A 130,052-nucleotide genomic window follows, 5' to 3' on the forward strand; every position below is an offset into this window, starting at 1 on the left:
AAATAATTGGCACATGTCAATGAGGGGCTGATGAGATCATTATATATGTAGTGAATACTCTCTGGACCTTTCTTGTGGAACCCTGGGTAGTTGGGGTGGTCTTTACCATCATTATCTCCAGCTTCAATTGGTCTGTGTTCCCTCCACAGTTAGGCAGTAGTAGATTGCAACCCAGTTTTATTTAACCCATTTATTATATTTTACAAAAGAAAATTTACAATAAATTGTGGTATGTGATTAGGATGGAATATTAACTGTTTTATGGGAAATTATGATGAAGATACTCTCAGAGAAACCTTGAAAGTCCTTCGTGAATTCAAACAAAGGGAAATGTACTGTGTACAAAGTAATAGAAAGTAGCATAAAAGAATAATGTAGAGTTTAAGGACTGAGGCCCTTTCATTGAACTATATGACCTCAAATGGGGACTTCTGTTACAAAGAATTTAAATTCTGGCAGATCCCAGAAGAATTTCTTTTTTTAATGATGACTTACTGATGATGAATTTAGGAGAGGAGAAGATAAGGGGCGAAAATGAAAAATCCAGGTCTGAAGTATGGAAAGGCATGAGATATTATAACAAAAGGACAAATGATTGAAAAATATAAGACAGTGGGGTCTCCAACTAATTAACCTGGTCAATCATTGGAACCATTTCTTTTTCTGCAAAATAAGGAACTTGAACTAGAAATCTCTACCTTCCTTCCTGCTCTGTAAAACATTTCATGATACTTTATTCTAACTGTGAGACCCTGAGCAAATCAGTTAACTTCTCCAAGGCTGAATTGTCTCCTTTATAAAATGAGGGTAATGATAGTACTTGTCATTGATGGAACAGGCTAATTAAGAAAGAATCAGAAATAACTGAACTCAATAACCCACTGTTTAATAAACTCCTAATAATTACCTAGAAAATAATTCCCTATTTGATATGAATTTCTGAGGAAACTGAAAAATAGTCTGACAGAAATTAGGTTTAAACCAATGTCCTTAATTCACAATAAACTCCAAATAGATGACCAAAATATTAAAGATTATACAATTTTAAAAATGGAAGAGAAGCAGATCTTATACTTTTCCAAAGACACAGGTGAAGGAGTATGAATTATTAACTAAAAAGAGAAGTGATTATAAAAGATAATAGGTTATTTTGATAGCACAAAATTAAAATGTTTGCAAAAACAAGATTTAATTATCTACTGGGACAAGAGGGGATGCAATAGACTAGGGAGAAAAATCTTCATATCAAATATCTTTTATAAGGGTTTGATATCCAAAATATATAAACAATTAATAGAAATACTTAAGTCCTCAAATCTTTAGATAGATAAATGACCAAAGGATATGAATAAACAATTTTCAAAAGAACAATTGTAAGCTACTACCCGCTATGTGAATAAAAACTCCAAATCATGAATAAGAGAAATCTTTATACCTAGCAAATTGTCAAAGATGACAAAATATCATAATAGTTAAAGTTGAGAGATTGTGGAAAGATGAGCACACCAATATATTATTGGTGGAACTATGAATTGGTAAATCATTACGGAAATTACTTTGAAATTAGGTGAATAAAGTCACTAAAATCTTAATACTATTTGACTCAGAGTTTTAGTGTATATATTCCAAGACCATCACTGACAAAAAAAAAATCCTATATATACTGAAATATTTATAACAGCATTTTTTTTTGGTATGATGTCAAAGAACTGGAAACAAGAAAGAGATCTATTGACTGGTTAATAGCTAAAGACATTGTGGGACGTGGTATATTGGAATATTAATGTTTTGTATGAAATGATGCACAAGATGGAAACAAGGAAGCATTTCAGGAAATATATCTGAAAGCAAAGTGAAATAAAAAGAACTGGGAAAGCATAATACAATAATGTAAATAAAAATAACAATAACAAATTGTCAAAACTTGATATTACAAAATTATAATAACAAAGAAGACAAATGAGAAGACTTCTCTCTGCTTTTATTTTTGGAAGTGAGCAACCATTCATATGGAACACTGCTTATAACATTAGCCTTTTTTGAGATGTTGGTCAGTTTAAGGGAGCTTTTAAAAAATCTTTCCTTTTGAAACAAATTCTTTATTATAAAAGATGGCTCTCTCTGCTGGGATGAGAATGATGTAGGAGGAAAAGTAAGTGAAAAACAAAAGATATGAGTAAAAGACCATTTTAAAAAGTGTCTACCTCACACAGATGCTATGAATACCAGATCAGATCATGTGTGAACATAGTATTTTGCAAATCTAAAAGGAGTTATATAAATATAAATTATTGCTATTATTATTTCATTCTTCTCATCCTATCTAAGGGAGATCAGATAGAAATAATTGGAATTATCATTTAAAGTTTCATGCTTTGCAGGCTATTAATCTGGTAGATAAAATAGATGCTTTTTATAACTGAATAAAAATATTGGAATATAAAGTAATAATCTACAGGCTCATTAAAAACATCTTTGGGACAGCTTCCAATATCACCCAAAAGGATGAGGATAATGAATAATAGTAGCAATAGTAGTGGGAGAAGTAGTAGAAAAAGAAGGAAGAGGAAGAGAAAGAAGAGAAAAAGAAGAAAAAGGAGAAGGAAGAAGAAAAGAGGAAGGAGAAGGAAGAAAAGAAGGACTTCTTTAGTTCCTGAAGCTATAGGGGAAGAGCAGAGAAAAGGAGAGGATGGAGTTTCCTGTAGTTTTTAAATCCTCAAAAATAAGAAAGCTCAATTACACACTGGAATGAGAGGTTGGTGGGAAGGAGGGGTGAAACTGAGCACATTAATATATCCATAAAGCACTGTGTGCTCTTTGGGAGAAAGGAGTCATATAAATACTAGGTGTTATTACATATCATTATGACTTTATGATGGCACAGTAAATTGTAATCATGTTTATAGATTCTGAGTTGATCATTATTTCCCCCGTGTTTGGTGTCCTAATATGAATAATGATTACTGCATACCATGTGCTAAGCAGGCCCTGATTCATAATCATGCAACTCAGGAGGAAATTCCACGAATCGATGAATTCAATTGTCTCTGGGCTGAGCTATTTTTTTATTGCAAGTTAGTCAGACAGCTCTGGAATCTGAAGGAACTCAAGCCACCAAAATGTTGTTTGGCACACATAAGCATTGATTGTCTAACCAATAAGTACCTCAAAGCTGAAAAGTTTATTCTGGCTTCCAAAGGTGTTCTGTTTGTGAAAGGTGCATATCTTGGCATCTAGGAGAAAGTGTCTCAGAGTGTTATTTCTAGTTCAATGAAGAATTTGAGGAGAGAGTGGAAGTTTGCTTCTCTTTTTCTTCCAGTTGCCATATCTAATTTTGTTAAATGTTTTCTGAGTGAGTCTTGTAAAAACTAATGAAAAATGACCTGAATTTAAATGTTTAGAGCTTTCTCTTAAATGTTGCTCCTTTTTAACTCCCAAAGAATAGCTTTGAATTTTTCTGTAATGATCTCTAGCTATTCTGTTTTCCCTCCCTTGTTTAGAGTTTATTTAAAATCTTCAGAAGATAGTTATATAGTTTACTTTAAAATAGGTATGCTATTTGCCATTTCATGTGCAATCATTTTTTTGTGATTGTTGTTGTATTGTTACAGAAATGCTTGTTTTTATTCCATAAATTAAAGTTAAAATAAATAAATAAGAATATAGAAAGAGGTACACTATTGCTAGAGATGATAGCATAGGTCTGTAATCTCAAATCAAGGGAGGCTGAGCCTGGAAGATCTCTTGAGCCTGGCTTTTCTGCAGAGTAGTGGGCTACACTGATCTGTTTTGGCACTAAGTTTGACATAATTACAGTGAGCCTTTGGAAAGGGGTATCAGGTTGCCAAAGGAGGCATTATTTGGCCTAGATGTGAAACAGAGGTCAAAGGTCCTATGAAGATAAATAGAAAGAAAAGAATCATAAGAATAACACATATACATGGCTCTCTTCAACAATGAGATGATTCAAACCAATTCCAATTGTTCAGTGATGAAGAAACCCAGAGAGAGAACCATGGGAGCTGAGTGTGGACCACAACATAGCATTCTCACTCTTTCTGTTGTTGTTTGCTTGAATTTTGTTTTCTTTCCCAATTATTTTTTCTTCTTGATGCAGTTTTTCTTATGCAGCAAGATAAATATAAATATGTTTACATATATTGGATTTAACATATATTTTAACATATTTAACATGTATTGGATTATCTGCCATCTAGGGGAAGGAGTGAGGGGAAGGAGGGGATAATTTGGAACAAAAGGCTTTGCAAGGGTCATTGTTGAAAAATTACCCATGCATATGTTTTGTAAATAAAAGGTTTAATAAAAACTAAAAATAAATTTAAAAATATCTAATTCAAAGAATAAAAAATAAACATTTCTTTAAAAAAAGAATAACACCTGTGAAATAGCAAGATCTAATCTTTAAAAACACAGAAACAAAAACAACTATACTGCTGAGAAGGTAAAGGTAGAGGAATGATAGTTGAAGAACCTCTAAAGAACATAAAGAAAATATAAGTACTTTATTTTCCTACCATGCAAATTTCTTCTATTATCTTCCATTTGTTTGTTCTTGTAATTGTTCAGAGAATATAATATCCTGGCCATAGGCAGTTCCTGGAAAATAAATAGATCTAGGACTTTTTTGCATACATATATATATATATATATATATATATATATATATATAGGAAGGCTAGAACTAGCTTTTGAGAGTATGAGCATTTCACCTTGGAAATAGGCAAATGGTACAAACCAGGGCTGTGAAACAAAGTGACATGGTGGATAGAGGAAATGATACTGGAGATATATTGGAGAATGGTTGAATACGTTATGGTCTATGAATGTTATGAAATATTATTGTTCTGTAAAAAATGACCAGCAGCGTGATTTCAGAAAGGCTTAGAAAGACTTACATGAGCTGATGCTAAGTGAAATGAGCAGAAGATACTGAGATGGTTTGCCATTTCCTTTTTTAGCTCATTTTCTAAATAAGGAAACTGAAGCAAGCAGGGTCATGTGAATTGCCTAGGGTTACAGAATTTGAACTCAGCTTTTTTGTGATGTCAGGCCTGGTGCTGTAATCACTGTAACACCTATCCACCACTCTTTTTTTCTACTTTTCTTTTTTCCCCCTTTATTAAAGTCTTTTATTTTTCAAAATGTATGCATAGACAATTTTTCAACATTAGCCCTTGCAAAACCTTGTGTTCCAATTTTTTCCCCTTCTTCCCCCATACCCTCTCCTAGATAGCAAGTAGTCCAATATATGTTAAACATGGTAGAAATATATGTTAATTCCAATATATACATACATATTTATACAATTATCTTGTTGCACAAGAAAAACCAAATCAAACCAGAAAAAAGAGAAGCAAAATAAAACCCAAGCAAATAACAACAAAAAGAATGAAAATGCTATGTTGTGAACCATATTTAGTTCTCACAATCCTCTCTCTGGGTGCAGCTAGCTCTTTTCAACACTGAACAATTGGAACTGGTTTGAATAATTTCATTGTTGAAGAGAGCCGTGTACCTCAGAATTGATCATCGTATAATCTTGTTATTGCCATATATAATGATGTGGTTCTGCTCATTTCACTTAGCATCAGTTCATGTAAGTCTTTCTAAGCCTTTCTGAAATCATTTCTTACAGAACAATAATATTTCACACCATTCATAGACCATAACTTATTCAGCCACTCTCCAATTGATGGGGATCTATTCAGTTTCTAGTTTCTTGCCTCTACAAAAAGGGTTGCCACAAACAGTTTTGCACATGTGGGTTCCTTTCCCTCCTTTAAGATCTCTTTGGGTTATAAGCCCAATAGAAATACTGCTGGATCAAAGGGTATGCACAGTTTGATAACTTTTTGAGTATAGTTCCAAATCGCTCTCCAGCATTCTGGATCTGTTCACAACTCCACCAACAATGTATCAGTGTCCCAGTTTTCCCACATCCCCTCCAACATTTGTCATTATCTTTTTCTGTCATCTTAGCCAATCTGATGGTGTGTAGTGGTATCTCAGAATTGTCTTAATTTGCATTTCTCTGATCAATAGTGATTTAGAGTACCTTTTCACACGAGTAGAAATAGTTTCAGTTTCTTCATTTGAAAATTCTCTGTTCATATCCTTTGACCACTTATCAATGGGAAAATGCTAAGTCACCACTCTTGAAGTAAATATTAGACTAATTCTTTGACTCTGCATGCAGTATTGTTTCTACTGTACTTTATTGCTTGATCCATCCAGGTTGGGATTTCCTTTTAAGATGGGAATAAGATACAAATTAAGGCTATGGAATAGCAGTTTCATACTCATGAAAGGCCTGGGGCAATCTAAATGTAGTGATTTTTATCATGGGGACCCATGTATTTTCATCAATGAAAAATCTGATAGATGTAAATGGGTTTTATTAATTTAATTAATTCAACCTTTTGGTGATTGAAACTATAAGAAAAGTATACAGAGCTATGGCATAAGCACCCTTCTCATAAACAAGATGGATATTTAATCTTAGGAGTCATAACAATTTACAAAAGTTTTCTGTTTATTGATTTGTTTATTTTGTCTGATCTTCTTCTGCTTTATTATTATGCAATAAGAAGCTTGAAGACTAGCTTGCTTAATCTGCTTGCCCTATCCTTTCCTCACTTATTACATTCTATCTGGATAGACCAGTTAGATTTAAAGGGTATACTGAGGCTTTGTCTTAGGTCTTTGCCCCCCAGTAACAGAATAAGGGGAATTACTTCTAGAATTGAAGAAACATAGAGGCAAGAGAAAAGGTAGAAGGAAAGAGGACCCAAAGCAAAACCCCTAGGGAGCTAACTTAAAGAGTATGATCTAAAAGAGGAAACAGTAAAGGAGATAATTAAGATTTGTTGCACTATTAATAGTGATGATATATATTTTTACCATATTTTTCTTTCATAAAACCAGTTCTTTCCTTTGAGGTCAGAATATTTTATCACCAGACTCTGGTGTCCTAACCAGAAATAAATATTAGGTATCCTTATATCATAATGTTGCTAAAAGATCAATTACTTTAAAAAAATCACCAATTTCAGAATACTAATTATTATATACACTATTTCTCCAGAGAAGCTTTCTGTTTTGATTATATTTTGTCCTCTCTGTCAAGAGATTCCAACTTTTAATTCTGGAAGCCAAAAATTTGTCATAATTTTGGGGTGGTAGGATCATGTAGATATTTTAGGTCTGCTTGAATTGTTAAGTGAGGATTTATACATGGAAAGGTCAATTTTTACAAATTTAGAATCACCAATTTGTTGGTTGTCTGGCTTTTAAAAATAAGAAACATTATTTTTGTTTCAATCTGAATTATTGTATTTATTTTTGTCATCGAAATTCCAAATTCCTAGTGTTTTCAATATAAGCTAATTCTAAATCACATACCATAAGACCTATATCTGGTAGCAAATTTGTAAATTTAAACTTTTTTTAAAATATTGAAGGGAAGAAGAATTAGCATTTATATAGCACCTACTATGTACCAGCCACTATTCTAACCACTATTTCAAAAATTATCTTATTTGTTCTTCACAACAACTCTGAGAGGTATGTATTGTTATTATTCCCATTTTAAGAACAAATAGAAACAGAGATTAAGTGATTTGCCCATTGTTATATAGCTAGTGTTTGATAGATCTTTATTTTAATTTGGAGTGGGTCTTTCTGTTTCAAAAGTGTTTCTTGTAAGCAGCATATTTTTGGATTCTGGTTTCTAAACCATTCTTCTGCTGCTTTTTATAGGTGAATTCATCCCATTCACATTTAGTTATGCTTACCAACTCTATATTTTCATCTATTCTCCCTTTTTCCCCTCTTTACTATTCCTCCTTCTCCCCACTTCACCCTCTTATTCCTTTTTTAAAAATCTATTTTTACTTCCACATTTTCCTCCCTTAATCTATCTTCCTTCTTTCTCCCTTTCTTGCTTTTCTTTTAGCTACTTTGTCTCCAATTTCTCTACTGGGTAAGGTGAATTTACTCAGCTGAATGCACATATATCTTCTTTTTCTTTGAATTAGTTCAGATAAGAATGATAATTCAAATGTTGCTCATTCCTCTTCCCTATTCACTATTGCATTGTAAAAATTCTTTCTTGTAGTTCTCTTTTATAAGAGATAATTTTCCTCATTTTTTCTCATTTTTCTTCCTTCTCTTTATAAATCCCTCTTTCTCAGGCTTTCACTTTTCTTTTGAGATCATCTCAAAATGATAGATTCATATCCTTTGATTCTGTTTAAGGATAATCTTTCTAACTGCCTTAAAGATGATAATGTTTTTTAGGGTTATATATATTATATTTCCATTTGGAAATATAAATGGTTAATCTATATTAAGTTTCTCATGATTTCTCAATCATGTTTATTTTTTATATCTCTCTTAAGATTTGTACTTGTAAGATTATCTATTTACTTCTGTAATTTTTTATCAGGAATACTCGGAATTTTTCTATTTCATTAAATGTAGATTTTTCTCTCTGAAGGATTATATTCAATTTTGCTGGGTAGCTATTCTTGGTTGTAATCATACCTGAATATCATATTTCAAGCTTTCTGATTCTTTATCTTAATAGATGCTAAGTATTGTGTGATCCTGCCTGTATCTCCATTTTAAAAAATAGTTTCCTTATTACTGCCTGTAGTATTTTCTTCTTGACCTGGGAGCTCTGTGTTTGATGATAATATTACTTAGAATTTTCATTTTGGGATCTTGTATAGGATGTAACTGGTGAATTCTTTCTAATTCTAATTTGCCCTTTGGTTATGTAATTTCAAAACCATTTTCTTTTATGATTTTTTGAAATATGATATTTAAGCTATTTTTTTTGGATCCTGGTTTCAGGTAATCCAATAATTCTTAAATTATCTCTCCCTGTTCTTATTTCCCAGATCTGCCATTTTTCTGATGAGATATTTCACATTTTTTTCTTTTTTTTCAGTCTTTTGACTTTGTTTCATTGTTTCTTGATATCTCATAGAGCAGTGGTTATCAAAGTCTGGTCCAGAGCATCCTCGGAATCTCTGAAATCCTTTCAGAGAGTCTACAATTTTTTTTTTTATCATTCTCTCTCTCTCTCTCTCTCTCTCTCTCTCTCTCTCTCTTTCTCTCTCCTTGGTCTTTTCCTTTAGTGCTTCTAGGAATTCATCTTAGCCTTGTGTCCAAATTGCATTTTTTCTTAAAGGCTCTATTTTCAATGTTATTGTTTTTTTTTTCCCCCTGAGTTTATGTCTTATGCTTCCTTGTCACTGTAATAGTTTTATATCATCAGGCTCCTTTGTTGTTGTTTGCTCATTTTTCTCATCTTTCTTCTTGACTTTGAGCTTTATATTAGGGTTGGACTCTGCTGCTCTGGAGGATATAGGGATTCACTGTACCCAGATTCAAGGTGGTTTTTTTTTTTAATGTTTATTTTGCACTGCTGTTTTGCAACTATTTCTGCGAGTCTGTAAGTGTTCTATGTTTCCAAGATGAGAGAGGAAGAAATATTGTCACTGCTTTCTTGATCTGCATTCTAGTCTTTACCCAGGAAAGTGAATGCTCCCTTATTATTGCAAACACTAGTATTCATTCCTCTATGTCATAGAATATGACCAGGAATTAGGGCCCCTGTACTGTCATTACCCTTGAACGGCAACCTGCAACCTGGAATGGGTAGTGAAGTTAACAGCGGTATTCAATCCTATGTTTAATACTTGCACAGAAATCCCCTACAATTTTTTTTCTTACCAATTATTCAATCTCCTTACCATCTTTGGGTGGAGAGCTCTTGGAACTGCTGTTATTGCTACTGCTGCTGCTTATTGCCATTGCAACTTCAAAGGCCCACAGTTGGGGTTGCCTCCATTCTCTGTTCCCTGCTAGCCTTGAACCCAGTGCCACAGACCTCTTCTTTGGACTTCCTAAGTTGCCCTGGACTGGAAAAAAATCTCACACCATTTACATGGGACTATATCATTCAGAGTTTAATTTGACTTGTTATTTTAGTTTTTTTGGAGGGGAATGTAGGGAGATCTCAGCTTGAATGCTCCCTCTACTCCACCATCATGTTCTCATGCTGTTGATTTTTAAGGATTTTATTTTGTAGCCTACAACCTCAATAAAACTATTAATTGTTTCAATTAGTATGTTTGCTAATTCTCTAGGATTTTCCACATACGCCATTATAGCATCAGCAAATAGGGATAGTTTTATCTCATCTTTACCTAACTTTATATTGCTATTGCTTTTGTCTTATTGTTGTTACTAACATTTCTAGAACTATACCAACTAATAGTGCAAAGGACACTTATGTATACTTTTAAAAATATATATATTTTCCTTTCCTATGTCATTGGGAAAGTTATATAGTAGAGTAAAAATAGCAATGGATTGAGAATATTTTTATTTTCACTGTTAACTATATATGTGACCCTGAGAAAATCAATTAAACCTCTACAAGTCTAATTTTCTTCATTTGAAAAATGAGTTAAAATTTATTCTTAGTTTAAGGTTGTTATGTAGACCAAATAAAATGATGTATATAAACATGTTTTCTTGCCTTAAAATACAGCATAATTGTAAGTTATTATTGTTTGGTTTCCATGGGAATGTATGTTTCTAGAAGGGATAGACAGTATATATTTGCTATGGGCAGATGTTTAAATGTTTAGTGTTATGAGCTGAGGACAGGTAGTGAACAGATGGAATGTAACCCTGGATATTGTGAATGGGACCACTCCAGATTTTGAAGGCTGAATCAGATTTGTATGAGGTGAAATTTTTTTTTTTGTAATGAATTCTAAAGTTTTAATTTGGACCTCGTAAGATCCTAATTTAAGTTGAGATTTAAAGGAAGCTAAGGAAATCAGTAGGCAGAACAGATGAGGAAGGGCATTTCATATGTGGGAGATAAGGAAAATTCCTGGAGTCAAGAGATGAAATATTTTATTTCCAATTTAACAATGATCCTAATTCCACCAGTATTCACTACTGTGAATGTGTTGTTGCCATGTGTTGATTCTGTAGATAATGACAGGTGTTGAGTTTAATTTGTATTGAATATGCTTTCTTTACCAACCCTTCAGAACTCTTAGGAAAAGATCAATTGCTTTTTTTATAACAAGGAGATGGGGAGGTTCACTATGTCCTGAGGTAGATTACTATGCCAAAAACTTGTTTTCATGTTTTATACCAAATTTGACTCCAGTACACTGTCTGGTTGAGTAATGTAGGCTTGTAAGAAGGAGCTTTGTAAACCTGGAATGCTGTCCATCTGTAAATTTCTGAACAACTTTTAGCATACCCTTTGCATTTTTGCACATCTGTACAGCTAAGGGCAGAAAGATGAATCTGTGCTAATTTTGGCTTGTTTTAAATAAGGCCTGTTCAGCTCTGGTATAATTTTACATTCTTTTTTCATGACTGAATTCTTATTCCTTTATCAGTTGGTCTATTGTCGTAGTTCTACTTAATTTTATCTTCCATCTTGATGTCAGTTGCATTTTTTCTTCTTCCCAAGGTATTATTTGAGAATATTAGCTCTAATGAAAGCTCCTTACTTTTCTTGGAGTCTTTTTATGAAATTATTAAGGCTGTATTTAACTCAACAACACGCTTCTTTTCATTTGTTCTAATATGTGAGAATATGTTTTCTTCCTCTCGGTAAGAAATAATTCATTTTCAACCTATTTGGTTTAATACTCAAATCTATCATTACTTCTAGAGGTGCTTTATGGTAAGTGGCTCATTAATAAATCTGACTGAAAGAAAACAATTTCTCTAAAATTACTGGCTGCAAACATGATCATGTCTCCCCTGCCTTGAATAGATTTTCACTTGATCTTTCTAGTCCCATTAACTATTGTCCAATATCTCTGCTGCCCTTTGTAGCTACAATGCCCCAAAAAATCATTTAAAACAGGTGCTTCCACTTTCTCTCCTCTCATTCTCTTCTTAACCTTTTATAATCTGACTTCTGACATTTTCATTCAACTGAAACTTCTCTCTTCACAGTTAGTTGGTTGGTTTTTGTCTTTCATGATTGAAGAGGTCCAAAATAACATCACTATGTCTGGGTCAAGGTACAGTATGTACAACTGTGACTGATCAGACTAATACATGCTTGAAAGGCTCTATTACATATAATCAACAGTTAATTAATGATATCTTAACTAGCAAATTCAATGTTCTTTTCTCAATCATTCTCCTTGACTTCTCTGCAGCTTTTGAAATGGTTGAACATTCTCCCCTCTATAATTTTATATTCTTTCTTTCTAGCTTTTTTAGGACATCACTCTCTCCTGGTTACCCTTCTACTTATCTTATTGTTCCTTCTTTACCTTCTTTAATAGATCCTCTTCTAGATCACACTCTAACTTAGGCATTCCTCAGGGTTCTGTCTTGGATTCTCTTTTTCTTCATTTATACAACTTCACTAGGTGATCTTATTAGTTCCCATGGCTTTAATTATCATCTCTAAGGTTATGATTCTCAAACCTACCCATTCCCTCCTAAACTCTGCTGACTTCTAATCTGGCATCTATAACTGTCTTTCAAACATCTTAAGCTGAATGACCAGTAGTCATATTAATATATCCAAAATGGAACTCATTTTTTCTCCTTAAAACCTTCCCTATCTCCTAATTTCCCTATTACGTTGAGGGCAACATCATCCTCTTATTCACTCAAATTTACAACCTAGGGGGGTCATCCTGGATTTTTCACTATCTCTCATCCAAGCTATTGGCAAGGCCGATTGAGTTTACCTTTTCTACATTTCTTGAATATGTCCCACCTTTACTCCTTCGACACTCTTATCATTCTGGTATATGCCCTCATTATCTTACATCTAGATTACTGTAATAGCCTAGTGGGAGATCTGTCTGTCTCAAGCCTTTCCCCACTCCAATCCATTCTTCATTTATCCACTAAAGTGATTTTCCCAAAGCATAGGTCTAACCATGTCATCCCTCTACTCAACAAACTCAAATAGTTTCCTATTTCTTCTAGGATCACTACAAAATACTCAGTTTTTCATTCAAAGCTCTTCATAATCTGGTCCTTGCCTACTTTTCCAGCTTTCTTACATTTTACTTCCTGAGATATATTCTTCAATTCAATGATACCAGCTTCCTTTCTGTTCCATGAATAAAATGTTCCATCTCTTGGCTCCAGGAATTTTTTTCTGGCTATTCCCCATATATGAAATGTCTTCCTTCATCTGCTCTGCCTATTGATTTCTTTAGCTTTCTTTAAATCTCAACTAAAATCCCATCTTTTATTGAAAGCCTTTCTCAACCCTCTTAATTGTAGTGCTTTCCCTTTGATAATTATGCCTAATTTATCCTGCACATAATTTGCTTTGTATATATTTGTTTCTTTATTTGGTTGTTACCCTCATTATACTGTAAGCTTTTTGAGGGTGAGAACTGTCTTTTGCCGCCTTTTTTTTTTTTTTTTTTTTTTGATATCCACAGTGCTTAGCACACTGTAGCACACATTATATTGATTCATTGAAAGACAAAAGTGAAAATGAAATTCCTTTCTTTATTGATCGATTCTTTCTAGTAGCAATGATAGTATTGATTTAAGTATTGTTTCAGATTTAGAAGAGGATAGAATACATACATTTCCCTGGGGCAAAGCAGTTGGCAAGAAAATGATCAAGTAAAAAGATGAACCATGTTGGTGACTGGCTTGATATGAGTCACATGAGGTGCTTACCAATCAATACTCTAGATGGCACTAGAAGGCATTACAATGATTCAAAAAACAAATGACAGCTGTGCTAAAAGAGAAAATAGATTTTAATTGTTTGGATTCTCAAAAATTATATTTAAGAAAGTTCATTGTGTATATAGGGATATCCTAACAGAGAAAAAAAAGAGGTGATTAAATGGTCTTATATGAATTGGCAATTTATCTGCAAGTTCAAGGCTTTTCAACGGCATTAAGGACTTGCATGATACTCCAAAAACTACTCCGTGCTCAATGCATGGGGCATATTCTTGTGCATGGGTTTCTCAGAAAATTAATTTAAAGGTCCTTTGTTGGTCTATATCTGCTCAAAATCTTAACTTACAAGTCTTCCCTGATGTGTGCACTTTTTCTAGTGACCAGAGAACATAATTAGTTTGCAAAAGCATTTAATGTAATTGTATAATAAAGAAAAATAACATAAAATATTCTGCTTATAAGCCTGGGCATAAATCATCAGTAGGAAGAATGGACATAGATGTTGGAAACATGAATGGGGAGGTCACATGAATAGAGAATCAACTCATATCTGTGACACTTTAAAGATACAGTTATCTTCTGGTTAATAATATCATATTGTTTTCTGTGATTTTACTCTCTGCTGGATTTTTCTCTGTGTTGGACCTCCTCTTAGAAATCACAACATGTCTCTGTTGTTCACTGTAGAGTATTTTTTGTTTTTCCCATTGCTTCTTCTTGTACCTTTCCTTTTCTTTTCCTTCCTTCCTTCCCTCCCTCCCTCCTTCCTTCCTTCCTTCCTTCCTTCCTTCCTTCCTTCCTTCCTTCCTTCCTTCCTTCCTTCCTTCCTTCCTTCCTTCCTTCCTTCCTTCTTCTTTCCTTCCTTCTTTCTTTCCTTCTTTCCTTCCTTCTTTCCTACCTTCTTTCCTTCCTTCTTCCTTCCTTCCTTCCTTCCTTCCTTCCTTCCTTCCTTCCTTCCTTCCTTCCTTCCTTCCTTCCTTCCTTCCTTCCCTCCTTTCTTTCTTCGATCCCTCCAACTTTTTCTCCCTCCTTTTCTCTTTTCCTCCCTTCCTCCTTCTCTTGCTCTTTTTTCTTCTTCATCTTACCTTCTTCCCTCTTTGTCTTTGTCTCCTCCTGTCTCTTTCTCTGTCTCTGTTTTTCTATCTCTGCCTCTATCTTTCTCTGTGTGTCTCTGTTTCTCTTTCTCTGACTCTCTCTGTGTATCTGTCTCTCTTTTGGCACAAAGGATTAGAAATTCTTAAAGCTCCTCTCTAACTTGCCATTCAAGACCAAAGTAATTTTCCTATACCCACCTTGTCCACATTACACCCTTTATTATTAGTTCCCTTCTTATGTTTTAGCCAGTTTAAAAACAACAGTCTTTCTATACATTTAGTTATGGTTAAATACTGATGTTTTGACACATGAGAACATAAAAAAATAACTATTAGGCACTTAATATGGATAGGTTCCATGCTTCTATGTTACTTTCAGTCATTTGAGTGCTTAAACTTATCTTCCTTTCTATTGCTATCATTGTTTCTACATATTAAAAAAGTTAGTGAATTTAGAAGCTAGAATTTAATGATTATATATGAAACAAATATTTGTATTTCCTTAGTAGAAATACATTGTACATATTTTTATAGAGATGGTTCTCAAGAAGGTTCAGACTTTTGCTTATTATTAATATTTTTCACTAATTATACTGTGAAAGAATTGTAATTTTGCTTGAGATTTTTTTGATGGTTTGTTTAAAGAAATAGCTAGTGTGCTTCCCAAATTTTCAGATGAAATAAAGTTAAGAGTTAATGTTGCCAATTCCTCAGATGAGAGAGACAGAATCTAAGAATACCTTGACATACTAGAACATTAAATAAAATCTAATAAGATAAAACTTAGTAGAGATAAATGTTAAAAAAAAAAAAAACTATGCTTGTCTTGAAACAGAGCCATCAATTAATTTTGCAAAATATAGATCCTCCAGAGGCATAGATTTATTGGGTTAGCAAAGAAGGTAGCTTATAAGAGCTGAAATTACAGACCTCTTACAATCTGTTCATGAATGTTGATAATGATGCTGTTTAATGCCAGTGTCCAGGACATTTACTACTTTGTAGACTTCTATATTGTTATCCATTCTCCTGGGACTCATGCTGTTGCCAGCATGTTGTGCTGGTAACTTCCATAAGTATTGAAAAATGACGCAATTCTTCTATGGGCTTTGTGCTTTCTATGAGTACAAATTTCAATAGCTTATTCTGGAGAATCTTGAGGATCAATCGTATTTTCTCTATCCCAAAACCTTGACAGAGGAGCTGGACCTTCTTGATTTTTCTTGAATTTGATTTCCTATCATATTGATCTCATATAGGTCACCATCTGCCTCTATGGCTTTGTCTGGTCTGGTCATCAATGTATCTCAGGAAATTTAGGGATTGGCTTTTTTAGGTCTCTGCCCACCAGACTATTGAGGGAAAATTCAGAATAGTGCTGGGAAAACATCTTTAAGATATCATTTCTAGGTGAAAAGAGTTGATTCTGAATAGTCTTGGTCACAGGAATAGACAAAAAGACATTTGACACTCCCTTTTCTCCCCTAGATGGGGGCCCTGGACTACCTAATTTATTATATTACAAGGTTAGGAATTATCTGAGAACAACTTTGTTCATGTTTCTGAAGTCCACTAAGCTGTTATATGCTATCTATCTTGCTTACCAGATATGGAGGGTTATTATAAGATGAGCTAGTTACCTAATTAGTCCAGGCTCCTTCCTTACCATCATCAGGAAAGAGATAGCTTTCATTGATCCAGGACTTAGTATAGTTTGGTGTTCACTGTGCAGATAGCTCAGACAATGCCAAGGACTATTTGGCCCTGTCCACAACAGCCAGCATAATGATTGCTACAACATTCATACAAGTAAGGACTTTAAAAGCTCATGGTACCTTTTTCCTTGTTGGTCTGCCTTCCAGATGCTACCATCTCTTCTCCAAAGCCCTCACCATGGAAACAGATTTCCTAACAGATTATTTCACAGTCCACTAGTCTGATAGTAACATGTGTTGGTATATAAATGGGGAAGGGGCTTTATCTCTTAGGCTTGGACAAAGCTAAAGAAATACTATTTACGCTGCTGTTGGATATTGTAATCAGCTTTACTAACACTGGCAATTAATTTTCTCCTTGTCAACACCATATTTCAGTTGTTTTAACCAAAGTTTCTCACATGAAAAGGTATCATCACCCTTTACTAACTTTGCAGTGAATCCAGTTTTTCTTTCCACCTGCTCCAGAGTATTTTTTTGGGTGGGCAGCTCTATTCAGACTCTGAATGAAGAGAAATTTAGTGTCTATGATTACAAAGGCAAAAATACTGCTGTTCTTTGCTCTGGTCAAATTATATCTGGAGTGCTGAGTTCAGGTTCAGATACTATTGATAAAGTCAAAGACAAACAAATAGGATCATCAAGATGATGAAGCATTTCAAGGTCATACCTTGATTAAAGGTATCTATTATCATAGATCTAAAAATGGAAGGAATTGCAGAAGTCTAGGGAAGTTAATGACTTTTCTAAGGTCATACCTACATAATAAATGACAAAGGCAAGATTGGATTCCCCTTTCTTTGACTCTAGTATTAGATTTCTATCCACCCTACCAAGCTGCCTCCCTGGGGATATTTGGCTTGGAGAGAAAAAGAGCTCTATGATTACTACCTTCAAGTACAAGTACAAGGTGTACTTAAGCTTTAGTAACTTAAAACTATACTACTAAGACTTCTGGGACATATTTATCTGAAGGCTTCATGAGAAAATGTATTAGACTTATTTTGATTGATTCTACAAAGCAGAACCAGGAGCAGTCAAATTTAGGTTAATATAAGGAAAAGCAATTAGAGTTATCCAAAGTTAATGAGCTGCCTCTAATGATAGAGCTTTCCATACTATGGCCCTTCAAGCAAACCCTGCATTGCAGTGGTAACAGAAATTTTAATTCTGTGAAAAGGTTGGCTTAGTTGCCTTCTGACGTCTCTTCTACCTCTTCTGTTCTCTGAGTTCTTGTTATGCAGGTATAACTAACCCTAACATAGTATAATAAAAAAGATGATTGCATATATATATAAAACTTGTTATTCCTTTTAAATACATAATAAAATTATATAAATTTCTTTCTTTCCTCCTGCTTTCCACCCTAGACATGGTTACCATTAGATTCAAATATACATGTATATGTAAAATCATTCTGTACATACTTCTATTTATCAGTTCTTTCTCTGGATGCAGATAGCCTCTTCCTTCAAATGTTAATGTGAGTATTTATAATAGTTGATTTATTCACTCAAAGTTGTTGTATACAACATTCATTTAGATCTGCTTATTTTGCTCTTCATTATTTTGTGCAAGTCAATCCATGTTTTTCTAAGATCGTTGAATTGATTATTTCTTCTAGCATAGTAATATTCCATTACAATCATATAACAAAAGATCATAAATTAAAAATAATAGATGGGGACAGCCTTTTCATCAGCATCAATGGGAACAATGTATTGAGCTTTGTGTAACTTCCCTTACCTTCCCTCCCTCTGTAAGCCCTGTGGCACTAAGCATTGATTCTGTATTGTTGTGTTTTTTGTCCTTAGGTGCAGATGGTGGAGACCCTGAACCTCATAATTCCAGCCATGACAACATTTAGAGGTGTTGGAACACAAGCCAAGGAAGAACTCTGAACTTGAAACCTGGTGGAACCATGTTGCACAGGAATTGAATTAATCTGTAAACTTAATCCTTCCTTTTCCCCTAGAGATTGAAGTGGTATAAAGGGAAATTATGCTCTCTAATTGTTGGGGGATGGAGGATATTTGTATGTTTGTTCTTGAAAATCTTTCAAGTAAATGCTCCTTTGTAGAAAGGAATCTGACTGTTAAGTTGTTTAAATGGATCTGGAGTATAAGAAATGTCTAAAATTCAAGGAACAGCATCAGTGGAGGCTAGAGTCAATGACAGAAAAATAAGTTACTCTAAATTATTCTTAATGATACTAGAGAACTCAGGGGGAAAGGGCAAATATGACACACTTGACTTTTTGATCACTGTTACTTATAAAACAAGATACTAGATTATTTTGGGGATGTGAAAACTAGTTTTCTTTCTAGCCCCTGAAACATGTGTTAGACATTACCTTCTTGATTTTTTTGCTAACAGTACCACCATATATTCTTTATTTGTTCAAACAGGATCTCTCCAGATCAGTTCAAAATCCTCTTGCCATTTCTTTTTCCCTCATTTTTCTTTAGTTTGTATTGACTAATGACAATCTTCTATTTGTATCGAGTTATTAATAATTTGTCTCCTTTAAATAATTAAAAATTATTTAATTTTTCCATTTAATTTCATAGGCATTACTAAATTGTAAGCTTCCTGAGATCATAAGCATTTCTTATATTTCTTCACAATCCATATAGTACACAGCACAACATTTTAAGTAGAAGAATAAAGTATATGTACACTACACATAGAATGAGAGTATGATGCGGTGATTGGAGGTCCAGCCTTAAAGCCAGGAATACTTGTGTTCCAGTCCTGCCTCTGATACGTACTACATGTAGGATTATGTGTTTTGGTGATCAGATCACTTTGTAAGGCTATAAATGACAGAAAGCTGTTCACCTGCATTGGCAGAGAAGGTTTCTGCATGGAGAGTTCCTTAATGTGGAATCACAAATTTGAAAAACAAAAACAAAACCTGGACAACAGCAGAAACAAATTATAAGGTCTATAGAGGTTCATTGCTGAGAGCTGGGGTAGTGGGGGAAAACTTCCCCCTCAGAACAGATGATGGGGCCTGATCTGAGCCTCAAAGGATAATTAAACAGAAGGCAGAATGTCAGATAGAGATGGAGGAACAATTAGATCAAAAACATAATGCCAGAAATATATTTGAACATTCTAAAATATATTCTGATTCTAAAAGGGCTCATGGGATTTTACAAAGATGGAGGTAGCGTTGTTCTTGAACTGAGTCTGATTTTGTGTCCTTATTTGATATCGGTTTTCTTGACAAAGATACTGGGTCGTTTGCCATTTCTTTCTCCAGCTCATTTTACAGATGAGAAACTCAGGTAAACAGAATTAAGTGACTTATGTAGTGTCACAGAGCTAATAAGTATCTGAGGCCAGATTTGAACTCAGGATGTTGAGTCTTGACTGCAGGCCTGCATCTCTATTCACTGTGCTAATTAGTTGACAAGCTGGCTTTAGGGGAAGAAGGAAAAATGGAATTTTCCTTCAGATCCTATAGTGGTTTCAGAGGTATAATGTAATAAAGTCTTTTATACTTCTGACTCATTCGCTAGAACAGGCAGTCTATGCTGTATTTATGTCTTCTCTAGGACTACATTAAGCACATTTTGTTTAAACAGAGAGGCGACTTTCCCCTTCCTCCCCCTTTTTCAACATGCCTTTCAAGGACTATTTATTTTGCCTATTATTCCAGAGCTTCAAAGAGGTCCCCTCTCAGCACAGGAAGTGCCATAAATGACCCTTTTCTATGAACTAAAACAGGACTATGATGGTATGAGAGATTCCAGCTCCTAGTTAAGGGCCCACACACCATAAGAATAGTCACTAACCAATAAATAACCTCCTCTTGCCCTCCTTCTTCCCCTTCGCATTCTGTCTGGAAAATGAGTCTTTCATTAACATGAAAGGAGTTTTAATACTTTCACCTTCACTTTCACCTACATCATGTCCCAGGCTCCGTGGGAAAATGACAGGAGGACTATTTAGACTATGGAGGGAGTCTAACAAGCCTAGCAGTACATGGGAAGAAGTTAGAGCTTCAGAGGGAGGTAATGGGAGCAATGAATCGTTACTGTTTGCCATTCACTTGGATAAGATCTATTAATCCTAATGGAAATATATGACCTCAGATCAACATGGATTTGCTAGTGTGTGGCAGTAAAAATTGAATAACACGTTATTTTAAAACTCAGGTGGTCAATTAGTTAATACATGGATGAAAGTGAAAGTAGAAAAGTATGTGACTTTTATAAGTAGGGTAAATTTTTGCTTATTGAAAATCCATTCATTTGAATTTGGAGCAGAGCTAGTCCAAAAAACAGTTTTGCTCTGTGCAAAAAGGTTCCTGCAAATAAATTGAAAGTGCAAACAAGACTAAGGGGGCGGAAACAAAAGAACAATTTTTTTTTTTTTTACTTAAGAGCACTGCTCAAATACAATTTACAAACTATTCTTATCTATTTAAGTGTGAATTCAGAATTTTTATTAGACAGGAACACTTATTTTGGGTATCTAAAGATGGTAATAAAGTTGAATTTATTTTTTTTAAATTCCCTAATTAATATGAACATTACTGTGGAATACTACTGTAGAGTTTTCATTTGGAAACTTGTAGTTTAGACAGGGCCATAAACACACAGGTAACATTTGGGGAAGAAATATATTACCATATTCTGGACAACATATTCCCCCAGCTCTCTAGCTCACCCTCTGCCTACTATCTTCCTCTTCTCTTTTCCAGCTCTATTTCTTACCATTTGGTATTGAGGAAGGCACTTAAGAGCAGCCATAAGATGGTAGATTAAGAAAGATCCTTTAAACCAGTGGTATCAAACTCAAACAGAAATGGATGATTATTAATCCATATACATGAATCCCTACAGGTTGCATATTGATTGAGTTTTAAAACATACTATGTATGTTTTATTGTATATTGATTTTGTTAAATGGTTCCCAATTATATATTTTAAAAGTTAAAGTTGGGGACTATTTGACATCTCTGCTTTAGGCCAATTCCCTCATTTTTACAGATGAATTTCCATCCAATGTTATTTTTTTCCATTAACATTGTTGTAGTTATTTTATTTATTTCCCAGTTATACTAACTTCATTTAACATAAATTTGTAAGTCATATTCAGAATATTCTTTAATTTCTGACAGTGCAGCAATATTTATCATATAATTTTCATAGATCACATTTTGTTTAGTCATTGATGGTCATCTACTTTGCTTCCAGCCTTTTATTATTATCAAATGCTATTATTAATATTTTGTGTCTATGAGACCTTTCTCTGTCTTGGTATATAAGCCTAGCAATGGAATTTCTGAACTTTTTTCACTTTCATCACATAATTTCAAAATGTTTTTCAAAATGGTTGTACCAAACCCCAAAACCACCAATAATGCTTTAGTGTGCTTATCTTTTTCAACCCCTCCAATGTTGACTGAGTGTGAAGTAGAACCTCAGAATTGTTTGGTCTCTCTTTCACTAATAAATTGAAACATTCTTTTTGTATAGTTGTTATAGTTTGAAGGCTTTGTTTAAAACTGTTTATATCATTGAAATGGTCATATAGAGTTGTTAGCTGTCTATATATCTTAGATATTAAATCTTATGAAAAGATAGTTGATATAATTTCAAAATAGTTGACTGCTTTCTTTTTTATTTAATTTTATTCTTCATGCAAAGGCTTTTTAATTTCATGTAATTGAAATTAAACATTTTATCTTTAATAATAACTATTATTCCTTATTTGGTAAGATTTCTCTCTCTGTTTATTACTAAGAAAGGTATCTGATCAGTTTCTCTTTTAAATTTTTATGAGAAAAAATCTTTAAGATTCAGTTCCCATATCTATTTCAATTTCTTGTAAATTTATTTTTTATTATAAGATTTTAGTCTATTTATTTATTATTTATTATAAGATGTTAGTCTAAACTTAATTTCTGTCTATTTTCCAGCTTTTTTGGGTGTTAATAGTAGGAGGTGTATCCCATAAGGCATAAATCAGAATGGACCTACAAGGGTTATCCTATGTAGTGACTGAAGAAGATCCTAAGGTAGTTTATGTCTAATATTGGAATGGAAGGAGACTCTCATATTTAATTAGTAAAAAGAAACTTATCCAGTTACATATAGCAAAACCATAGGATATTCAGTAAGATATAGTACTCAGCTTTGTATATATGACCCCCTCATATATGGGAATGTTGTCAATAAGGCAAAGTACAATAACTAACAAACTCTTGGGACATCACTCAAATCTAGACATCCTTGACCCCAAGTAGTAGACCTTTGTCTACCTTCTTTAGGTGAACTGGAAGCCAGTATGGCCTGGGGCCATCATAAAGCTGGCTTAATAACTCAAAAGTTTGAGTCCCTGGAACAATCAAGTATTAAAGATCACTTTCTTGACTTGGGAAAATAATTAATCCAAGATATATGACTTTATGATGACCCCGATTTATATTACACACAATGTGTGTCCAGGATTTCCCTGGAATCCTCTAGGGACATGTTTGTCTACATTCTAGAGGACCTGTACTTTGAGATGATGAAACAATATCCTTATTGATCATTGAGCAAGATTATTTGTTGATGCAGTTTATCTTTATTTTTTTTTAAGGAGTAACATAACATTGGGCTTTCTCTGAGAGTGGTAGAGGGACCACTTCTCTGCTCCTTCCCAGTGGCAGCAGGAATGCCAAATGCAATATAGTAATTGATCTTGTTTTTTGCATATTTTATAGTTGACTTCAATTCAAAGAGCAGCTCTTGGTGCAGTAGATAGAGAGCTGGAATTAGAGTGAGGAAACCTAAGTTCAAATTGAATCTTAGATACTCATTAGCTATATGATCCTGAGCAAATCATTACTTCTGCCTCAGTTCTATAAACTATAAAATAGAGATATTAATAACACCTATCTCACAGAATTGCTGTATTAAATAAGAAAATATTTGTAAAAACACTCAGCACAGTGTCTGGCACACAATAGGTGCTCCATAAATTCTTATTCCTTCACCTTCAAATGTTACAAAATATCTCAGGAACAAAAATATCAAAAGCTTAAGTGGACAAAAAATCATTAATGTGCGAATAGTTCAATTATCCAATTAAGAAGAATCATGGTAGAAGGACAAAGTAACTTGGAATTCCAAACTTTTGGAATAGGAAGACCTAATTCAAATATTTCCTCTCTCATACCATTATGACTTTTGGAAAATTATTTAATCTCTCAATTTCTTCATCTGCAAAAATGAGGGGATTAGACTGGGGGCATGTCTCAGTTTTAAATCTTTCATGTTTTGATAAAAAGTCTTTGAAGATTTCACCACTTTTTCACAACATTCATCCCCAAGTGATATGCCTTAGAGGTCAATCTAGAGCCTCTCTTTTTTGTCTTTTTTGTTTCTTGTCCTTTTTGACCACTTGCCATGAGTGAAATCTTTTTAAGTGTCAGCCCTGAGATCCCTAAAAACAGAAATGAACTTTTTAGATGAATCCTGAAGAGGTTATAATCTTTTAATTGATGAACTTTAAAAGCATATTTGTGTTGTATCATACTAGAGAAAGAAATGTTTCAGGAATTAAAAGTCTTTCTTTCTTCCTAGCATATAGATATCTGCTAGTGTCATCATCTGTGGGGCTTTTCCCAGGGAGCTTGACTTAATCTTAGGGGACTAAGGCTATACTGCACAGAATTGCCTTTTCTTCCCTCTGTTGGATGCAGGACTTCAAACACCATGGCTCTTATGCATGCTTTTCTCAAAGAGACAAACCAGTAATGACATAGAATTATATGACACATTATGGGGCTCTCTACCACTGTTAAGCAGCTGAATGAGATAATGTATAGAAAGTGTTTTTGCAAACCTTATAATTCTATGGAAATGTGATTCATTATTATTAGTCTTCAGAATGATTATCCCTTCTCTATTATGAGCCGTTCAGCAGAAATGTTTTCCACAAATTGCATGAACTCAAATAGTTTCTTCATTTTCTTTGTAGAATAACATGGCAAGAATTAAGTTGATTTTCATTTTTGCCTTGCCTTTTCTCTGATTCCTTTCTTTCTTCTTTCCTCTCTGTTACTTCAAGAGATCCAGTTAAATGTGCTGTCTTTTATCTGGGCAAATCCTGTGTCCATTTGTCTCCATTACTTGAGAAACTTTAACCCTCTAAAATTGTTTCCCTCTTTAATGAGAAAGAGAAAGAGGGATCTGGATAGTGGTATTCACTCCAACAAAAAGGATTTTGTTCAGTAAAATTAGGGCTATCGGAGAGGAGAAAGTTAAACTATATTTCTATAAGTGTCCTCTTACCCTTGCTGCTTCTAACCATACCATCCATTTTTCGCTTTTTTCATCCTGCTGTGCCTCACATCTAAAGAAACAAACAAACAATCCAGATACTCACTTTTTCCTTTCAAATGCTGGAGACCAAAATGCTAATCAAAGATCTCTCCAAGCATGGTGGTAAAATGATGATTACTTTGAACTTAATCACCTAACATTGAACTGAATCCTTATTATTAAGAATATGAACTTTTGAGTTTTATCATTTATTGTGCCCATCTGGTGAGGAAGGGATAGCTTCAAGATACATGGTCTTTTTCTCTTCCTAGGGATTAATATGATGGAATATTAATATAATCTCTCATTTGAAGTAGATGAATTATATATTCCAGTTCATTCTAATACCCCATTGCTACTGGGAATGAATGAGATCTTCTAAACCAGAAGAATTCACAAATTACTGTCTATTTCAGTCAATCTATTGAAAAATTAGGACTGTTTCAAGTATGTATTTGTATGGTAACCATCTATATTTGTGTAAAGAGCTCTCATTTGGAATGACAGTGCATGTGTGTAGTAAAAATCTAGAGGGTAATATTATGTCATGTTGGTGGGATCTGATGGGGGTCTGCATATGGTGTAAGGGAACTCCCAACCTAATTGGCCCACCAAAATAATAATACTAAAACCCAGTAGCCATTGGAAGGGAAGGGAAAAGAAAAAGAATTTTATAGCACTTACTGTGGATCAGGTATTGTGCTAAGTGCTTTTACAAATATTTTCTTATTTGATTCTCATAACAACCCTGCATATTAGGTACTATCATATGTATTTTATAGTTAGGGAACTGAGGCAGGGGTTATGATTTGGTTAGGATCACATGTCTAGTAAATATTTGAGGCTGGATTTAAACTCAGGTCTTCCTTATTCCACCAGTTTAATTTAACCTAATGTTAATACAATATTCTTTATTAGAATCCTATCCAAGTCAGTGCTTTTAGTCATAAAAATCATGTGATTCCATTGGATGGGGTTTATTACAAAAGCATAAATTGGCAATGATGACATGGTTTTGCACTTATTAGCTTCTTAAAATATTAATATTAATGTTTGAACTTATCAGGTTTAGTACAAGGTGAGCCAAATGCTAATAAAAGTTTTTGTGGCACATTGAAAAAGTGTGGGAAAGTAATGAGATGGTGTAGTATAGAGCACAGGTCTTGGAATCAGGAAGCTCTCAGTTCACCTCAGGTACTTAATAGCTGTTTGATTTTGAGCAAGTCACTCAACTCTTATTGCTTCTGGGGAAAAAAGTAATGTAAGATGTGTCTGTTTTAATTCCAAAAGCAATTAAATGATAAACAGTAATCAGGGGAGAGTGGATTTGGAATGCTAGCTCCTTGGCTTTGGGTCACAGGGAGAAGAACACCTCTCTTTCTTTTTATACTTTCCCTCTTATAAAGACTATAAAAAAGGAAGTGAACAGTTTGAACAATTAGAAGAAGAACAATTTTTCCTTCAGTGACTAAGTAGGGATAATAAATGTGACAAGTGCCTACTGTGGGAGGCTCATCAGACACCACTGGAATGGCTTCTACAGTTTCCCTCTTGTTCTGCTCATTCCACATGGTCTGATGGAATGGATCTCCATACACTGCCACTTTTTCAGAATTCTTCTCCAATGATAATTGGACTTATCGGTAAAAGCATCTGCTCAGCTGCTATGGTTACATTGAGTATCTCACATTTCCATGGCAACACTTGTCAGAATGATGAGGGGGGTATACTTGAATATTTACATGATGCAAATATTCTCTATCAAATTGACATATTTTTTCAAAATGTGTAGATATGGCTTGGGGGCACTTCACTTGTCCTTTATTGTCATTAATTTCTTCCTCTGTAATATAAAAGGATTGGACCAATTGATCTTCAAGATTCTTTCTGATTCTGACATTCTATGATGATGAGTTTCTGAAGGCTAATTAAATTATCCTTTTTATTTTTGGGGTTAATGGGCTTTATTTTCATGATGTTCTGCCAAAGTCTCAATGTCCTGAATTATTTTTTCAGTGGCAGGGAAGGAGCAAAGGAATTAGATGATTTCTGATGAATAAGATGACTTCTGATGTTTCTTCTAAATCTAATGGGGAGGGGGAAATAGGGAAGAGAAACAATGACAGAAAATGGCTATAGAGAACACCTGTTAAAAGCAGCAGGAGGTGGGAGCAAGCAATGTGCCATTGGCGGAGGAATCATGGATATAAACATTGATGCAAGAAACAAATCTTGTCTGCCTTATCAGAACTTTATTTGATCAATATTTTTAGTCACAAAAACCAAATCATTCTATTAGGGAAGGTTGTATACTGATGTAAGATATAGCTATTTGAATTAACATAAATAAAACTACTCATGTTTTGAACTTTGTGGGTTTATGAGCTCCTCAGGGAATCTGGTGACTACCCTAGACTAGAAAGCAGAGAATACAAAAGTTATCAATTATATGGGTTGAGTCAATGAGCCAGAGAAGAGAGTGGTGGGGGAAGCTTCTTTCAATTTCATTCAATTAGAATTACAGAACCTTGGCAGAATCAAACAAAATAGAATCAAAGTTTTCAAAGTGTGGTCAAGAATGGCACATAAGTGTTATATTTGTTCTATTCCTCCCATCCTGTTATGGGAAGCTTTCAGAAATCTCTCTCCCCCTCTTTTCCTTTCCCTCTCCTCCTTCCCTTTCTCTGTCTCTGTCTCTCTGTTTCTCTCTGTGTCTCTGTCAGTGTCTCTGTCTCTATCTGTCTCTGTCTCTGTCTGTCTGTATGTATGTCTCTTTCTGTCTCTGTATCTCTCTCTGTTTTTCTCTCTCTCTTATATTTTAAATCACTTAGAAGTCAAAGGGTTATACTAAGACTAATCTTTCACCAGCAGATCTTGGTCACTAACACTCCTTTTCGAAATCTGTATGATTATGAATTTAAGGTTTGCAGTCAGTTGAATCAATTTGAACCTTCAAATGTGGATTTCCCTTTGTTCTTTTTAAAATGGATGAAATGGAGAGTTCTGCATACTTGGCCCCACAGAGATAATTTTCCTCATTCCCCAAATGAGATGAACAAAATTTTTTAGAGTGCTGGGGTTGATGGATTCATGTTCCCTCTCCTGCCCTTCTTTTTTTCTTTCCACATCCTTATACCTATTCCTAATAGCCAATCAGCTTCAGGTACATTAGAGACCAATTTTGGGGCAGAGCTTCATCTGAGTTCATCAGTCTTTAATCATGAGCCTTCTTTGACAGACCTCTACATAAGTATGGGCAGGCTGACTAATAAAGTTTGAGCAGGAGCTTGTAGCATGTTTAGTAACCATCTAGGAAAACAGGGCAAGCTTTTTGAAATAATAAAGAACTGGAAACCAGGGGGATCCCCATCAGTTGACTATAATGTTTACAGCTTAAGAATATAATGGAATTCTATTGCACTATAAGACATTATGAAGGGGACAATTTCAGTGAGACCTGGGAATTGATTAAGCAAAGTGAAGAGAACAAAGTGAAAAGAACAAAGAACAAATGATTTATTTAACACTTTAAAAACAAATACCTTTGAAAGTCTTAAGAACTTTAGTCAATGCAATGAGCAAGTATGATTCTAGAGGACCATTTCTTCACCCATCACCAGAGGTGATTGATTCAGAGTATACAATGAAATACATTTTTTGAATATTAAAAATGTGGGAATTTGACTTGAATATGTATATTTATTACCAAAGTTTTCTTTTTTCTTTATCTGAAATGGAATGGGCAAACAGAAGAGAAAATATTTTTGTTAATTAACTGCTGAAATTAACAATTTGATTGATGTCCTTATGAGAATAGAAAAGTTTGGAGACTGGGCTATCATCATTTAGATTCAGGAACTGTAATACTTCTTTGTAGGGGCTAGGGGACAAAATAATCAGCTTAATAAAGAACTATGCAGCTACTTCTATTAAATCATGATTCTTCTGCCAGTTAGAGCATCCACTAGTATGATATGAATACATGTAGCAATTGAGCTGGCTTTTGATGTGCCAGTTCATTATGTTGGGCCTCTTCTTCTATCTCAGGCCAAGAGTTTTGTCCTCCCTTTCTTTGATATTTATTCAGGGCATAAGATTTGCAGTATCAGTTAAATCTTCCACTATGGCAGCCACCATTAAAGTTCTTATGGAACAATACCTTCTTCCTTATTGCATGTCCTACTTTGTCTCAGATTAGGGATATTTATTTTGCTGCAAAATGCCCAGTCAATAAGAAATTCTTTCTGTGTCTAATATATACCCACAATTATGTTAAGTGCTAGTGATATAAAGAAAAGCAAAATATAGTCCCTGCCCTTGAGGAGCTTACAATTTATTGGGATAGATAACATGCAAACAGATACTTTCAAAGTGCTATATACAGGATAAGTAAAAAGTAATAAACAGATAAAAGCTATTAAAATTAATAGGGATTCCTGTGGAAGGTGGAATTTTAGCTGAGACTTGAAGGAAGTCAAGAGGCAGAGTTGGAGAGGAAGAATATTCCAGACATTGCAGTGAGCCAGAGAAAATATCTGGAACTGAGAGATAGAATATTTTTATTTCTGGGAACCCAAGGAGGCCAATGTTACTGGATTGAAGACTAAGAGATATGAAGATATAGAATATAAGAAGATTTGAATTATATGTAAGTATGACTAAGTTACAAAAATTTTGAACACTAGAGAGAGGATTTCATGTTTGATTCTGGGGATGGTAGGGGAGGATTAAAGTAGTGACATGTTTGGACTGGAGTTTAAATCATTTAGTGACTGAGTGGAAATTGGGTAAGAAATTTGTTTTGCAGGCACTCCATCCAAGCAGGCTATTGAAATAGCACAGGTGTAAATGGATGGAGGTCTGCACCAGGATACTGATAGTATCAAAGGAGAGAAGGGGGCCTAGTTAAGAAATGTTGAAAAGATAAAATAGATAGGCCTTAACCGTAGACTGAATATGGGAGTGGGAGTGGTAAGAGATAATAAGGAGTCAAAGATTACAGTCAAATTGTAAACCTGGGTGACTGGGAGGACAGTAATAAGAAAATTTTGGGAGAATACTTTGGGAGAAGATAAAGATTTCAGTTTTGTTGAATTTAAAATGTCCCACAAAATTGAGGGAATGACATAAAAAAATAATATGAGAAAGGAGTACACTGGGTGCAAAGAAGAAGAGAAAGAGAATGGTGGATAATATTTCACATAAAGAGATATGAAACACCTATTATAATGGAGGTTGGGTGATAGGCATTGTTTAAAACTTACTCTTATCAATATTGTCTCAAAGAGGAAGTAACATACTCAATCAGTTGAACACAGAAAACTATTTTACCTCATAGAGAAAGAGGAGCAGGGAAAATTAAGTAAAGGGGAGGGGGAAGATTGACAGAAGGGAGGACAGATTAGGAGAGGTGGTAGACAGAAGCAAAACATTGGTGAGGAGGGAAAGGGTGAAAGGAGAGAAAAGACAAATATAAGGAAGAACAGGATGGAGAAAACCACACAAATAATAATCATAACTATAAATATGAATGGGATAAACTCTCCCATAAAACAGAAGCAAGTAGTAGAGTGGATCAAAAACCAGAATCACATAATATGCTGTTTATAAGAAACACATCTGAAGCAGAGACACAATACAATATAAAAATAAGGGACTAAGCAAAATATATTGTGCTGAAATCAACTGAAGTTTAAAAAAAAAGGCAGGGTTAGCCATCCTAATCTCAGATAAAGTAAAAGCAAGAATAGACCCAATTAAAAGAGATAAGGAAGGATACTACATTTTGCTAAAAAGATACCATAGACAATGAAACAATATCAACACTAAACGTATATACAACAAATGATATAACATCCAAATTTTTGAAGGAGAAATGTGTTACAGAAAGAAATAAGCAGGAAAACCGTACTAGTAGGGGACCTCAACTGTCCCCTCTCAGAACTTGATAAATCCAACCAAAAAAAAAAAAAACAAAGAAAGAAACTATGAAGGTAAATATAATATTAGAAAAAGATAGATAGAATATGCCTTTGGAGAAAACTGAATTGAAACAGGTAGGAATATGCCCTTTTCTCAGAAGTACATGGTACCTGGACAAAAACTGACCATGTAAAAGGTCAGTTGAGATAAAAACCTTAAAATCAAATGCAGAAAAGCAGAAACATTAAATGTATTCTTTCTGGATCTAATTAAGATCAGACCAAGGGCATTGGAAAAATAGATTAAAAATTAATAGAAAGCTAAATAATTTAATCTTAAAGAATAAGTGGGTCAAAAAACAAATCATAGAAACATTCAATTTCATTGAAAGAATGACAACAATGAGACAACATACAAAAAGTTTATAGGATGTAGCCAAAACATTACTTAGGAGAAACTAAATTTATTACTCTAAATTCTTATATCAACAAAATGAAAAAAAGAAGACATTAATAAACTGAAAGTGCAAATAAAAAAAAAAAACACTAGATAAAGAACAAATTAAAAATTCCCAACCGTGTACCAAATTGGAAATCTTGGAAAGTCAAAGGTGAGAGTAATAAGAATGAAAGTAAAAAACAAACATAAAAAAAACTATTGAACTAATAAATACATATAGAAGATGGTTTTATGGGGTTTTATCAATTGTACAGATAAACCATTGGTTAATTTGATTTTTTTAAAAAGAAGATAACCTAATATCTAGTATCAAAAATGAAGCTAAATTACCAATAATGAAGAAGAAATTAAAGCAATCATTATGAAATATTTTGCTTGATTATATATAAATAAAGCTGACAAACAGAGGAAAATGGAAGAATACCTAAATAACTGCATCTTAGAAAAAGAAAATTTAAAAACCATTAATGAATTCCCTAGGGAAAAAAATCTCTGGGGCCAGATGTATTCATGAGGAAATTCTACCAAGCATTGAAATAACAATTAATTTCAATGCTAAATAAAATATTTTGAAAAATAGATGAAAGAATTCTACCATACTCCTTTTATGACACAAACATGATGCTGATAACTCAAACCAGAAAAGAGCTAAGACAGAAAGAAAATTATGGACCAATTTCCCTAATAAATATCAATGCAAAAATTTTGAACAAAAAACTAACTAGATGATTACAGCAATATTTCATAAGGATTATATACTGTAATCAGGTGGGATTTATAACAAAAATGCAGAATTGGTTCATTATCAGAAAACTGAATAACATAACTGACCATATCAGTAACAAAACCAGTAGCAGTCATATGATTGCCTCAGAAAATGCTGGAAAATTTTTTCAACAAAATATAGCACCCATTCCTATTTCAAAACACTAAAGAGTATGGAAAAAAAGGAAGCATTCCTTAAAATGATAAGCAGTATGTATCTAAAACCATTGGCAAACGTTGTGTATAATGGGGATAAACTAGAAACCTTCACAATAAGATCAGGGATGAAGTAAGGATGATCATTATCACAACTATTACTCAATATAGTACTAGAAAAGTTTCCTATAGCAATAAATGAAGAAAAGAAATTGAAGGAATTAGGATAAGCAATGAAGAAACAAAATTATCACTCTTTGCAGATTGTATAGTATACTTAGAGAACCAAAGAAAATCAACTAAAAACTACTTTAAATAACATTAACAAAGTTATAGGATATAAGATAATCTACCTAAATAATCAACATTACTTTATATGAGTAACAAAGCCCAGCTGCAAGAGATAGAAAGAGAAATTTCACTTAAAATAACTGTCACAAGATCCCAAGCTTCTTTTGCTAGAGGATGTGTGTTTCATCACTGGGCTTTCCAGGCTGGGGCCAGAGATGTTGGTAGCTTACACACTGCACTTTGTTAGCTCTATTTGTGCTTCTTGTGACAAGGTTCTGGGGTTCACAATTTGCTAAGGCTGAGGGCCTTACAGCTGTCTTGCTATGCCAGAGGACTGCTGAGCCAAGATCAACAGGTCTTGACTACTGATCTGAGCTTCAGCCAAAAGCCTCGCATTATATTGCTCACACCATGCCTGCATTGAGCTGTACTTCCCTTTTTGAGACAGATCTTCCCTAAAAATCTTCTAAATTATTTTAAACTGGAAAATTGTTATACTCCATCTTCCTGTGAATAGTTTCACTCCTGAATCCATTTAGAGGCTATTTCCGAAGGAACCTAGGATGAGCTTAGGCAATTTCTCTCTGCCATTTTGACTCTAACCCTCTGATTTACTTTTTTAATGATACAGAGGAGGTGAAATCGTTTCTTTCACAATTAGTGAATGAGAATTTTCATGGAACAATGATATCTTTTAGTTGAGTTATAGCTTCTGAATCATTAAAAGGTCCACACTAAGGAAAGTTGGTTTGGGACTTTTAGTGGATTTCCCATTTATCTACAGTGAATATCTTTCTACCTTTGTGAGATTTCCCAATTTCTGTGGCATTTGGGGGAGAGAAGATTGAAGTGTAGTAGCCTTTCATCAGAGTCAGTATCATTCTTAATTTTAGGAATTATGTTCTTTTGAACTATTTTAATAAAGTTGTTTTTGTTGCATTTTATGGTCACAAGCATCAATTGCAATTTACCCTGAGCATGACTTAATGGATTGTCTTCAGTAAGATGAATACCAGAATAAATTCCTTCACTTGATAGTTGAGAAAAGAGAGGCCCAGAGTTACGAGGCAAATAGAAATAAGAAAGCACAAGATTTAATTACAAATGCTGATCATATATGGAAGATATGGCTTCAAATCTCAGGTCTGCTACAAAACACTGAAGGACACTAACCTCCCAAAGTTTGGTATCCTCATCTTTAAAATAAAGCAATTAGATTAAATAATTTCTAAAGTCCCTTTCATTTCCAGATCACATGGCTTATAAACTTAACTAGGGTCAAGCATCAAATCCACACTGCATCTGTCATATATACCAAGAAAATTCAAAACGGGGTCACAAGTAATTGGACACAACTGAAATTATTCAACAATAACAGTTGGTCTTTCTTTTGCAAATCTTTCCATACTCAAGTCCACCCTCCACTGTTCTGACAAATTCATCCTTCTAAAACAGTTGTAACCATGACATACTCATATTCAATAAACTCCCTATTATCTCCAGGATCAAACGTAAAATCATTCATTTGACTTTTAAAAGCCAATTGTCTTATACTAATATAAATGTAGTATATATATATATATATATATATATATATATACATATATATATATATAATATATATATATATATATATACTATATCTTTCTATTTTTCTTTGTGATACAGTAACATAGTCTCATTGATGTTCCTACTGAGACACTTCATTTTTTGACTCCATGAATTTTCACTGGCTATTTCCATACCAGGAATTTTCTCCTTCCCTAACTCAGTCTTTGGCCTTCTCTGACTTCCTTCAGCTCTCAGCTAAAATACCACATTCTTTAACCCTTTTGTGATCTTTTTTTAAAATGCCATTCCATTCTTCTAATATTATCTCCACTTTATTGTGTATATATCTTGATGGTATACAGTTGTTTGCCTGTTATATCTTCCTCTAGACTGTGATGTCTTTGAAAGTAAGGAAATTTTTTGCCTTCCTTTCTATCTCTACTGCTTAGCACAGTGCCTGGTAATTACAGTAGACAGTAATGTTTGTAGACTTGCTGACTTGATTTAACTTGACTGTTAGCAAGAGAAGAGACTGTAGACATCAAGTCCCTTATTTTCAGATAAAGAAATGGAAGCCTAAAGAAAGTTATTAGAGTCCAAGTCATAGAGTAACCAGTAGCAGAACTGGGAGTGAAATGTAAGTCTCTGAAGTATAAGCTTATTGCTAATTCCTTGATAATACACATTTTCCAACAATTTCACTGCGCTCTCACTGTGTCTTTGGTTTTTAGTTAAAACAAAACATCTAAAACTAATTTTGCAGATTTAAAATTGCTGGGGATGACTTTGCATATCTGCTTTAAGTATCTTAACCAGTAGCTTTTCTCCCTGTGAAAAACAAGGAACTGGACCCAGTGCATTTAAAGGGAGCTTTCTATTGACCACAAGTATTGACAATTATATAAAATGCTTTTCCTGGTCAACAGGGGGAGTTTCAAGTCAATAGTAAATAAATCTATAATAGACTTATGTAAGAAACTGATTCTATGGAAAATGTTAACAGAATTTAGGAGAACAGATTTTTTCCTCTCCTTTTCAAGGGTGGGAAGGAATCTCTATTGTTTTGGTAAATCATAAACAAAAGCTTTATTATGCGGCCAATATTTTAGGTTGACAAGAAAGACTTGATTGGATGGAAAAAAAAGATTGAAGTTAAGAGCAGCATATGGTTTGAAATTGAGTTCCCTTGTGAATGGAATTAGAGTGTCTATAATAAAATAGTAAATTAAGATAGAAAAGAGCATCCTGGGAAAGATAGAAAGAATTATATGTCTACAACTAAATATTTAAGATTAGTGGATTAAAACTAGAGAAGAAATTTGTTAATCTCTTGGGAACTCTAATCAGCTTTTCCTTGCAAACATAAAGAAAAAGAATTCCTTAATTTTTTTTGTTTGTTTTATTACATTCAATTAAACCAATGTTGTTGCCTCTCACACTTAAGTCCCTATTAAAGCTACTAAACATTTTAGGAAGTCCCAAAACTATATAGTCCATGGACCCCCATTGGTGTATTTTCTTTTACCAGTGGACCAGATAACACATTGTTTTAAATTTTTAAAAAGTATTCAAACTACAATGGGGAAAAGTTAAAAAAGACGATTCTTTCCCAATAGGTTACATTGTCTTAAAGGTTATTCTACCAACAGTGAAAGAAGTGAACATATTTAGAGAAACATAAAGAACTCACACACTGAAGCTCATATATCTCGTATTGCAGGACCAAAGATTCTGGCGATTTCATTAATAATGCTTTCAGTTGCCTCAGGACAGGACTCTGTCTTTTCATATTCTCCCTCTATACTAATTTTTTTTGAGATGATTGGTGTTGAATAACTTGCTAAGGGTCAATAGCTAATAAGTAAGTATTAAGTCAAGTCATATTTGAACTCAGGGTGTGACTCCATACTGACTCCTGACTCCATAGCTGGTGTTCCTCTAATCTATTTCACTTGGTGATCTCAACAACTCTTAGGAATTTAATTATTTTTTCTATAATAGTTCTCAAATCTACCTGTCCTGCCCCAACCTCTTCCTGACCTGCACTCTCACATCTCCAACAGCTTTCAGATATCTACAACTGGATATCCAGGAGACATCTTAAACTCAGTATATCTAAACCAGAATCACTATCTTTTCCCACAGACCCTCTCCCCTCCTAACTTCCTTATTACTATGAAAGGCAATATTATCTTTTCAATTCCTTAGGCTTACAAACTAATTGTCATATTTGAATTCTCACTTTATTTCTCATTATTTATTTTTCATTTTACCTTTTTTCCTCCTACCCTGCTCCCCTCCCTTACCTTTCCATTCAAGCTTTTGCCAAAGTTTGTCAATTGAATTTTTGCAAAATGTCTCTGCTACATTCCCTCCTCTACTCTGACACTGCCATTACTGTTGTACAGACATTTTCTCTGGCTGTTGCCTATTCTTGGAATGCTTTCCTTCCATACCTCTGCTTTCTGGCGCTCCCTTAATCTAAACCAAAATTCTGTTTTCTACAAGAAGTTTTTTCTCAATCTTTCTTAATGATAGTATCTTTCCTCTTTTAATTATTTTTGAAAAATATTATATGTAGCTCAGTTGCATATTTTTTTTTGCTTGTTGCCTCCATTATTTTGTGAGTTTCTTGAAAGTAAGAACTGTCTTTTGCCTCTTTGTATCCCCAATACATAGTACAGTGCCCTAGGATATAGGAGACATTTAGTAAATGTTTGTTAATTGATTATATGTCTTGTGCTAGTTTTACTTTGCTCTGCTGGTTTTGTAGAATACTGCTGGGGTGATGCTTTTCTAATTTTTGTAGCCATTAAGCTTTGATTTACTTTTATCTAAGCTTTATCTGTCTATTGACTTCATTTCTTCAGGGTCACCTTTCAGTTCCCACAGGCTAGAGTATAATGACTAGAAAGGTTTTCTATAGTCTAATAGTCTGACATAATTGGTTTATGAGCCACCACACCCACCTGAGGAGTAGTTAAACATGAACCAGTTAGAATGCCCCATTATCTTTTATTTGAATTGTCTCTGTCTGGTGGGAATTAGTCTATTGTCTAACACAGCTATTTAATTTAGGGTTAGGAATCCCTCATAAAACAACTTTACAGGTATTCCATTCACCCACAATTCATTTTGGAGAATTAAAGAAACTTCTCAGTTGTTTAGAGGCTGGAGAAATAAAGCCTACTTTTCTCTCAAGATTTTCAGATTTTCATGTCCATTAGTTTGAACCTGAACAAAAATTAAAAGACACAGAGAAAAGTTTTTTTCCTCTGTCTAATGTCCTGGTCCACATTTCTGCCTTTATTATGCTTATCCTTCAATCATGTATATGCTTGCTTGTACACACATTCCTACACACAAATACACACACACACACATACACACCTCCCTAAAAAACACAGAACTTTTTAAAAAAAGCAAAAAAACTCTGACATCTGTATTATATTTTGATCAAGGGAAGTTATCTCTTTCTATAAAAATATTTATTAAGTATTTTCAAGTAACTATTAAACAATGAAAATAAAAAGACAAAAAAAAAAAAAAAGAATCCCTACCCTTAAGAAGTTTTACATCAGAGGTATTGATGACCATCAAATTAAAACTTAATTGGGAAATATATAGCAAAATAAATAAATATAATACAATAGATAGTGTTAATTTGTGGTTTTCTAAGTCAATATGCAATGCACAAGAATCCATTTCTATTGAAGTTTGATATGACTGGTTTACATTCTATTTGTAGTATGTATGGGGTGAATCTATTTGTAGGGTGAACAGATAAATATAAATCACAGCCACACACACGTATATATTCACATATATGTATATATTTTATATACAAATACATAAACACACACTTATCTTTCTATTCATGTACACACATAGAGTAATTTTAAGTGTGTGAAAACACTATGACTAGGGAAATACATTGGTATCTTATCTTTGCTTTGAAGATGGTTAGGGATTCTAAGAAGCAGAGGTGAGGAAGGAGCATATTCTAAGATGATGTACAAAAATCACCAAGGTGAAAGATGGAATTGCATACATAGGAAACTACTAGTAGTTGTTAGATATTGCATTTTTATAAGAAGGATTAGCAGTTTGACTAGTGAAATAATTTTATACCATTTCTCTTATCCAGGAATAAAAGAAAACTTGGCTGTGAAGGAACAAGGAAGTGTAAAAAATTTCCTAGCCAATTTCATGGGATCCTCAAGTCTTCCATAAGACCCAGGCTTTGTACATGTGATGACTTTAATCCTGTTTTTATTTCCATTTCTAAATTAAAAAAAAAATTATTATGAGATTTGTGACTTCCCTAGGAACTTTAGTATGCCTGAAGGCCACCAACTTGCTGGAACCCATAACTCTGAAGAAATGTCCATGTCAGAAAAAATGAAAGATATAAATCAATGTTGTGAGGTAGAATGTTTCATTTGGTTATATTGTCAGTACTGCTTGGCTTGAGTTAGTGAATGATATTTCAAAAAAAAAAAAGGCTTCATTCAATTCAGTTTAATTTGTAGACTATAAAATCTCAAAGTTCAATCTAAATAACAAATTCTGCATGATCTTCTTGATAAGTAGCCATCTAGATTCTGCCTGAGTAATTCAAGTGATGGCGTACTCATTGTCTCTCAAGGCAACCCATTCCACTTGTGGAGTACTTTAATTATTAGGATGTTTTCCCTTTCCTATATAATTAAGCACTCTCAGGAGCCTGCCTGCTTAAGTTTCCTTGACAATATGTTATTGCTGACTAACAACTCATTCTAGTTATACATACATATGTGTGTGTATAAATATATATATATATATATATTTATATTTATATTTATATTTACACACACACACACACACACACACACATATATATATATATATACTAGACTAATACAGAATAATAGGGAATAATGATGGATTGGTCATGTGACTGCTTTGAAGAGTCCCTTTCTGATGCCAACAGGTAGGACATATTTGATTTGAAAGTGGTTTGTAAAGAATACACTTTACTATACCATAGTATACCTGAAATGAAATTTGTTGGGAATTTAATAAAAAGGAGTAGCCTCGTAAAGTTGGGGAAAGTACTGAGTCTGAGGATATGGGTTAGAATTTTTCTGCAATATTTATGAATTCTGTGACTTTAGGCAAATTATTTCTTCACTATGTCCCTTCATTGCTTCACCTGGAAAATAAGGAGATTGGTCTGAATGCTCTCAATAATCCCTCCCAGCCTGGAATTTTTTGAGATCTTCCATAACACATAGAATGTAGAAGATACAAGTTTGCCCAAATCTACAGGGAAAGGTGAATAGTACTATAAAGATTAAGAAAGGGGAAAATAATTTTAGTCACATTTTATATATGTGGTTTGATACTCTGGTAGATCCATTACATGGTTTCTTCTCTTTCTCACTTTGAGTAGAGCTTCTTCCTAATTTAGTTAACCAGGTATATCTTGATTTCTCTCTTTGCTCACCACCAGTCAATCCCTCCCCAAACATACCTTGCAGTTTTCATACTATTAGGTCATACTGGTGAGGTATGGTTCTAAAAGAATACTCTACTGTTTTTTAATGAGACAAAAGAAGAGGGTCTTCTGAAAAAATATCTAGCTCTTTTGGAGAATAAAACAATTCATGAGAAGTCATTAATGACCAACATTGGTTAATTTCTTTTTTAAAAAATGAATGTTGAAATGTATGATGGTAAATATTATATTTGTAAATATTTTCCCTGATTTGAATTTTATTTCCAGTATAAAGCTAAAAACCTTTATACCACTTCTAATAACTGTTTTTTAAATATATATATTTTAAACATTCATTTAAATTTTTTAACTTTCAATTCTCTCTCCTTTCTGTTTCTCCCCCAAACATTAAGAAAACTTACACATCAAATAATAAAAAAGATTTTCATATTAATCATGTTAAAACATTTAAAGCAAAAAACACAAAGAAAGTGGAAAAAGGATGATTCAGTGTGCATTCAGAATCCATCAGATCTTTCTATCTCTGGAGATAAATAACATGTTTTTCATTGTGACACATTCAATATTGTCTTAGATTGTTGTTTTGATCAAAATAGCTAAGACATTTGCAACTGATCTTCATTACAATATTGCTGTTACTATGGATGATGTTCTCCTCATTCTGCTCACTTAACTTTGCATCAGTCCATATAAGTCTTCCTACATTTTTCTGAAATTGTCTTACTCATTATTTTATATGGCACAATAGTATTCTATCACAATCATATGCCACAAATTGTTCAGCTATTTCCCAACTGATGGGCTCCCCAGGAATTTGAATTATTCACCATCACAAAAAGAGCTTCTATAAATATTTGTATACATATAAGCCCTTTCCCCTATTCTTTGATCTTTTTGGGATACAGACCTACTAGGGGTATAGTATCTAAGGATATGCATACATTTTTAGCCCTTTGGACATAGTTCTAAATTGTTCTCCAGAATGGTTGGACATTAATAATGTATTAGTGCATGTGCTTTCCCACATCCTCTCCAATATTTGTCATTTTCCTTTTCTGTCATATTAACCAATCTGATAATAGGGAGATGATACTTCAGAATTGTTTTAATTTGCAGCTTTTGAATCAGTAATGATTTAGAGCATTTTTTCATGTGACTACTTATAATTTTGATTTCTTCTTCCGAAAACTTCCTGTTCATATCCTTTGACCATTTATCAATTAGGGAATGACTTTTATTTGTATACATTTGGCTCAGTTCCCTATGTATTTGAGAAATGAAACCTTTAGCAGAGAAAGCTGCTGTAAATCTTCCCTTCCTTTTCCCCTTCTCCTCCCTCCCCGCCCCCATTCCAAACTTTCCTTTTAACTTTGGCTGTATTGGTTTTACTTACGCAAAATATTTTAATTTCATGTAATCAAAATTATTTATTATTTACCAATTAATTAATTAATAACATTATTTTCCCATGATTCATTCTCTTATTTAGACATAAACCCCACTCCCCTTATCCAGAGATACAACAAATAAAATTTTCAGAGAAATGCATTATCCTACTGCAACAAATTTGATCTTTGTAGCTCCTATGACCTCAACACAACAAAATTCTTTCCCAAATCATTGACATTTTGTCCTTATTCACCCTTACAAATAAGAAAAGTGGCAGCCTTACCTGATAGCTTCCTTTTGTAGTCTGTAAAGTCCTCTTGAGACTATATAAAATCTTATCTACCCACCTCTCTCTCTCTCTCTTTCTCTCTCTCTTTTTTTCTTACTGTCTTTCTTGTTAATTCTCTGTGTGCATGTGTGTGCATGTGTGTGTGCGTGTGTGTGTGTGTGTGTGTGTGTGTATGTGTGTGTGTGTCTTTTTCTGTTCTAGAGTTGCTATCCATTTGGCAAATGTCCATCTACTGATGTTAAACTTTTGGTCTTCTAGCCTTGAATCTCAATTTATTGACCTCTAGTCAAATGGACCAAGGTGAAATGAAAAGAATCACTCTCCAGATGTCTTAGAAGATCTGGATTGAGAAATTGCTAACATTATCATCTCAAGAACCGTTCCTTTTTGTCTAAGACCTCTTCAAAAATGAAAGTGGGAAAAGAACTACCCAATGTATTCTATCAATTAAATAAGAGACAGGTGTTTTCTTCCTAAATAGAAAGAGGAATGCTCAATGTGCAAAAATCACAGTGTGTGTTAATAGAAAGATTAGAACAGAATTAGAACATTAAAAAATTAAGCAAAACTAATAATTAGACAATCCATATTTCATTTCAGTACTAGGAATTATAAAATAGAACAGTCAAGTTTCTTTCATGTGGCTTCTTTCCTTGTGGTGGCTAAACTCTTCAAGGCTGCAGCTGGACCTTGTGAAACTCATGGGATCATCTCCTAAAGTAGAAGAACACAAAAGAATGGCAAAGGCAAAGAGAAACACGATGCAGTCCCTTGCCTTCTCCTTTCCCCACCTCGCTGCCATTTGTGGGAGGAATTTAAGTATAGAACTGTATTTATTTTCCTCTTACAGGAGTGATACTTTGTCACTTGGAAAGTTTCATCCAAGAGAGTATTAGCCAAAAGCTGCCTCTTCTAGTGGGGCAGAGGAATGACAAATCTATTAAGTCATTCTAAAATACCAAGTTCTTACATTACTGGGCCAGCAAGGAAGTTTGCCATCTCTAAAGAACCAAGCAATGTCATTTTATCCTTGGAGTTTCTAGAGGTTTTCAGGTCTCCATTCAGTCAAGGACTCTAATAAATATATTTGGTGTCTGAGGAGAGCTTAAATAAAGAAGGATAGAAAACTGATATTAAAATAGAATGTGGGCTTCAGTCCAGGGAGGTTATCCCAAAATAAACTTCAATTTCACAATTTGGTCAAGGACTGCCTTTGTCCAGGATAGTTCAGGTAAACAAATATTTAGACAAAAAGCAAGGCTCTCAAACTATAAACCCATGAAGAGTCTCTGGGGATTCGTGAGATCAAAACTGTTTTCCACAATAATACTAAGACATTATTTGCCCATTAAAATATTCTTCCCTTTTCCAATTATATATCTATGTGAGGCCAGATTTTCTTCATCATTTTAAACAAAACAACAGATTGCTATGGATTAAATGCAGAAGAAGACAGGAAAATTTCATCAAACCATGCCTGAAAGAGGTTTTCAGAAATATGTAAAACAATGCCTATCTTCTCACTATTTTTTTCACTTTGGAAAAGTTTTTTTCATAAAAATGCTATTTATATTAACATGAAATGAGTTTGCTATTATTATTTTAAATGGATGAATGAACAAATATTTTATAATTTTATCAGTTTAAATTTCCAATACAGTAAATATTAATTGATATAGTTCATGCAAATGAAAACTCTTTGGGGTTCTCAGTCATTATTAAGAGTTGTAAAAAAGGTCCCAATACCAACGGGTTTGAGAATCTCTCGTTCAGATGATCTTTTTCATTTTTCTGATAGGTAAACTCAATGGATAATCTAGTTGATATCAAAGTTGTCTACAGAAGAATTTAGAGATGCCACAAGCATATGAGTAGATCAATAAATTGTCTATCACATCCTGTATAAATCTGAGAGACATAGAGTGCATGTGCTAAGAGAGTGAAAAACAATCCTCTCATGCCTTGATTTGATCCTGAGCATCAACGATCTGATACTACATAATTTAAGCAGAAAAGAATGTTGGATATAAATATATTTGTTCCTTCAGGAGCTACCTTTACTGTAACTTGAAAGAAAAAAACCCCAAAGATTTCCTCTTTTTTCAAGACACTTATCAGATGAACATGCCATTAATTAAAAACCAATTTTCCTATTAACATGTTAAATAAGTACTCAAGTGCATTAGGTCACTGCTGTTTTTATTTTAACCTGGGTATCCTAAGAAAGCTCCAAAAAATCCTTCAAAAGAAGCTTCTCAACTCCCCATTTCCCAGTGCCCTCTCTTTTCTTCTCTCTGTTCTAGTAAACTCTTATTGACCAAAGCATTTTTCACTAAATAAAGCTTTTTTAAACTTTAAAATCAGGAGATTATAATTATTTTTCCTAAGGCTGAGAATTTACTTAAAAAGATCCTACCCTTTGGTTTAGAAATAAATGGTAAATGCAGGGACCTGATAGAACAGCAGGTCATTAGATTTGTTCTTACAAAGTTTTGGTTTACTAGCTATGTTAGGAATGCTGGGAATGTCACTGATCATTGTGTGCTGATGGAGTTCCAAAGTTTCTAGCCTATCTCATTGGTTGAAATGTAGCACTCCCAGACATACCGTAACCTACAAGTTGCAAGCCTGGGAAAGGGCAAGAGGCCTAGTAGAGTAAATTCTCTTTGAAATGAGAAAAAATGCCTCCTGTAAAAGGTGTCTGAATTCTTGTGGTTTGGACCACCTGTTAAACTGGTAAGACTATATGGGGGAAGGGAGCTAGAAAATTTTTCTGTGACTGTAGATACTGAGTTCTTCAAAGTATTTAAGGTACTTATATGCACTAGAAGATAGAGAATTATATTTCTCTAATCTGGTAGCCTATAAGAATTATTTTTGTTATTGTTGTGGTTATACTCTTCCCATTACCTAGTCTTATCTAAGTAGGAAACTAAAACTGAATCAGATATTTTATCTTCCTTTTAAATTGTTTCCTTTTCTTGGGAATGTGTATCATAGCAAAATCTCATTCCCATCACATGTTATTTTCTCCGCAGTTTTTTAATGCCAAAAGTCTTTAAATGGTGTAGAAGACAACTGACTTTCTCTTCCTTTAAAAGTATTTTGGTTCTCATTGTGCATGGTGTAATGCCGGAGAAACTGAGCAAGACAGAGATTAGAGACCAATTCAATAGTTTAATAAATGGAGAGATATATACTGGGACCAATGAATCCATGTTGGTGCCAGGGCTAGATGATACTATCATCTCAAAGAATCCAGCCCTAAGTATCACAGAGCAAGCTTTTTTATAGGATAACAAGAACAATGACATAATGGGGGGAGGCACCTAGGATGACACAATAGAGGGAGGTACTGGGGAGGTTACTGATATTCTAATGATGTCTAAAATGGATAAACCTTTATCCTGTCAAACATTAAGAAGGAATGTCTATACCCCAAAGATATAAAACCTTTATCTCATCAACCATTTAAGAGGGAATAATTATAGCCTGGGGTTTTGGGGCAGAGCAACTGAGGTAGACCTTTATCTCATCAAATATTAAGACGGAAAGGTTATAACTGAGGCAGATAGGACAATGGGGAAACTAGGTCAGGACATCAAAAGGTTACTGTGGCATAACAATAGCAATAACAAGATTATATGTTGATGAATTCTGGCAGACTTGGCTAGAGATGATTCAGACCAGTTCCAGTGATCTTGTGATGAAAAGATGTCTCTTCATCATTGTGATGTGATGGTTGTAGGAACTGAGGGTGAATTACAACATAGAGTTTTGTTATTTTCTTGAATTTTATTTTATTTTTCATTTTTTCCCTTTTTTATTTTTTATTTTTTTTGTGCAGCAAGATAATTGTGTATATATTTTACCACATTTAACATATATTGGATTACTTGCCATCTAGGGGAGGAGCTAGGAGGAAGGGGGGGAATTGGGAACACAAGGTTTTGCAAGGTCAATGTTGAAAAATTATCCAAGCATATGTTTTGAAAATAAGAAGCTTTAATTAAAAAAAGGAGAGAAGCATATCCAGGAGGTTTACATTTTACATTCCAGATTTTGATATATAATTCTTATTGCCAGGCTCACAAGTTTCTATTATTACTATGATCAACACTTTTCTTAATTCCTATTGAATTTTTAGTGTAGTCATAGATCCTTAGGGTTTATCTGCCCCCAGTCCTCATCTAAAACAAATCCCTTTTAAAATATTCTTAATAAATCATTATACTTTATGCTTAAAGAGCATTAGTCTCCATTGATAGGAGACTCATTACCTTATTGGGAGTTTATTCTACTAGTGTCAATTGTTAGTGTTTAGTCAGTTTTGGGTGTTAATTGTTCATTTTTAATTATTAATAATTTAAAAAATTATAAGTATCTTGGTTTTACTGTAGACTTTTCTTCATGTTAAAATGAGATAATTTTTTTTTCAGGCTTTGCTGAGCACATCAACTCATGAAACGCCAAGAATGTGGGTAGATTTGCAGAGTAGAGATAACTTAATCATTAGGCCTCTCTTCTTAAGACTTCTCCTTTCTGCTCATCTACATGGAAGAATGGAAATAGAATTTGGAGCTAGAAAACTGTGTAACTCCCAAATACCAAAACCATTTGCTTTTTATTGGGTAAATAGTTAATACATAGATTATGATACTGGCATAGACTAAGTTTCAGAGATGAAAATTGAGTTATACAAAGAGTACTTTTTTTAGAAACTAGGGTCAAGTGTCTGAGAAAAACCCATGCTAGAAAATGCGGAGACATATCTAAAGCCTACAGCAAGCATTATTGAAGAAGGGACCCCTAAACTCTCTAAAACTCCTTGAAGGAGAGATTCTCCTTCAACCCTGTGTCCCTGTGGGGATCCCACCCCACAAAGGAAACAAGATAAACAGCTTCATTCTGTTATGTAGGTGGGGCTGGTTCAATCTTGAGCTAGAAGAATTCCAGTCCTATTGAATTAAAGAGATTCATTCAATTCTATTCAAATTCCATTCCAAGCTGAAACCCTACTTGTAGATAAAAAGAGCCAATTTGAAACAACTCTTTGCAGAGGTTTTAAACATGCCATGCTATGCCAAGGAAGCCTCTGCCCACTGGAATAATATTCTCTTCCAGTGCTACTCTCTTTTTATCCTCACCTATTTCCCTAATGAGACTTTTTGCCTCTCTGTTAGAATTTCTCTAAACTTCACTTCTCTGCTAGAACTCCTCCACTGAGGAATTCAGCCTTTCTATTCTTGCATAGTAAAGGCTGATTTCCCAATGCCAATAATAAACCTCTTTTATCAGTCTAGCCTTTTTGGTGTAGTGCCACAGTTCTCTTTTAATGTACTGACCCAGTTTCTATAATTGTCCTATTCAGTTACTTTGCCTCAGGTTATAACCATTCCCTCTTAATTTTTGATAGGATAAAGGTCTTATATCTTAGACTTCAGGCTATTATCATTCCTTCTTAATGTTTGATGGGATAAAGGGCTTTATCCATTTTAGACATCATTAGAATATTAGGAGCCTCTCCAGTACCTCCCATTATGTCATCCTAGGTGCCTGCCCCCATTAGATCATCCCCATCCAGGTACCTCCCCCATTATGTCATTGTTCTTGTTACCCTATAAAAGAATCTTGTATTTGACATTCACTGTTGGATTCTTTGAGACAATAGTCTCATTCAGCCCTGGGACCAAACATGGATTCATTTGGTCCCAGTAAATCTCTCCCATTTAATAAATTATTAAATTGTTCTCTAATCTCTATCTTGCTCAGTTTCTCTGGCCTTACATTGGGTCTGTAAATTCCTTTACAGAGAATCTCTGTGCCACCAGAAAAGGATTCCCCCAAACCCTCTACCTTTGATCTGAATCCCAAGGGCATGTAGGGGAGCCAAACTTCTCCCTGAACCTCGAACCTGCCACTAGATCTTATCATTTAACTCCCTGACCACCAGGAATCCTAACCTCATTTTGGTTCCCTAAATCTAGACCTTATCATTTGGTTCTCTGACAAAAGGGAACCCCCAAACCTAAATCTCATCATTATTTGTAATGGAGAGAAACTGGATATGTTTTCAATAAGATCAAGGGTGGAACACACACACACACACACACACACACACACACACACACACACACACACACATATATATATATATATATAAAACTGACAAAGCCCATCGGCACGAGATAGAGAAATTCCATTTAAAATTACTGTTGAAAAAAGAAAATACTTGGGTTTTATCTGCCAAGACAAACTCAAGAACTATATGAACACAATTACAAAATACTTTTCATACAAATAAATTCAGATCTAAAGAATTGAAAAAATATCAATTGCTCATGGTTAGGCCTAGCTGATATCCATAAAAATAACAATTCTGCCTAAATTGGTCTCCTTGTTCAGTGCCATACCAATCAAACTTCCAAAACATTATTTTATGGAAGTAGAAAAAAATAATAACAATTCATTTGGAAGAACAAAAAGTCTACATTATTAATGGAACTAATAAAAAAAATATATATATAAAGGATGGTGGCTTGGCAGTACCAAACCTAAAACTATATTATATTATAAAACATCATCAAAACCTTTTGATACTGGCTAAGAAATAGAGTAGTGGGTTGGTGAAATAGATTATATACACATGATACAAAAATCAAGGTCTATAGCAATCTAGTATTTGATAAACCCGCAAACTCCAGCTTCTGGAATAAGAACTATTTGACAAAAATTGCTGGGAAAACTGGAAAGTAATGTGTCAGAAACTCGGCATAGACATACATCTGTCCCTCCATATCAAAATAAGCCTCAAAATGGGTACAAAATGGGGGCATAAAGAATGATATAATAAACAAATTAGGAGAACAAGGGATAATTTACCTATCAGATCTTTGGAGAAGGGAGGAATTTATGACCAAAGAAGAACTAGAGAACATTATAAAAGGTAAAATGGATAACTTTAATTACATTAAATTAAAAAGGTTTTGCATATGCAGATTATGTGCAGAAACAGATTACAAGATACAACAGAAACAAGATTAAAAGGGAAGTACAAAGTTGGGGAAAAAAATCTTTACAGCAGTTTTTCTGATAAAAGTCTCATTTCTAAAATATATTTAAAAAATTGTCAAATTTATAAGAATACCAGTTGTTCCCCAAGTGATAAATGATCAAAGTATATGAACAATTTTCAACTAATGAAATTAAAGCCATCTATAGTCACTTTGAAAAAATGCTGTAAATTACTATTGATTAGAGAAATGCAAATTAAAACAACTCTGAGATACTACTTTCCACCTCTCAGATTGGTGAAGATGATAGGAAAAGATAATGATAAATGTTGGAGGGAATGTGAGAAAACTGGGACACTAATGCATTGCTAATAGAGTTGTGAAATGACTCAACCATTCTGGAGAGCAATTTGGAACTATGACCAAAGGGCTATAAAACTATACTTTCTCTTTGTCCCACCAGTGCCATTTCTGGGTCTGTATCCCAAGAAAATCATAAAGGAGGAAAAAAGACCCACATATGCAAAAATGTTTGTAGCAGCTCTTTTTGGGATATCAAAAAATTGGGAAATGAGTTGATGCCCATCAATTGGGGAATGGCTGAACAAGTTGTGATATATGAAAGCAATGGAAAATTATTGTTCTATAAAAAATGATGAACAAGCTGATTTTAAAAAGGACTGGAAAGAGTCACACAAACTGATGCTGAGTGAAACAAGCAAAACCAAGAAAACATTGCACACAATAACTTCTCAGTGGTTCAGTGATCCAGAGCAATTCCAGTAGACTTTGGACAGAAAATGCCATCTGCATCCAGAAAAAGAACTAAGGAAACTAAATATAAATCAACACATGCTATGTTTACTTCTCTTCTCTCTCTCTCTTTTTTAAATCTCTCCCATGGTTTTTCCCTTTTGCTCTGATTTTTCTCTCCCAATATGATTCATAATGCAATGTGCATTAAAAAAATAAATTAAAAAAAAAGCAAAAAAGAAACTTAAAAAAAAGAAAATGCAGAGCCAACTCATGCAGTAAAGCAGTATTCAATGTAACTGCTCTGGACAGAATGGGACTCAGCAGAGATCCAAGTAAATCAGTATCCACTATATAGCTGGACATTTTCTTTTAGAGCAATATTTGGAAAAACAGTTTCTAGAAGAACAGAATCCAACAGACAACAGTGTAGAGCAAGACTTGTAGCAGATTTACAATGATATCTACCAAAGGATGAAATGTGGAAGGAACAATTATATGTTTAATCTAGGTTGAGATGGTCTTTTCAGAAGATGAGGAGATCATTTGGGTCCTTATCTCCTCATGCATAATAGGCCTAACCTGGAGGAAGCTGATGTTAATAGTTTTAAAAGAACTCCTGACATCTTATAGAGAAGTATTACTCTTTTCCACTTTTTCCACTCTTGACTCCTTTTTACCTGAGAAATTTTTATATGACCCTGGGTATGTGTGTATATGTATTTGTGAATATGTGAGTGTGTGTGTGTGTGTGTGTGTGTGTATAATAGGTATACAAATCAAAAATTTACTGACAATAATTCATAATTTTGCAACTCTCACAGTTTAAGTTATGAGACCCATATGTGGTTGCAACCTAAGTTGAGCTATAGAGAATATATTTTCCTGACCTACTGTTAATGGTTGCTGTGCTGGCTATGGATGTGAAGAAAAATTATTGTTCTATAAAAATGATGAACAAGCTGATTTTAGAAAGGACTGGAAATTGTATTATTTTAATCTCTTGCTATTAGTAAAATTGCTTTATGGCATTTTATGGTTTATGAGTATCTTATTTTCTCTCTCTCCTTTCTCTTTCTCTTTGTAGTGAAATACATTTTCTGTATTCAATTTTGTGTGTGTGTGTGTGTGTGTGTGTGTGTACTCTTTCTTTCACCATTTTAGAGTTGAGATTCCAGTTTGAACAACTTCCCCTGTTTTCTCCTCCTTTTCAATTTTTTCCTTAACCTTCTTTTCCCCCACTAATGAATTCTTCTTCCTTTCTCTTTTCATTCTTTTTAAGATCATCAAGATATAATCAAACTACTCCCAGGTTTTTTATCTAATTAGAATCTATTTTTAACTTCTGGTGGTGATAGGATTCAGAGGAGACACATGTTTTATTTCCTCATATTAGAAAGCAATTTGTCTTTATTTATTTCCCATGGTTATTCTCTCATATTTATCTTGTTAGGTCCCTCTTGATGACAACTGTGTTTACACTTCAGCATTTCTTTGGAGCTCTGTTTTTTTTCCCTCATTTCAAATGCTTAGAAATACTCTATTTCATTAAAGGTCTCTTTTCATCCCTATAAGTTTATACTTTGGGGAGAAATTTTTTTTTTTTTGGAAAGCTATTTTTGCTTGAAAGCCGATTCTCCTTACTTTTCAGAATATCATAATTCATGGTTCCTTTTCTATTTTATGGTAATGGTTATTGAATCTTGTGTGATCCTGAATATATATTCTTGTTGCTTGATTGCCCGCTTCTAACTATTTGCAGTTGTTTTTCTTTGACCTAGAAACTCTAGATTTTGGTTATAATATTTCTGGAAATTTTCATTTGGGGGTTTCTTTAGAGAAGTGACTATTCAATTTTAGCTATACTTTGCCTTCTGATTCTAAAAAATCTGAACAATTTTCTTTTATGGTTTTTAAAATAGGATATCTAGGTTCTACTTTCTTCTGTTTTTTTCAACCATTTGACTTTATTTAATAATTTCTTATTGTGTTTTCTTTTGTCCATTCTGTTTTTCTGAAAGTTTATTGTTTGGGCAAGGTTTTGTATTTTTTCTGGCAAGACTGTTGAGTACTTTTTCAATTCTTTTTTTCTATATCTACCAGTTCTTTTCTATTTCTTCCTCATTTTCTTTCATTTCACTCATTTAAAAAAAAAAAACATTTTACACTCTTAAAAAAACCTTTCTTACCTCATTTCTTTCATGAATTCTAGTTGAATTTGTATACAAATTATGTTTTTTTTAAGGTTTTGCTAGTACATGTTTTTGGATCCATTCTCTTCTTTTGAATTTGTGTTTTGAATTTCCATGTCACCATTGTAATTTTTTTAAAATGGTGGAGTTCTCTTTTTTTGTTTGCTTGTTTTTTTTTTTTTTTTTTTTTTTTTGCTCATTTTTCCAGCCTACTTCCTGACTTTGAACTTTGGACTTTATTTTAGAGCCAGATTCTATACATATCTGGGGAGAAAGTATAGGATCATCCTTTAACTGATTTCTTGAGCATATTGAGTGTTGTATTATTCTAGGATCTCAAGGACAGGGACAGAGTAGGCAGGAGATGTACAAACTTTAAATGATCCCAAAATGATCTAATACATGACAAAGTTTGACTTTTGCTGTCTTCCCCTTCCCTCCTGGGATATGCTCTGCAAATTCCTGATCTGAGTTTGGGTTTGAAACAACATTTCTATTTTTCTGTCCAGTATGGAGTTCCAAAAGGCAGTTCCTGGACCTAGCCACTATTAGACAGCTAGAAAATCCTATTAATTCAGAGCAATGGAATTTGGACTTTCTTTTGGTCTGAAACTCCTGTCCTGGACATTTCTATACAATATTCAGATTGGAATGGAAGCTAAAACTGAGACCATGCTCAACTTTGGGATTCAAATCACATTTATTAGTTGCAATGGAAACTTACTCTTTACTCCATGCAAAGCTTGGGATCCTAGAATACTATCCTTGAAATGCAAATTCTCTAGTTAGTCTACTCTGGATCTGTGACTCAGAACTGGGTAGTTAATGACAAAGCTACCAATCAGACCCTTTTCCTGAATCTTACACAAATTTAGGTCCTTCTATGCTCGATTTGAAATCTCTTCTTGCCCTGATACACCTTATCCTCATGATGGAATGAATGCTTTGTGCAGCATATGCCTGCTCAGAATCTATATATTTCCAGTGTTCAAAGACCTCTCTTTATTTCCCAATGCCTATTTGGGATGGAAAAATATCTCATGATTTTTCTTTCTTGCATTTCTAAATTACAATTTAATTTAGACAATTTTCTAGATTTGGAGGTAAGAGAAACTTGTACTTCTTCCTGCTACTAAAAATAGTCTTGAATCTGAACATTGCTGTTATTGTTCAGTTATGTTTGGCTCTTCATGATTTGCGGAGCAATTATCCATGATGTTTTCCTGGCAAAAATACTTAATGGTTTGCCATTTTTTTTTTCCAGTTTTAAGTAGGCAGGATTAAATGATTTGCCCAGGATTACACAGCCAGAAAGTACCCAAGGTCAGAGTTGAATTGATCTTTCTGACTCCAGCCCCTAGTGTTTTATTCACTGCCCCATTTAGCTGCCCTAGTCTTAAGATACTGGTTGTCAAATCAAACATGTCTTTGCTTTGTATTCTAAAAGGGTTGGTACCTGGTACTGAAAATCTTATGCTGGAGATATGGAACCCCAAAGCCAAAACTCAAAAAATCAACCTGTAAGGGGAGCAGAAAAGCAGAGAAGTTTTTTTTTCCATTTCTTTTTCTCTGGTGCTGCTGTTGATTGTATAGCTGAAGTTAGCTGTTTCTCTGAACTATGTGAACAGTTTTTTAAACCAAAAGAGTATTGTAGAGACCACTCTTTTCATACGGAAAAGATAATTAAGATTTTTCAGGTGAAACCAGAAGCTGAATGAAGAAAAGTTTCACAGCTATGGACTTAGAAAGTCTACTTACATAAGTATCTAGAAGATAATATGGATTTAACACAGTACTACTAAAAGGAGTTTCAGTGGGCAATGAAAACATGCTGATCAAAACAATGCTTAGTAGAGCAGCATCCAGAAAGGGCAATGTCGAATAAAAACTAGAAATGAGCCAGCTTGGTAGGAGCAATATATTAGAAAGCATTATTGACTGTTATGATGAAGATATTATTTCTTCATACATATGCCCTGGATATGTGTTGGGCCTGCTTATATATCCTCCCACATATAAGCCATGGACATAGCTATTTCCATTGTGGACATTTCCATGTCTTTCTCCTAGTCACACATATTTTCTTTCGTTGTTCATTTTTCTCACTAATGATACGTGTATTTATGGGAGAATCTGCTTAAAGTTCATGGGGAAAATATTTAATGTTATTCTTATTATGAGATCATTTCGTTAAAAATCTTTTCCCTGAACTAATTATATCCTTTTGCTATATATTAAAGCTATATAGGGATCTGAGAACATTGTGACTCCATAGTATTTTGAAATTAGGGTAACTTTTTCTGGTAAATCAAGAGATTTTTATAGGGATTTCATTTTTAAAGTGACTATCACTAAATCATGACAGGAAGGAGAATTTGATTCCCATCCTCAGCTTGTGTTTATCAAGACAACTCAAGTAACTCATTATATATATATATAGATAATAAGTATAACAAGGTCCTTTTACTAGATTGTTGCAAAAATTCTGCTTAACAGATTTTTCTTAAGTCCTAATTCTGAAATTTAAGAAAAAAAAAAAAAACATTGGTTATATTTTGCTATGGATTCTGGATATTTATTGTTGGTACCTGGTACTGAAAATCTTATGCTGAAGAAAGGTAATGAGCATATAGTACCTTCTACAGTTTCAATTGCTGCTCCCAATGATGTTCCGCCATATGCAATCATGAGATTCTCTAACAGGTCAACATGAGGACCTGGAGAAGCCACATGAGGGGATAGAAGACAAAGATAAGGAAAAGTCTCCAAAAGTTTCCTTTTGGAAAGTGGAGGATACTATAGCATGAAGATGGTTTAAGTTAAAAATATGAGTGAGATGCTATGTAACTGCTTGAATTCCCTGTTCCTTTTCCTTCCTTCCTTAGTAGTATGGGACATTCTCTCTAATTTATATGTGTTATGAATAAAAATAGAATTGGATAATTATTTCCTTTTAAAGATGAGGTTAAAAGAAGATGGAAAGGATTCTAGAGAGAATCTAGTACAAATCTCTCATAATACAGATGAGAAAAATGTGTGGCGAAATGACTTGTGCTAAATCAACTCTTTGTTAGGGACAAAGCAAGTATTAGAATACTTCTTTCCTAATTCCCAGTTCAGGACTGTTTATGTTATGCCACATTGCTTCTTGGTAACCTATGATCACAGAAATAAAAGAATAACAGGATCTCAGAGTTGTGGAAGACTTATAATCCATCTATTCCATTTTAAATCTAGTCTAACCTGTCCCTCAACAGGAATGTGTTCTACCACAGCCACAAATGGTCTGTTTCAAGTGAAGCCAGAATCTGTGGAAGCATTCTGTGTCACTTTTGTACAACTCTGAAAGAAAATTTGGGGTTTGTTTTTTGTTTTTTCCCCTCCAAACCTCAAGCTGAAATACTTTTAATTGTGACTTTCATTTGTTCCTTATGAGAAATTCAGTAGTATTACCCTTTATTTAAAAAAAAATAAATTTTACTGATATTTTCTGTTTCTCATGTCACCATAATCATTTTTTAATATTCCTCCTCTCCTTCTCAGAGTGCTAATCCATATGGATTATTTAGAAAAGAAAAAAATCAGCACAATTAATTGGCATAATTGAAAGAATCTGAAAACCTGTATAAAGTAAACACCATGAAGGGGTAGCTTTGTGGTATTATCTCATAGCTATTCATTCAAGTCCTGCTTGAATTTTATTTTTTCACATTTACTTACCTTTTGGTGAGTGGTCTCTTAAGTCTTTAAATGAAGAGGCCCCAGGAAACCTCAAAAATTCCTGATATCAATTCATCCTGGCAGAGTAAGAACAGCAGTAATGGCCACAAGTCCCTTTTCCTCAGTTGAATATCAATTACTTTCCAGTTCTCAAGGAATTTTTTTTTCCCTAAGAGGCAGCATTGAGCCCCAAGGCCAAGTTCCTTCCTACCTTTGCTCTTATTAGAATCAGATAAAAACCTTGTAAAAATTCATCAGATTTGCTGGTTTTGTAGAGGATTTTCCACATCTTCCATGGAATTAGGAGGGTACCTAGTTATATCCTGATTTGAGTAGAGAAGACTTGTTTTTATCATTCTCCATAACTGTCGCTCATTTTGTGTATATCTCCCCTCAAGAAAACAGTCTTGCTTTAGTTACTTGTGAGTTCCATTTTGTCCTATACAGGGTCTTTGGTGTTCCAAATCTTTCCAAGTTTTGTATTAAGACATTCTTAGTCATGTCCTCTCTGGTATCATGCAAAACAAATTTGATTTCTTTTCCACATGACATCCTTTTACATATTCAAATATACTTCCAATCCTTTCTTCTCTCCCAGGATTGTCTTCTATTATCCAACTTAAAAGTTCCCAGTTCTTTTCAAGGAGGTTCATAGAGTCTCATCTCAAGTCCTCTTACCATTTCTGTTTTCCTCTGAAATTTACTCGTGTCTCAATGTAGCAGTAAGAATTGAATGTCATAGTCCAAACAGGGTCTAACCAAGTCAAACTGACACCTTCATTCTAGACTGTATCCCACCTAAGAAAAAACTTTATAAGACTTCTGTGTTACTCTGTCCACTCATATGAGCTTGTAGTCCAAGTCCCCAAGGCCTTTTACACACACACACACACACACACACACACACACACACACACACACACACAATCTAGTCCTATTTTCTTATATTTTAACATGTACAATTAGTATTTGATATCAAAGTATATTCACATTCATTTGTACAAAATTTCATGTAAAAATCTGATCTTTTAAAATCATATTGAGTCTATTATCCAACATAATGGAGTAATGGAATTTGAATGAGTTCCATTTTTTAATTAGATCAGGTTCTTAGATTTTTTTTTTTCAGTGTGAGCATTTATACCGTGAAAATGGACAAATGGTACAAATCAGGACTTGATTTGTGATTTTGTTGACTGTCTAAACTTAAGAATGTAAAAGAGAAGAGAATATGTTCATGCAGATTATTTGGCTTTTTTTTTTTTTTTTTTTTTTTTTTTTTGGTGAGCTGTTTGTTTAACATTTACAGTGTACCTCTGCTTAAGTGCCTCCTTTGCAGGAGATAGAGACTGGATACGGGGGATAAGGACTCGGGGAAAGCAGAGTAAGTAATTGTTTTCCTGGCTTCTTCTCTTGTGTTTTTACTATTAGGTTTATAAAATTGAACTTATATTTGCATATAGATGAATAAATTTAAACAAAATAGTCTCTGGTCTTTACCCTTTCCATTTATTTCTTTGGCTGCTTTAAAACTTTGTTTTGTGAGTGTTGGAGCTGCAGCAAGATGGTTAATTCTCCTTTTCAAAAGAGAATTTCTTGTTCAACTTTCTTACTACATTTACTTAAAATGAGCAGATCATATAACTAGCTAGGGTCTATAAAATAATGCTGATGCATCAACTATAGCTCTGGTGTTAACTTATTAATTTCTATTCTGCTATCTGAATATATATAAAACTCTATCTCCTTATAGCTCAAGTGTTTAGTGACTAGGTTCTATTTTTTTTAATCTAATATAGATCTTCCCCTTCTGTCCTCTATGCTTTGATGTGTAAATCATTACCTTCCTTTTCTGGTTTCTGGGAAATTACTTTGTACTTGTCTTGCCTATGTAATCAAAACCTATATAAGATGGCATCGTGCTCTGGGCTCACTGATTTTTATTTTAGTGATTTCTATGCTCTGAACATAATGAGCCAGTTTTTCTTTGCATTGTTGATTTATAATTAGCCCCAATATCTATCAAGGGATCCTTGGACAATTTTTATCACATTATTTAGGCCACTTTGGCCTCAGTGGTTGTCCTGTTCACTGAATAATGAATGAATTGAATATATCCATTCTATCCTAATACCTCTCCTCAAACCTTTTAGTCCTTAGCACTATAACCACATTTCCAAAATTAGTATGATGAAAATAGTTTTTATATATTAAGGAGAAATAATAAGAAAATAAAATGAGGGAAGAGAATGAACAGAATATCCAAAGTGGTGATGGTGTTGAAGTAAGAGATGATCAACAAAGTGAAAGTATGACAATCAGAGATTTGTCTAAATGAAAGGAACAGCTGATCTTCCCAATTGTGCCAGTGGGAGAGGGTACCTTTCCTCCAATGTATTGGCCCAGAGGGTTGGAGTGAGGAAAGAGTAGCATCAGTGAAGAACTGCTTTCTCATCCAGCTGTGTGTTCTCTATAAAACCAAATCTGTGAACAATGTCTCTGTGATCATTGGTTCTCACAATCCCTCTGGATGCAAGTGCTGGGAAAATAAAACAAGTCCATCTAAATGTGTATCTTCTTTAAGATGGAGAACATGCTTACTTCTCTCAAATATCCTCCCATCTTATTCCCAGAATTTTCCACTCACAAATCCCAGTCATATCCCTTGTACATAGTGTCCCAAACCCAAGTATCTATTGCTGTTCATGGTGATATTGCTGTGTCTTGAAAGATGGATTACAGTTATTTATACAATTCTAGCTTTATTCTACCAGAATAGTTAGTAAATAAAATATCATTTATGACAAAAGAAGGTAAGCATTGCAAGCACAGATCTTTAATGTACTTTGAGACTCCTTTCAAATAGACATAGAATCTTTAAATAACTATTCTTTTGGTCCAAGATGGACACCAGCAGATAACAGTAAGTAGAAGAATTGGCCAAGAAGAATATTCCAAAAGTATGCTAGCTTTTAAGAAGTCCACAGAATGAAATTTATAGCCAGCGGCATCACAAAATCAATAGAAGATCAACAGATGATATTTAGAGTTCTGCATGGAAGCATGTAGCTGCATTGGGCAGGAGTTTCACTAAGGATGCTAACTTAGAAAACAATGCCTGGCTATATATATTCTTTTACCATGCATATTCCCCAAATGTCTGTCCACTGCATATGAGTTCCTTGGTCAAGAGTATTCCCTAATTTCCTTCTTCTGACACATGCAGAAAAATATACCTCTTTATGAATAGGAAAAATTTTCCTTGGCATTTGTTTTGCCATGATGCTCAATTGTCTTTTGCTTTTAACTTTTCTAGATGATATGGTAAAAAAGGATAGCTAAATGGCACCTTGGAACACAGTTCTGGATCCGGATTCAGAAAGACTGACTGATCTTCAAATCTGGCCTCAGACATTAACTATAAGACCCTGACCAAGCCATTTTACCTTATTTGCCTCATGTTCCTCAACTGTAAAATGAGTTGGAGAAGGAAATGGCAAACTTCAGTATCTCTGTCAAGAAAACTCCATATATATGGGGTGAAAAAGAATTATGTGACTGAAAAACAACTAAAATGGTAAAAGAAACATGGTCAGGGGCTTGTGAATTGTAGCTGAATGAGATGAGGTTGATATCTTTCAAGACAGTTGTGAAAATTGAGTAAGGCTACATCTACTTCAGAGTTTGAGTAGACCTGAAGGACTCTGAGCATTGATCCAAGGGCATACCTAAGTCCCCTTCCTGCTATCCTCCCATGACATCATTTTCTCCATATTTCAGTCAAATATGGGCAACTATGTACTTTTTGGTTAAGTTCAATTTCTTGGGTAGTTCCCGTTTAGAATGTGAGACCCTCAGCCAATGAGGATGAGGGTCAATGGTGAGAGGGGGTATTTTCGTTAGGGATTAAAGTGTTAACCCTGCCCACAGGAGGTGCTTCCTCCCTTTGATCGCCTGTTAAATGGGGTAAGATGCCCTTCTCCCAAGAATGTATAATAAACTTTGCTTTGCTTCTAGAGATCTCTCCAGACTTTTTTTTTTAATTGTTATTAAATGGTGAACCCTCGCCATTTCTGAACCACCCATAGCTTTGAATGGGATGCTGACCCAAAGAATACCATAACATGGGGTTATATCAGGAGATATATAATTGAGAGAAGCCTTGATTATGATCTATATTGATAAAATGAACTAAATTTGGACTATACTTGTTGGAATATTTACAAACTGTTAAGTCATTAGAGTTGATAGAGACAATAATTATCTAATTTAGCATGGTTCAGTATCACTGATCTGATCTTACAAGGAGATGTTTTGGGCCAGAACCTAAAACAAGGTACTAAGTAGAACTAATTGATATAATGCTTGTGTTCACACCTGTACTCATTGGAATTCACACGGTTGAGAGATTTCAGGGTTTAGTATGAAATAGCCTAATTCACACCTCCCTTAATCCCTTCCTTGGAGGGGAGGGGTAAACCTTTAGGAGATAATATATAAGAAGCAGACTCAGTAGAGAGTTCAGCTGAATTTAGATTGAGAGGGGAATGACAAGTGAGTTCAGCCAGAAGCCCTTTCTTAGAGGCAAGAAAGATTCATTACAACTTCCACCTGGCTGGCTGGAGGCTGAAGGACAAACCTTTGGATTTGGAGACATTCGGAGGGAGCTCTTGGAACCAAGCAGAGAGATAGGCCTCTAAGCTAACCGGGCTATTTTGGAGGAAGCAATAAAAGATGTGAACGTTTATGAGCTGGCTGTATTTGGGTGATTAAAACTAAGGCTGCCTCCAGAAAACCTCCCCTTGAGAAACCTTTCTCCCAGAGAGAACCACTATTTTAAAGAAGAAAAACACCACATATACTAGTAAAAAGAGTTTCATAACCATAACAAAGCTAAGCGAATACAAACCCAATCCAGGTTTAAATTAATTTAATCAAATTAAATTAATCCTGGATTTTAAATCCCAGAATTGGCACTGACTATGTATTCTTGGCCAAGCTACTTTCCCATTTTGGTCCTCAGTTCCCTTATTGACTTATTGAAGTAAATGACTTCTTAGATCCCTTTCCATTTTAAATCCTGTTTTTCTATGATCCTGATTCAAAATTACCAGTGAAAAGCCTTTCTATATTCAAAGAACTATAATGATGGAATCATCAAGTAGAAACTTTGAGAAAAAGTTTCTAACCTAATACAAACAAAATTAAATTCAACAAACATTTATAAAGTTCCATCTGAACTAAGTGCTAGGGAAGACACAATTTAGATGAGACATAGTTATATTCTTATGTAGCTAATAGTCCAGTTGGGGAATAAGACACAAAGATAGATGACAGTACAAAATAATATATACTCAGTGCATAAAGAAAGAACAAGATAGTGTTCCAGAAGAAAATTTATTCTATTCAGAAAACTGTATTGTTATGAAAAATGCCTCTCCTTCCTCCTGTCTGTCTCCTGGCTTCCTTCAACTCTCAGCTGACTTCCTTGGGAAGTCTTCCTGATTCCTTTTAATTCTACTGTCTTCTCTGTGTTGATTATTTCTAATTTATCCATATCATCTCCTTCACAAATCCTGGCACTTAGTAGAGACTTAGAATGTTTATTGATGAATTTGATTGACTGATTCCTAAATTTCTCCCTCTCTACATGTATTCAGGCTTGTTTGGATTGGTGAAATTCAATTATCTCATGGAACAGTCATAACAGAGAAGAATAAAATCTCAAAATCAATTATATACAGCTAATAATACTTTGATGAATCTACCAGTCCACTAACTTGGGTACTTTTTCTACCAGTGTAGATCAAAACTCTCCTCATGCTATATAACTCATGTCCTTGTAAGCCTACTTTTGGTCAACACTGCTATTACCATATGACTAAAGAAGTCTGATATTTCAAGGAACTGTACTCATGCAATTATTTCTTTATATAAACATACATCAAAAGTAATTAATTAATAGAACATTTACATTTTGGACCCTCATCATCTTCATCTGTCAAATGGATATAATAACACTAATAGTAGTATTGACCCTTCAGGGGTGTTGTGAGATTCATATAATGTAAGTATAATATTTATTATTTTTATATGAATATTATTTATTTTGAGTTGATGTCAATTTAATAAATCAAAAAGTATTTGTTAAGCACTTTTTATGTGCCTGGACTTATGCTAAGTGCCAAGAATTCAAAAGTTAAAAACACAGGGACAGGATGGACAGAAAATGCCATCTGCAATGAGAAAAAGATCTAAAGAGACTGAATGCAAATCAACACATGCTATGTTCACTTCTTTTTTTTTCTGTTTTTTTTTTTTTAATCTCTCTCATGGTTTTTACCTTTTGTTCTGATTTTTCTCTCCCAACATAATTCATAAAACAATGTGTATTAAAATAAATGAAAAAAATAAAAAAATAGTCAAAAAGGGAAAGGGTATTAAGGTTGTTTAATTAATCCTCCTTTATTGGGGCCAATATGAATACTTCCAAACTAAGATAACATTTCCCCCTCACATAAGTCTGGGATCACATCTTCAAAGGAAAGAAGCCAACAAGTAAAGGATTACTACCAGGGATATTGTCAGAGTGCCTTTATTCCATGACAGGAAGAGGAAGACTGAGACTGTCTACTACAAGTAGATTCATGCTCCGTGACATCTGAGACTGGTCCTGGGTTTAACTCCTGGATCAGTTTGCTTGTCATGCTTGATTCAATCTACCGCTTTTCTAGCATCAGAATTACATAGGTAATTTTTTTAAAGATAGGTAATTTTTATAGATAGCAAAGAAATGCTGTTAGATCTGGTGTGCTTTGCCATTGTTTAGTTAGATCATAAGCAATGTAACACTAAAGCACATAGAAAACTATGAATTTCTAGCTTGAAATATTCAAAGTATAGAAATGTCCAGATATGGAGATAGGGGAATCCCAGATATGGGACAGAGCACAGGGAGTATTACATAGTAGGAAAGGAAAAGTCTATGGAATAGTTAAAGAAATACCAACCCAGAAAAACCAGGTTTTTTTTTTAATAATAGCAAATATGTTACCTAATGATAATAATATGGAATTGTTGTTGCATTCACAAAGTCTGACATTTATATAAGCTTTACTGAAAAAGTAGGTTTTTATATTGGTAAAAAAAAAAAAAAATCGGGCGTCCAATTTTTCTGAGGAAGAGAAAAAGGAAAGCAGAAAATCTTCCTGAGACACAATTCCAACATCTGAACATCTATTGGATATAGAGGTTATTCCAGGTAGATTTTAGGTTTTCTGTGGTGTTTTCTTCTTTTGTATAATATATGATGGTTCTCTGTGGGAGCAGATTTCTTGGGGAAGTTTTCTGGAGGCAGCCTTAGTTTCAGTTCTGAGTAATAATCACCTCAAATGCAGCTAGCTGATAAAATCCAAACGTTTATTTTCTCCTTCTAAATCTTGTCTCTTTCCTTGGGCCTGGTCAGCTTTCTTAAGAGCCTTAACTTGTCAGTCTCCTGAATTGACTGATTGACTGACTGAAGCTCTAATAGCTTCTTATATATGATCTCTTAAAGGTGTGAACCCAAAGGTTGACTCCTCCTCTGAGAGAGTGGGATTGTGAATTTCTGACTTGTGAATCTCCTAAACTTGTGAACTCCAATGTGTGAGCTAATGTGTGAACTCTCAAAGGTGTGAGCTCTAATGTGTGAATTCTCCCAAAGGTGTAAGCATTGTTTCTATCAATTCTAGTGACTTAACACCTTGTAAGGATTCCCTCTAATGTGTGAACCAATAAACATCGTTTCTATAAATTCCATTGAGTTATCACTAGGATTCTAACACTTTTCCAATTATTTGGTGACTTAGAGATAAATGGGTAGCAAAGTGGATAAAGTACTGGGCTTGGAATCAGGAAGACCTTAGTTCAGATCTGGTCTCAGAGATGTCATATACGTGTGATTCTGAGCAAGTCATTTGTTCTCTATTTTCCCATCTGTAAAATGGGCATAATAATAATAGCATTGACCTCTCAAGGCTATTGTGAGGATCAAATGAGATAATAATCATAAAGAACTTAGCCCAATGTTTGTTATATGTAGTAAATGCTATTTGTTAGCTAATATCATCATCATCATCATCATCATCATCAACAATATTATTAAAAATATGCCTTTATTGAAGATGGATCTCAGGCCAGAATTCTTTTAGCATTCTTGAACCACTGAATATTCCATTGAAGGACATTTTCTATTCTCTAATACAGCAAGAATATATTACAGAGATTTCCTCACTTCTATATGTAAACATGTTTGTTTTATCAAACATATCAGAGTAAGATAGTGAGGGACACAAAATGCAAGCAAACATCAACAGAAAGTGTGAAAATGCTGTTGTTGTCCATACTCTGTTCCCACAGTTCTCTCTCTGGGTGTAGATAACTCTCTTCATCACTGAACAAGTGGAACTGGTTTGAATCATTTCATTGTTGAAGGAGCCACACCCATTAGAATCGATCATCATATAGTTTTATTGCTGTGTATAATGATCTGGTTCTGCTCATTTCTCTTAGCATCAGTTCATGTAAGTCTCTCCAGACCTCTCTGAAACCATCCTATTGGTCATTTCTTACCGAACAATAATATTCCATAACCTTCATATACCACAACTTATTCAGCCATTTTCTAATTGATGGGCATCCACTCAGTTTCGAGTTCCTTGTGACTACAAAAAGGGCTGCCACATGTGGGTCCCTTTCCTTCCTTTAAAATCTCTTTGGGATATAAGCCCAGTAGAAACACTGCTGTGTCAAAGGCCATGCACAGTTTGATAACTTTTTTGTAACTCATATAGTTTTTTGAAATCCATCAAGTTTGAGGAGCATAAACTCCACATAGCTGAAACTTCTTTTCCCTTTTGTGACTAGGAAACTGTTAGGGATGGTTGCTGTCAATCAGGTCTTAGATGCAGTCCTGTCTTCTTTTAGGTAAAGCCTCCTCTTGGAGAAAAGAAATAGTATCCAAGAAATGCTGGTCCTATCATATATGGTATTTTGTAATTGACATAATAGAAAAGACCTGGATTTGAGATGAGGAAAAATAAAAGTGAGTTTGGATCTGTCACCAAATAGTGAATTTGAAGACTAGGTACAGGGAGCCTTCTTGCACCAACTTCCTCCATAGTTGAACTTGGCCTTGCCAAATAATCCACTGACACATTTAGACCACTGAGCCTCACCTACTTCCCTGTCATTTTGCTCTTTATTCCTTAAGTCACATGCCATTTATCTGAACCCTCCTGTATGACATCTTTTACGTTTGTAATTGTATTTTCAGTGATTAGCATAATACTTGGGTTAAAAGATTCTAAAGGAGTGGGAAGGGAGTCTTGAGTCTCTCAATTCCAACCATTTCATTTTAAAGATGAGAAAGGCAGGCAAAAAAGGTTAAGTGACTTTTGTAGTATAATACTGGATTTGAAGGTCTTCCTGATTTCAAGTACAATCTTTTATTCTTCATTCCCTGTTGATTCTCAGTAAGTGTTTAATAGTTGCTTTCTCCTTCATTCATTTATGAAACTACTCCAGTTGTAATAAAGGACTCGTCCAGGATCAGTTACAGCAAATGGTGAAGTTTTGAATGCTGTGGATATGTTCACTTACTTTGGCAATCTACTTTTCAAGGATGTCCACACTGATAATGAAACTGACACAGGCATTATCAGAGTTAGCTCAGTGTTTGGGAGGCTCCAAAGGACAGGTATTAGACTACCTTAACAAACTGAAGGTCTACAGAGCCATTGTCCTGACCTCATAGTATGGCTGTGAAACCTGGACAGTCTACCAGTGCCATGCTAGGAAACTGAATCGCTTCCATTTGAATTGTTTTGGGAAGATTCTGAAAATTAGCTGGCAGTTAAGACACTAGACACTGAAGTCCTTTCTTGAACTAAACTGCCAACCATTCCAATTCTACTGCAGAGAGCACAACTCCATCAACTGCTCACAAGGTGTTCAAAAAACTACGTTCTGTACAAAGACACTCTCAAGCTCTCTTTTAAGAGATACACTCCAACATGGAGTGCCTCATGAGAGAAGATGCTGTGCTCTGTGAGCAAAGCAGAATTGAATTAGCTCAGAAGAAATGTGAGATGTGTAGTTAGAAATTCTACCCCAAATGTTCATGGGGACTATTTGTACCCAACTTGTGGCAGACCATTCCAAGCTTGTGTTGGACTGATGAACCACAATCAGATACAATGTAACTTGACTCTAACATAGTGATGCCATTTTGGTGCCCTTTAACAATTAACTTGTAATAATAGTTTACATCCTGTGCAGAATCTGTGAAATCTGATGATTTATTCTTGAAAATTTGTGAAGCAAAAATATTCTAAAACTTTGGCATGTTCTGCCTCCCAACAAAATAATTGTTGGAAGTATCCTAAAACTCAACACATTGTGCTTGATCCTTAAATTCTTTTTTAAATGTTTCCTTGATGTTTAGAAAAAAAACATTTTGCTATTTTCCAATATCCCATCAAAAACTCTTCCTAATAACTATAGTTAAGAAAAACCCTAAAATCTGACATTTTGACAATGTCTGAAAGTATATAGCTCATTCTGCACTTGTTGTCTACTATCTCTCTTATTAAGAGAAGGGAAGTATATCTATCATAAGCTCTCCTTATGTCACTTATGTCTCCTTAAGTCACTATTGGTCATTGCATTCATTGATTTGGCTACTGATCTCTGTTTTGCTGTTTTACTTTATGTTCTCATAGCCACTGTGAATGTTGGTCTCATGGTTCTAAAACAGTTAATCTCATCCCATACTATTTTCCATAGACAATGGATTCAAGTACTAACTCCCTCAGCATTTTACCAAAAAAAAAATCATAATTTGTATATTTCATTATAAGCTTCAATTGTCAATATAATTTCAAAGAAAGGTAGTGACAGAAGAGAGGATAGGACATAATTTTTCTTAATAGTTTTCAATTTCAATCAGGTAATTCTGTACAGTGTGTGTGTGTGTGTGTGTGTGTGTGTGTGTGTATGTGTGTGTATGGGGGTTTCATCAAAAATCTTGGTGACAAAATAATGGATACTATATATAGCATTTATTTATTAGTGTAACCCATGATCGAAATCATTTACTCTATTCTCCCTTCCAGCACTATCAAGGGCCTGGGTTCAACTCATGACAGCACCAGGACAGCAAGAAGCCCAAGTAACAACAAAAATAACATTTAATGAATGAAGATAAGCTCATAGTTCTTGCTCTGCATGACTAACTCGATCAGGATGGAAACTTCAAAGGTAATCCCTTTTATTCAGATCATCCCTAGGGATGCAATCTAAAAAAATCCCATAGGCATCAAGCAGTTATGGATAAGGAAGCTCAACAAGTCAATTCTACTGTTCCTGGAAGTTGTTACTATCATAGTTCAACCCTAGAAAAACCCTGCATTACTTTTAAAAAGTTCTATGTAAATTCCCTATTTTCTATACTCCTTAGGTCAAATGAAGTAAATAAACATTTATGAAGCATTGTACTTATCTCTGGGGATACAAATACAAACATAAACATAGTTCTTGACCTCAAGGAACTTACATGCTAACAGGAGAAGATAACGGAAAAGAAAGCTGAAAAGTAGAGAATAATAATATGGAGTAGAATGGTAGAAAAAATCTGGGATTAAGAGTGGAACCTGGAAAAGGATAAGAATGTTCTGGGAGTTTTATTTTAAATTGAAGTTCTAGGAGGAATCAGCCTGTCAGAGGAAGGGGCTACAGGGACAGATATACTTCCAGGATGATGTCTGTTGCAGTATGAGAAGGTTCTTGGCTTTGATCTTGAGGCCTGATCCTAAAGGATAGATATGTTTCTAACTAATTGCCTGGCATTGCATTAGAAAACTCTCTTATTGTATTCATGGTATCGTTTGTGTGGTTTTACCCAAAGTAAGTAAAAATGGCCTTTAATGGCTCATTAATTCATCATTTGAGGCAAAGAAATAAATCGGGTGTTGACATCACTAGTGAAATCTCTCTCCAAGACTTTTAACATGACATCATAACATAAGAAATGTTCATTCTTTGGATTTGTCAAGTAATTCACTGGCTTTGCTCTCCAAGGAGAATGCTGGACAGGAACTGTGTAAATAATTCTTTTCTTTTTTCAAAGATATAGGTTGCATCAGTTAATCTGCTCTTAATAGATTCTCAAACTCTTCAACATGAGATCTCTTAAATTGGGACCATAAGCTTTTATCTTCATGCTGGACATTTTTCAATCTGCTGCTGTTGTTAAATTTCCAAGTCAAATTTCCTCCCCTTCTCTACTCCCCATCTCTCTCTCTCTCTCTCTCTCTCTCTCTCTCTCTCTCTCTCTCTCTCTCTCTCTCTCTCTCTCTCTCTCTGTCTTCTCCCCGTCATGTAGGTTAGACTGGCTCTTTCCCAAAAAGGCAAAGAAGCTGTCCCTAAAACATGATCGGCCCAGGGGATTAAGGTTTTAATCACAGTAGTGTTGAAGCAGCTTTCTTAACAAAGGGCATTAAAGAGTCTGCCCCACGAGTAGTTGGGGTCCTTCAGAATTTGGAAATGTCTCAAACGTATATAAGTCAAATTGCTTTACCTTGCTGATGAGACATATTTTGTTCAGAGGCAAGGAGCAGACTAATGCCTGGAGAAGAATGAGGTTGGCTTGCATGTTTTCCTTAAAATGAAGTTTTTAGGAATAATCTGTCAATTGGATAAAATCTCAGTTCCACCTAAGTTGAGTTGATGCTTTCTTGTTGAGTGTCATTTCTATAGTATGGCTAAATAAGCCTCTTTTTGTTAACTATTGAATGACCCACAGGTGTCTTATCCAGGTGTCTGGATCAGACTCATATTACAATATCATTCCAGCCTCCTCCCCCTTCTACTTCTTGCTCATGCAGTGCTCAGCACCATCAGTACCAAGGAGAATAAATGCAATAACCTATAGTTTCATTCACCATTCTAATGGCTTTCTTGATTTCTAGTCCTTATTTGCTTTCTCTCCTTATTTGTAAGTTCCTTTAGGATGGGAACAATATTACCTTTTTAACACTGTCATTTGTGTCCTCAACACTTAACACAGTTCTTTGCATACTGTCACTACTTTACAAATTTTTTTTTAATCATTCAGTTTTAGATATGAAGCAATTCCCCAAATTGGTGTTGCCCAGGAAATCTCATTTCTTCTAGCTATATGGTTTGATTGCAAGCTCATTCTACCTAAAAAATTAGAGTTAAAAATCCCGCTTCCCTCCTCTCAATGCAGAAGGCTGGAGTTCAAGTATATTATTCCTGAACAAACATCTCAGGACACATGAAAACATATCTAAGCAACAGTGGGAATGCATATATTCCATGTAGAAATTTGCTTTAGATTCTTCCAAGAATCACCAACACTCTATCAGGCTGACTAAGGAACTCCTTAACAGAACAGTGTCTCTCCTTAATAGAACAGAAAGCACCTCTCTTCACTTTTACACAGATGTTCATGATGAGGGATCAAAAACTACATAGGATTACTTTTTGAAAGTCAGGGCAGGTGTAGAATGGTAAGCATTTAACAATTCCCTCTCCAAAAAATAAAATGTAAGCAAGACACACTTTTAAGCTTAATTTGCATTATTGACAGTTTTCTCCATCATTTTCTTAAGACTAGATAATCAACAAAACAAGAGATGCAGTTTCAAATCCAATTTCTGAGGTGTCAGTGCTCACATGGAAAGAAAAATTATCAGTTCTAGACTAATTCATGCTGAATTCGACTAGCTCCAGCATACCCATGATGGAGTATGGTTAAAATTTGCGATAGGATTGGCTCTGAGTTTTTCCTCAACCGAAAGCAGCCATGAAATAACCAGATATTGAATATTCATCTGCAAAAATGAACTCAAAAGGGAAAAAGGAAGCAGAAGAATAATGGTGCTACTGAATTTAGGAAAAATGAAGTCCCTCCACAGCTTGGAATTTTCCTATAACTTTTACATCACCAATGCCAGTATTTGTAGCCTCTAGACTCTTATAACATGCTTTCTTTTGCTGCCAGGGAAGTTAGTGATTTAACTTTATCCTAAAGTCATATTTCTTATGGATGCCATGGATTTGAAGTTAAAGAATCATGAGAAGAGATAAGATAGTACCTCACAAGTTCTCAAGGATGAAAACAGGGTCAGGGGTTTATCTTTTAGAGCATTTCCTGTGTGCACTTTGAAACTTTTGAATCGGCTCTTCAAAGTAGACACCAAACACTCTATCTTCCCACTGAACAAATACATTTTCTTATCATTTTTACTCCCTCCACATTGGTTTATTGAAAAGAAAATCCAGAATTTTCTGCATTATAATGGCATAATGATTTAGTATGGAGGGGGAGGATAACTGAAAGAGAGAGAAGGTGTCATATGTATGTTGTAAAGCAAAGCTTCTTAAACTCTGGGTCACAAGCCCATATAGGTCTGTGTAACTGATGTGGGGTTGTGGAAACCTTGATAATATTAAAGGTATCAGATATTCCACCAAGATTTAATTCTTTATGTAAAAATAAACAAGCACATTTTTATTAGTATGCAAATCTGGTTTTACTCTTGAACAAATGCTCAAATTATATGTATACCATAGAATTTTTTAAAAATTTATTTATGATTTGTTATTAGTAAATGTTTGATTTGTATACTATATATCTAGGGTCACATTAAAATTTCTTGGCAAAAAGGGATGAGGAGGGGGAAAAATTTAAGAACCCTGCTGTACAGAATATAGGCTAGTGCCAGAATCAGATCTAGATTTAAGTCTGAAACACAGAAACTACCTGTTAGTGAACAAGTTACTTAACTTTTCAAGTTCTAATCTTCATTGGTGGAGGGAGTTTCCACAATGGGAGCTGAAATTTTTTTCCTGTTGAATTGATAGGTCTGGACCAAAAAAAATTTTAAGTACCTTAGTATATACAAGCATGAATACATACAGCTCTGTGTAAATTAACCTTTCCAATACACAGTCATTTTTTTCTTCATATAACTATGGTTATTTGTTATATAAGGTATTTTCTTTTCCCCAGTGAAGCCAACATATAGTTTCCCTAAAATTAAGCCTTGTAAGCAGTGGCCACAATGCTGACATGAATTTTGGCCAAATTTTCTTCTCCAAGGTTCTTTTGTTGTATTTTTTTTAAATAACGAAAATGTTTCTCTTTAAGAAGCTGTCTAAGCTGGGGAAAAGGAACAGTCAGTAGGTGTATGTTTGTATTAATTTGCTATACAATTAAATTCAGTTAAAGGTCAATAAAAACATTTCTTTGATCTCTTGTTACAGAGGATTCTCTGTAAATACATTTCTCGATAAGGGAGTTACAACTAAACACATTTTACATACAGTGCACTGGATCACTGGTAAGCTTGTGATTAGTGACTTTAAAAAAATTATGGCTTTTAATAAATGTGGAAATGTATAGAAAAATTGTACATTTTTAACTTCTATTGGATTATTTGCTATCTAGGGAAGGGGGAAGAGGGGAGAGAGGGAGAAAAATTTGGAACACAAGATTCTGCAAGGGTGAATGTTGAAAACTATTTTTGCATGTATTTTGAAAAATAAAAAAGCTATTATTATTAAAAAAAAATTATGGTTTTTATTTATTTTTAGATGTGTCCATGAAGTAAGCAAGTATAGAGCAAAAACTTTTCAAGTATGTAGCAACAAAACCCAGTATAGGTAAACTCATATTAAGCACATTTATTTTAATTCTATTAACAAGCATGAGCACCAAAGGGTATATAATGCCATATGTTATATGGCACTATCCTTAAAACAAAATAAAACAAAAAACAAAACTCTTGTTTTGCTTCCCAGATAAGTGGAAAATAGGTTATATTTTACTATTTCAAGCTTTGAAAACTAGAATTGATGAGGGGATTACTATAATGCTCTTGCAAGGGCAGTGTCAGATTCTATCCCCTTTTAGAGAAAACAAGTCACAAGGTATTGTATTTCCCTTCTTCATATAGCAAGTTTTTGATGGTTAAACAGCCTTCTTTTAGTCTAAGTGATTATTAGTCTTCAGACAGGCATGTGGCAACTGAATTGGTTTTCACTGGTTCTACAACTAGGATTATTCAAAACTTCAAAATCCAACATTTGACATTCATTTCCTCCCTTGTCTCCCTGACTCTGGTCTCTCCACCCTAAACTAAACCAATCCAACAACATTTCCCCCCTTGTTATGAATAGGTATAGTTATGCAAAACAAATTTCAGCACTGGTCAGGTCCAGAAACAAAGTGTCTCATTCTGTTCTCTGAGTACTGATTCCTCTCCATTGGGAATTGGGTAAAATGGTTCTTTCTTAGTCTTGTAGAATCCTGATTGATTATTACAGTAACGAATCTCTAATTTTTTTCAAAGTTGCCTTGCTTTTGTAACATCATTGTCATTCTACACATTGTTCTGTTGCTGCTCACTTCACTCTCTATTAATTTATACAACCCTTTCTAAGTTATTTTGAAATTCTCCATTATAGGGCAGATAGATAATAAAATATGCCGATCCAAGAGCACTTAATATTTTTCCAATTATTTAAGTCTGACTTTATTTGTGTGGAGACTTTTTTATAATTTTGCTCATATAATTCCTGACTTTCCTTTGTAGATAGATTCCCAAATATTTTATGGTATCAACAGTTATTCTGAATGGAATTTCTCTTTGTATCTCTTGCTGTTGGGTTTTGTTGGAGATGTATAAAAATGCTGAGGATTTATGGGGATTTATTTTGTAGCCAGCTACTTTGCTAAAATTATGAATTATTTCTAATAGCTTTTTAGTAGAATCTCTGGGGTTCTCTAGGTATACCATCATATCATCTGCAAAGAGTGATAGTTTGGTTTCTTCATTGCCTACTCTAATTCTTTTAATATCTTTCTCGACTCTTATTGCCGAGTCTAGTGTTTCTAATACGATATTAAATAATAATGGTGATAGAGGGCAACCTTGCTTCACTCCAGATCTTACTGGGAAAGGTTCCAGTTTTTCCCCATTGCATATGATGCTTACTGATGGTTTTAAATATATGCTCCTGACTATTTTAAGGAAAAGTCCATTTATTCCTATGCTCTCAAGTGTTTTTATTAGGAATGGATGTTGGATTTTATCAAATGCTTTTTCTGCATCTATTGAGATGATCATAAGGTTTTTGTTTGTTTGGTTATTGATATAGTCAATTATGCTAATAGTTTTCCTAATATTGAACCAGCCCTGCATTCCTGGTATAAATCCTACTTGGTCATAGTGTATTATCCTGGGGATGATTTTCTGTAATCTTTTTGCTAATATTTTATTTAAGATTTTAGCATCACTATTCATTAGGGAGATTGGTCTATAATTTTCTTTCTCTGTTTTCAGCCTACCTGGTTTAGGTATCAGTACCATGTCTGTGTCATAAAAGGAGTTTGGTAGGACTCCTTCAATCCCTATTTTTTCAAATAGTTTATTTAGCATTGGAGTTAATTGTTCTTTAAATGTTTGGTAGAATTCACATGTAAATCCATCTGGTCCTGGCGATTTTTTCTTAGGGAGTTGATTGATAGTTTGTTCTATTTCTTTTTCTGAGATGGGACTGTTTAGGATATTTACTTCTTCCTCTGTTAGTTTGGGCAAGCTATATTTTTGGAGGTATTTTTCTATTTCATTTAAGTTGTCGAATTTATTGGCATAAAGTTGGGCAAAGTAACTCCTAATTATTGCTCTAATTTCCTCTTCGTTACTGGTGAGTTCTCCCTTTTCATTTTTAAGACTAACAATTTGATTTTCCTCTTTCCTTTTTTAAATCAGATTTACTAAGGGTTTGTCTATTTTGTTGGTTTTTTCATAGAACCAACTCTTAGTTTTATTAATCAATTCAATAGTTTTTTTACTTTCAATTTTATTGATCTCTCCTTTTATTTTTAGAATTTCAAGTTTAGTGTTTGACTGGGGGTTTTTAATTTGTTCCTTTTCTAGCATTTTTAGTTGCAAATCCAATTCATTGACCTTCTCTTTCTCTATTTTATACAAATAGGCCTCTAGAGATATGAAATTTCCCCTTATTACCACTTTGGCTGCATCCCATACATTTTGGTATGATGTCTCATTATTATCATTTTTCTTGGGTGAAGTTATTAATTATGTCTATGATTTGCTGTTTCACCCAATCATTCTTTAGTATGAGATTATTTAGTTTCCAATTATTTTTTGGTCTACTTCCCCCTGGTTTTTTGTTGAATGTAATTTACATTGCATCGTGGTCTGAAAAGGATGCATTTACTATTTCTGCCTTACTGCATTTGAGTTTGAGGTTTTTATGTTCTAATATATGGTCAATTTTTGTATAGGTTCCATGAACTGCTGAAAAGAAAGTGTATTCCTTTCTGTCTCCATTACATTTTCTCCAGAGATCTATCATATCTAACTTTTCTAGTATTCTATTTACCTCTTTGACTTCTTTCTTATTTATTTTGTGGTTTGATTTATCTAATTCTGAGAGTGCAAGGTTAAGATCTCCCACTATTATAGTTTTACTGTCTATTTCTTCTTGCAGCTCTCTTAATTTCTCTTTTAAGAATTTAGATGCTACACCACTTGGTGCATATATGTTTAATATAGATAGTGCTTCATTATCCATGCTACCCTTTAGCAAGATATAGTGCCCTTCCTTATCTCTTTTAATTAGATCAATTTTTGCTTTAGCTTGATCTGAGATCAGGATGGCTACCCCTGCTTTTTTGACTTCACCTGAAGCATAGTAGATTTTGTTCCAACCTTTTACCTTTAACCTGCATGTATCTCCCCACTTCAGGTGTGTTTCCTATAAACAACATATTGTAGGATTCTGGCTTTTAATCCATTCTGCTAACCGCTTCCTCTTTATGGGGGGTTTACCCCGTTCACATTTATGGTTAAAATGACTAATTCTGTATTACTTGCCATCTTGTTAACCCCGGTTTATGCTTTTCTCCCTTCTTTCCCCTTTCCCCCCTTCCCAGTATTAAGCTTGTGAGCACCACTTGCTTCTCACAACCTTCCCTTTTTAGTATCCCTCCCCCCGCCTTAGAGTTCCTCCTCCTATCTTACCCCTTTCCCTCCCAGTTTCCGTATTCCCTTCCTCTTAGCTTATTCCTTCCCTTTTCACTTTTCCCTTCTCACTTTTCAATGAGGTGGGAGAAGTTTCACCATAGATTGAATATGTCTTAAGATTTTTCACTTAAAGCCAATTCTGAAGGCAGTAAGATACTCACTATATTCATCCCCCTCCATTCTTTCTCTCAGATATAATAGCTTTCCTATGCCTCTTCATGAGATGTACTACCCCCACTTTACCCTTTTTCTGGTACAATGTCCTTTCCACATCAATTTCTAGAACAAGGTATACATGTATTCTTTATACATCTATATAGTCGAAATATAGTTCCCAAGATTAATCTTTACCTTTTTAGATTTCTCTTGAGTTCTATATTTGTAGATCAAACTTTTTGTTAAGTTCTGGCTTTTTCATCAGAAATAGATGAAATTCGCTTACTTCGTTGAATGTCCATCTTCTTCCCTGGAAAAAGATGCTCATTCTAGCTGGGTAGGTTATTTTTGGTTGCATACCAACTTCCTTAGCCTTTCGGAATATCATATTCCAGGCCCTTTGATCTTTTAATGTGGATGCTGCCAGATCCTGGGTGATCCTTATTGTGGCTCCTTGATACTTGAATTGGGTTTTTCTAGCCGCTTGCAATATTTTTTCCTTCGTCTGAGGGTTCTGGCATTTGGCCACTATATTCCTTGGTGTTTTGATTTTAGGATCCCTTTCAGTGGGTGATCGATGAATCCTTTCAATGTTTATTTTTTCCTCTGTTCCTATGACTTCTGGGCAGTTCTCTTTGATAATTTCCTGGAAAATAGTGTCCAGGCTCTTTTTTCCATCATGTTTTTCTGGAAGTCCAATGATTCTCAGATTGTCTCTCCTGGATCTGTTTTCCAGGTCTGTTGTCTTCCCCAGAAGGTATTTCACATTCTTTTCCATTGTTTGATTTTTTTGGATTTGCTTGACTGATTCTTCTTGTCTCCTCGAGTCATTCAATTCCAATTGTTCAATTCTGATTTTCAGTGAAGTATTTTCTTCACTCACTTCTTTAAAATCTTTTTCTAATTGTCCCATTGAGTTCTTTTGTTCTGTGGAATTTTTTTCCATTTCACCAATTTTGTTTTCCAGTTCACCAATCCTATTTTTCAAGGATTTTACTTCTTTATCCACTCTCTCTTTAACTGAGTTCTCCAGGCTCTTTTGCCAAGCCTCTCTCTCCTTTTACCATTTTTCTTCTAGCTCCCTTGTGAGAGCCTTTTTAATCACTTCTATGAGGTTCATCTGTGCTGAGGAACAGATGATCTCCTCCTTTGGGGATTCACCTGGGGACTGTCTGTTTTTAGTCTCCTCAGGATTTAGAGTCTGCTCTCTATCTGTATAGAAGCTGTCAAGGGTTAAAGTCCTCTTCAGTTTCTTGCTCATTCTGTCTAATAATCAAGGCAAACTAGCAAAGAAAAACAGAAAAAACTGGAGTCTTTCTTTGGGGGGTGGGGGGCTGAGTGTGTTACCGAGCTTCCTCTCCAGACTGTGGGGGGCAGCAGTGAGGCACTAGCAGGATTGTGCTGCGCCTGTGCTCTGAGATCCCAGAGCCTGCTGAGTCACTGTGGGGGGGAAGGTGGGGCAGCCAGGTCCCAAGAGACTCCAGCTGTTTGGGGTTGTATTCTTCACTCCCGGTGTTTTTAGCTTCTCTGCTGGGCTGCTCACTTGCTGCCGGAGCAAAGTATCCAAACCTGTAGCGAAGCTCTCCCCGCAGAGATGGCTGCGATCACTCCCCACCCCCTCTCCAGTCTGCTCCCGTGCTCTCACTGCCGCTGCCGCTGCCTGCGCCCAATCTAAAACCATCCCAGCCCTCCAGTAAAGACAGACCTTTCTTGGCGAATCTCAAGGATGGCTTCTCTTGGTAACTATTTGTGGGTTTTTTTCAGTCAAGCATTAATTCAGAGGCTTGTAATGAAATGGATAGTGAGAGAAAGCGTGGAGCTTACACAGCTATGTGCCTCCTCTCCACCATCTTAACCGGAAGTCTTTCTTTCTTTATATTGACGGAATTGAGTGAACCACACTGACTCTATCTTGTGACTCAATTCTAGAGCTAACTCAATTCCCTTTCTATTCAATTATGGACCTAGTCCAAATTCTGTCCTGTGAAAAATTTTTATTTAAACCTTATAGTAATATTTAGCCTAGTCCTGTGTAGTTTAATAATGATGTAGGCTATGCTGACTAGTTAAAGCTAAAGATTGATGCAAGGAGTTTTTTCACAATTATATATCTCAAGAAATTTATATATCTTATTTGAAAACTGGCCTCATACTGAGCAATCAATTATTGTTTCCATATTCCTTTAATTGTTTTCAGACACTTGAAGGGAGTGGGATATGCCTTCTTTTCTGATTTCAGGGAATTGCACTTGTTTAATCTCCCCCTCCCAACTTGAAAGTCCCTAATCTTTCCTCAGATCACCTAATGTACCCTAGTTAATTGTTCTCTTTTTAATTAATTGGTCTTATTTGATTAATTATTTTTAAATGTATAAAAGTTTGTCCCCCCCCACCCCCCACATTTAGGATTCAGACCCAAAGTTGAGGAAAGAAACTGGTCCTGAATTGTTAGCAATAGGTATGCATTGTATAATAAACTGATGTGCTCAGAAGCTCAAATCTTTGTTTCCTTAGCCATTTCATCTTTCTCCATCATCATAGTAAGAACACTAACTGGCACATAGGCAATTCATATATATTTATTGACTGACTGATATATACAAATCACCATTTTGTTCTGGTCATGAGTCTCTTTCAGAAACTTGGATGGGTTGTTTCAACTAATAGTTGTGGGCCTATACTTAAGTTTCTCCTTTTTGGTGGGGCCTGCCTGAACTTATTCTGCACTAGCATAGCTTCTGGAAACTCAGAATCATCTTCTTGGATTGATGAGACATCACAGGAAGAATTTAGAAGAGGAAATAATGGACTATTTAAAAAAAAAAAAACAAAGAGATCTCACATTTAGGAGTATATGTACTTCGAAAAATTGTGATTTTTGTGCGTGTGTGTGTGCATTTGTAAATAAAATGGGCTTAGTCTATTTACTTACAGTTAAAAATTGCTCAGTCATGGATAAAATTGACTGTCACCATGGTAGCAGAGAATTTATATCAAGGATTTAGACGCTTATTATTTTCTTTAAATACATTTCAATTATTTAATCCTGAGGACGTCCTGGAGACATGGAGTATACTTGGATCAATAGGACATGAACAGAATGCTTGGTCATTCATGGCTGCCAAGCAGAAAAATGAAGCAGACACAGGACCATTCTGAAGGTTTAGTAAGGTGAGGGAAGAGTGGGACAAAATGGCCCTAATTTATGAGGCTGAAGTTTTATTTAAGACTAAGGGAAGATTAAGAAATATAGAAATAAGAATCAGAGCCTTGATCTGAAAACTGACTCCTGTATTAAGAGTCAATCAGAGATTTCTGATTATTTCCTATTTGTGAAAGAAATCATTGGGAAAGGGAAAGAAAAAAATCACTTACAAAGTGATTTACAAATATTATATCATTTATTCCTCACAACAACTCAAGAGATAGTTGCTATTATCATTTTTATTTTATAGTTGAAGAGACTGAGACAGAGAGAAGTTAGTTAGGTGACTTTCCCAAGATCACAGTTGGTATCTGAGGATATATTTAAATGCAGATTTTCCTTTTTCCAGGTTCAGCTCTCTATCTGCTGCACCACTTGGCTGCCATAGCCTTCTAGCCCAAACTCATGGTACATCATATGGTAGCATGGGATAATCAGAACAGGATTGAACTCCAGTATAGGCTCTCTACTAGGCTAATTGAATTGTAAATTGGGATATTTGTACCCAGGGACAAATGCCACAAATTATTCCCAGTGTAAGAGGAACAAAATATTCCTTCACTTAAGAGATGGAGGAGAAAACCTTTGTGTAGCTTAATATGAAGCTGGGATAGGCCATTATTTGAAGGGGAATTGAAGGGAGGACAGGGAGCTCAGTCTCATCCTCCATCTGGTGGCTTCTTATTTTCACCAGTAGCTAATTTCTGTTGCTTCACTACTATCAATACCATCTAAGTTTGATGTTGGAATCCTTACTAACTGCTAACTAATTAGAGTTGATCTAATCTTACAAGAAGATGTTTTGGGCAGAACCTGAAACAAGGTACTAAGTAGAACTAATTAATACAAGGCTTGTGTTCACACCTTTACTCATTGGAGTTCAATGAGTTCATACCTCCCTTGAAGCTCTTTGGGCCAGAGAGCACTATGGGAGAAAACCCATAATCCCTCTCTCTGGAAGGAGCATAAATAGGCCAATGGGCCAGTCGAAGAAGTTCTTCAGAGGAAGAAGCTACAAGTCGAGATTTCACCGGAATGACATGAAGAGCGGTGCTGGCTCTGGAGGCTGAAGAAAGCAGAGGCAGAAGCAAAGGACAAAGTGGCAAGAGCTCTTGGAACCAAGCAGAGAGATAGGCCTCTAAGCTAACCGGGCTATATTGGAGATAATAAAAGATCTGAACTTTTATCACCTGGCTGCGTTTTGAGAAGAAAAAGCTCACCACATTTTGGCGCCCGAACAGGGACCGACAAAATTCTGATTCCAGGGAAGGCACCCAGAGAGAACTTTTATAATATTTTAAAGAAGAACAAGAACACACCATTTGAACTCCAACAGTATGACTTCCTGGGGAAAAGCCAGTTACCTCATTCCTAAGTATGGTTCTGGTTTTACTTTCCTATGTGATGTGAGAGAGCCAACTCAACAAATACTTTTTAGTGGGAATATGACGAAGTGAAAACCCTTCAGCACTTGTGGCCAGCTGATGAAAATTAGAGGTCAGGAAAGTGAAATGATTATTTTAAGGTCACAACTAGTTTGTAGCAGATCTGGGAAAATCATCAAAATTAAAATTTTCACTTTGCCTTGGCCCATTCTCTATACCAGAGTTTCTTCAACTTTTTTCACTGGTGGTCTCTTTTTGTCCCAGAAATTTTTATGTGGTATATAGATATAGAAAATAGGTATATGAATCAAACATTTACTGATAATAAATCATAATTTCATGATCCCAACAATTAAGTTATGAGATCCTGTAAGAGTTCACACCCCACAGTTTAAGAAAAGTCGAGCTCTATAACTTGAATATTCTTAGTTGCTCATCTCTGACTCTTAGAAGTCAAGACTTCCTTGAAGATTCAGTTCAAAAACTGCCTTCTTCAAGAGACTTTTCCCATGGTTCCTGACTCCTCTCTTCTCTAGCTGCTAGTGCCTTCCTTTCTAAGGTACCATAAATACTCTCTATGTATCTTGAATGCATATTATTTACAAAAATGTCTCTCCTTTAGAATGGAAACCCTCTGAGGGCAGTGACTTTTATATGTAATTCTAATACTCAGTATAGTGGAGGCATATAGAAGGTTTCTTAAGTTCTTTCCCCTTGCCACCCTTTTATTTTTTCCTGAGAAATTTTTACTTGATCCCGAGTATATAGGTATATAAAGTAGGTATATAAATCAAACATTTACTGATAATAAATCATAAATAAATTTAATTTAAAAACAATTTTTTGGTATATATATATAATTTTGCCATTTGTTAAAGATGAAAGCAAATTTACTAATGAGATGACTGGGCTTGTTTATTTTTACATAAAGAATTGAATTTTGGTGGAATATTTGATACTTTTTACTACTGTCAAATTTTTTGCAATCCTCACATGTAGTTAAGGTCAGACCCATAGTTAAAGAAACTTTGGCATATGGTAAACATTTAATAAATGTTTAAATAACATCCTTATGGTTTGTCCTTCAGGAACTGCCCAAAGCTTGGGAACAAGAATAGGATTACACTTATTGAATGAATGGATAAAGGAAAAGGCATTTTTAAGCATTTACTAGATGCTGAACACTGTGATTGATTGAGAGTTCTATCCTAGGCTGTGGGGAAAAAGTGGAACTCAAAATTGATGCAGAGAAAAAAAAAACTAAGTTTCAGCATTGTGTTAAACCAAGTTAAATTAGACTTAAAGGCATATTATGTGTCAATAGCTTAGGAGATTTTATCACTTTTCAGTACAGTCAAGAAAAAAAAATTGTCACCTGAAGACAGCTAGGTAGGTAGTTCAGTATTTACCTGGACCTTGAGTCAGGAAGACCTGACTTCAGCCTCAGACATGAAATAACTTTACCTCTGTTTGCCTCAGTATCCTTATTTATAAAATGGAGATAATAATAGCACCTAACTCCTAGATCTGTTATGAGGATTAAATGAGAATATTTGTAAAGTGTTTTGCAAACCTTAAAATGTGATGTGAGAGAGCCAACTCAACAAATACTTTTTAGTGGGAATATGACGAAGTGAAAACCCTTCAGCACTTGTGGCCAGCTGATGAAAATTAGAGGTCAGGAAAGTGAAATGATTATTTTAAGGTCACAACTAGTTTGTAGCAGATCTGGGAAAATCATCAAAATTAAAATTTTCACTTTGCATTGGCCCATTCTCTATACCAGAGTTTCTTCAACTTTTTTCACTGGTGGTCTCTTTTTGTCCCAGAAATTTTTATGTGGTATATAGATATAGAAAATAGGTATATGAATCAAACATTTACTGATAATAAATCATAATTTCACGATCCCAACAATTAAGTTATGAGATCCTGTAAGAGTTCACACCCCACAGTTTAAGAAAAGTCGAGCTCTATAACTTGAATATTCTTAGTTGCTCATCTCTGACTCTTAGAAGTCAAGACTTCCTTGAAGATTCAGTTCAAAAACTGCCTTCTTCAAGAGACTTTTCCCATGGTTCCTGACTCCTCTCTTCTCTAGCTGCTAGTGCCTTCCTTTCTAAGGTACCATAAATACTCTCTATGTATCTTGAATGCATATTATTTACAAAAATGTCTCTCCTTTAGAATGGAAACCCTCTGAGGGCAGTGACTTTTATTTGTAATTCTAATACTCAGTATAGTGGAGGCATATAGAAGGTTTCTTAAGTTCTTTCCCCTTGCCACCCTTTTATTTTTTCCTGAGAAATTTTTACTTGATCCCGAGTATATAGGTATATAAAGTAGGTATATAAATCAAACATTTACTGATAATAAATCATAAATAAATTTAATTTAAAAACAATTTTTTGGTATATATATAATTTTGCCATTTGTTAAAGATGAAAGCAAATTTACTAATGAGATGACTGGGCTTATTTATTTTTACATAAAGAATTGAATTTTAGTGGAATATTTGATACTTTTTACTACTGTCAAATTTTTTGCAATCCTCACATGTAGTTAAGGTCAGACCCATAGTTAAAGAAACTTTGGCATATGGTAAACATTTAATAAATGTTTAAATAACATCCTTATGGTTTGTCCTTCAGGAACTGCCCAAAGCTTGGGAACAAGAATAGGATTACACTTATTGAATGAATGGATAAAGGAAAAGGCATTTTTAAGCATTTACTAGATGCTGAACACTGTGATTGATTGAGAGTTCTATCCTAGGCTGTGGGGAAAAAGTGGAACTCAAAATTGATGCAGAGAAAAAAAACTAAGTTTCAGCATTGTGTTAAACCAAGTTAAATTAGACTTAAAGGCATATTATGTGTCAATAGCCTAGGAGATTTTATCACTTTTCAGTACGGTCAAGAAAAAAAAATTGTCACCTGGAGACAGCTAGGTAGGTAGTTCAGTATTTACCTGGACCTTGAGTCAGGAAGTCCTGACTTCAGCCTCAGACATGAAATAACTTTACCTCTGTTTGCCTCAGTATCCTTATTTATAAAATGGAGATAATAATAGCACCTAACTCCTAGATCTGTTATGAGGATTAAATGAGAATATTTGTAAAGTGTTTTGCAAACCTTAAAATGTGATATTAGCTATTATTATTATCTTTAGTAAAGAAGCCTTGCCCAGTAACTGGCATATGCCATGTAAGGAACCCATAGCTGAGGAGTGATATTAGGCAAAGAAAGACTGATTCCAAGGTCACAATCTAGAAAGAAAAGAAATCCTTGATTTCTAGAGGAGTGGTCTTAGCAGGAAGTTAGAAACTGAAATCCAAAAGGAACCTTTGGTTGCAGGGGTCCTCAAACTTTTTAAATAGGGGGCCAGTTCACTGTCCCTCAGATTGTTGGAGGGCTGGACTTTAGTAAAAACAAAAACTTTTTTTTTGTGGGCCTTTAAATAAAGAAACTTCATAGCCCTGGGTGAGGGGGGTTAAACGTCCTCAGCTGCCGTATCTGGCCTGCGGCCGTGTTTGAGGACCCTTGATACTAGAGACACTGTTTTCTCACAACATTTGGCTCCAAGAAGCAGAGGTAAAATCCAGACCATTATATAGTCACTTTTTGGACAGCTCCAATTACATGGAAGTGTTTTTTCCTCCTGATACCAATTGATAATAATATTTAACATTTTATATAATTATAAAATTATATAATTTTATATAATAACCATTAGTTACCATTTTATGGTGCTTTAAGTTTTGTAAAGCATGGTTACATAGGTTATAATTTACCCTTCAAGTCATTATTATCCTTATTTTTCAGATGATAAAACTGAAACTGAGAAATTAAATGATGTTTGGGATAGGATTCAAATAGGTTTTCATGGTTTTCTGCCAGTACATGGCTTCAGTTTCACTTTCTCATTACATAGCTCCAATGAGCAGAAGTTCTGATGCAGTAAGTATAAATTTGATGTTAGGGGAAAAAAAAACTTCCTAACAATAGGGGTATCCAAGAGTAGACTGGGCTGTCTCAGTTTCTCCTCCATAGAAATCTTCACTTAGAGTCTGGATGGCCACTTTTCAGATATGTTGATGATGATGATGACGATGGCAATGATGATGATGGTGGTGTGATGGTGGTGAGGAGGAGAACAGTTAACATTTATTCAGCATTTTAAAGTTTTCAAAGTGCTCTCATTTTTTCCCTTATCTGGTGGGGGAGAGTTAAGGGGATAGATGCTTATGTTCTAATGGGATATGGGTGGGATTCTTGATGGCTGCTGAGACACCTTCCATAGCTCAAAAATCCCGTGATTCTTTGATTTCTTGAGACTAGCATCCGAATACTTTATTCTTTTAAAATTTCATTTCATTAGATATCTTATTGAAAACACTTCTAATAAGAGCACATTTTGCCTTAGAAATTTCTAGTTTCTTCCCTTCTTTTTTGCAGGTAGATAAGTATTGTGGAAAATGCTTTTATCTTGGAGTAAGAGGTCTTAGATTCTAATCCTAGTTCTTCCACTTAATGCATGAACCTGGGAAAGGTATTTTCATTTCTGTGAGCTTCTTCCTCTTCTTTATTTGCAAAATGACAATATTTATACTAGAGTTGTTATGAGAAAGCACTCTGTGAATATTTTAAAAAGCTACATAAATGTAAGCTATTATTATGTGGTCATGATGGAATGGTGAAAATAAAACTGTCCTTGGACACAAGTTAAAGTGCAGACACCAACACTCCCTAAATAGGTAATCCTGGGCTTAGTACTTAACCTCTTTGGGCCCCATATTCCTCATTGGTAGAATGGAGATAATAACTAATACTAGTATTACTTACCTCTTAGGATGGTTGTGGGGGAAAATGCTTTTATATACTTTATATCTGAGAGATGTTATCTTCTGTGTTGTTTCTTTCTTTAAACTTGGTGTTAGGAGAAGAAAACTTCTCTGAAAACATTTCTGAAATGTCCCCCTCCATCTATTACAACTTAGGAGTCTATAATACATTCTGTTACCCCTCATCCGTTGGGCAAGAGCTTCTTCTTTGTCCTTTCCCTCTCTTGCCTCATGGGAATTTGGGGAGTCTAACTGTTCATATATCTTTTCCCAAAGATCCCTGTCTCTCTTCAACCCTGAGGAGAGATGAATTTGAAGTAGAGAGAAGGAAACATTGACCAGTATACAAATAGATCAAATCAATCCTAGTGATCAATGGTATGAATCTTGCAGGAAGTTCATACTCACATTCCAATAATTGCTACGTGTGAGGAGGTATCTAATTTTTTGTGGTGGAAATGAAAAGCATTTATTGGAAGTCCAAGGATCTGAGTTCAAATTTAACTGTGAAACTTAATTCTTATTTTTAGGATCTTGGTTCTTTAGGGTTTTTTTGGGCTTCACTTTCCTTATCTATAAAATGATGGGATGGGATTAGACAACCTCTAATGTCTTTTCCAACTCTAAATCTATAATCCCATGATTTATGCTGGAATCATGGCTCTGCTGTTAGCTAACAGTGTGATATTAGAAAAGTTTCTTAGCTTTTCTAAGCCTCAGTTTCTTTTTTGATAAAATATAGGGATTGGACTAAGATGACTTCTAAAGTGACATAGCTTTAAATCTTTTTGTGTTATGATTCTAGTTCCTTTACTCATTAAGCAGATAAGTCCAAATATATGTAAAAAAATTTCTAATTATATAAAATAGGTACTACTATTTTTAATTATATATGCAGAAATGTATAAGGTCTGTTTCATATCAACTGAAAATTAAAGAGATAGGATAACTACCTATCTGCAGAGGAAGGCACGTGATAAATCAATTACTCCAATGGGTCAGAAAGAAAATGAATAGATTCTTTTTGTTCTAATACTGGGGAAATATTTCTCTAAACATTCGAATCATGTCTTAGCCAGCAGACTAGTTTTTTTGACAAAAGGTTTTAGAAAGGCAAGTTCTGTTGTTGCTATTGATATCTTAAGTAAGTTATCAGGAAAACTTGTATTTTAAATTCTGAACTTCCCCATTTTTTCACCTTTTTTTAAAGTCAAAGTTTGACATTTTTGTGACAAACTGTATGCTCTCTCCTATAATTTCTTGCTGTCAAAAAGGAGTAGGAGTCAAAGTTGTTCAGTTCCAGTCAGAAACACTTGAATTAAATTCAGATAGGGGATCAAGTAAAGAAGTCACACAGAGGTTAGCATTTTCATATCTAATGTCCAAAAGCTAATATTAGGTAATGTAGTAACATAAATAATTAACTGGATCTAGAGTCAGAAAGACCTGAGTCCAAATCTTATTTCATATACTTATTTCATATATTTCATATACATTGAATATACATATGAATTCATATACTTGCCCAGTGATTCTAGGCAAGTCACTAAGGCAATTCAACCTGTATTAGTTTCCTCAGATGTAAAATGGGGATCATAATAGCACATTCATCACAAGACTTTTGTGAAGATCAAATTACATAGTGTTTGTAAAGCAATTAGGACAATGCCTGACACATAGTAGCTGTTTAATATTTGTTCCCTTCCCCCTTTCTATTACTTAACTTATTATTAGCATATAATATTTATATTTTATAGCATATATACAATTTCTGTATTAACATGCTGACTTTGAAAGTTACACTGAAACCAAGGACTCTTCCTTTCTCATCACCTTTACCCTTTTATTGACTAGTATCTAATCCTAGAGAGCCAAAAAAAAATGTAGCAGTAGGTATTTTCTTGGGCCTTCCCAGAGCTGAGAGATCAAAACACATTCAAAAGCTAAAGAATGTTCTGCAACCTGAACTGCTTTTCATTCCACCCACAGAAAGGAAAATTCCAGGAGTTGGAATTTTAACCATTTGAACCACAGGCAAATGTTGGGAAGAAATGAATGTTGTCTTGAAAATATAAAAATAAAACCCATGGAATTCTTTCTGCATTAAAAATATGTCTGTAGGCCATTATAATTTGTGATCAAATGACCTTTTTAAAAAAATATATAGTCCAAAATATTATTTCTTTTGTAAAAATTATTAACCTTCAGTCCGGGGATGAGGTCTCTGGATATATTTCAGGAACAGAAAATGAACTTAGGGAAAAAAATCCATCCTTATTTTTTTACCAACTGCTAACTGAAATTTAACAGTGTTTTCAATTATTTAATAACATTATTCCTAATTTTTTTTTTTTTTTTACCAACCATGATGCAAAACAAATTAAGAACCTATGACTTGTAGAGGTGCAGTGTTATAGCTATTAGACAGGTGCTATGTCTATTAGGAAAAAATGGATTTTAATCACATCTCAGACCCATTCTAGCTTTGTGACTTAGATGAACCACATAATTTTTCGGAGCCTCATTTCTATAGGCATTATGGTATTATGGATAAAAAGCTATTCTCAAAATCATAAAGTCCTGGGTTCAAATCTTTCCTCTGACAATTTGCTACATAACTCTAGGAACTCTCCAAGACTTAAGTAGCAGAGAAAGTGGAGATCCGTATCAGTACTGGCACTTTCCTGACTAGGTATATCCTACGTGTATAAAAATTATAGACTTGGTCCAACTCCCCTCTTTCCAAATGGTAATAATAATAGACCTATATCACAGAGTTGTTTTAAGAATCAGAGAAACTAATACATATAAGGTTCATACAACCTTGAATAGTTGCATAAATATGTATTGTTATTATGATTATTTCCACAAAGTCATATTTTTTCAGATTTGTGTTCATTAGATATAGGGAGTAGGAAGCCCCAGTGAGTAAGAGCTGGAGACACTGAAACCACAAGTAGTGGACATTGAGACAATGGGGAAAAGATTCTGGAAAGGGTTTGACATGGTAACACAAAGTAGTGATAGTCACATGGGGGGAAAAGTATGTAAAGTGTTTTGCTAGCTCTAAATTGCAAAAAACAAAAACAAAAAACCTCAAACTTTAGAAATATCATTGTTCTTGTCTTGTTCAATGAGATTCAGTAGAAGTTGTCCTGGTTTAAGTCACTTTAATCTTTTATTTTCCTTTATACCTAATATCCTTGGCCAAATATTTAGTTGGATAAAACAACTATTTTAGCAGTTATTTTAGGAAGTGTTAGGATATAAATTCATCTTCTGTAGGCTCACTGAAAACATCCTTGGTACAAATTCCTTAACAGACAAGATGATGGGAATGATAAGTACTCAAACCATTCCCACATGAATTTGATTTTTTTCCTACTAAGTCTATATATTTTGAAAACTTTTTGTACCAGGTAACAAGGAAGTTAAAGATATTTGGTATGACAATAAATATTACAACTACCATTCTTATGTTTTTATGGATCAATGCAAGATAATTATGGGCAATAGTTTGGTCTTTAATAAAATTCCAATTCCAATATGCTTAATTGGTTGAATTTTCAAGGATTTTTTGAAGTCTATATTTGCAGCGTGTGGATTTGTCATCTGTCAGCCTCTGGAAGATAGGAACTTTTTAAAGTATAATTCTAATCACTATGTCATGTTTTGCTAGGTATTTGATAAGTACTAAAATTTGTAGGCTACAGCAATATGATGCACAATTTTTATTGTTTCTTTTAAATATCTTCATTGGTTGCTAAATTGAAGCTTATTAAGCTGACGTTTCATTATTTTTCATAAATAAATATTCATGACTCTGCCATTTGTTTGATGTTTTGTTGCTAATATGTTGTTGTATTAGTTCATGTGAATGTCACCCAGAGGGGGCCTTTTGGTTCTGTTCTTGGACCTTAGTTATTTCATAGGTTCCAGTCAGAAATGAATTGCTTTTAGTTACATTAGATAAGTATAATGGAGTGTACATGCTATTTACTTTTTCTACCATTAGTATCATTAACATTATCTTTTTTCCCCATTTTTGTAATGGAACACAAATAGAAATGACTGAAGAAGAAATCTCTATTCTGTTATTATTTTCATATATTATCTTTAAGATTATTTGCAAAGATGGGTAAAATGCATTTTATGATGGAAGAAGAATATTAAAATGTAAGTTCATCTTCTACAGAGTCACTGAAAACATCATTAAAATAATCCCAACATCATATGGAATGATAGCAATGGCATGTTCTCACTTGACTTTGATTTTTTCTACTAAGCTTCCATATTTTGAATGTCTTTCTATGTAGTTTGGAGATTATAATTATGAAGATATTTATTTAAAATATTTAAGAAATTGAGGGTAATAATTCTGTCTGTCATCATGCTCCAGCTCCATTACATTTTGTTGTATTTCCAAAGTAATTTGGAGATTATTGTTTATCTTATGGGAATTTGTTGATTATATTATTATTTATTTATTTATTTTTAGAGATAAGATTCTGGTGTATAATTCTAGCCATTTGATGGTGTCTTTCTAGACATCTGGCAGATGCTAAATGATATATAGTTTCTACTACTTTATTATTATTAATTAAAGCTTTTTAATTTTCAAAACATATGCAAGAATAATTTTTCAACATTAACCCTTGCAACTCTTGTATTCCAATTTCACCCCTTCTTGTCCCTCCCCTAAATGCCAAGTAATCCAATATATGTTAAATGTGGTAAAAATAAATGTTAAATCTAATATAGGCAGACATATTTATACAATTATCTTGCTGCACAAGAAAAATCAAATCAAAAAAATAAAATGCAAGCAAACAACAACAAAAAGAGTGAAAATGCTATATTGTGATCCATCCTCAGTTCCCATAGTCCTCTCTCCAGAAATAGATGACTCTCTTCATCACAAGATCATTGGAACTGGCCTGAATCATCTCATTGTTGAAGAGAACTATGTCCATCAGAATTGATCATCATATAAACTTTTTGCCTTGTACAATGATCTCTTGATTTTGCTCATTTCACTCAGCATCAGTTCATGTAAGTCTCTCCAGGCCTCTCTGAAATCATCCTGCTGATCATTTCTCATAGAACAATAATATTCCATAACATTTATATAGCATAACTTATTCAGCCATTCTCCAAATGGTGGACATCCACTCAGTTTCCAGTTTCTTGCCACTACAAAAAGGGCTGCCACAAATATTTTTGCACACATGGGTCCTTTCTGATGGATCAAAGAATATGTACATTTTGATCATAGTTCCAAATTGCTCTCCAAAATGGTTGGACCAGTTCACAACTTCACCAACAATGTATTAGTATTTTCCACATCCCCTCCAACATTTGTCATTATCTTTTCCTGTCATCTTAGTCAATCTGAACTGAGGTGTGTAGTGGTACTTCAGAGTTGTCTTAATTTGCATTTCTCTGATTAATAGTGATTTAGAGCATCTTCTCATATGATTAGAAATGGTTTTAATTTCTTCATCTGAAAATTTTCTGTTCATATTCTTTGACCATTTATTAATTGGAGAATGACTTGAATTCTTATAAATTTGAGTAAATTCTCTCTATATTTTAAAAATATGGCCTTTTATTAGAACCTTGGAATGTAAAAATGTTGTCTTAGTTTATTGCTTCCCTTCTAATCTTATCTGCATTAGTTTTGTTTGTACAAAAAGTTTTTAACTTAATATAATCAAAATTATCTATTTTTTCAATAATAAATTCCAGTTCTTTTTTGTTGACAATTTCCTTCCTTCTCACAGATCTGAGAGGTAAACTATCCTTCGTTCTTCTAATTTGCTTATAATATTACTCTTTATGTCTAAAACTAATTCTACCTTATCTTGATATAGGGTGTTAAGTGTAGGTGATTGCCTAGTTTCCTAGAATTTTCCCAGAAATTTTTGTCAGTGTTTTTATTCCAAAAGCTGGGGTCTTTGGGTTTATCAAACACTAGATTACTATAGTCATTTGTCCTGCTACCATTTTATTATTTAGTATTCATCAATAAATATATTTAACCCCCTTAAGATAGTTTTTATGTAATTTCTGGTGGCAAGTAACCACTGATCCTGTATTGCTGTCACAAACCCATATGTTTGTGATAATATGTGTGATAAAATGTAATAAAATCTGCATGACAGCCATTTGTTTGATATTTCTTTGATGACACATTGTTAGGTTTATGTAAGTGTTGCCCAGGGGAGGACCTTTTGATTTCACTCTTAGGTCTTAACTGTTTCATGAGATCCATCTGGAGGTAAACTATTTTTGGTTAAATTTGGCACATCTTGTGCCATATGAACCAGTGCCATATATCTACTCCACACTTTTACTATTGCTTGTGAAGTAAGATATGTTCTCAAAATATTTCTGCAAACTTTTAACTTGATTATTCTATTCTCTGAGAACATCTATTAATCCACTTCTTTTTTTGATGAAAAAGTGTTAATATATCTTTGTTGAAACTTTTATGAAATTTTATGGAATTTTATTTGTACATCTTCTTGATTCCATTTTACTTTCTAAAGTATATATTAACACTATTATTGTGTATGTGTTAATGGCTTTAAATGTGTCATTGCCATCATGTATTGACTTTAGACTGCCATTCAATTTCTGAACATACTCAATTCTAGATTTCATCTTGTTGACTTTGTATTCAATATGTCTTTCCCAAAAAAGACAAAGTCAATTTAATATTTGAATTCAAGCTTGAAAAACTTCAATCTCCTCAAGGCAAATTAGCATTCTTAAACTAAGCCTAAATGACATTTTCTTATCACTGGAGACAATCTCCACAAGGTGAAATAATTGTTAGTATGTTTTTCTATAGAGAAACATAATGATGTCATTCATGCAATCAAATGCAGATGTAAACTGGGTTTGTTTTATTTGTTTTTATTCTTTTGTTGTATATGACTAAGCAATCAATTCTCAATTCTCAGTCAAGACTGTAAATTGTAAAGGAGGTGCTAATCTGAGTTGGCAGAAGAAGATAGTGGTAGTTCCATATACTAATGAAATTACAGGCCTGGTTTCCTTTTTCTTCCCTCCCACACACCATGTCTCACCTTAAGTGTGGAACTGTGTCAAAGGCTGGACAATATCAACAAACATAAAGATCCTTTTGGGGCATTTATTCAATAATCATTCAATTGAAAATTGTTCTTTATTTTGGCATATGTTTTTGACCAATTTTTTTTTTTTTGGTTTTAAACACACACACACACACACACACACACACACACACACACACAAACACATATGTACATATTTAAGTGAAACAAGCTATGAATGTTTTGTATAAAGTATGGAAACATCTAATTGACCTAATAAAGTACCTTTGGTAGTCTAGTCTTTAATAAAAATGTGATGCCTTCTGTTAAGAGAGAAGGGATCATGATTGTATTGAAGAAACATTTTAAAAGAGTTTCATTAGTAATTTCTGTCTGACTAAAGTGCTTAAGCCAAAAATAAAAAATCTTTAACCATACGTGCTATTTTATAACTTTATAGGTAAGCTAAAGTTTCAGCAACTTTTGCTGTAACTATTCTGTTTTCCTTTATCTTAATGGTATGTAAAACTTTTTTCTCATTTGTTCCAGCTTGCATTGTCATTGTGTTTGATTCCTTTAAATATCTAGAAATTTTCCATTTTCCTTTAAGGGTTATCTCCTCTCTAATTTTTTTTTTCTTTTCAAGTGTCTATATCGGACTTTTAAAGCCTTTTTTGTGTCATGAAACTCCACTTCTCCTTGGCATCCAAAGAAACCTAAGAACTCTTCAGAATCACACTTTTGTTTAAGTTCATAATCAAAGAAAATGACAAAATTAATGTAGATGTTGTAAATATAAAGATGTAGTTTTCCCTATTGAAATTCACAGGGAGCTATGGAGCCATTAAGAACTTTTAATTTGTAATTTTCAGACTGCCAGTCTTTTGATTGATATGGAAATTTTTGGGAGTGCTATTTTTACTACTTGTACCACTCTAAACTTTTGACTTTCACTTTAAAGAGCTGATTAAGGGTATCAAGAATTTCTGTTACACTTTATTTTTTTTTTCTGCTTTTATTTCCCATGTATCATTTTGTTTCATAAAAATCTTTTTAAAAAACTTTTTTGCCAAAAACTGTGGGAGAATGTATTCATTTTATATTAGTTACAAAAGATTCAAAATGCCAAATATAGCATGATCAGAGTTGAGTCTTTATCCCGGATTCCAATGGTCTAACTCCCAAAGATCATTCCTTTCTCATAGAGACATGCTCCCCTAAGAATGTACCCAGTCAGATTCATTTGTCGGTACAAGAAAGATATGACAATCTCAGACCTTATGGTACTGACCATATTCTCACCATTTCTGCCTCAAAGATATACCTGCTCTGGTGGTCAAGGCCAGCTGCACTGAAACATTTCCAGCAGGTGAGTTATTTCTTATTTGTCCCAGTATTATTTTGCTTTTCTGTGTTACCAGATCACAAAAGGAATTGCTTGTTTCAATGTCTTCTTTATCAAGATGATTATCATGACAATTCTGAGAAGAGCCATCTTATATAGTCTTATGCCAATCCCTCTATTACTTAGATTGATAGGAAATAGTTAATCATCATGGCTAAAGTGTTAACCTAATCAGTGGTATTGCCAAGGACCAATGCTTCTACCAGGCCCTCCCAGCTACTAGAGCAGCTTCAAGGAGCACAGAATTCTTATCTTACCAACATTTCCTTACTTGACTGTTCCTTCCCACTCACATCCATGACATGAACAAGAGTTGATTATTGTTGTTATTGTTGTTGAATATTTGCAAAGTAAATCAAACGACCCCTGCTCAATGATGTTTGTATGAAATGGTTAACTGGGAAGCAAATGCAACCTTTTCAATCATTTGTCCAGAAAAAGAGGAAGTAGCAGAAATTTTGAATCCTCAAGAAGAAGATATGCTTTTCATTAGTAACCTAGGAGTATGAGTTTGTTTTTATATTTCTGTAGAAATCTCATGTCTATGAATAACACCATGTGATGAAGTGGACATTTTCTTTTTATCACTTTGCAGTTTTTAAAAGTTAGGATGCAAGCATATGTTCATTTGCAGTATATTGCTACTGGGGAGCAGACTGGCTTTTCTTAGGCTTCCTCTGGTTAAAGGACACCAGCAGATGGTGTTCTTTGATTTTTGCATCATCATTCACATACAACATTTTTTTTAAAGGTCAAACTTCTTCATCTGTAAAATGGCACTGGATACTTTGGACAGGTCCATTCCAGATGTAGATACTATGATTTGCATGACCTTATATTACCTTGATCTACTACCAAGAATAACTCTATCTCTAAACTACAGAAGACACATAGATTCCAAAGTGGCAAATATACTTTCCTGGGTGCTCTACTCTAATTCTTCTGATGAAAATAAATACAGAAGCCTCTCCAGCTTTGGTGGATTTATTTCTACCTTAGATCTATTCATGTTGTCCTGATTCTGGGGTAAGATTGAATATGAGAGTATTTTCTCTCTCCCTTCTTATCAGTCTGGACTACCATGATAAAGGGAATTTTCCCCAAAGATTGAAATCCCACCCTCTTCCTCATTTTTGTCAGTGGGTGTATGACATAATACTCATCCCCCCCCCAATATGTATTACAACTATTTAGAGGTTTGCAAGTTTATTAACTAAATGAATGAATGAACAAGCAACTAAATAAATGAGCAAATAAATAAATGAAGGGATAAGTAGATAAATAAATAAAAGGATAGGAACTTTGCTTTAGATTGCTTTTGACTCTACACAGAATTCCAGTCTGAAATATCAGCTTAGCTCAAGTATTTCCTGATCTATAGATCTTTCTCTTTTGCTTTTAATTTTTTGATATAAATTTTTATGTTCCCTTTTGTTTACTGAAAAATGTCAACAATATCCTTCTTGCTGATATAACTGAAGACTATGTAAGAGTTTTAGGAATTCTACTAGAGCTTATTGGTTCATTGGATATCATGAGCCTAATCTGTACTATAATAAACCAGTTATTAAAATGTCTCTTTGTAGTGTTAATGATGATTGACAGCTATCTTTATCTATGCATCTCTGGATATTTTTAATCATTTAGTTCACTAAAATTCAGAGATTGCTATCCTGCATTCTAGAGATAGTCCTGGAGGTAGTGGCTCCTACTACAGTTTATGAGTCCCCGTTACAATGTGCTTCATATTTAAAATTAGTTAGTAGACTTTGTAAACTTTAGCAAAGGCATTTATTAAGATGATACAGTAAGAACAGGAGGTGTGAAACATTCCTCTTATAACTGTGGGGCTCATTCTCCCATTAATACCCTCAAAGTCTAAAAGAAGAGTGAGTTCAAACTTAGATTGCAATAATGGTAAAGGTGCAGATGTGGGAAACACATATAGTATATGTAATAAAATAACCTCATAATTTCCAGTAATGCAGAGCTTGGAAATTCTTTTTTATTTCTTAGTGCTTATTCAGGTCTCATTAGGCATAATATTTCTTCAGGGTTATTGTTCATTTGAATTCTTGGAGTTTGGTTTATCTGTCTGGTGTCAGTTCTTTTCATCCAGTGGCCAAGATCCTATAATCTTCTCAAGCTGATTGAAGAAGATATTCACACATATAGTTGCAAAGAAAAAATCTCTAAACCTCCTTTATACTTGGACATTCTGTGACTATATCAACTGAAATGAGAACTCCCTTCTTTATGTAAATCTTAACAAAACAGAGCCAGAAAGGTAAATCTGCAACTAAAAATATCATTCAATAAATTAATACAAAACAAAATAAAACAACAACAAAAAATAATGTTAGGGGCAGCCAGATGGTGCAGATTCAAAACATTGAACCTGGAGGCAGAAGGTTCTGAAGGAGGCCTGATATGCTCATATCTGTCCTCAGATATTTAACATTCACCAGTTGTATGACTCGGGCAGTTCCAATTGCCTCACCAAATAAATAAATGAATGAATAAAATTTATAAAGGAAAGAATAAGTTATTGCTAATGTTAATTAACAACAATGTTAAGAATCGCTTAGCTGTCATTCATATAAATTTCCTAGGTGTCTACTTATTATGATACAGACACAAATACTAGTCATAATCTGTATTCTTAAATTTCCTCTATTGACATAAATTTTTGTCAGTTGATGGTATTTCAAAATCAGTTATAACTATATTTAGTTTTTCAACAGATTGTTGATTTAGTCAACATTCTTGTGAACTTTTCCCTTTATAGAAATGTGTTTGTTGAATGTTTGTGACACTGAGCTCAAAACTAGACCAGAAGAAATTCATAGCAATATTTAACATCTCATTCTCAAATCTCACTGAGCAATTTCTTTTGTAACTTTTTAATGTATTTATCTTAGAGTGTGCTGCAGCCAGCTCAAACTAGCTAGTGACAACTTGTTGTTAAATATTTTACTGTAAGCATTTATACCTCATTGCTGTTGTTGAGTCATTTTTCAGTTTTGAACAACTCTTTGTGATCCCATTTGGGTTTTAAAAATTTTATTTTATTTGAAAAAACAGTAAGAAAAAAATTAACAGAAAAGAAATACAAAACAAAACAAAAGGGAACATTGTCACATGCCCAGCAGAACATCAGGGAGGATTCAAAATATATAACAACAAATTACCAGATCAAGAAAATATATGTATTAGTAGAAGAAATTATATATGCCTACTTTTTTCTTTACTTCCTTTTAAATTGTTCTTTGGTTGTCTGCTGCACACTTTATTTATTTTATTCTTTTTTCCCTCTTTCATCCCCTCCTTTCACTCAAGCAAGCTACAATTAAGAAAAGATATATATTATGTGTTCATATGTAGATATACACGTGTACATACAGTCTCATACACACACACACACACACACACACACACACACACACACATATGTCTTTCTTATCCCTGCTGACTCTTTAATCATTTGAGGTTTTCTTTGCAAAGATACTGGAATGGTCTGACATTTCCTTTTTTAGCTCATTTTACACATGAGGAAATTGGAACCAACAGGGTCAAGTGATGAATCTAGAGTCCCACAGCTCTTATCTAAGACCAAATTTGAATAAAGGAAAAGTACTCTTCCTGACTTCAGAACCATAGTCTCTTATGCCACCTAGCTGGCACCTCAAAAATGGAGAAATGTTGAAAGGACTGATTTATTATTTTGGTGGTTGTTTAGAAGTAAGGAAATGATGCTGAAAATGTTAATAGTTCGTATTAAATTTAAAATGCCATGTCTGCATTTTTCCAAAGAGCTGATTGTTAATGATTTACTAGTACATCTTTACTTATTATAAAAGATTGAAGTATTTTTGTCGATACTTTACCTTTTGAACAGGCTTTCAGGCTTCTTAAGGGTAGAGATACTACTGTATCCAAAATGTCTCTTCCAATTAGTAGCCCAAAACTTCCATAGATTTGCAGCTGAAAAGGACCTCAAAGTTTACCTAGGCCAATCCTCTTCTAATGGGGAAAATGCAACTGGAAGCTTGTGTGATTGGTCTAAGGTCACAAAACCAGTAAGTGACAGAATTTGAACCCAAGTCTTCTGACTCACAGTAAATGCTAAAGAAAAGTTTGCCATATCATGTTGTATTTTATTGCCTTTTACTATGAATGAGTTCCTCATCACAGCAAGTAGAGCCTTTAATAGTCATTTGCTAGCAAGTTAGACTTTTTAGGTATTGTTGGAGAAATGTTCTGGAAAAGAAATTAAAATCAAGTTTTGAAAACTGAATTCTAAAAGCAGTGTCCAAGGCACACACGGATATTTTTATTTGGAGAACTAGTTAACATTCAGCTGTTAACATGAATTATTGCCTCCTAGTAATAATTAAGGTCCTCCCTTCAGTTCTATGTTGGTACCTCATTGTGGTGTGGAGATGACCTGAGGTTCTTTTTAATGATATGCGAGTGGAGCACAAATTATGGAAGGTCTTACCAAATAGAAATAGCTTTAAATAGAATTTGTGGATATATCTGTGTGTCGGTTGTATCAAATCCAGTTTCATTAAGTTCCTGGAAGCTCATCACAAGAAGCTTATCCACCAGGGGATGACTCTTTTGAGCCAGTACATCTCATCAAAATAGCTAGCATTTTTAGAATGCTTTAAATTTTACAAAAAAATCTGCAAATATTAGCTTATTTGTTCTTCACAGCACCCCACAGATGCTATTATCTTCATGTTACAGATGAAGAAAGAAATATTATACATAGTATCTGAGGTTGAATTTGAACTCAGGTCCTTCTGAATCTACTGTGCCACCTAGTGGTTTAATGGAGGATTTATGAATTGTATGAATGGAAGGAATCCCATCGTTGCTCTTTGAATTAATGGTGTAAGCAATAAATAAATAAATAAGTGAATGAATGAATAAATAAATAAATGGATAGATAAATAAATGAATGAATGAATAAGTAGGTAGATAGATAAATAAATGAATGAACAAACAAACAAATTAATTAATTAATTAATACAGAATGAACTTTCCCAATGTCTTGCAGAAGGTTATTTGACAAAGAAAAGTGAGATGCACTTAATGAATGTTATCAGATTATCATTTCTTTTCCAGTCTCTAGACTAGAGAAAAACTAAAGGTTGTCAGAAACTCAGGCCCACAATTTGGAAATGAGAGCATATCTGACAACTTGTTCAAGTAAATTTTACAAATAAGTCCCCCAATTTTCCCAATTCTTTTTCCTAAGGACCAATTCTTGAAAAAAGAAAGATAGGGAAAGGGAAAAAAAGGGACAAAAAAGTTACTTCATTCTATTACCTATAGGCAAAGCTAAATTTCATAGATGCTAGATTTAATTCTGAATTTAGATCTTGATGCATTTCCTTACATTGCTAATGCTTCCAGTGACTGTCAGCCCTAGCCCTATCAACCTTCCCCAGACCCACAAATCTGGATTTGAAAGAAACTTCAGACATCATTTAGACCAACCTTCTCTTTTTATAGATGAATAACCTAAGTAATGTGCTCAAGATGGAAATCATCAGAGGTGGGATTTAAAGCCAGGTCCTCTGATTCCACAGCCAATGTTCCATCCATACTATCTTGTAACAAAGGATAGTGTCAGCCCAGGGACAGGAATATTCTTTTCCACTAAGGGGCCCCAGCTCTGAGCTGAAGCTTACTAGGTAGAGTCAGTTCTAAGGGAGCCTGACCTAAAAAGAGACAGACAAGGCTTTTTCCCTTTGTCTCTTATTGTTTATGTCTTCCACTCTGGAGTCTCAGAGAAAAATCATTCAGAGCTTAATTCTGGAACAAGTCTAGGGATTAGAAAGATACATCTTTCCTTGTTTTTCTGAGATCATCAAGCTTACCATTTTTAAAAGCACAGTAGTATTCCATCACAATCCTACACTACAACTTGTTTAGCCATTCATCAATTGATAGGCATATCTAGCCATTTGCCACCCCAAAGAGAGCTTATGAAGAGCAAATTGAGCAGAATCAAGAAAACATTATATACAATAACAGTAATATTGTTTTAAGAACTACTTTGTTGTCATTTTGATTATTATAAATATCCAAATTTGCCATGAAGGATATGTGAAGAAAGATTCCATCTACATCCAGAGGAAGATTAATAAAAGTATATATAAAATAATTTCGCATATCTCTGCATGTATACACACACATATTTGTGTTTAAGGATAGCCATTTCTAGAGCAGAGGAGGGAGGGCAGAAGAAAAAAGAAAATTAATATAAGAACTTTATTATATATTAAAAGGAATAGTAAGTCATACATAATAGATTGATAGTTTCATATGAAATCATCTTTTTTAATTGTATGTTATGGAAATGTTTGTCTTACTTCATAAATTAAAAATAAAATTAATAAATGTTTCAAAAAAAAGAAAGGCATTCAATGTACAAGCTGGGGAGTCAAGTAAAACACAATTATTTCCTCTACAAAAAAAAATTCTTAAGTAATCATATTAAGTGCACATATATTGTTATTGCTGTTTTGCTGTTCAATTATTTCTGACTCCATGACCCCACTTGGGGTTTTCTTGGCACAGATAGTGGAATGCTTTGTCATTTCCTTCTCCAGCTTATTTTACAAGTGAAGAAAACTAAGGCAAACACAGTTGAGTGATTTGCTCAGGTTCACACAACTAGTATCTGAGGTAGAATTTGACTCATAAAGATGACTTTTTGAATCCAGACATTCTATCTAATTCTTTTTGAATCCAGACATTCTATCTAATTCTATCTAACTGCCTCTAAAACAAATAATATTTCACAACTCATATTATATTCTCCTGGAAGATTGGTACTTAAAACATTATATCATGAAATATTGTGTGGGATGAAGGCATAATAATGTTACTTTCATCTTGGTACCACAGTGTTCGAACAATTCTCTCCAAGACCCTATCTTCTGGCAAACTATGTCTCTTTCTCAATATTCAACTGCAAGAGCATATGGATGATTATAGAGAACTTGGACCTCTCAGTGCTTAGTATTCTCTTGAGTCTATGACTGGAAAAAATCTCCCCTTCAGAACTGTCCCTTGGTAACTTAGCACAAGAAAATGAAACCCAAGAGAGAAAAGGTAAAGAGGACCTTGAGATTCAGCTTGGGCTCCCCCAGACAGCACATGTGTATTATGCATTGTATGAGTAAGTATCACAGCTTTGGAGGGGAGAGAAATCCCACCCCAAGAAATTCAAATGAATGGTTGACAGAACTCCTATATACTTAGTAGATGGAAAGAGAGAGCTCCAAAGGGTGGAGTCACTCCTCTTAAAGTTTAGCAAATGGCCATCCTTCTTGGATCAGTAGCCTATTCTCTTTGAAAGAACAATCCCTTATATAGCAGAAAGAACCCTGGGATTATTGGCCAAAAAAGAAATCAATATCATTTCAAGTTCTATTTTCTGCTTTCCATTTTGCTATAGCATTTTTTTTTCTTTCTCTGACCCCTCCCACCCCTTTAAAAGCATATAAAGTTAACTAGCTCTTTGCACATTTTTGATTTAGAACACATTTTTTAGCAGTTGGCATTTTCAATTTGATATCCTAATTAATCCCATTATCAGTAGCACTGCCACCTCCACAGTTTTTTTCAAATGAATCAATAACACTCATTTTAAGTACTGTGAGAATTAAAGGTAAATGGAAAATGAACTCCATGGTACTCTCAAAGCTAAGATACTTTGGTTTCAATTTCAACTCTGTGTATTATAAAAATGCTGAGACTCTCCAAATTCCTGAGCTCACTTGTCAGCCTCAGCAAAACACACAAGTGAGGGGCAACTAGTTGGTGTAGTAGACCTGAGTTCAAATCTGAAAACTTAACATTTAACATGTCCTGGCTGTGTAACCCTGGGCAAGTCACTTAACCCCAACTGTTTCAGCAAAAACAAAAACAAAAAAAAACGACAAGAGGTCATAGTCTTGCTGCTTTTTTGGCACCAGAGTTAACTATGGACATCATTATCAAATATATATACAAAATATATGTTCAATATAATGTATGTGTGTAATATATATAATATATGCATGTCATATATTGAGTATATACATAATATAATATATGCAATTTATATGCTATATTGTGTACATATGAGTTTATACATAGCTATATAAACCTAGTGATAGATATAGACCTTACAAGGATACTAGATAGTATCTAGATCTATATACTAGATACTAGTATAAAGATACTAGATACTTGAAACTAACCTAGTACCATTGGACCTGACTGAAGAAGAGTACAAATTAGTGTCAGGTTTCAACGTAGAATATGCAGCTGTTCCCTTTGCTATATTCTTTCTAGCAGAATATGCAAACAATGGACCTAAGACATCTCTCCTATTTTAGCAGGAAATCCTTTGCTTTTTACACAAATTATTTGTTGTCCCCATTCCAAATTATCTTCTATTCAGTTGACAAAATCATTTCAAAATGCATCTAATCATATCACTTCCCAACTCAGTTAACTCCAATGCCTTCTTATTGTACTTAGCATAAAATATATATTTTTTGGTTTAGCTTTTAAAGGTCTTCAAAATCTGGCCCATTTTCATTCTAACTTCATTGTACTTTACCCTTTTCCACACTCTACAACCCAGACATCTAGCTCTTCAGTGCCCATTCCTGAGTTTTGTTATAGGCTATCCTTGATTATAGGAATGTTCTCTCTCCTCACCTCAATCTCACAGAAGCCTTCAATTCAAGTACTACCCTTTTGTCCTGAGTCCACAACTGCTGGGGCTCTCCTTTTCTCCTTAAATACTTTGTGTTTATTTTGTATTTTTTCCCTCAATCATCAATCAACAGGGACGTATTAAGTGCCTACTTTTTGCAAAGTACTGAAATAGGTGCTGGAGACAAGTACAAAGAATGACTTGCCCTTATCTTGAAAATGGCTAAGTTCTAATGGGGAAGACAAGAATTATGTCTATAATTATATATAATTAAATACAAAATAGTTAAATATAAGATAGTTTTGAAGGGAAGGCACCATAGTTGAAAGAGGGATCAGAAAAACCTTCATGAAGATGGTGCATACATTTTATTTTATTTTAAAGAAACATTTTATCATATGGAGGTCAAGAGAGACTTCATGTCAAGTATGATAAGGTATGATATGATAAGGTATGACCCAGTACAAAGGTTTGGAGATGGGAAATATAACATCATAAGTGAAGAATAGAGAAAAGGTCATGTTGACTAGATCAAATTTAGGTAGACTGTAAGATAATGAGGAATATGAATACAATGAGACTACAAAGAAGGTTTGGGACTAAGTTGTGAAGATAGTTTATATTTGCCTCTAAAGGTACTAGAGAGCCATAGGAGTTGATTGAGTAGGGAAATGTCATGGTAAGATATACATTTAAGGAAAATGGCTTTGGCTGAAATGTAAGGATGGATAAAAAAAAAAAATAAAGAGATATTTGAGGCTGGGAGATCAATTAGGAATCTTTTACAATGATAAAGGAGGATAGTGATGTGGACCCAAATTAACAGATTATCTAATCCATAGCATATGAGAGGATGAGGAATGGAAGATAATACTGAAATTACAAACCTGGAAGACTTGAAAAATGATGGTGCCTTTAAAAGAAATTGGAAAATTTGGAAAAGAGCAGGTTTGAGGGAAAAGATGAGTTTCTGATTTTATATGTTGAATTTATGATGATTGAGATGATTTAGATTGCCATCTTCTTGGGAAGATAGAAGGAGATGGAATAAAATGTGTGTGTGTGGAAGAAATTAAAACAACTCTGCTAATGACTGAGGGAAAGGAGAAGAGAATGGGGATTGATATCAAAGTGATTTTGAGACTTCCGACCAAGATGGTGGAGAGGAGGCACACAGCTGTGTAAACTTCGTGTTTTTCTCTCACTATCCATCTCATTATAGACCTCTGAATTAATGCTTGACTGAAAAAAAACCTACAAATAGTTACCAAGAGCAGCCATCCTTGAGACTCATCAGGAGATGCGCAAGGGCGGGGACGGTTTTTAGATCGGAAGCAGACTGCAGGCAGACAGGCAGCGGCAGAGAGAGCAGGGAAGGCAGCTTAGAGCCAAGAAGAGCGGAGAGAGGGTGGGGTGTGATCGCAGCAGTCTCTGAGGGGAGAGCTTTGTTACAGGATTGGATACTTTGCTCCGGCAGCAAGCCAGCAGCCTAGCAGAGAAGCTAAAAACACGGGGGGGGGGGGGGGTGAAGAATACAACCCCAAACAGCTGAAGTCTCTCGGGACCTGGCCACCCCTCCCCCACAGTGTTTTAGCACGCTCTCGAATCTCAGAACGCAGGCGCAGCACAGCCATCACTGTCCTGTTAGGGCCTCACTGCTGCCCTTGAAGTCTGTAGAGGAAGCTCGGTAACATCACCCAGCCCCTCCCCCCTCCCAAAGAAAGCAGACTTCATTCAAAGGTTTTTTCTTTTGTTTCTTTGCTAGTTTGTCTTTGATTATTAGACAGAATGAGCAAGAAACTGAAGAGGACTTTAACGCTTGACAGCTTCTATACAGATGGAGAGCAGACTCTCAATCCTGAGGAGACTAAAAACAGACAGTCTCCAGGTGAATCCCCAAAGGAGGAGATCATCTGTTCCTCAACACAGATGTACCTCATAGAAGAAATTAAAAAGGCTCTCACAAGGGAGCTAGAAGAAAAATGGGAAAAGGAGAGGGAGGCTTGGCAAAAGAGTCTGGAGAAGTCATCCCACTCATTTAAAGAGAGAGTGGATAAAGAAATCAAATCCTTGAAAAATAGGATTAGTGAACTGGAAACAGAAAACAGCTCTCTAAAAAACAAAATTGGCAAAATGGAAAAAAATTCCATAGAACAAAAGAATTCAATTGAACAATTAGAAAAAGATTTTTTAAAAGTGAGTGAAGAAAATACCTCACTGAAAATCAGGGTTGAACAAATGGAATTGAATGACTCGAGAAGACAAGAAGAATAAGTCAAGCAAATCCAAAAAAATCAAACAATGGAAAAGAATGTGAAATACCTTCTGGGGAAGACAACAGACCTGGAAAACAGATCCAGGAGAGACAATCTGAGAATCATTGGACTCCCAGAAAAGCACGATGAAAAAAAGAGCCTGGACACTATTTTCCAGGAAATTATCAAAGAGAACTGCCCAGAAGTCATAGAAACAGAGGGTAAAATAGACATTGAAAGAATTCATCGATTCCCTACTGAAAGGGATCCTAAAATCAAAACACCAAGAAATATAGTGGCCAAATGCCAAAACCCTCAGACGAAGGAAAAAATACTGCAAGCGGCTAGAAAAACCCAATTCAAGTATCGAGGAGCCACAATAAGAATCACCTAGGATCTAGCAGCATCCACATTAAAGGATCGAAGGGCCTGGAATATGATATTCCGAAAGGCTAAGGAACTTGGTATGCAACCAAAAATAACTTATCCAGCTAGAATGAGCATCTTTTTCCAGGGAAGAAGATGGGCATTCAACAGAGTAAGCGAATTTCACCTATTTTTGATGAAAAAGCCAGAACTTAACAAAAAGTTTGATCTACAAATACAGAACTTAAGAGAAATCTAAAAAGGTAAAGATTAATCTTGGGAACTATATTTCAGCTATAAAGATATATAAAGAATACATGTATACCTTGTTCTAGAAACTAGATGTGGAAAGGACATTGTACCAGAAAAAGAGTAAAGTGGGGGTACTACATTTCATGAAGAGGCATAGGAAACCTATTATATCTGAGAGAAAGAATGGAGGGGGATGAATATAGTGAGTATTTTACTGTTTTCAGAATTGGCTTTAAGAGAAAAATTTTAGACATATTCAATCTATGGTGAAACTTCTCCCACCTCATTGAAAAGTAAAAAGGGAAAAGTGATAAGGGAAGGAATTAGCTAAGTGGAAGGGAATACGGAAACTGAGAGGGAAATGGGGTAAGATAGGGGGAGGAACTCTAAGGCGGGGGGTGGTGGTGAGGGATACTAAAAAGGGAAGGCTGTGAGAAGCAAGTGGTGCTCACAAGCTTAATACTGGGAAGGGGGATAAGGGGGAAAGAAGGGAGAAAAGCATAAACCAGGGTTAACAAGATGGCAAGTAATATATAATTGGTCATTTTAACCATAAATGTGAATGGGGTAAACTCCTCCACAAAGAGGAAGCGGTTAGCAGAATGGATTAAAAGCCAGAATCCTATAATATGTTGTATACAGGAAACACACTTGAAGCGGGGAGATACATGCAGGATAAAGGTAAAAGGTTGGAGCAAAATCTACTATGCTTCAGGTGAAGTAAAAAAAGCAGGGGTAGCCATCCTGATCTCAGATCAAGCTAAAGCAAAAATTGATCTAATTAAAAGAGATAAGGAAGGGCACTATATCTTGCTAAAGGATAGAATGGATAACGAAGCAGTATCGATATTAAACATATATGCACCAAGTGGGGTAGCATCTAAATTCTTAAAAGAGAAATTAAGAGAGCTGCAAGAAGAAATAGACAGCAAAACTATAATAGTGGGAGATCTCAACCTTGCACTCTCAGAATTAGATAAATCAAACCACAAAATAAATAAGAAAGAAGTCAAAGAGGTAAATAGAATACTAGAAAAATTAGATATGATAGATCTCTGGAGAAAATGTAATGGGGACAGAAAGGAGTACACCTTCTTTTCATCAGTTCATGGAATGTATACAAAAATTGACCATATATTAGGACATAAAAACCTCAAACTCGAATGCAGTAAGGCAGAAATAGTAAATGCATCCTTTTCAGACCACGATGCAATGAAAATTACATTCAACAAAAAGCCAGGGGAAAGTAGACCAAAAAATAATTGGAAACTAAATAATCTCATACTAAAGAATAAGTGGGTGAAACAGCAAATTATAGACATAATTAATAACTTCACCCTAGAAAACGATAATAATGAGACATCATACCAAAATGTATGGGATGCAGCCAAAGCGGTAATAAGGGGAAATTTCATGTCTCTGGAGGCCTATTTGTATAAAATAGAGAAAGAGAAGGTCAATGAATTGGGCTTGCAACTAAAAATGCTAGAAAAGGAACAAATTAAAAACCCCCAGTCAAACACTAAACTTGAAATTCTAAAAATAAAAGGAGAGATCAATAAAATTGAAAGTAAAAAAAACTATTGAATTAATTAATAAAACTAAGAGTTGGTTCTATGAAAAAACCAACAAAATAGACAAACTCTTAGTAAATCTGATTAAAAAAAGGAAAGAGGAAAATCAAATTGTTAGTCTTAAAAATGAAAAGGGAGAACTCACCACTAACAAAAAGGAAATTAGAGCAATAATTAGGAGTTACTTTGCCCAACTTTACGCCAATAAATTCAACAACTTAAATGAAATTGAAGAATACCTCCAAAAATATAGCTTGCCTAAACTAACAGAGGAAGAAGTAAATATCCTAAACACTCCCATCTCAGAAAAAGAAATAGAACAAACTATCAATCAGCTCCCTAAGAAAAAATCCCCAGGACCAGATGGATTTACATGTGAATTCTATCAAACATTTAAAGATCAATTAACTCCAATGCTAAATAAACTATTTGAAAAAATAGGGATTGAAGGAGTCCTACCAAACTCCTTTTATGACACAGACATGGTACTGATACCTAAACCAGGTAGGCTGAAAACAGAGAAAGAAAATTATAGACCAATCTCCCTAATGAATAGTGATGCTAAAATCTTAAATAAAATATTAGCAAAAAGATTACAGAAAATCATCCCCAGGATAATACACTATGACCAAGTAGGATTTATACCAGGGATGCAGGGCTGGTTCAATAGTAGGAAAACTATTAGCATAATTGACTATATCAATAACCAAACAAACAAAAACCATATGATCATCGCAATAGATGCAGAAAAAGCATTTGATAAAATCCAACATCCATTCCTAATAAAAACACTTGAGAGCATAGGAATAAATGGACTTTTCCTTAAAATAGTCAGGAGCATATATTTAAAACCATCAGTAAGCATCATATGCAATGGGGAAAAACTGGAACCTTTCCCAGTAAGATCTGGAGTGAAGCAAGGTTGCTCACTATCACCATTAGTATTCAATATTGTATTAGAAACACTAGCCTCTGCAATAAGAGTAGAGAAAGAGATTAAAGGAATTAGAGTAGGCAATGAGGAAACCAAACTATCACTCTTTGCAGATGATATGATGGTATATCTAGAGAACCTCAGAGATTCTACTAAAAAACTATTAGAAATAATTCATAATTTTAGCAAAGTAGCTGGATACAAAATAAATCCCCATAAATCCTCAGCATTTTTATACACCACCAACAAAATCCAAGAGCAAGAGATACAAAGAGAAATTCCATTCAAAATAACTGTTGATAGCATAAAATATTTGGGAATCTACCTACCAAAGGAAAGTCAGGAATTATATGAGCAAAATTACAAAAAAGTTTCCACACAAATAAAGTCAGACTTAAATAATTGGAAAAATATTAAGTGCTCTTGGATCGGCCGAGCGAACATAATAAAGATGACAATACTCCCTAAACTAATCTATTTATTCAGTGCTATACCAATCAGATTTCCAAGAAAATATTTTAATGATCTAGAAAAAATAACAACAAAATTCATATGGAACAATAAAAAGTCGAGAATCTCAAGGGAATTAATGAAAAAAAATCAAATGAAGGTGGCCTAGCTGTACCTGATCTAAAATTATATTATAAAGCAGCAGTCACCAAAACCATTTGGTATTGGCTAAGAAATAGATTAGTGGATCAGTGGAAAAGGTTAGGTTCACAAGACAGAATAGTCAACTATAGCAATCTAGTGTTTGACAAACCCAAAGCCCCTAACTTCTGGGAAAAGAATTCATTATTTGATAAAAACTGCTGGGATAACTGGAAATTAGTATGGCAGAAATTAGGCAAGGACCCACACTTAACACCATATACCAAGATAAGATCAAAATGGGTCCATGACCTAGGCATAAAGAACGAGATTATAAATAAATTAGAACATAGGATGGCTTATCTCTCAGACTTGTGGAGGAGAGGGAAGTTTGTGACCAAAGATGAACTAGAGACCATTACAGATCACAAAATAGAAAAATTTGATTATATAAAGGCCTCATTTCCAAAATATATAGAGAACTGACCCTAATTTGTGGGAAACCAAGCAATTTTCCAGTTGATAAATGGTCAGGGGATGTGAACAGACAATTTTCAGATGATGAAATTGAAGCTATTGCCACTCATATGAAGGAGTGTTCCAGGTCACTATTGATCAGAGAAATGCAAATTGGGACAGCTCTGAGATAGCACTGCGCACCTGTAGGATTGGCTGGGATGACAGGAAAAAATAATGATGGGTGTTGGAGGGGATGCGGGAAAGCTGGGGCGCTGATGCATTGTTGGTGGAGTTGTGAGCAAGTCCAGCCATTCTGGAGGGTGGTCTGGAATTGTGCCCAAAAGGTTATCAAAATGTGCATGCCCTTTGATCCAGCGGTGCTACTACTGGGCTTGTACCCCAGGGAGATACTGGGGAGGGGAAAGGGACCTATGTGTGCCAGGGTGTTTGTGGCAGCCCTGTTTGTGGTGGCTAGAAATTGGAAGGTAAATGGATGCCCATCAGTTGGGGAGTGGCTGGGTGAATTGTGGTGTGTGAATGTTGTGCAGTGGGATGAGTGCAGAGAGGCTTGGAGAGACCTGCATGGACTGATGCTGGGTGGGGTGAGCGGAGCCGGGAGATCACTGTGCACTTCGACAATGGTGTTGTGTGAGGATGTATTCTGATGGAGGTGGATTTCTTTGATGAGGAGACCTAACTGAGTTTCGATGGATAGATGATGGACGGGGACGGCTACACCCAGGGAAGGAGCACTGGGAGATGGATGTGAACTGTTTGCATTTTTGGTTTTCTTCCCGGGTTGTTTCTGCCTTCTGAATCCAGTTCTCCCTGTGCAGCGGGAGAACTGTTCGGTTCTGCAAACATGTATTGTGTCTGGGATATACTGCAACATGTCTAACATGTGTGGGACTGCTTGCCTTCTAGGGGAGGGAGTGGAGGGGGGAAATCGAGGCAGAGGCGAGTGCAGGGGATGGTGTTGTAGGGAAGTTGCCCTGGCATGGATTCTGTCAATGTAAAGTTATTATTAAATAAAAAAACAACAACAACAACAAAGGGATTTTGAGATGAAGAAAAAGTGAGAAAGGAGAATTCACTCTAAAGGGTCTTAATTGTTTCAAAGAAACAAAAGACAAAGTCCTTAATTGAAAGTTGAGTAGGTGTGTGTGTGTGTGTGTGTGTGTGTGTGTGTGTGTGTGTGTGAGAGAGAGAGAGAGAGAGAGAGAGAGAGAGAGAGAGAGAGAGAGAGAGAGAGAGAGAGAGAGAGAGAGAGAGAGAGAGAGAGAGAGAGAGAGATATGGAGGAGCCAAAGGAAGCAGAAGTTTTAGAAAAACTGAAAAATTAGATAAGTAATCAATTACAGGGTAATAAGAGGACTATGCTGCAGTGAGGGCCCAGTTGAAGTTGGATAATTTTAATTTATAATATACCCATTCAGCACAATAGAAAGACTTACTTCATTCTTCCCATCTGCCTTGGAGTAGGACAGAAAGAAACAGATGGTTAGAATAATACAGGGCTGGGATTTGGCAAAATATTTTAGGCAATAGAACATGAGGATGAGAGATTTGAGAGTAGGAAACAGTATAGAGTTGAAAAAGGCTAAACTTATAATTGAGATTGGAAAAGGAGGAAAATTAAGTCAGAATAGGTATAATAGCCTGAAAATGTATTAAAGGATAAGAACACATTTGATGAAAATAAACTTGAAGCAGAATTCAGTAATTTAGTTTAGGACTGCTGTTATAATCTGTTGGGAGGGTAATGAGGATGAATGATGGGAGGTTATAGACAGAAGAATGTCAGAATTTCTAAAAAATTAAGTAAATAGAACACTTTTGGCTGATGGTGAGATTCAGTGCATCATCATCCACTGAAGTAGAGTGAAGCAAGTCATATGGGGATTTAAGAAACCTGAGGAATTTGGAGGTTGGGGAGTAAGAATACCCTGATATTGACATTCCCTAGTATTAGGGTAAGAGTTGGGGAATTAAGGAAGAATGGTGACTCAGTGATGATCTCTTTGAGAAAGGAGAGAGAATGACATGGGGGTCATTATACAAAAGACCCATGATATGCCTTGGGCAGAAAATTTTGATTGAATGGACTTCAAAGATTGCTGAATGGTAGAGGCTGTAATGAAATAGCAGTTTCCTGATTATCTTCCTTTACCCTGATATAGTTTTCTCTCCTGTCCCTACTCCTAACTTCTTTCTGCCCTAGGTTCCCTAAAATTTTCTTAGTGAAGCTTCCTCTTTCTTTGCTCCCCATGAAACCTGATTGGCTCCAGTTTCTCTGTATTTGAGGAAGAAGTGGAGTCTAATTAGAAAAAGTCCAGTGGGGGAAAACAATCATAGTGGCAGTAGGTTGTAGAGAAATTTGGCTCTACTGAGGAAGAGGACCCTGAAATGGATCACAAGGTAGTACTAGGAGGTGAGAATAGATTTTGGGGCAAGAAAGGAGTCCTCTATAGTTGCCATAGGTAGATATCAATGGGGACTGTTGTATCCATGGGGGATACGTTAACAGAGGAGGTACTCTCATTTCATAGGGAAGCATGGGGCTTAGGTGATCCATAGAAAATTCAAAAGAGGGTCCTCAAAGTAATATTCCCATAGGAGTGGGTCCAAGATGATGCGGTAGTAGTTGTGGAAGAGGCAATGTCTCTGAGTTTGTGGGCTTTACATGAAGATATCCCAAGTCATGCAGACCACAATAGGTAAACTGCATTTGAGACATACTAGGATGATGTGTTCTACCTGGTGAGAATGGATTGGGGGATGAGTATCCATATCCAAGATTTTGAGCCCCAGGGATTCCTGCTGATGAGTGTCATGGGCTCCAACCCCATGAGGCATAGATAGGAGAAGTAAGGCTGGGGGCATTCTTGGAGGAAAGGTTCCAATAGGTAGTACTGGATGTGGGGATGAATCTGGCAGGGGTATTGCTGGTGGAGGAAGCCCAGATCCCAAGCAAGATATAATAGGATCAGGAGAGGAGGGTGAAGGTGACAAATAGCAAATAGCTGATATGGCTGATCTGTCTGAGACAAGGGATTCTATGCTGCCAGAAGTTGCTCAGCTGCAGAACCACATAGTGTTCACCATTAGAATCCTTCTCGAAGGCATTATATATTGTGGTATGTCAATAACACAGATATTGCCCATTTGTAGCTTCAATTGTTATAACAGAAGCATTGAGTGAGGCAAAAAATCAATAAAGGGTCCCATGTAATTTTGGGAGTCTGCAAGATAACCCCAAAGACATGAAAATATAGAACAGTTTTTCATCAATCTCAGGATCTAGATTCCCTAATCTAGATATTGGCTCCTACATCTAAGTTCTTGTTATGAGTTGATATTGTATTCACTTGTATTGGCTTCCCATATTGTTGGAATCCTCACTAACTGCTAAGTAATTAGAGTTGATCTAATCTTACAAGAAGTTGTTTTGGCCAGAACCTGAAACAAGGTACTAAGTAGAACTAATCAAGACAAGGCTTGTGTTCCCACCTTTACTCATTGGAGTCCACAAGTATGCTAGCATAGTAAAAAGCTGTACAGCTTGCCTTCCCTTCCATGCTCCTACACTGCCTCCAGGGAAGAATCCTCGTGGTTTGAGACCCAATGAAATCTGGCAAATGGATGTGACCCATTATAAATCTTTTGGTCGTCTGTCTTTTATCCACGTTGTAGTAGACACCTTTTCAGGATTCACTTTTGCCATACCAGCAGCAAAAGAGACAACCCGAGTGGTCACTGAATTCCTCATTCAAGCATTCGCAATTATGGGTGTGCCACAAGAAATAAAAACAGATAATGGACCGGCATATACCTCCAAACATTTTGAACACTTTTGTGCACAGTATAAGATTTTACACACTACTGGCATACCCTTCAATCCTCAAGGTCAAGCAATAGTAGAAAGAAGAAACAGAGACATTAAGACACTCCTCCAAAAACAAAAGAAAGGGGGAGCCACGGGTAACCCTAGAGAACTTCTAAATTTAGTTCTCTATACCATTAATTTTTTAATCTTTGATAAAGATGCACTGGCTCCAGCAGACAGGTTTTATAACCCACCAGAAGAGCAGTGTCCAGTGCGAGCAGCTCCACTATCCTTAGATAATCGCCAGGTGATGTGGAGAGACCCAGAAAGTAGTGAATGGAAGGGACCAGATAGGCTAACTGCTTGGGGGAGAGGATTTGCTTGCATCTCTACAGGTGGAGAAGGAATCAGATGGGTGCCTACGAGCCGCATTCGCCTTGTCCATCGCAGAAAGATGGAGCAGACCCTTGAAACAAAGGAGAACACCCAAGAAATATCGAGTGGTTCTGTTGCTGATTGTGCTCACAAGAATTATTAGATTCCTGGCACATGAACTAATGGACAATGGAATCCTATTGGACTGTTTCTAGGACTTATGGACATGTGTAAATTTTCAGATTGATTCTTGTTATTTGTTACATTACTACTAGCCTGTGTTATATTGCTATGTGCTCATGTAAATTATGTATAATGCCTCCCATATTGATGGATTTATGTGTACCCCCTCAGAAACCCCCTATGTTTTAAAACAAAAGAAAGGGGGAGATGTTGGAATCCTTACTAACTGCTAAGTAATTAGAGTTGATCTAATCTTACAAGAAGTTGTTTTGGCCAGAACCTGAAACAAGGTACTAAGTAGAACTAATCAAGACAAGGCTTGTGTTCCCACCTTTACTCATTGGAGTCCACAAGTATGCTAGCTTCACAAAGTACACTTTCTAACTTCAAGGGAGTCCACACCTTACAGCTCTTTGGGCCAGAGAGCACTATGGGAGAAAACCCATAATCCCATTCTCTCAGAAGGTTCACATATAAGGCGAGACAGCCATTCCAGAATACACTTTTTCCTCTTGGCTGGCTGATCACGCTGGACTCGAGAGGAACGACTCTGGTGCAGAGAACACTTTTGACGGATTCCAGGGGAGCTACGCCAGAAGCCCTCTCTCCCCGGCAAGTTGGTGGCTGGACGCCAGAAGCCCTCTCTCTGTGGCAAGTTGGTGGCTGGGCTCCCCAGCGGGAGATAAGAGAGACCTTCCATCTCTGTCTTGGTTGGAGGCAGAAGAAAGCAGAGGCAGAGGCTGAAGGACAGAACCTTTGGATTTGGAGACATCCGAAGGGCTCCAAGCCTCTAAACCGGCTGTGCTCTGAGAAGAACCAACTCCAACATTTGAACTCTTAACACCATATAGTTTGATAATTTTCATTATCTTTATGGCATAGCAAGTATCCTTCTCACTCAGGAATTCCACATGCTGACCTATGACTTTGATCTCAGGCAGGTAAGTATTGATTATAGACCCATCCTGAAGAAAGAACTCCCAAGACAGTGCTCACTGATTTTCTCATCTGGGCCCCCCTCAAACTTAGTGGCATCCTGATTGTGTTTGGAGATGGAGGCCACCACCATATTGAATATGCTCCCACTATTACCTTTCAGGTGATTTTCAGAATCTTCCTAAGACGAATCAAGTGGAAGAGTGATTCAGATTTTTAGCATGGTGCTGTTACACTGCCCATGTTTCACAGTTCTATAGAGTTTCAATTTGGTAGGCAGCCTAATACCTCTTTCTTCCCACAGTGGATTATAATAAGTGCTATATGAATGCTTGTTCTACTCCCCCTTCCATTGTTAAAATCTTCTGAGAGAATAATACTAAAACTCTTAAGAGCATAAAGCAGTTTGTGATAGTGTTCATTAGACATTTCATCTCAGGTGATGAACTCATTAGATCCAGGAACTTTACATCTTTCATGACCTCCAACCTTGAAATCTATTTCAAGGCCCTTTCAAGATTCTTGTTTCATTTCTATTCACAAAATAAGCACAAAATGAAAAAGGAATCTTAAGAGTCTAGGCACAAGGATCACTCAGTTTATTTCATATGGGAATAATGTTAGGATGAAAAAATAAAGAGCATATTCCATCTTCCCCTTATAAGAAATTTTAAAGACAGAGATAATTATTTGTTTCCTAGCAGCTTAAGCAACAGACTCTGAATAAGATGCTTCATCTCTCTCTCCCTCTCCTTTTCTCTCTCTCTCTGTGTCTCTGTCTCTCTCTTAAATAAAAACAATTGATAGTCATTTTAAAAATCCTCTAAATCATTATTAATTACAGAAATGCAAATTAAAAAACCACTCTGAAAGATTTTAAATATATATATATATTTCAGACTGGCTAAAATGATAGAAGGGGAAAGCAAAAAAAAAAAAAAATTGGAGGAGATGTAGAAAAATTGGGACCATTAAATCATTGTTGGTGGAATTGTGAACTTATCTAACTATTTTGGAGAACAAGATGGAATAATTCCAAATTATTAAATGCTCTCTACCCTTTGGTCTAGCAATGCCACTACTTGTCTGTTTTCCAAGATGATTAGGGTAAAGGAAAAGACACTATATATTCTAAAGTATTTATAGTAATTCTTTTTGTGGTGACAACTAGAAATTGCAGGAATATCTGTCAATTGGGGGAATGGCTAAACAAGTTGTAGTATGTGATTATGATGGAATATTACTGTGCTATAAATAATGATGAGTTTGATGATCTTAGAAAAACATGTATAGATTTGCACAAAATAAAATGAAAAGCAAAATGAGTAAGACCAAGATAGCACTGTATATAGTAACAACATTATTGTTTTAAGAACAACTTCGAGTCATTTTCACAATTGAAAATACCCAAATTAGGGCAGCTAGATGGCACAGTGGATAGAGCACCAGCCTTGAAGTCAGGAGGACCTGAGTTCAATCTGGTCTCAAACACTTAACGCTTCCTAGCTGTGTGACCCTGGGCAAATCATTTAACCCCAATTGCTTCAGCAAAAAAAAAAAAAAACAAAAAACAAAAAAAAAAAAAAAACAAAAAACAAAAAACAACAAAAAAAAAACTTAGATTAGCTACAAAGAACATGTGGAGGAAGACAAAATCTACACCCAGAGAAAGAATTGATTTACTGAAGTATATATAGAATGATTTTACATCTGAATATTTCTCATCTCTCATCTATCATCTATATATGTATATATGTATGTATATGTATACATATACATATATGCCTAAAAGTAGTCATCTCTAGAGCAGAGGGAGGGAAGAAAAAAAAAGTTCCATATAACTTTATTATATATTTAAAGAGAATAGCAAGTTGTACACAATCGGTTTGCAGTTTCATGTACAACCATCTTTTTTATTATTTTACTATGTTATGGAAATAATCTTTTATTTATTATGTTCTAAAAAAAAAAGAAAAGATGTGGGTGCTTGAATATATGGGTTGAATGAATCAAGGATCATGACAAATGTCATGTGAACTTGGATGACTAAAAGGATGGGATAACTGATAGATGCAGAAAAAAGTAGATATTGGGAAGAGAGAGATAATATAAAGAGATGGGATTTAGATTTCAACCCATATATTCTGTTTATCCTATACAACTCACTCCATCCCATTTATAAGATAAACAGGGTTCTCTCTCACTGGTTACTATCCTATGGGCAGAACTTTTCTTTTGAGAAACACCTGTCAAAGCTATAAGATTATCTAAGAAGTAGGCAGTAGTTACATTACAAAGCAGAGAAATTTGTTCAATAATGTCTGCTGTTGTTTCTGTGGGTCCCCAGTCATTGGTTAGGCTACAACTTCCCAAAGGGGCTGACATTTGGCATAAATAGGATAAGATTAGGGGCTCATTCAGAGAATCAGGAAGTGTTGGCTAAAATGGATGAAAAGTAGGTGTGACTATGTAGGAGATATGTCCCACAATTAACTATAGCATATTCTCCATCTACCCACTCTCTACATGGTTAATTGCATATTCTGTGGGTCATGCCATTGCCCCAATTAGGAGACAGCTAATTTAAAGGATTAAGTTCAAAATACTGTTGGGTTTAAGAAGTATTATGAAAAAAGATACAAACCAAGTGCTATCAAAGTTTAGAAGAAGGAAAAAAGATTATGTTCACTTTGGGGAATGAGGGAAGACTTTATGAGGAATATTAAATTTTATCTGGTCCTAGAAGGATATATAAGCTTTCAATAGATGGAGAGATGGGGTAAACAACCTTTCTGAGGGAAGGGACATTATAAACAGAGGTAAAGCATGGAAATAGGGAAATATTCTGGAAGCAAGAGTGACTTATTCCTACTTGAGCACCCTTATTTCAAGTTAGAATGTCTTAAGGAGAGTAGTAAGAGATCAAACAGAAAAGGAAAAATGTTCATGATTTATTTCTACTATCATTAAATACTTTTGTGCTGTACTAATAATATTGGTTATTGAAATTTTTTGGTTAAGTCCATAAATGACAAAAGAATAGGACTTGGGGTGTGGTTCCAAATTACCTGTTAAAATAAAGCCTGTGGTAATGGCTACTCAAAAGTTCTTTTCCCCAGAAAGTCTGAAAATCAACTAGATATAAATTTCTTAGTCATTTTCCTCATGAAGATGCTAACTGTAAAATCCATGACTTGATATGTCTATACATTAGTGAGCAAAATCTGTGTCAAGTAAGTTGAACTAGATATTCCAATGCAAAAAAGAGAAATTGGCATCATAGTCATTACTAAGACTTAACAGGTTGGTTCAGTTAACTGGAATATGGCTCTAAAAGGTTATAGCTTTTTTTTTTAGGAAGAACAGTATTAATAGGAAAGGTAAGCAATAACATCATATTATATTTTAAGAAAATTCACTCATGAAACATTCATTAGTAGATATCTTCACTCATAATCCTCTGTTATAAATGAAATACAAGGAATTATATTAGGAAATTCAAGAATGAAAACTGGAAAATATGAAAACATTTGAATGAAAATAAATAGAAGTTAAGTGTGAGCATCATAGCAAATACTTCACTATATGGCTATTCCATTTTCTTCTGTGACCTTGACAGGTATGCACACCTTTCCCCCTAAAGGATGGAAAAGCTGTCCTCAAGTCTTGTTTAGCTTAGTGGGCTAAGATTCAAGCTATTAATATGGCTTCCTAGTCTCTTAAAGAATCAAAAACAAGTCCAAGAGAAATCAGTATCTTTCCAAGTTGATGGATGTTTCATTGCCATGAAAGTCAAAACATCTTTTTATCAAAAAACCATTCTCCTCAATCCAGGCCCAACATATCTTTCCAAATTTGTTTATTTCACTACCCTTCCCTTCATATACTACTCTCTCTATAAAAGCCAAGCTAAACCAGTTTACTTGGTGTACCCTGAAACTATAATCTGTGTCATCTCTTAGTCCTCTACAAGTATATCTGGAAGGATCACACAGAAAAATGTGTCAAGTTCTCAAATAGATGGAAGCATCAGATCATCTCAAGAAGAAACAGAATTTAAAATGGAATAACCAATTAATTTAAAATTTGAAAAGAAATATGACAAAAGTGTACATTGTCACCTTCTTTATTTAACTTATAAGCAGAGTACATTGTGAAATTCTAGACTGGATAAATCAGAAGTGAAATTAAGATTTTCAGGAGAAATATGAACAATTTAAGATATGCAGATAATACCACTCTAGTAGTAGAAAGTGAAGAGGAATTGAGAAGTTTTGTGATAAGGGTGAAAGAGGAGAGTTTAATTGCTCCCATTAATTCTGGGCAAACAGAGAGGGGGAAATGGAATCAGCAACAGATTTTATATTCTTGGGCTCAAAGATCACTGCAGATAGCAACTGTAGTTTTACAATTTAAAAATGCTTACTGTTTTGAAGGAAAGTGATGGAAAATATGGTATACTAAAAAAAAGAGACTTCAACTTGTCAACATACCTATGGCAAATATGGCATATTAAAAGAAGAGATTTAAACTTGTTAACAAAGCTAGGTTTTTTCTTTAATATTTTATTTTCTCAATTACATGTAAAGACAATTTAATATTCTTTTGCGTTACAAATTCTCTCCCTCAATTTCCTTCCACCACCACTGATAATGCAAGCAATATGATACAGGTCATACATGTGTAGTCACAGTGTAAAAAACCCCAAGAAAAATAAAAATAAAATATCTTAGATCTGCATTCAGATTCTATCAGTTCTTTCTCTGGAGATTGATAGCATTTTTCATTACAAATTTTTTGGAATTATCTTGGATCATTGTATTCCTGAGAATAACTAAGTTATTCACAGTGGATCAATATACAATATTGCTGTCATTGTATACAATGTTCTCCTGGTTCTCCTCATTTCACTTTGTATCAGTTCATATAAGCCTTTTCAGATTTTTCTGAGAACATGATACTTTTTTTTCATTTCTTTGAGCATAATAATATTCTACCAATCATGTATAATGACTTATTCAGCTATTCTCCAATTGATGGACATCTCAATATTCAGTTTTCTACCATCACTTAAAAAAAAGCTGTTATAAATATTTTCCTTTTTGCTTTTTTTCTCTTTGGGATACAGACTAGGTAGGGTCTTGCTTGCTCAAAGGGTATCCGTGTTTTTATAGCATTTTGGTCATAGTTTCAAGTTGCTCTTCAAAATACAACTTCGCCAACAGTGCATTCATGTTTTAATTTTTCCCACATCCTCTCTAACATTTGTCATTTTCCTTTTCTGTCATATTAGTCAATCTGATAGTTATGTGATAGTAGCTCAGAGTTGTTTCAATTTTTATTTCTTTAATCAATAATGATTTGGGAGCATTTTTCACATGATTATAGATCACTTTGAATACTTTGAAAACTGCTTGTTCATATCCTTTGACCATTTATGAATTGAAGAATGGTTGTTATTTCTATAAATTTGACTGAGTTTTCAAGACTGGAGGAAGTGACTAAAGTTCCCTTTAATTCTGTGATTCCATTATTCTGTGGTTCTATGAAAGTCTCAGAAACTGAAGCAATAAGTGGCACAGTGTATAGGGTGCTAAACCTGGAGTTAGGATGACAGGAGTTCAAATATGGTCTTAAATACTTATTAGCTTTATTTCAATGTCCTCATGTTGGAATGAGGATACTTACTTTCCAGGGTTGTTGTGAGGGCCACATGAGATATTTTTAAAGTACTTAGCACAATTCTGGCACATATCAGGCACTCTATAATCACCATATATTATTATCATTGTTATTATGAATACTTGGCATTGTGGAACTACCTAGAGCAGTGATTTTCAAACTCAAAAGAAATAGATTCCTGGTGACACACCGACTTAGGAAATCACAAATTAACATTAGCTATCTTGATTTATATTTTTATATATTCTATTAAACATCTTCCTTTTAAATTTTAATCTGGTCTGTGTTGCACTTAGTTGCCAGGCTGAGAGCAATTCTGCTCTAGGGCAAAATAGTAGTGGTACTTCCTTTAATCTTGCATTTATTTTATTTATATTGTATTTATTTTATATATACTTATATGTATATATGTTACCTCTCTTGATAAAATGAAAATCCCTTGAAAGTATAATCCCTCCTTCCCTCCTTCCTCCTTCCCTCCCTCCCTTCTTCCCTCCTTCCTTCCTTCCTTCCTTCCTTCCTTCCTTCCTTCCTTCCTTCCTTCCTTCCTTCCTTCCTTCCTTCCTCCTTCCTTCCTTCCTTCCTTCCTTCCTTCCTTCCTTCCTTCCTTTCTTTCTTCCTTCCTTCCTTCCTTCCTTCCTCCTTCCCTCCTTCCTTTCTTTATTTTTATATCTTGGATTTTTATACCATCTCCCCAAACTAGCACTCAAATATTTTTGACTTGGATCTCTAAAGAAATGACTATTTTTCTGACTTCTGGGTTATCTCATAGATCCAGGGTCATAACTCAGTTTATTAGTCCTCATTAGTGTACTTGTATTGAGTAATCTGCCAATAGATAAATCAACTTAAAGCAAAGGCATGTACTGAGATAGCATAGTAAGAACAGTGGTTAGAAAAACATTTCCTATAAGTTAAGGCACCCTCTTTCAACATGTGGTCAAGTCATTTACCCCTCCACTATTGTAAGAATCTGAGATTTAAAATTTTTGTCTTGTTATATCCTTGTGCTACTTCCTGATGTATACAGCAATTGTTCTTCACAAGTTGCTCATTGCTATAAACAGCTTGCTCCTTAGGATGTATTGAGTTTCTTCTATATGGGTCTCTTTTCTGCATGTCTTGGGGTTACTCCTTACTGGAGACTATAGACTCCAATATCTTCAATTTTTGGTTTAGCTACAATCTTCATCTAGAATATTGTTGTTCCCTTATGGGAGAAGTTAGTAGCTCAGAATTCAGCAGTTTTAAGTACTTTAAATCCTTCCTGTTAGGCCTGCAAATAAATGGGTAGAAAATTGTAAAAAGTAATCTATAAACTGAAGTTGATTTGTTTCAGCTGTCTACTAAGATGCTTTCTTGAACTTTCATAAGAAAATTATCTATTCAAAGTCTCACATCAATACAAGGTGTAAATGATGTTACTCAAGGTCTTATTTCTTACAAGGTTCAAAGTCATCTGCACAGAATCTGAAAACAGTTGATTCTTCATAAAGTACAAATGCAAATGCATTCTGAATGTAATGCATATCTCATTGTCTTTGTTAATTGTCTCCTATAATCTGGCAAATTTGTCAAAGTCTAAAAGAAGTTCACAGTTAAATTTGGATTCCCAGAACCTAGAAAAATGTTTGGAACTAGTAAATATTTAATGAATGTTGTTGATTAATTGATTGAATCTTCTCCTTTAAAATGGTAAACTATCCATCATCAACTTTTTTCTCTGATCCTGAGAACAGGTTTTCTGCTCTAGAGTCAGGGAAAAACCTGAATAAGAAAGAATAGCTGGTCAAGGGCTTACAAGGACATTTGTTAAGTACCCTCTACTCATCTACTATGAAGGCTAGAAGGAGCTCAACTTGGGTCTGCTTTTGTCATTGTTAATAAACATACATGTGTATGTGTTTGTATGGGGGAATGGGGGGTATATTTGCAAAAATATTTTGAGCCTAGGAGGTTATTTCAAATTAACAGTGATCTTAGGAAATATATCATAATCATTCATAAAATGTGATATAAGATGGTCAAGTTATGCAAGAATTTTTTTGGTAAGAACTACCCCAGCAGAATTTAAATTGGAAGGATAAAAAGTTGAGAATGGAGTTGTTAATGACATTATTATACACTCACATGAACTATGATAAATAAAGGAATAACCCACTTCCATTGTCTTTACAGATGACTAATAGCTATCATGTTTCAAGTGGATGAAAACTGAGTCAAAAAATCTAAATCTCCCTCTTCTACCTACCTACAGAATGGTGACTTTTCTGAGAACTTTCTCCTAAATAGATTTCTAGACAATTTAAAAAATCTAAGGAGCAGTATGCCATTCTTTGAATCACATTAATTTACTCAAAGCTTAGGCAGAACTTAGGCAGAAACCCTAAACTTTTTTTTTTCAGGAGAAATAAATCTTTTTGCTTTGAGGTTGAGCTGAAAGTGAGTTCCAGAAATCCTTGAGGAAGAAGGAACAGAGAGAGGGAGAAGGAACTTATATCCCCAGTCTGGGAGTGAACAAAATCAGCATGTACAATAATTTCCAAACAGAGATTTTTTTTTATTTTTCAGAAAAAATATTACAGATGAAAATGTTGAAATATTGCATCCCACTCAAAGTAGGCAAGAAAATGTCAAGGACATAAAGGAGCTGCTGATTAAATGGATTATTAGTGATGGAATTTAAAATTCAGGTTATTTTTCCTCTCTTCCCCCACTCCAAGAGAAGAAAGTGAGGCTGGTGATTTTATACTCGTTCAAACTCAACTCACTTGTATGTCTCCTTGATGCATGGTCCTCTTGAAGAATGAAGGTCAAACAACAAACCCCCTTCAAGAGATAGGTTTGCTATTTTAAGCTTATCTTAGCTTAAGTAAATATAATTAGAAAGTTAAATCTTATATATACACACACATATACATGTACATATACATATACATATATATGTATATATATTATATATATATATACACACATATACATATACATATACAGCAAGTATATTTGGGAAGAATTTGGGAAATCTCTACCCAATTCATCTTATATCTCCTTAACATGTGTTAATCATTCCTTTACAAGATTAGTTTTTTGATAAAGTGTTACTTCACCTATCTTGAGTATGTTCTTTACCACTTTACATTAGTGTAACCCATAGTCCCAAAGTTTCTGGGCCCACAGAGACAGGATTCAGTCAGAGATTCTGATCCCTGGTCATTGTTTTTCTCTGGCTCCTTGCCTCTATCTGGAATGATTCCAGAAACATCCATGTATAACTTACAATTGATTCATATCTAGATTTTTTCAAATGTAGATAACAAAGTCCCAGCTCCTATATAAGTACCTAAGGATGAAACATATATAGGTACTAATTGTCCAGTTATATCCAACACTATGTGACCCATAGACCTTTGCCCACGTGTTTTTCTTAGCAAAGATACTAGAGTAGTTTTCCTTTTTTCCCCTCTCTAACTAATCTTTATTTTACAGAAGAGGAATTGAGGCAAATAGGGGTTAGATGATTTGTCCAGAATCTCATAGCTATTAAGTATCTGAGATAAAATTTTAACTCAGATCTTCCTGATTCCATTCCTTATGCTCTATCTACTATACTACCCTAGTTGTTTCCTGTAGAGGTAAGATAGCTATTATTTCTCTCTCTCTCTCTCTCTCTCTCTCTCTCTCTCTCTCTCTCTCTCTCTCTCTCACACACACACACACACACACACACAAAGAGAGAGAGAGAGGGAGAGAGAGAAAGAAAGAGACAAAGAGAGAGAGAACTAAGAAAATGTGAAGTATTCAATAGGCCTCCTAAGAAATTTTATACACTTAGCATCACCCTGTGGTTTTAGTTTAGCAAACACATATACTAAGGCTAACACATTTGGGGATTGTTAAATAAATAAGCAAACTTCCATTCCCATTAGATGCTACCTGTTGAATTTTCCCTTCAAGTAGAATACTTCTTAGGCAATCTGAGTGGTTTTTATTTATTTGTTTGTTTGTTTTTCTGCTATGGAGCACCTTGCATGAGAAAATCCCATTCTCTCTCTAAAGATTTGAGTTTTGAATTCTCCAACTTAGAAACTCTGGAACTTGGGGCTATCTATAAGGCAACTCTCAAGGCTACCAAGAAGATCCAAAAAAGCTTTTTTTTCCTCTTTATGGAAAGCTAACTTTAAGACTATTTAGGGACTTTGCAGAGAGGGGCTATGAAGAAGAAGGAGAGAGGGATTCCTCTAGAGAAGAGTTTGTAAGATCATGAATATTATCTCTAAACTATCTTCCCAGACAATGTGGGCTTTCTTTTGTTTCCTTTTACCATGTGCTTCTTCTGTAGCAAATTCATTAGTATCTTAATAGAGTTGTTAACTTTTGGATTCCATTCTTGGAATCTTTCCACTCTGCTTGTCTGAAGTTTGTCTCCTATATGATACTCTAATGAAATACCTATCTGTCAGGAAGGAGACTGCTTGAATACATCATACTGTTTGTTTGTATGTTTTTCCAATAGAAGAAATAGAAAAGGCAGTCAAAGAGATAGTTGGTTTAGCAGTTCACTTTTTAAAAAAAACATAGAAAGTGGAAATTACTTCAAAAAGAGTCCCTTTCCTTAAGTCCTAGCCAGTTCATCACCTTGAAAACAGCCTAAAAAATAAAGAAATAAAATTTTTAAAAGAGAAAAGAAAATAGCCTGTATTAATTAGGATTAATAGCCTGTATTAATTAATCAGGAGTCCTTTCATTAAAGTGTTAGTGGATATCCCCATACTGTCCGTGGCAAAATTACCCCCTCCACCCCCCCCAGCCCCATACATGCACTTAGAACCTAAGATCCCTCTAATAACATTAAGTTGATAAGGAAACTTATCAAATTGACCAGAACTCCCCTGATCCAAAATGCACCTTCAACATTAAGGATGGTTTTGTCACTGCCAATTCACACTGGTTCATACTTATGTAATTGTCCTGTGAAAAGAAGAGCTGAGACAAAACTACGGAAAGCTGAAAAGAGGGAGCAGAAAGGACCTATACACAGAGATTCTGATGGGAAAACTTGCAGAGAGAGAGGCGTGAGGCCCTCCAGAGAATTATGTGATCTGAGATGAGTGATAATGTGGCCCTAGAAATGACAGTTGGAGAGACGTAAGGCATTCTGGGACTCAACTGAGAGCAACAGGAATGCAAATTGTCAGCAGTAGCATGGCAATGACAGAGAAATATATGAGTTCTTGGACAAAATGGCAGCTGAAGAAAAGGAGATATGCAACAGAGCTATATCTGTTTCTCTGAAAACTGGAGGCTAAAGAATTTCAACAAGGCTTCATGGATTTTGAAGACTAGAATTGATAGAAGAGGAAAGTGACAAATGCTGGAGGAGATGTTGAAACATTGGGACATTAATTCACTGCTGGAAGAACTGTGAGCTGATCCAAATTTTTTGGAAAGCAAGCTAGAATTATGCCCCCAAAGTTATAAACTGTATATCTTTTGACACAGTAATATCACCATTAGGTCTATTTCCCAAGCTAATTAGGAAAAAAAGGAAAAGAGCATATATTCTAAAATGTTGATAGCTCTCTTTGTGGTAGCAAAGAACTGGAATCTAAAAGCATTCCTATCAATTAGGGAATGGCTAAACAAGTTACAGCACATAGTTGTGATGGTTTGCTATAAGAAATGGTGATGTGATAGATTTTAGAAAAAAATGGAAAGACTTGCATGAAATAATGAAGAATGAAAAAAACAGAACCAAGAGAACATTGTCTGCAGTAACAGCACTATTATTCTAAGAATAACTTCTAATGACTAAGTCATTTTGAGTGTTAAAAATAAACTATAATACTCAAATTCTCAAATTATACTCAAATCAACTATAAGGGATCTATAAAGGAAGATACAATCCACCTCCAGGGAAAGAACTAATAAATACACACACACACACACACATACACACACACATATATGTATGTATATATATATATACACACACACACGTGTGTGTATGTGTGTGTGTGTGTGTGTGTGTGTATTGTGTCTAATGATAGCCTTCTCTAGAGTGGGTTGGGGAGGGAGAAAATAAAATAAAAAGTGAATTGCAAAGAATAAAAGAAAACTTAGAAGGAAGCACAGAAAAGCAGGGTAGTTTTGAAAATAATATATAGAGTTTATTACCTAGTTTTTTCTTATTAAAGTAAATGATGTGAAATGGAAATCCATGATTTTATATTGAATCCCCTTTTTATATTGTGCTGTGCACATGGAAATGTTTTGTTTTTGGCTTTTTGTATTTAAGTTCTCAAAGAATAATTAAAGAAATTGGTATATTAGCAGTGGTAGTGAATTCTCTACTATACCACTCAGGATACCCTTAGGGAGTTATGAGAAGACAACTTTGTACTCAGAAAGAGTCAAAGCGCCCTTTCTTAAAAACAAAACAGAAAACAACCCTAAGGGATGGGAAGATCATGGTTTATAAAAATCTTTTTGTTGTCATGGTGAAATAGGTTCTGTGTTATTCCACGTCAATATTGTCCAAATTCTTCATGCTCCACCTCCTCCTAATATTTGCTCTCTATCACTTTGGACTTGAAAGCCTGAGAAGCTGGTTTTTCTGAACCTTTAGTCAAAACTATATCATTTATGACTCTATTGCTAAGGATAAGCCCTCAGGAGAATTCAAATGACCAATTCCTTCCCTAAAATCTTTTGACTCTGGTTTCCCCATTATCAGACCTCTCTCAATCCCCAGTTCCCACCCCCTGTCCCATAATTTACACCCACATAATTACTCCAGCATGAAGTGTGGGCTTGTGGAACAGCTGAAGGCTTTAAAACCACAAATGCAGATCTCTAGGCAATCTTTCCCTCCTACTTCCTCCTCCTTCAGCAGGGGGTGTCAGAGATGCTGCTCCTGCTGCTGCTACTACTACTACTTAATTTTCTCTCTGACTCATATTATGGAGCAGCTTGTAGATACTTATCTGTGTCCATCAATGTCAGTTCAGCATGCTCAGGGACAAGCACCATACCACATTTGTTTTTTCTTTCCCTATCTTGTCAGGCAAATGGCTTTTTTCCTGAAGTAGGGGAGGCTTCCAGGGAAAGGGTAACCCCAACCATTTCCTTGTACCGCTATCAGAAATCATCATCAGAGTACTGAGAAAGCAGCCTTACAGGTGTGTGCCAGTAAATGTTTAACAACTAGCTGGGGTGGGAGGAGAGGAGAGAGAGGGAAAGGGAGTGAGAAAGGGAAAAAGGGAGGGGGAAGAGGAGAGGGAGGGAGAGGGGGAGAGGAAAAGGAAAGGGAAAGAGAAGGGGGGGGGTAGAGAGAGGGGGGAAAAGAAGAGGAAGGGGGAGGAGAAGAGGGAGAGAAAAGGAGAGGGAGAGAGAGGGAAGGAAGAATGAATGAAAACAAACTTGTAAGTTTAGTTGGTATTAACATTTCTCCATCTCTTTCTTGGTCTATCCAAACAACGAAATAATAAATTATACCTTGAATATTTTTTGAGGTGTAAGTGTTCATATTAAAAATTTAATCTTTGGCTTGTTGAGGCTGGTTCTGGCATTCTAGATCTAGCTCTGATTCCTGGGTCTAACCCAGATCCCCCCAGAGAGACTGATCTCCATCAAAATAAAAGGCTAAATAAACAACAAATAGTGGTTAGCACCTATTCTTCTTTCTTGTACTTACATAGGGTGAAGATTCGTAACCTCTTGGCAGTTTAGGGATGTCTATGGAGCACCTTAGAATAACATTTATATTTGCATAAAATAAAACACATGAGATTACAAATAAATATTCCCTCACCCCTTCAATTCATGGACCCTCTAAATCCTATTCATTCCCTTCTCTAATAGCTGGGAGTGGAAGGAATAACCAATAACCAATTATCTTCCTGCCTATAAAACTTCGAATCCTGGAGTTTGGGAGAGATTGCCGCTATTTTCTTAATTTGTCTTTACATTTTTTAATCTTCAGGAAAATTAGGCTGGATTATGTAAATTACTGTAGGTTGCTACTTGAAATATCTTCTAAATTGTGGAGGAGAAGGAAGTGCTTCAGAGAGTGACTCCTGATACCTATAATCAGGGTCTAAAGTGGGAGAAAGAATCCAGCCTAAAGATAAAGATTTTGGTTTCCTCCATACTCAAATTATTCAAATGAACCTGTGGTCTCATTGATTTGGGAATTTTCTTCAGTGACATACCCTACAATTTACCCATGTCAATACATTCTACATAATTGTTCTCCATCATTTTCTTAAGATTCTTTGCAAAGGATCTATATAATATACTAAAAGCTTTTCTCAGTTCTCTTGTCCTTAGTAAGTTATCACTGGAACATTTCAGTTATCCGTTATTTAGGCCACCAGGTGGCTCAGTGAGAGCTGAGGTAGAGTCAGGAAGATCTGATAAAAATCCCATAGCAGATGCTCACTAGCTATGTGATACTTGGCAAGTCACTGACTATCTGCCTCAGTTTCCTTACTTGTAAAAAAGGATAAGAACAGTATCTACCTCCCAAGATTGTTGTGAGTCTCAAATGAGATAATATTTATAAAATGCTTATCATGGGTCTTTGCTATTTAATGTTATTATTATTATCATTATGCCTTTTCTATTATATAATTTCTTGATTTCCTTATTTACTTCTGTTCCTCTTTATAGCTTCTTCTCATGGGTCATATGTGACAGCCTACTTACACCCACCATACTCTTTTCTATTACTTCATTGTGACATTCATTTTTAATTTTTTGGAGGCAGGGGATGTTCCATATTTTACTGCTGTGCAGAAACAGAAGTAGTAAAATGTTGGTGTTGACAAGATGGGTCTCCACTTTCAAAGGAAACTTAAGGTCGATAAAAAAGCGTTGCAATTTCTCTAAAGCAATTCAAGCCCACTCTCCACCTCCTCTTCCTTTTCAACCTTGGGCCCAGCCTCTTGTCCATCTGTTCTAGCTATATATGTTTAACTTTTTAAATTACCCACTTTATTTTGGGAAAAAATAGCATCTTTTCCCTGCATTCACTTAAGAGAGGAGTTTTCCTATACTCCATTTTACTAGTTTTCTTAGACCTGTTTGTTTTTTCACCTTATGACAAAGTCAGATTGTCAAATCAATTAAACAAGCATTTCTTTGCAATCTACTATGTGTCAGATACTGTATCAAGTTTTGGGGATACAAAATAAGGCAAACATAACAAAATAAAACAAAAAACCATCCCCTGCTATCAACAAACTCATAATTTAGTGGAAGAGACATGTAAACAATCTCAATCTTAACTTATTTCTTGATATTTTATCGTACTTTGCAAATAAGCAAAATTTAAGATTTAAAAGTAGGTTATGATGGCTTTTAAAAGCTAAATAGAGAATTTTATATTTGATCTGGAGGTAATATGTTTATTAAATTATAGGAAGATACATGTCTTTATACCAAGACATAACATATGTCATATAAAACATATGTTCAACCAACAAATATTTGAGTGTTTCCTATTGTTATTTTCTCCTATTGTTATAGGGAAAACCAAAACAGTAATAGTATAGTTACCAGAAAGATAATATACTGGTAGCCTTTTCTATTATAGTAACTATTGTAGTAGAATACAATGTTACTATTATATTACTAATAGTAATAGTATATTATATTACAGACTAAGTACTAATAGTTTGTATACTAAATATTAACAGTAATCAATACAGCTTTATCATTATAACAAGCACATTACAGATCTATCAGTTAGAAAACCATAATCATAATTCACATATACAATAATTGAGGTTCATCGATTTTCCCACAAAGACTTTGTGAGATAAGTACTATGAATCTCATCGCCCTATAAGGGGAATAAACTGAGCTTCAATGGGGTAAAGTGGCTTATCCATAAATACTTACCAAGGAAAAGATTCTGGACTCAAATATAGGTTTTCTGACTCCAGCCCAGAATTTTTTCTTCTCTTTCATACTGCTTTTTCATTAATCATGATATATCCATTAACAGAATAGACACACAAGGTAAATAGATCCATGATCTATAGATTAGCTCCCTTCTGGGTATAGCATGTGAGACAGTTTTCTATAACTTGGTTTGGTCACTATCTATATCTTAGCCCTATATCATTATTCTCCACTATTCTCTTATTCTCTTAGATTCTGTTATTTATTCCTTTGGCCTAAAAGGCTTCTGCAAAGGAGGCTTGGAAATTCTCACAATTCTAGTCCAATGAGATTTTACAAACATGGCAATTTACTGCTAATTCATTTTCCACACTCTAGAGACTGTCATATAGACCCTAGCCCTAAAATGCTTTATTTCTGTTTGAAGTAATCCCATCATACTTTCTGTTTGCTACTCTGATGCTCTATTGATATGTCCTATCAATAGTCCCCATGTCCTATAAATATGATAGGGGCTCTCATTACAGAGTTGTACTTGATTATCTATCCCTTTACAGTCTGGCATCCTAGCTCTCTCCCCTCTTCCCCACTTTCCCCACACACACTCAATTTGAGTCAACACATAAAATCAGAAAATCTCAGTTGATCAGGACTTCAAAAGTTAGAGCTCTACTTGGAGCATGGATATTCTTTACATAAACTATCAGTGATTCTGATTTTTAGCTTCACTTGAATACCACCAATTTAGGATAAAAAACCCACAAGTGATGCCTGTATTGAACTCTGGACCCAAGTCAGAAAAATTCAAATTAAAATCCTATCTCAGACATTCACTAGTTGTATAACTCTGGGCAAGTCAATTTCTATTTGCTTCAGTTTCCTTATTTGTAAAATGGGGATAATAAGAGCATCTATCTCCTAGGATTGTTAGAAGGACAAAACAGTGAAAATTTTATAACATTTTGTTAGATCAGTGGATTGGTCCAGAAGGTTCTTTTGTTTGACTACCTCAGACTCTTCATCCATCTCCATTAGACTTTTTCTTGTGTAGTCATATGAAAACTTATCAAAATGTCATTCTTTACATGATTTTAAGGTAAGATTACAAAACTCATTTTTGAGTCATTGATCAGTGACTGATGAAAGTTTTTGAAAAGTTTGAAAAATGACTAAGCAATAAGTAGCACAAGAAATTTTTATATTGAATTTTAATAAGAAACACAATTATTTAAAAAAAAAAAAGAAATAGGGGTAGCAAGGTGGCGCAGTGGATAGAACACTGATCTAGAGTTAGGAGGACCTGAATTCAAATCTGACCTTAGACACTTAATACTTCCTAGCTGTGTGACCCTGGGCAAGTCATTTAACCCCAATTGCTTCAGCAAATAATAATAACAATAATAAAAAATTAACTTTTCAATGTCATTTTTTGTAAATTTGTAGCACTTATATTTATGAAGTTATTAAAGCTTAAAACTACACTAAGATGTTTCAGACATCCACATTGCCAAGAAAATCTAAAGTACTGGAAAATGATTAAGAGGGGATAAAATACTATTAGGGAAAGGCTTTCAGATATTTTGAAATGGCAGAGTAAGGGATGTGACTGGTAAATCATCCTATTTGTGATAATGGAGGATTTAACCCTTTTAGCTCTAAAAGTCCTGCCCTGGGCCATTTCTCCCAAACCTGATTGGCAAGTAGCTCAAATAATCCAATATTTAACCTCAGATTTCTCAATAGATCTAACTTTCAAGTCTTCCTATATTTTTGGCTGGTATGATAAAGTAAAGTGAATAAAATCTCAACCTTGAAGTCAGTCTTTGAAAAAGTCTGGCCTTTGGTTTATGCTTTTGTTTGAATTTGGATCCTATCCCCTTTTTTTGTCCTATGAAGGGCCTATGATT

General features: G+C 34.7%; 1 long non-coding RNA gene across 1 annotated transcript; it reads left to right on the forward strand.

Annotated features, from left to right (window-relative positions):
- Positions 1-43,833: 43,833 nt before the first annotated feature.
- Positions 43,834-120,894, forward strand: LOC127553893 (uncharacterized). Its single transcript, XR_007951838.1, has 4 exons — positions 43,834-43,943; positions 66,039-66,183; positions 91,993-92,043; positions 120,811-120,894. It is a non-coding gene; the product is annotated as an uncharacterized LOC127553893 (long non-coding RNA).
- Positions 120,895-130,052: the final 9,158 nt, after the last annotated feature.

This window comes from Antechinus flavipes, chromosome 3 (assembly GCF_016432865.1).
Source record: "Antechinus flavipes isolate AdamAnt ecotype Samford, QLD, Australia chromosome 3, AdamAnt_v2, whole genome shotgun sequence".
Lineage (NCBI taxonomy): Eukaryota > Metazoa > Chordata > Mammalia > Dasyuromorphia > Dasyuridae > Antechinus > Antechinus flavipes.